Genomic DNA, 144179 nt, shown 5'->3' with positions numbered 1-144179 from the left:
TACTGAACTTGCTTTTTACCTCACCTTCTCACACTACTGTTGTTGCATTTTGAGCACACCACCAATAGCAGAGAAGTGAGTGGGATTTTCACTTAGCATAAGGGAAAAGGGCAGTTTTGATCAGTAGGGAATTTGTAGTTCTGATAGTTACTGTTCTTTGGAAGGACCTGGGAGATTTTCCTAAGTATGAATATAAATTCTACTTGGTGAAAAGTTTTACATATGTTCTGAAAATTCATGAATGATTGAGCAACAAATTATTAACAGTTTTTCATAAGAAAGGATAGGGTGGGGATACTCAAAGATAATAGATGTAAAACTAGCTAAAGACATTATTTTTCACACATATGATTACAGTGTGGTACTCTGTAAGACAAGATGCACTCAGTACTGAATCCTAAATTGCTACCAGATTTAGCTAAATCATAAAGATTTATTTTACATGAGTATTTTGAAAGAAAAATCTATCAAGGATTATGAAACATATTAAGTGTCTCAAAGACAGACATTTTACAGATACATTAGACATATATTCTTACAGTTTTCATGCATCCTTTTCATAAATATCAGCTTCAGACCTTGACAGAGGCAGGTTCTTTGACCATTAGTCTTTCTTTAGCATAAGTATTTCTTATCTCCTGCCCTAGCTTTTGTGCTGTGTGACTCACTCATCCATATTTCTGTCAGCAGATGGCATTACTCAACACGACCCATGAATGTAAACAGAACAAAAGAAGGTTGATTGCTTCAGAAAAGGAAGTCTTCATCAGAGTAAAATAACAAAGTGATCTGATATATTTTCATTTTGGAAATTCCACTTCAAAAGTTAAGCAAAAGAGAATTAAATGGTTCTGAAATTTATTATGTTATGTAAAGCAGGAAACTAATTTTTCAGGAAAATATGTGAATTGGAATTGCAGGATTTAAGTCAAGTCCTTCCTATAAGAGTAAATGTAACAAACCTTCTCAAATTCTATCTCTCAGGTCTGTAATAAAAGTTTCTTCTGGTGAAACTAATATGTATTACCAACTTAAACAATTTATTCCATTAAAAAGGTAATTTTAAAGAATCCACTTTAGCAAATTAATGACTCATTTACCACTCATTTTACAAATGCCTTTCTGTATGAATACACCAGATGAAATGTATGTGACTGCTTTTCCTTATAGTGATGTGTGTAGACTTCATTCCTTTGAAAATTCCCAAAATAACTCTGATTATCATTGGGGAATGGCCATGTGAGGTGGAGTAAATAATCTTTTGGAGGCTTTTGTTTTTTTTCAGCAATACTGACAGAGGTTTTATGAATATGTTGATTCCCAAAAAACAGACTAACTCAAAATCCAGAAACACAATGGCAGCTGAACTGCATGAAGGATTGCGTTCAAAGCAGTGCTAAACCAGTGTGGCTCACCTCTGCCTAGACTGGCACAACAGCTTGTGGACTTTGAAAGAGAGACAAGGAAAACTTACAACCAACCAACACCCTTTTATATAATGACCAAGTGAAGTCAGTACTCTGTTTGTGAATCATTCCCAGACATTCTGATCTCCTCTGATATGTCAGAAACCTTCTCAACAAATGTGCAAGCCACCTGCAAGTTTACAGGTTTGCGTAAACTGCCTTTTTTTGAGCATAATACATTCATAATAAGCTTAAATTTGCTTTCAATCTGTGTTTCATCTTTAGTATTGCCTTCTTGGGATATTTGCATTTGGCTGTGTTGAACACTGTCAGTGGTTAAACCATTTCAAACACCTAACAGGTACCACTGCTCATCCTGCCCCTTTTCCTCTCCCTGCCCTTTGAAAGCTTTCACATTTTCCCTTTCACTATGAGGAGAAGAAAATCTTCTGTTTTCTGAAACACACCTAAGCTGCACACTTAAAATGAGATAATGATCATTTGCTATGAAAATATTCTCCTTTTTGTAAACAACCAGTACAGAAAAAAGCATAGCAATTCCTTTGGAAAAACACACCATTAAGAACTGACAAATCTCTCTCATATCTCAACTCTCTCTCTCTCTCTGGTCCCCTAAAAGAGAATTCTTTCATAGTGACAATTTTTCCAAGCAGCTTTTTTTTTCCCCTCATAAAAAGACCTCACTGAAAATTTAATGGAAAACTTTCAAAAGATTTACTTATTTATGTCTTTTCAAATGTTTTCAGAGAATGAGCATGTTCAACAGCATAATGCCTACAAGAATGATTTTAAAATTCCTGGGAAAAACTTTATGTGACAAATCATTAATGTGCTGTCATGTTTAAAAGCAGAAAAACTCTGATACCTTATCTTTGCTTCAAGCTGGAGTTCTGCATCTACAGATGTTATGCTATTCATAATGCAATTTACTTTGTTGTTAAAGTACTCCTTGCACAACTGAATGCATTTAAGGCTCCAGCTGGGCAGGATAATTTCAGTCTTCATTTAAACTTCATAAAAATTTGCATAAAAATTGCATCCTTACTTTGAGAATTTCTTTTTGAAAAAGTTTTTTCATTGACTTTGTGTCTAAGAATGAGATATATTTTTTTAGATTAGTAGAATGAAAAGAATTGCTGCTCTGCTTTTACATTTCTTAAAAAAGGGCAATTCATTCAGATGATAATTTTATGTATGTTTTGTTAAAACTGGAAACACATTGAGAACTTTTATTGCAACTACTTCTGTGCAGTTAAAGGGAAATAATTTTATAGAAATTTTTCTCATCAAGAAATAACAAAGAAAATTAATTCCATTGAAACATCTGCAGCATTTCTGCGTATTCCTAATTTGGCAGTTCTTGCAGGGGTGATTTTCATAATGTGCTTAGCACCACCCTCAGGAAATCTTTTAAGATCTCCCACATAAAACTGGAGAAATATCATATCATTACTTCCTAAAATATTTGCTTATTTCTTTCAGGGAAAGATAATTATATGTGACATATGAACAAGCATGAGAACTCATGCATATTCCAAGTTAAAAGAAATCTATAGCCTAAAAAAAATATTTCCACAGTGGGTAAGATGAGCAGCAGGTGAGAAAAAGCTGTATGAGGGAGAATCACATATTATAGCTACCCATAGCTAAGTGCTGTTTAGATGAAACATGTGCATCTGTTTTCAGCAATTAGCGTGGAGATCAATAGAAAACATATATATTTAATTAGACATATGGTTCGTTTTACTATAATTGGAACCCCATGTCACTTCTGGCTCTCCATATTCAGTATGGTCTAAAATGTTTTCTGGGGTGTGTTTCCATCATATGGAAGGTGAAACTCAGACACCAGCTGATACTCAGACCTCATTGTCTTGTGGTGCTGTTAAATGTAGGCATTTACGGTGATTTAACCAGAGCAGAAACCAATAAAACTTTGATTTTGAATGTCATTTAACCCTTTCCCTGATGACTGACCACACTGCATGTCTTGTAACAATCACAACTGTTAACACCACATCTGTTCGCCTGTATTTTGAATTAGGCCATTTCAAAAATCACTAAAAATTAAAGAAACTTTATAACTTCTGACAAACAGATGCATTCAGAATAAGGAATAACAGTCATGGAATGATGAAATTTTACTCACCAAATATCCTTTATTCAGTGATTTCAGTCAAAACCTCAAATCAAACCAAAAGAAAAAAAAATCACAAAGATCTTCAAGCAAATTCTGAATTGACAAACCTACCCCAGCTCCCCAAATATGTGTATTTATATAATACTTGTTACTGTATGTCAGTCTCATATATATTAAACTGTAAATGAGCAGAAGCTTCATCTGCAGATACAAACAGCAAACATGAGGGAATCAGTAAAGCTTATTCTCAATGCCCATACTTCCTGTAAATGTGTGATATCATAAAATGTGTTCATAAGCATTTTGAGTGTTTAAATTCAGTGTTTATCCTAGACTATTTTATGTGCTCATTTAAATATTCCAGGATTGCTTACCAGATTTCTTTAATAATTTAGCAGATATAAAATGAATTAAATGGGAACAATTTAGTGAAAATCAGAGCTTTCATGTAGTTCTTGCTGAGAATGCCTCACATTGTAAACATCTGCCTGGCACAGGCTAATGGATCTATTTTAAGCAAAACTAGCTAACAGACAGAGCAAGAAAACTGTCTTGGAGGGGGTAAGGGAAATGGCAAACAGAAAGTTGCATCAACAGTAGTTGACTTACATGTTAAAATTCTGTGTTAAGTCTAATAAGAGATGCAGACACCAAAAAATGCAGCAGTGAAAGTACTCTTTGAAAGACAAATGGGTATGTATGACCTGTTTAATGACCCCATAGCTAAAGCATACAAACAGAAACTAAGAGCTGAAGTAAATCAGATCTTTCATCTGGATGAAAGATTTCAAAACCACATTTCAATCGAGCAATTTTGCAACCAGATATGGGATATTCTGGGTGCGGGAACTTCCTGTTTTATGCTCTGATAAAGTCAGGAAAGGATTGCAGTTTCATGTGCAGAGAAGATGAACAAAAGCATTAAAGTACTGAATCTTAACTTTGGATCCCTTATGTCTGCATTTTCTAAAGTGAAAAATTCAATATGCATAAACCACCTTTGTTTCCAAGATTATGTTTCAGGAATGAGTATCTTTGAACCCAATGTTATAAACATAGGAGTCAAAAACTGATATTTCCACCCAATGCACTTCACTAGAATTTGACCATATGCACTAAAAATGTTACTTTTCAGTATAGCATGAGTATAAACAAACAAAGGCTTCACTTTTCCTTAATGTATTTGCCTAAAAACCTCAGCAGTTGCTATGCAGCCTTTTTATATGAGGTAGAAGATACAGATTTCACTCGCCTCAAGCTGAGGAAAAATGTTAACCTTTCTTTCCATTTTTCAGGGAAACATTCTAAACTAGTATTAGGCAACATCACCACTATTTTTGAAGTGAAATCCGGTTTTGCCAGAGGAGGTCTGGGAAATTGTTACTCTCAGGAAAATTAAATTAAAAGATCTCCCTAATTAATTTGGGGAGAAATTAGACAAAACACTCTTCAAAGCAGAGCAAGGTTGGGTTTCGAGTACCTGAAGAATGTTAAAGAGCAAAGCAGTTGTGGATATAGGACAAGTTTATCACAAGCTTCTAGGCTGCAATCTTGGGTACAGATCCTGAAACTCTGTCTATATCTCCTTTAAAAATTTAATTCCCTTTCTTTTTCTTATACACATCCCTCTTCAACTATACAAGCTCCCTAAGATATTTTTGGGCTCCCTCTTCCCTGTCTTTATTCACTCCATATTGTTAGAGGAGTCCATTTACCCAAGAAAACTTTCTTCCTAAGGCAATAGCTGTATAAATACATATTTCCAGCTAATAAAGGAGTTGCAATTTTTTTGTCAGAAAGTTGTTCTTTATCTTAATTATATAAATGGGTTCAGAATAGGACAGCCAGAGAACAAGTGCTAGAAAAGCCAAGGAATATAATGTAGTTTCTTTCTCATGCATTGCTTCGAAGATCCACTTTGTCCTGCTTAATACTTTTTTCCTTCTTGACCCTTAAAAGTGAAAGTGTCCAGAACAAAAGTATTACTCTTGGACTGATGCCTATGTATATTGCCAGTAATTGCAGGAATTAATGGGAATTTCTAAGTATTGTTGCCATTGAATAAATTGACTTCATTGTCTTTGTCTTACAGGGGGAAATTTCTCTCATCAGTATCTGAGTTCTTGCTTACCTCATGCTGCCTCGGATATTGGTACTGGACAGAGGCCTGGGCATGGAGTGCACTGAAGGCCAAAATAAAAAGAAAAACAAAAGAAGCAAAAAACCTACCCTGGTCCCTCTAGAAATCCATTGAAATTGAAACAGATTATGAAGCTTTGTTTTTGCAGAGTTGGCAGAAGTGTGGCTGGTTCAGCCAGGGAACAAAGGGAGCTGTGCTGGACTCTGGTGTTATTTCTTGTCTGCAAGGGGAGGAAGGGGACAGCTTGCATGACAGTACCAGTCCACCTTGTGAGAGATGCTAACAGCTGATTTCATCCTTCCCTGCTTTGCTCAAACTGGTTGAATAACCCAGGACAGCATCAGACATTTTGGCTGACAAGGCCAGGTTTATTGCAGGGGACACTTAGGAGGCCTTTGCACCAAGGGCATGTCCCCATGCCCAGTATTTGCTGGGCTGCCCAGCTGCATCTTGGCTGCACAGCAGAATGTATCCCACAGCTGGTAGATATTTTAAAAATCATAATCAGACCAAGATACATGAGCAAGAGTGTTCTTCCCAGACCTCAGGTGGTGACTAGCTCAGTGGTTTTGATGAAAGCACTGCACTATTTTGGAAGTTGTTTCCATAGCAAGCCATTTGGCAAGGCAGAAGGGCAGTTTCTGTGTGAAGCAGCACTGCCAGTGTCTCTCTGTTTTTGCCAGGAGCCTGGGCCCTCCAAAGACTGGTTCAACACCTTCTGTAGGTTACCACTCACACAGAGGTTAAGCCTCTATTCAGACTAAAGTGATTATGTTTTATCCCACACTCTGCCACAGAGTAGGTGTTGGCAAATAACTGATTTTTGTGCCTAGCCTTACTCTTAAGAATCAAAGAGAAAATAAGTCTAAATAAAAGTTTGTAACAGAGTCATGATTTTTCACATTTTATGTGTGAATTATAAACTTTATAAGGAGTAATAAGCTTATCATCTTCTTTAGACTGATTTTCAATTAATTTTGTCATCAGGAGAGTAGGTCAAGGCCAGGTGCATGTTTATGGACAGAGCTGCATTGCCTGGAGATCAGAAATCAGTGCCAGGGAATGCAAAACCCCTGCTGGCAGCTCAGTGAAAAGCCCACTGCTTGTAACCATCTCGCTAGCAACTTCTTAGCTGCTCAGTAAAGTCTTAGCTGCTCCAGGGAAATGGGAAAATGCCATCCCCTCCCAGCCTGCAGTTATTTAAATGTTCCAGTGTCAAGCAATATTATACTGCTTTTATATTTTCTCCATTAGACAGCTGCTGGATCTGCCTTTATGGGAAAGCCACCCTTGAAGTCACTTGACCTCTTGGTGCCTCAGTCAACACAGATGGAATATTGAATAACACCAGGATGTTGCTAGAAATCATATGACTCATTTGAACCAGGGAGGGAGGCATTTTTGGGAATTGTTTTTTTTTTCCTCCTTGGGCAAATAAGAGTTTGGCTTATCTAATTATATGCAAAGGTACACAGATTCTGTTTTGCAAGAATGTATTTTCACAGTCCAGCAGTCATCTTTAAAAGGTCAGCAGTTGTATAAGGAAAAGCAGCACACATTTTACTTTGAAGCAATATTCTGTACTTCTATTCAGATCACTGGGTCACAGGATCACTGCATGGGAAGTATTAGCATATAGATGATATCTGCTTTATGTATCAAGACTTATTTTATAAGTCTATTTAGAAGCTGAATTATTGTTGCATATAAAACAATTTAAAAAATTGAAAATACAATTTTTTCTCAGAGTCAAGATGCCACAATCTACAGTGATGACTTTTTTGCTATCATGATCCAGCAGCCTCCCCAAAGAGCTGCCAGCAATTGCCTGAAGGTCATGAGCTTGTTTCCTTCCCTTTTTTTCTGGCCTTCTGCCAAAGCAGATTTGTTCAGACATCAAAACCAGCTCTACTTGCTGCTTCAATATACCAACAATACCTAATAATCATCCTGCTCTGCCAAATCATGGAGTGGATTTACTAAAGTACCATGGGAAGTAGGACTAAAGATACCATGTTGTAATGATAGTCATTCAAATCAAAAGCCCTGGCAACACAGGTGGAAGCAGTAAAGCTTGAAACCTCAAACTGGAAAAATGAGTACATTATCTATTAATCCATCAGAAGGACAGTTTATAACTGTTTTTCTCTCATCTTTTTGATTTATATCACTTAGGCATTCCATTATAAAGTACCTTACTGCAAAGCAGAGGCATTTGAATATTCAATTTATACGAAGCTGTGAAAAAGCGAGCAATCCCAGGAGGCTGAGTCTTGCATTTAGTTGTTTGCAATGCAGACTGAGAAATTTTGGAGGAGTATAACAGGAATTCTAGTACAACCTCAGTTTTATGTATCTGGAAACACAATATCTCTGCTTGCAAGCAAAGATCAAAGTGGTTTTGACTGGAATGCAACACTCTACCATTCTTCATTATTTAGACACACTGCAAGGCAGTGCATGGTCAGAAGTTTCCCTCTCAGGATGCTACAAGTTCTTTCTTTAACTTTGGTGAAGGGAGCCTTTTCCTCATCACTCCTGATATTTTTATTTAGCTTTCACATTTAATTTCAAGATCAGCAAAGGTTACATTGAAACCGTGACATTTTTACAGCTGCACATGTCTTTTAGGACTACTAATACATTATGAAAGGTTTGTGAGCTTAATGGGTCAGTTGATGGCCCAAGACTGTACTAACTTCTGAACAGGAATAGATCAAATGAGGATGATCTCAGGATACCAAAATATCTCTGATGCCATGGGCCTCTTAAAATTCTGACATCCATTTATTGGGAGAAATAAACTCCCTAAGAATGGTAGTAAAATAAATGTCTGCACACATACTATGAGAAAACTACATATACTGTATAACTTGAAAGTTCACAAAAGCAGCACAGAATAAACAGATGCATCAGTAAATCAGGAAATAAAGGGCAACAGTCAATTCTAGAGGATGGGATACAAAGGCAGTTGAAAGACATGGCTGGAAGCCCAAATTATAAGAGAAAGCCTTTGTAGAAAGGGTGACATTAGTTAGCATAGCTATAAAGTAGGAGCTGTGTTCAGTCTTGGGGTCTACTGGCTTCTGCTCACAGAAGGTGTTGATGGTGTCACTGAGAAGGGACCAGCCCACTAAGAGGGACAGAGAACAGGCTTGCAGCTGGTGCACACTCCAAGTTCACACCACAAGCTCTGGAGTCTTGGGAAGCATTTTAATCTTGCCAAACTCCTTCAGGGAAGGTATAACTCAAGATGGAGTCGTGCCTAAGCACAACAATTAATCTCTGTCTGAACATGACAGATAGTCTTTAAGTTAAACATGCAACACAAATTGTATGGATAAGGCTGCTTGTTATTTACAGTGTACTCCTCTGAATCCCAGCTTGTCTCAGTTAGTGGTTCAGTTAGGTCCTGCTAAGTACCCTATTCATAAGGCAAATAAAGTTATATTGACTATGACCACGTGTTTGTTTCATAACCCGTTGCCTATTGTGTAGCACTGGTAGAACTGTGTAATCCAGAGACCTCCCTCTTGACCTACTTCAGTGATAGCTGCTTTTTGTTCCATCCTTTGATAAACATTATTTCACATCTGGAAGACAGTCCCAGATATTTTAGTATCTGTAACAGATGTTTTGTATATAATTTAAAAATAGTGCTTAAGTGAAAGTTTAAAGAGCTGCTGCATATCAGTTTTATTGTTGCTCTTATTTAAAACAAATAATTTGTAAGTTTGCTTCCTCCATCATTACAACAATAGAAAAGTGCAATGAAATTAATTTAAGTACAATAGAGTTTACCAGCCAGCAAAAGTAATTTAAATTAATTTTTTTAAATAACACTATTATTAATTAGCAATGCAAAGTCCTGCTGCAAAACTGCACCCCACACACATATTAGAAGTAATTTTCTCACAATGAATCTCCTTGTAAGTTATTAAAAGCATTTGTACTGCTCACAATCTGTAGGTAACCAAAAGCAATTGTTTATTTACAAATTTCAAAAGCTGCTTAAACTCTGATGTTAATACTGTTCAGGGGTATTTTGTGTGCAGACATACACCCTGTATGCATAAAACCTCCAGTAGATTTCACCCTCCATTCTCTTTCATTTATATTGTCTCTCAATAACTTTTAAGCCCTTTTTTTGTGGTTTTGCTTCAATTTGTACGAAGGTATAACAGAAATCATGCAGCAGATGATGCCAGTGGGCCTTTCTGTTTGAAATCTCGAGGATGGGGTAAGTGTGGGAACAGCAGTACTGTGACAGACCTATTTGGTCTCCATAAACCACAGCTGGATCACACTAATCAGTGGCTCTGTTGCATCTGCTCTGGCTTTTGAAAAGAGTTTCAATCCTCAGTGTGCTATAGGTGACAGACATTTTGAGTGAACTTTTTAGGAAACTCATTCTCACCCAACAGTGTAAGAGTCAAGAAAAAAATCCTCTCTCCATGTTAGAAGCGGTTAAACTTTGTTACCAAAACACCAAATAGGTTTGTTCCCTTTATCTGCATCTCTGTCTCCACCCAAACATATGTCTGCAGAAATTTCTGGTTCATAAAGCTGCTGCATTGTTCATTAAATTAGTCAAAGTGATTCTGAACTTTATTGCTAATGGGACTGAAATATTCACAATCCAAATATTCACTTCCTCAAAAAGAATAAGAAGAATAATAAAGAAAGAAATCTTAATTTTGCAACAATAACAGCATGAATATATGCTGGGAATTTTATTACACCATAAATTGCGGTTATAAAAGAGTTTTCTTTGGAACAGTTATAAAATAATTTAAAAATATAAACAGAGTGATTCATATGTTCATGTGAACTCTGCTAAGCTACTTATGAAGTGAATGAGGATTAGTGGTTTGTAAAAAGTCTCTGCTTTCTTAGCTACGAAATTTTGGTGTTTGACAGAAGACTCTGATTGAAAATAATGACCTCATCCACTGATTTACAATTGTCCATTCTGTTATTAGGGGTATAAAGAGGCTTTCTGGTAATTATAGCTTATTTGGCCTCATTAGGTAGAGACTGACATTTCTCATACAATAAGAGGGTATGCTGGAGGCTTGTATGTCTCAGCTATAGTCTGGAATTCTGGTATCATTTGAGGACTGCAATTTTGAAAAATAACTGGAGATCTCATGGGCTGCAAAGAGGAGGAAGCAGACAGTATAAAGGCTGAGCACTGTGCCACAGTAAATACAGAAGTGTTTGCCATCCATCACACCACTGGTCTAGGCAGTACCCAGAGAAATGTCTATAGGCCAAACTCAAAATCAGGTTTTGTGGCTCTCAAAAATAATTAACTGAAATAGGTATATTTTAACAGTTTATTGCTTATGGATCTTATATGAAATGTGTCCATACTTGAACAAAATCCCATGTACTGACTGATATTCATGTAAACTAAAGAAATTGGAGTGCAGAAAATGTTCAGATTAAGAGCTGTAGTGCTGAAAAATGGCTTTTCCTACATGTGGGAAGACAGAGTTAAAAAAGCAAAATTTGATCCTGAAATATTGCAAAGAGCCTCCTATAATCTATGACAAAAATGGTGTGAGGTTTTCATTTAATCTTCTGATTTCATAGGCTTTTTGACACACTTCCAAAAGTTCTGCAAGCCTGGTGGAGTCAATGAAGTTTCTCAGTTAGTTAACTGCTTTTGAAAAGAAATCTTTTTGAGCTTGGTCATGATTTCTCTTTTGAGAATAAACATAGACAACCATGATTATAAAAAAATTCTTGTCAAACTATTTGTATATTCAAATGTTTTTGTAATAGTTGCAAACAACTCTGTGAAGTTTTGGGCCTTCTTTACTTCTGATGTTGAGGAATGGTGCATACATAAGGTACAAATGTATCTCTCCTTCCTTGCTTCTTAGTAAAACAATGATTAACTATACATTCCTTTTGCTAACTGTGTAGAAAGAATATCTTGGCAGATTTCCCACGTTCAAGAATTTGTATGTCTCAGCGGAGGCATGTGGTCTGAGAGCACCTTTTAATATTAATATAAGCCTTGCCATAGCAACGTGAGCGTTGCCACAAAAAGGTCACTGCAATCACTTAGAAAAATAATTTGAATTACTGTGGGGAAAATTACAGATTAAAACCAGCTTCCCAAAAGTGTTGTAACACACAATTGTTGTAGTCTCACACTCTGGCTTGGTTTTGCATTCTCTGTCCATTTACAAGGAAACATGACTTGATTTTTCATTAGATATAAATAGCAAGAAGTAAAATATACAGGACTCTAGATTTAGTTGCCAGTAATTTGCAGCACTAAGCAGTGATTTATACTGAACACAGATAATCAACAAGCTTTGTAGTCCCAGACCCTCAGAAGATGTTCTTTCCTGTCATGGCAGCTCTCAGGAAAGCGTCTGTAAGCGTGATAAACTTCCTCCAAGTGTTCAGGACTTTGGTGAAGGAAGGAAAGAACTCATCCCTCAGAGTGACTTCAGTCAGATGCAGAAATCAACTGGTTGCAATTGTCAGTGCATTAGGCTGATCCATCTGATCCACTGTAGGACACAGAAGACAGAATTCATAATGAATGGAAATTTATTGGGCACCAACAAATCTACCAGTGCAGAGCTGAGATTTGTGGCAGGCAACAGGCAGTTTTTAAACCCTCTAAGTGTACCTGATTTTCTCCGACATGAAAGCAGGGCACTGATCTTCTCCTATGCAAGTCTGGCCACATTTCCATTACAAAAGCAGTAATTATAGTGAAAAAGGATAGCACAGGTAGATAATGAACAGTTAACATATTTATTTTAATCTGTCCCTTCATTCACTGTCTATTCTGTAAATCACTGGCACAAGATTTTCCACAGGAAAAGCTGAGTTAATAGGCAAATTCCTTGAACTGAAGAAAATAACACTGAAATTTTTCAAACCCATCCTACACACTCCTACACACTCTCTGATACCGTAGTTCAAGCCAGAAGACAGACAGAAATACAATGAGAAACCATCTCTGGTTAGGCCACACTGTCATCCCTTCTTCAGACCACACTGTTACTCCATAAGCTAAAGTAATTTCCAAGGAAATATTCGCTGTGCTTTTGTCTTAAGTTTGATCATGTATTAAAAACAGGAGCAAAGGAGATATAAAAACCCATAATGCCACTCCAGCTGTACTCTGAGATGTTCTGCTCTGAGGAAACAAGTCTTTTTGTGCTTTTTCTGGGAGAAACCCAAAGAAGAATGAACAAACTTGTTTTTAAATGAGAGGCACCACACAATTCAGTTGTTTTTTTTAAGCTTTACAAAAACCCAAGTATCTTCATAAAGATAGAAAAAAATCTGGGTTTCTCATGTACAGGGAATAAGTTTAGATAAATTATTAGGAAAAACTTCTTCACTGCGTGTGTGATGAGGCACATGAACAGGCTGCCCAGAAAAGTTGTGGATGCCTCATCCCTGGAAGAGTTCAAGTCCAGGTTGGATGGTCTTTGAGCAACCTAGCCTGGTTGAAGGTGTCTCTGCTCACAGCAGAGGAGTTGAACTTGATTTTCATGGTCCCCTTCCAAATGAAACCATTCTATGATTCTGTGAGTCTGTCCCCATTGCAGTAGTCAGCACCACGGAACAGCCAATTGTAAAAGCATTATTATCCAAGGTAATATGTGGAGATCCTCCTTTGGAGGGACCTTGGTGTTGAAAATTGTCCTAAAATGACCCTCAAATAACTAAAACAAAGTATCATCCTGAATCTGTTATATCACATAATCAAAGAATCACAGAATAAATTAGGTCAAAAAAGACCTCTAAGATCATCAAGCCCAACCTATGACTGAACACCACCGGGCCAACTAGATCATTGCAGAATGTCACATCAGGCTTTCCTTAAACTTCTAGGGATGGTGACTCCACCATGTCCCTAGGCAGCCCATTCCAATGTCCAATCACTCTTTCTGTGAAGAAATTCTTCCAATTATCCAGCCGAAACATCCTCTGGTGCAGCCTAATGTCCTCTTGTCCTGTTGCTGGTTACCTGGGAGAATAGATCACCCCCACCTGGCTGCACCCCTTTTTCAGGCAGTTGTAGAGAGTGGTAAGGTCACTCCTGAGCCTCCTTTTCTCCAGGCTAAATTGTCAGTGCTCCCTCAGCTCCCTCACTGCTTGTCATCCAGCTTTGCTTCAGACCTTCCCCAGCTTCATTGCCCTTGTCTGGACATGCTTCAGCACCTCAAAGCCCTTCCTGAACTGAGGGCCCATAATCAGACTCAGCGCTCGAGGTGTGACCTTACCAGTGCCAAGTACAGGGGTAGCATCACTTTCCCAGTCCTGCTGGCCACACTGTTCCTGGTACAAGCCAGGATGAGATTGGCCATCTTGGCCACCTGGGCACACGCTGGCTCATGCTCAGCTTCTCTCTACCAGCATCCCCAGGTCCTTCTCCACTGAGCCACTTTCCAACCGCTCTGCCCCCAGCCTGTAGTGCTGCATGGGGTTACTGTGTCCCAAAGTTTTGTCCTGAAAAACAAGCAAGCTAGAAAATTACTGAGCTGTGATGTTATTAAGGACGCCAAATGAATCATGCAAAAGAACATAATGCAAAACACACACGTCATCACTGAGTAGGGTAATAGGGATTTTAACTAACTAGCTTAATTACTTCCAAGAACTGATGACTTGACAAGTGTACAGGATAGCAATGAAACAGCTCTGCTGAAGTTCAGATCCTCCAATATCTTGTCAGTTGAGACTTAGAGGCATAGAGATGCCTGTGTGCTCCTGCTTCCACTGAGCTGGGAAATATGCTGAGGGATCCTACATAGCCACTGTGGTCCTAGGGAGTACAGGAAAAAACAAGGGAGAAAAAAACAATTCTGTCTTGACTAGAATTTAAACATTTTAAAGTAAAAACACTGGGGACAATACACCGAAGAAACTGATTTTTATAAACCTACTTACCATTCATCCTGAGCACAGGACAGGGCAAGGGTGGTCCAGGGTCCTATCTTGATGCATAGGCACAAAAAAGCTAGATTGTTGTCACAAAGATAGCTCTTAAGTCTATTCCCTAACTTCTGAATTATCTAGCTTTAGATATTTTGGTTTTTCAAGATAGGCTGTGTGTTTATAGTTTTACTACAGAGCTGCCAGAGAATGCAAATGAGCAGATCTAGCCTTTCTATAAACCTATGGAGAATTTTTCTCTTCATTGAAATGCACAAGAGTCTTTGCCATAATTTTTTGTTTGTTTGTTTCAGTGTCAATTTCTCTCTAGAGAACATGACTAAATTAAGACATCTTTTTCTGCTACATCTTCAATCTGGGAAAGTTTGGAGAGATTGATAAAACTTACCTTTCTGTTCATTCACCTCATACTCCTCCCTGACTTGCCTTTGATACTCACAATTTCCAGGGCATAAGTTCTTGCATATTTCTGCCTAAATGTTGACATCATAAAATGAGTCTGTAATTCACGACGAGGCTCTAGCACGTTACAGAAATATCTTGGTTTGCCTTCTCTCTCCGCTTTTAGGACCGTGGGTGATTCTTTTCAAACAAAGCACTCTGATTCAAGTCCATGCCTTCCCCTGTCATTCACCACTGAGAAATCAATGTTGGGAGGGCTTAGGCAGGGTGGAATATCCAGCTAGAGATCTTTCCTCTGTCTGATCTGTGTGTATAGGATTTAAACCTAGGTCATCTAACCACTGCAAAGCAAAGCTAGATGTGTTCAGTTCTGATATCCTCTCAGTCTCTCTTGTCCTACTGTGCAAAACCACTTAATTATTCATTGAGCTTAGAGAGAGTGTAAAAATTACTATATTTAGATCACAATCTCTGCTCATACGTCTACTAATGTTTGTGTCAAGTGGATCACCTTCAACAAACACAGACTTTGCTCAGCCTATTCTAAGTGTAAGACAGCTCTCTTGGGAGAAAAGCAATTTGATTTCAAGGTGCTGCTCTAAATCAAATTTATGGGGACTTGAATTTTAGGAGTCACTGCTTTGAATTCAGCTGGGATAACAGACTTCCTTTTTTGGCTTTTTTTAACATTGCTTTTGCATCTACCCTACTTCTGGAATTGATTTGTAGCTGTGAAGTGTATGTTAACAGAGTCCTCTGCCCCTCTATTGAAAAACCTGCAGAAGAACTACCATTTAAAAGTGAACTAAATCCTGCTCTTGCCTGGGAATCCCTGCTGGCCAGCTTAAGTTACCTCACATACATCTGGGTGTTTTTTCTGAGCCTCCTGGCTTCAGATATTTAAATGCACTCTATCAATCGCCTGGCACTAATTTAGCTGTTGAGAATTGCCCGTTTGTGCAACTGGGATCCATTTCCCTGTGTGCTCAGGCCAAACAGGAGGAAGGGTGATGGCTCCAGGGACTCTTTGAAGGTTGTGGGGACAGCAAGGGGGAAACTGCCTCCCTGGTGGGATGGAGAGCCTGGAGAATCTGGGAAAGTTCCACTGGGTCCCAGGCCAGGGGATGGGCACAGCCAACCTCTCTCTGTGACACCACCGGGGGCAGAACCCAGCCCTCAACCTTCAGGCAATTGGCAAAAGCCCAGAAGAAAACATATGGAAAGAATGAAACCAGGGAACCTTATAAAAAGGCTGCATTTAGACAGAGGAAAAACATGGAAAACAACCTGAGAGTCTTTGCCTGAAGCAAAGGCTGTGGGTACTGCCAGCCTTTTTCTGGGCAAATAGAAACCCTTGGCAAAGATTTGAGATATGAGGTAGTTGTTAGCAATGTTATGGTTAACCAGTATCAGATTGGTACACTTGCAACATTCTCATTTTAGAAGGCTGAGTTTTAAGAAATAGAATGAGACTTCCAGAATTTCTTGCACTTGATAAATCTAGTGAAAATAATTTGGATTCCTCAGAACTGAGGTATTAACAGTTTCCTCTCCCGTTCCCATCCCTTCACATTCCCATAACAAACTGTGGTCTCCTAAATAATTTTCCATATGAAATCTTCAACTCAGCCCAGGTAAACTCTGTCAGGATATTAAGTCCCTGTTTCACTTGTTATTTCTCATTCCCTATATTTAAAGAGTGAGAGGAATGTGTCCCATGTGTCTTGCCCCAGGGAAGCTCCCCACCACAGTACAGCAGAAAGGCAGCAGTACACCTGAACCTGAATTAAGTTCTTCTCAAAACAATTTGCTGACCCATCATTTATGGCAGTGTGTCTTGCACCTTTCATGGTGATCCCTGGCAAAATAAGGGATGGCAAATGCAGTGTGCTGTTCATGGCACATGGGCAAGCACAGCCATCTCCTGTGTCCATGAATGTTTGTTCTGTGTGCTTATTGCGAATATGGGTGAGGAAGTGTCCTTCTTTGAATATGATTGTTAGTCATCCTTCAAAGCATAAAAATGTTTTGGGATGGAGTAAATTGTAAGCATGCAATTAACTGATTTTATTTTTTTTGCAGCTGAGTTACTGGTGGGATTTCATCCATGCTTATATTGCACAGGCTTTCATTATTTTGCTTCCTGGTTTATCTTTGCTTTATGTTCTGTAAATATATCACAAGGAAGACTGTTGCCAAGGGATACATCAAACTAAGAATTTCTAATCAATAGCAGGTTATACCTAATCTTTCTGAGAATTTGACTTGGAACTTTTAAAGTTGCTAAATGTACAACATCAGTGAGCAAAGCTAACAATGATTCATTCTCTTCAAATAAATCCTGTTTCTCTTCCATAGGCAAATGTAAGAACTTTGCTTATATAATAAGAACTAAGAGAAATTATTTATGAAAAAAGATTAGTTTTTGATAAAATACCACACACAGATTAAACAAATGAACTCATAAATTAACATATGTTAAAGAAAATGCAGATAAATTACATACTCCACCCCCGCTTCCCCAAACTATTAAAATTGATAATAACTTGTTCAGGCCAAAATATATTTCAGTCTTATTCTGTAGCAGACTTTAAAAGAACTGGGTAGTGTCAACATTCAACTTTCAGCTGTTGCACCTGAAATGCAGAAAAAATATTTTGCCATTATCTGTACCTGTCTGAACTTGCTGTACTTGCTACTCCAGGGCTGCTTTCCACACTACTATGTCTGATCTCTCTGCTCTGAAAGAAGCAGCCTGTGTTGTGGGAAACAAACAGGTCTGTGGCACACCTACTTAATTCTTTTGTTATGCCTGCATAATTGGAGAAGGAATGTACACATTACAACCTGTCCTGTTCTATGTTAATGTAGAGTGACTATAGAATTCTTTTTGGATTATTCTGCAATCTGCAAGAACAAGCAATTACAGTAGGTACAAAGTGTTACCTTTCAAACACCCTGTACCTATCATGTAAGCACTGAAGGCTTACATGATCGCCATATTCTCTAACTTACTTATCTAAAGCCCTGTTAAATGTTTTAAAGACCCTTTCACAGGGTTCCCCATCAGTATAAAAAAAGTAAAAAATAACTTCAGCAGATGATATGTCACAGCCACAGTTTTAGCAGGACCGGGCACTGAAAAGCATGAAAGATAATGGTTTCTGAGAGAGACCTAAAACAACTCTTCAATTAAAAGCACAGTGGCCATTCTATTCACTCAATCAAACTAAAACAAAAACATTTCCATCAATAAAATAATTTAAAACATTTTTAAAAAGGCAAGTTAGCAATGTAAAATGAATGCAAGCCATCTTTGATTCTCAGTTGGACAGTTTAATTCTGATCTAAATTATACTGAGACCCTTATTTTTTTATACACTCTACTGTTTTTTTCAATTAATTAAAAATAGTCATTAATAATCACTTTACATGTTGAAAGCTGAGTATTTATTCTTGCTTTATAACCAAATCTTTATTCATGATAGAAGTTTACCATTTATGCTGCTGACCCTTTGTTGAATTAATATTAACTGATTATCTTTAAAATATTTCTCAAAGGGTATTTGATTATTTATAGGTTTTTCCATGATTTTTCTCAGCCACCTGAGAAAAAGCAATCATTCAGCAATAATATTTTTGTCTGATAAATTGAGTTTAATTTTCCATGTGTTTGAGGTACAAATAGTTTAAACACAGTGGACAGACATGGGGCATGCGCAAGAGATCAGACTCATGTAAAATCACTTTTCTGCTGTCCTAGGAATTGTCAGAGCCTTTTCTACAGCATTTGTAACCCTTTAGAGCTGGGACTGACTAATCAGTATTTCTTCACACAGGTGTTTGTGCTCTGGGACTGGCAGAGGATTGGGCACAAGGAACTGAAAGATGTTCAGACAGAGAAGAATAGAGTGAGGACAGTTTACCACATTGTCAGCAGCTGACGGAAAGCTTGATCTTGCCCAAGGAATTCTGTGTCCCCTGTAAGGTGCAGGCATAATACCAAATATAATAAAAAATGCATAATTTTCAATGGCATATGATGCATAAAACACCTATTCTTGAGACTCCGTTGCATAAAATTCTAAGATCAGCATCTCATCTTTATCTCAGATGAGATAACATCTGTCCTTCATTATCTTCACATACAGACTTCCCTCTGATGTGTTTGTGAATAGCTCTTTTTTTCTCTGATAAACCTGACATTACAGGACTCCCACTTACATTAGAAAACAAGGGTTCTTTTTGTTGAATTACTAGTAGTGAGTCTTTCAGAGTAATGTTTTTAATGAAAGTTTCCATAGATGGTGGATTTTATTTGGATGGCATTACACTTCCATAAAAACAGTAGGTCTTTATTGTTTCCATATATACCTCTTATAGCTGTTTTTCGAGCTGGTCACAGGGAAAGCTGATGTCATGTAAAACTTCTATGAAGGGACCCTTCCAAAAATTTTTGGATCATTATCACAGAAACAGAATCAAGAACAAAAGTTTCTGAGAGGCCAGAGGAATTTTTACCAACCCACCTTCCTCGTATTGAGGTACAAGGCTCAGCTTAGCTGTTCTTGGCCATCCTTACACTCACATGAGCCACAGAAATACCAGTGAGTGTGGTGTTCTGTAGCCATGATTAATTTTAGAGCTAGGCTTTAATTTCACCTGTAGTGTCTGAAGATCTCTACACATGAAACTTCCAGTCATCTACATATAATGATTTCTAGGACAATGTGCAGCACAAACATAACAGAGACCTAAGTCCCATCAGCTTCCTATTCCCTTGACTAATCCCAGCATGAGTCTCATGTGTAGCTTCAGTTGAGCACTAAGTGGGTGTCAACTCAACTCCATGTATCTGGAGAAGATATTAAAATATTTTCAAAAGTTTCTGAAGATACTAAAACAGCTGCATAACATAATTTTGATGTTATTAGGCAAGGATAAGAATTGTCACAACAAGGTGAAATAAATGACATGAATGAGGCAAGTAGAAATGCTGAGTATACCTTTTCCCTATCCTTGAGATGATGTTATATACATAAATAAATATGTGTATATTTCAACAGGAGTGTTCATGGTACTTTGCAGACATAAGAGAACTCTTTGAGAATTTACCATTTAAGTTTTCTTGTCATTGCTTTACATGAAACTGCTAAACTTGGCAGGATCCATATTCTTTTCTAATATTGTGAGGGATAAAATAAGCAGCCAGGGATCCCATAGACTGAGTAATGCTAAAAGAAGGTGTTTTATACTGTAAATCTGGCACCCTCCACTTCTGGATCTGGATGCATCTGGTCTCAAGATGGGCTGGAGTGGAAGTGGACATCATGGTCCTGTAAAAAATTCCTCATCTCAGCTTGAGAACTTGGCCGCTCCCAAGCTGCAGGTGGTCCTCTGCTGGGGACACTGTCTCTTGGCAAGAGCCCTTAGCTGAGAGGGGAGAAAGGAAAGCTCCAGAGTTTCCTGGTTTTTTGAACTGAAGTGTCAATGACCATTATTTATTAACTGACAAAGGGGCCTTTTTTTCCTCTGTTTTAATTAGAAACTACAACAACTTGCTTTTCAAAGCTGAAAATACTTGAAACGATCCCAAGTAATATTCCAAAACCACTAGCCTAAAGCTGGCAGTTAGAAACCTAATGAAATCTGATCGACTGGCTGAGCCCTCCTTTTCCTACACACATACTCACATGCACACACACGTTCCCCTTGCTCCAAAAACACAAAAAAAGACCCCAGACAAGGCAAGGGCATTCCTTTTTAACAGTCATCTAAATTTGTCACACATTTAGTGGACATTTTGGGATCTATCCATGAGAGATTACACTTACTGCTTTGAGAGGCAAAATCTCCTTCATGAAACCTCCCAGAGCAGACTAAGAAAAGTGCATTCATTTCACAGGCTATATTTAATTTCATTTCAGGCTCATCACAGGGTTTTATAATCCTCTTCTGTGCAGAATATCTTCATGGTTTGAACTCCTCTTTAGCAGGATAGATTTAGCATTTGCTGTGGGAGGGGGGGAAATCTAAATGAAGCTGTGCTGAGTTGCAGCAGCTGCTCCACCACAGATTCTCTTCTTCCCCATTTAGCATGATCTCTATTCCAGCTCAGGCCTCTGCAGCACACACAAACACACACACCAGCTCACAATATGTGAGGGGTTTGTCTTTTAATGGCAGAGTTTGACAGGCAGCTTGCTGCTGAGGTTCAGCCAGATGCAGCTGGTCAAAGCAATGCTGCTCATTTACATCTGTCTCCCACGCACTGAATTCTGTCAGGGTTTATTTGTCATGGATGGAGTTAATTGTGAAATGCTCAAAACTGAGAGAATACAGAAGATGCAATATAAAACAAGTATCTGTTCTGTGAGAAAAATGAAATGCTGACAAAAAGCAGAGCTAAAGCTCAATCAGTTTAAATGGCTGCATAGGTCTCATGTATTTGAGGGCTCCAGGATTATTTAGTCTGTCTCATTCAGTCCCTTCCCCAGTAAGTTCTTCTGTCACATCCTGCCCACAGAAACAGCTTTTGAGTCTGTATTTGCACTGTTTTGCATCTCAAGGGGGATTGAACATTGTGATCGGACAGAAATAATTAAGACTATGTCACAGATGTATAAAGAACAACCAGTTTAGAGATGCTGCATGACTGAAATGGTTTGAGGAAGGAGGACTTGGGATGGGGAGTGGGCAGAAACTGGGGACGTGGGAGACACATCAGTAGTGCAGATGTGAAGTAGGTACTTCTTAAGTTTGGCTTGAAGAATGCCCACATCACCTCAGGCCTGTCTGGTATTGCTGGCCTGTGCTTCTTCTGCAGAGGAAGACCTGTCTGCAAAGTGCTGATTTAAACTCATCACATCAGCTGTGTGTTGTCCACCTGTTCCTCTCCAGCAGCAGCAGGATCACTTGTTAGCTGGTCACAGAGCCTTCGTGATATATTTGCCACCAAGCAGAAACTAATGTTTAAGACTTTTCTGAAGACATTATGGTGCCCAGAAGTTTCCACTGAGAAAATATTTCATCTCTCTGAAACATGGGGAAAAACTCTTCTCTATAGATCTTCAGAATGAAATTGTGCTGGAGTATAAAACTGACATGTGGTGCTTTTCATGCAGTATAGAAACTTTTTTCAAAAGAATAGATATTTATGAGAAATCATGTTTCATTTCCATTTTCACAATGTTTTATCATGTGTTCTCTATAGCTATGTTTGTTTTCTTATTTGATGTCTCCTCCCATGAAAGCAAATCTCAAAAAAGAAATTTTCAAGGATAACCCTACTCAGTATAGTTGGGATATACTTTTTCCTACGCTAGTTTTTATATAGGCACAAGAACATCAGTGTTTTCAAAATATTCACAACACATATTGCAAATGCAAAGAGATACACTTAAATCTTGTTGATTCAAGAGTGACTTCAGCATTGTAAGTTAAACACACACTTAAACTCTTTTCAAATGATGCCTCAAACACTTGCTAAAACCTCCCTTTTTCATACCAAAGGGTCATAATAACTTGGAGTTAGTGCTGCCACTCTGAGTACTTTGATCTATGCAACAAACTCTTGTTGTCTGCTGCCCATCTGTTCATCTCCTCACCCTAGTTGCGCTCCATAAAAGTCTATGGGCTTTCTGAAGTCTAACTCATTTAGGTGGGATACAGAAGAAATTCAGTCCTGATCTACCAGGAAGGCTAAAACATTGACACTTTTGAGTCAGGAGTTTGAAACCTTACCAAATGTGAAGAGGAACAAATTGCAGCTAATTGTAGAAAACTGCTAGCAACCTGTGGGAAGAGGCAGAACTCAAACAAGAAATTCTACAAATTTCGGGAACCACAGAATTCCTCTTCCCTGGGATGTCCTTACAGTTTTTCTCTAAGCTCTTCCTCCTATCCTTTCAATGGCCAGTTAGCTAGCCCTTTGCTCCTTTTGTGTGCATCATTCTTTGCCTTTTTTTTCACAATACCTTTCCCATCCTCCTCCTTACCTCCAACAATATACAAACAGATAAATAAGCAGTGACTGTGACCTCTCCCTGACTTTGCTCTGCTTCCAATAGAAACATGGTGCAGGTTGATGCTTGAGCAGAATTCATGATAATTTTAATCCTTTTGAAACAAATGTTTCAATGTTTTTGTCATCTGGAGCCCTAGGGTAAACTTTGGAACAAGAATTTTCTGTCTATATTTGTTTGCATAATTTTCAAGATCTTTATGTCTATTTGGTTTTTATTAATATGCAGTATGGTGTTCACTACTAAATAGAGACAGTGAGGTCTTTGTGGAGTCATAGCTATCTGTGGAAAGTCATTCAGAAATTTGGACCTGTCTTCCATGTTTAGGGAGTCAGACCACTTCAGCAGATCAGCATCACCCTCTTCCAGGCCATAAAAAGCATAATTAAACCTTTCATGATCACTAACTTTTCTAACAAGAAAAGGTTTGTCCTTTTTCTTTGAACTGTCATCATATGGATGTCTGTACAAAGAGTAGATTTTATTTCTAAATTTTCCCATTCCTTTATGTCAACTATTCTCCATCCTTGGTATTTATACTATTTCTCTTACATCAGCAGTTCCAGAACAACAAAATCTGCCTATTGATATGAGAAATTTTGCTTTATCACATCAATCAAGCACTGGATACATGGTAGGTAGACAGTGCAAAAGATGTCACACACCACAACCCTGTGACTGAGCAAAAGGCTACAAATATTTCCATTCTACAGAATTCAGAACTCCATTCCAAATGCAATTAGTAACTAGTTTTGGACAATCTGCCATGTGTTTTCCAAAGGAACTTATAGATTTGCCTGGAAGAAGTGAACTGAATTGCTAGACTACATAAATTATTATTTTCTGTAATCCTGCACTGGAGTCCACATTGTGAGTCTATGCTTACAGGTTCTACTGTAAGATAAAGGAAGGCTAGGTCTCAGCTTGTCCAGCTGGTAAATGTCAGTATTTACACCTTTTTCTCTGCATTAGGAATTAATAACATTTTCATTTAGAGAACTTTAACGTAGGTACCCAATATGTACTGATTTCTTTGGGCCCATAAATGCCATTTATTTTAAGAAAACAGAAGGATTAGATAAATACAAATGTATAAATGTGTTTGAATTTCCCCATGCTTTAATAGTTGAAGAAAGAGCTTCAAACATGTAGTTATTTCTAGGACTTGAAATACCAAGTCTGAGATTAAGCAATTTTAAAGAACATAAAATTTATTGGAACCACGTTCTGCTTGTTCTTAAAAAATAATATTTTGGCTTTTTTTGTGGGAAATTAATGCTCACTGCTAATAACTGGATACCATTTCTAAGAAATCCAGGAACAGCCTTCTGATAAACAATTGAAGATCATTTGTGAATTTATCGCATGGCCCAGATTTAAATTTGATCAGGCTCTCTACTGTCTCCCTTTACATTATTGAAAGTTAATTTTAGAATTAAGTGGTTTAGTTAGTTGCAAATTTTTGAAGGACAGTGATGATGTTGATCATTGCATGAACAAAGCCTAGGATTTTTGAAGAACTTAGGGGAATTAAAGACCCAGCTTACAGTGGAATGTAGACACCTAAAGCTCCTAAAGCTTATTTATATTATGACTAAAAGATGTTTTGTTACAGAGTTATCTCCTTACAGATTGTAGTGCTAACTCTTGGTTTAGTTTTGACCTGAGACCTCTGTTGTAGGCAAGAACGTGAGAAGTGCATGGCCTGCATGTAGCACCACCCTTCTGGACCTCCAGCCGCCACCCATTAATAAAAAATTTCCAGGCAAGGCAATGTGAAGAAATATCCTGTTTCAGGGAAAATCTCCTTCTTTTCACATCATGCTGTCTTAATAAATCACAGATATGAGCAGAATAAGGATATCAAAGAAGATGAAAACTCATGGTAATGGTCAGTGGCTGAACATGTCTGTTTCTGCCACCTCAGTAATGGTGTTAATAGTATCAGTTCTTAGAACATGTTACTGATATTTCTCCCATCCACCAAGAACTGCCTCAAAAAAACCTTGGGATGAGATAGAAATGAGAAGATTACTAGTTTAAACAATTGAACATGAGAGACTGTATAACAAAAAGGCCTTCAATTTTCCTTTTTCATTTGACATGGCCTTGTGAATCCTTAAGTGTTTCTTTTAGCTGAAAACATGGCCCTGTGCAATCCTGTGACTTGGGTATTTTAAAAAAAAGAAGGTGTTTTTTAATATCAATTTTAGCTAGTTTTAGTAAATCAATCTGTGGCATTTCTGTCTGGAACGTTACTGCAACAGCCTTCTGCATACGAGTTTGTGGTTCCTTTCAAAGCTCTAAAACACCATTCTCCTAAACTGTGCTGGCCAGGGCAGTGGGAGATGCACGGTCTGGAACCTGATAATGGCTAGCAATGCATGTGGATGGACAAGACTAAAAGAATAAAGGTGTTCTTCCAGTTGTTCCTCTGACTCTTGGATAGCCAAGAAGAGACACAGCTTAGGGAAGTTCAAGGTCAGGCAACATTTCAAAATGTGGGGATCTGAAGTAGAGAGGGCAAACTACTTCCATGGGAGAATAAATTTGGTGATTGCAGGCAGGAGTGTGAGATGAGTCTTCCCACTGCCAAAACTTTTTGAGGAGGGCAAGCTGTGCAATGTATTGCTTACTGCATTAAATTTAGTGCTTAGGTTTGCTAAGGTGTCATATGTAAACTTATGGTATTACTCAGCCTACACTCTCTCATAAAAAAGGGACTTTTTTAGGTGTAACTAATAATTATAGAGCATTAACTTGGAGCTCCAGATGACAAGGATCTGCTAGCAGTAGCACCTTATGATTTGGCATGGTCTGTGTCACTGATTGAAAGAATGAATAGGCACAACCAGTGTTTTAGACACATATTTAGATCATGCTTGGAAACCCCCAAAATGGTTAACATACGCACTCTCACTTCAGATTATGTTTCAAATGGAACTGACACCTCTCTCTTTCCATTTACTTTCAAAACAAGTAAATCTTACTAAATCTTTGACGTCTCAAATGAGAAACTGGCTAGCCCTATTATTTTTCTTGAGATGAAAAAAACCCCACAAAACAAAACCTAATAACCAAAACAGAACTAGTTTAGTTGCAATACAATGAACTAAGTTTTTGGCTGTAAACCCTACTTGTGGTGCACTACGCCAATAACTTTCTTGGATAAGACAAAAATGTATATGGTTGTTCTGAAGCATATACACACAGATAAAGTCCCAAACCTTATTCATTTTGGCTGTATTTGTGCTTATCTAACCATAAACTATGGTTAAAACTATTTTGGCAGTGTTACAGTGCATTATATAGTTTATTGCTTTTTGTTTTGGAAACGGAAAGCTGCTAAGATATTGTGGTTTGGAAGCTGCTTGCAGAGCATATACAGTGCTTCTCCCAGGCACACACTTTCACTGTATTTTTGTTTTGTCAATGGATTACAGACATCTCATACAGTTAGGCTTTTATGTACCTTTTCAAAGACCCTTAAAAAGCATAGGTGGACTTTCCACTCAGTTTAATTTGAATCACTCCTATGGTATTAAGAGAGTTATGTGTTATAGTAAATACAATAAAAATGCATTACACCACCCCAGAAGTTGTTGGTTTTTATGGACTATTGTACCAGCTTTTGATTTCTTACTTGCTAACTTAATTTTTATTCACTTTGCCTTTCCTTAAGGACGGTTTCCTACCTATAAAAATATTTCCCTTTCTGAAACTTATTGAATAAATAAAAGAGAATGGAATTCCACAGTCTTTTTTTTTTTTTCCTATTGTGTGTACTGTCGGATGCCAAGACACACACAGAAGTAGTAAATAGATATGTAGGTGAATAAAGAAAAGGAATTAGAGGGGAAATTATGTCAGGGGTGTGTGATGGGTGCTGATTCTGTGGGATTGCACCAGCAACAGCAGAACTAGGTTTTATATTGAGATGGATCACAGTGTTTATGGCTTAGGTCATTTTTTGTGGACACTGAATGTACAGAGAGATATGAGGGATAGTATCAGGATAGAGGTGGTGCTTAACATTTAATTGGAATTGAATGGAGAAGTTTGTTGAGTAGCTTTTCACACAGAGACACTGGGGCCATCAGAGTTGCACCAGAGTCCTGTTTTACCTGGATACCTGAAAGGTGGCCTGAGGCTACTACTGCAGTGTTGATGGATTGTATACTCTGTTCTCACCAGTACTTTCAGCTCTTACACTTGTGTTGTAATTACCTCTCATCTTTAAATCAGGATTGTTCCTGCATCCACTGTGCTGGGTGGAGAAGCAGAAACTCCTTCTCTATTTTGCTGAAAATGAAACCAAGTGTGATGAGATTACAAGGATTATTAAGGTAAAACCAAAGTGCTTCTGTCTAAAGGTTACAGCAGAGATACAAACTCTCACAGGGGTCCATTGGCCAGATCTCTTAATTTCCAAGTATTCTCCCAGTGGTAATTCCTAACTTGGCATACATAAATTAAATTTGAGGAAAGTTTCACTGAGATTTCTCTGTTTCCTCCCGTTTACAAATAAAATGGTGAACTGTCATTTAAGTCCATCTCAGTGACTTTTTCATCCTTTTTACCTTCCACTTGTATATCACTATGAGAGGAAGAGTAGCTTAAGCATAATTAACAGCCTCTAAAAGGGATAAAAAAATTTATTTCTTTGTTCACTTTTATCTCAGGACAGAAAAGCTGATAGAAGTACAAGGAAATAAATGACTAACTTATTAAAGAGCTTGTCAAAGAGAAGAGGTTCCATTTTGCATGGTCCAATTTCTGAGCTGAGAGGAAGTAGGGAAATATTTTACTAGTGGAAAAATACTGTCTCCAAGTAGTCATGACAGTGGGCAGAGGCTGAGTGGTGCCCAGGTTCCATCATCCTCCCACCACAGCCATGTCTCACAGGCAGCTTGCCTGGCTATGCCTGGCACTGTTCAACCCAAGCACGCTGGGGCAGGCACCCCAGATTTTGGGCTCCAGGTATGCCTGGAGCCACATCTGCAGGCACATGGCACATGGAGAGGAGTCTGGCCATGAAGAAAATCTTGATGTAAGACATGCACAGCAATTCAGAGCTAGAGGAATCAACCTGATGACGCAGTTTTTTAAAGACCACAACACATGGTGAAATACAGATTGCATTTATATTTGGTGAAGTAAAGCACGTACTTTATAACATAATCAAGGAGCTATTGCAGTGATTGTGCCCACAGTGGTTCTCACACTATTCCTTTTTTATTGCCTTCTGTTTCTTGTAACTATGCATTGACTTATAACAAAGATATGTTTGTGTAATAAATATTAGGATGCTCTCATTTATGGCATGCCACTGAAGGGAGTAAAATCAATATAGAAAGAGATAAAAAAGCAAATTAAAGGCTGAGGCTATAAATCAACATTGTGCAAAGTACTGGTCAGACTGATTTCATGCTTTTACTGTAAAAATACATAGCAATAGGAATTGGCTTGCATGGGACAGAATAGCAGGTAGGGCACACACCCACATCTTTGCTTTTGCTGCCAAGGTCTACCCCTGCCAACACAGCTGTGCTCTGACTTACTAAAGGTCTCCTTTTTTATATTAATGCATCTTCCATCACCCTGACACCTGCACCAGGGAGAGTGTCCCTGGCTGTGCGTGGGGGCCAGCAGAACCCTGTCAGACTGCAGAGAAGATGGTCTCACAGCAGTGCTTGCAGGCCATGCTGCCAGCCTGGTTTGCCCTCCATTTCCCAAGAGCCTCCTCCTCCCTGTCTCCACCATGGTGTAGATGTCCAGATTCCTCCAGGCCTGTACCACACACTGCTCCAGGTGAAGCCCACCTACTCCTACATTCGGTAGGACCCACATACTCCTACAAACTGGATGCAAACTTATTTCCAGCACCTTTTCCTGGAAATATAGTTTTCCTGCTGGCTTGACAGGAAAGATAAGTGTAGGTCCAGTCTGGGTTCCCAGATCCTGCAGATGGCTGCTGGGGAAGCAGAGGTGCTGCCCTGCAGGTGGGGTGAGTTCTTTGTCCCCTCAGCGAGCACGAGCGCACTGCCAAGGGCCCCTCTGCTGTGGCAAGGTTTGAGGGGAATTGCCAGTCACCAGGGCCTTCATCCTGCTCTGCAAATGCCTCTCCAGCCATGGGATTTAGGGGGAGGGATGCCTCCATCCTCAGCTCCCAGCTGCTCAGCCCTGTCAGAAATGGGCCCGTTCTGGCCACGTGCTGAGATGTGAGCCCTGGCCCCAGGGAACTGTGGCAAAAGAGGAAAGCAGCTCTGGTGTTTATGTGTCTGCAGCTTCTGCAGCAGCTGTGTGCTCTTATTTGGTGCCTCAGTGCCGCATTCGCCACTCAAATCCTGCTTGAGAGCCCCAGGGTGAATCCAGGGTCGGGATCAGCTCCACTTGGGGTGCATTAAGTGGCACACAGGGTAATCCCTGCTGTTTCTAAAATGGAGTTTTCTAAAATGAGTCTTTTCTTCTCTGTTTATCTTCATTTGTCTCACCTCTTGTTGACTCCAACCCTTCACCCAGCCCCTAAACTGGCCCTCCTCTTTTGACCTGCAGGTCTGGTCCCATCCTGACTGGTCCCAGTCCAGCCTGCCAGCACCTTGTCCAAACCCAGGTTTTTCACTCAGTCACCATCTCCAGGGCCTTTCTTGGCTCTGGCCAGGCACCACACCTGTGGCTGCTCTGCCTCAGACTATTCCACAAATATCTCCAAGTTTCTCTGAGGCTGTAGTCAGGGTCCTTCCATGATCTACCAGTCCCAGTGACAACAGCTGCTCTTCACCAAAACAGTGGGGCAAACTTTAGTTTCCATAAGAAGAGGATGATTTTATGCATGAAGTGTAGATTTTTTTAAAGTATTTTTTTCCTTATTACTTCCTTCCTGAAAGTCTTCTCTGTGAAGGTGCTCACAGGTAACACACAACAGTGCATTGCATAACCTGGTGCAATAATGTGTTTGATCTGGTAAACAAACAGGGTGTAGAACCCAGGCAGTTCCCAGATTTCATACTTCCCCCAAATGTTTTCACAGGAAAGAATTCACATTTCACTTCCTCTGTTATTGCAAAGGTTCAAAGCATTCATACTTGGCATATGGTTTTATTTTATTTAGAGCTTTATTTATCCTTGTTTTCCCTGAGTATAGAAGCCACCATAACCAAACTGTTCTGTAATTCAAATATATGTATAACTACGTAGTGAAAAAATGAGAAGGGAATTTAAACAAAAAGGAAGTGAACTCAGTACTAAACCACAGCATATTTCCAGATGAAACCCCACAGAATCATTACATTGCCTGTGTGGTGTGATAAAAATGAAAATAACCTCCATGAATTTTTTTTAGCAAAATGACAACCACAATATAAATATATTTATAGACATATATATCAATATATAGATGTAACATAAAATTGGCTAATATCACTTGAACTTTATCCCTCTCTAGAATATCCTTGTTTACACAGTGATCACCTTTTATTTATATCAATCAGAATGAGAAAAGGCATACCTACCACTTACAGACAGTCAGACCATCATAATCTTAAATGCAACCTCTGTAATAAGCATGTTTTCCATTAATTTTTTCTTTGTATATTGAAAGCTTTACTTTGTATTTATCTCTGGATTTTTTTTTGTTTCAAAAATTATTCTTATGTGTGAAGATTGACTGACCTAATTTCAACAGCTGTTGAAATTTTCAAAAGTAGAAGAATATTCATTATGTATTGTTTGAAAACTGTGTGTAGCACAAAAATATCCACTTCAAACAAGATCAAAATAGATAATCCCACATTTTACCTTAAATTTTAAATTTAGGGGAAATCTCTGTGTGAAGTGAACTCCATACTTTAGAAAGAGAATGCTTTTTGGTTAAAATAACATTTGACATGGGAATTATTAGTGCAGGCAGATTTCAATCACTTACCCTAGCTGTTATTACTCCTTTGAAACTAAATGCTCAATGTAGATTAATAGACTTCTTAGCAGTCACAGAAACCACCACTCTGCAACTGGAGAAGAAAATGTTAACAAAATATAGGAGTGTCATAGTTAATCTCATGGAGAACAATGAGTTCTTCAATAAAAAAAGGGAGTATCTGCACTGCAGTAATTTTATATCCCCCATTTAAAATGAAATAATGATCAAACAATTTGCTGTGCAGATGCATTCTCCTTGCATTAATTGTGGCAGGGTGAACAAGTTCTAACAATATGGTAATTAAAACTGATCATATTTCAATCCAGAGCTGGAAGGTTTCAGTAGATATGTACTGCATCTTTCATCTTTTTGTAGCTGGCTGGAGTAACCCAAAGGTTTTATTGTCCTGAATAAAGATCTGCCAGTCTGTTTTCTCAGCAAAATGAAGCAGCAGTTTCAGTTCCATGTACCAGTGCAGCTCCCACTGTCATCAGGGGCTTTGTGGCTGTCCCAACACACTAGCAGGATTTCAGCATGCAGAACGCTGAATTTAGACCTCACCCCTAGGAATATTCAACTGAAGGACAGGTTGGGAGAGCTTGCTGTGGGAATGTGTGAAGGAACAGACACTATTAAAGTCACCCAGGGTAAATTAACATGTGAAATACACAAATTGTTTCAAATACTTGTACTTTTTTAATTTGACGTGTTGACACCTGCTACAGAGCTGCTGCAGATTCGCTGAGCATCTTTAGAGGCTGCAGGAAATATGCTTACTCTAAGGCACATGCTGCATGATCTTAACATCAAACTGCAAAGCGTAGGAGGACTCTGCTTTCTCTGCATCTTCTGCACTCTTTTCGTTGGTTGATCTTTTGTAAGAGTTATATTAACACTCAGTGACAACCTTATACTGCTTGTGTCTGAATTTGAACCAGTCAGGAAAAAGTCTGTGCTATATTTAGAGAGAAAGCCTCTCTTTCTTTCTTTATTAATGTAAATGATTTTGCTCTGAGTCAGGAGCTGCCAGACTTACAGGAAATGATAAATAGGCCTCTGCTTTACATGCAGGAGAAAAAAGCAAGAGGGAAAACCCCTCTAATTTGTTTGTATGAATGATAGTATATCTCTTTTGCATAGAGCTCGAGATAGTCTCGTTAGGGAGCTGATGATCCAGTTTTGGAAATGACACTGTAGTGAATCTAGGCAGATCTACAAAGATCTACAGAGCTGGTGGCAAAGAGAAGGATGGCAGTAGTGCAGATCCCTGTGCAAACAGGTACAGGACTCCTGCCTCAGTAAAATATAGTCTTCCACATGGTGAACTCACTGAAACAATTTTTTCACCTGATCTTGAATCGCCCAGGGCTATGTAGATGTTATTGCTCCTACTGAGAGCTTCTCTGTGGCACTGCTCAGGCAATGGCTGAGTTAATGAGTTAAATCTGGGAAACTGAAGCATATAGTCAATGCAACAGAGAGAGTGCAGGTCAGACTCAGCCTGCTTCGTTGAGTAGTCTAGACAAAGACATATATAAAACCAGTTTGGTGTGAGGGGGAATTATTTTCTGATTGTTCTGCAACCAATCAGTTAAATTTTTGGGCTGCATGCCTGATACTCACTTTATTCTAGCTTCAGTTTCTGTAAATATCTTCCCAAACAAAACAAGCTTGTATTCCCACAGATCTAAGGATGCTTTCAAAAAATTACTGTAAAACATCACTTGTGGAAAGAACTCTTACGACCCTCTGCCCTCCAACTTCAATTTGTATTTAACCCTGCAAGATTTTCCCATGTGCTGAGAAAATCACAATGTTCTAGAGCAGACTGCAACTTGCCCTTTTGCTTTTGTCTGTGTCACACCACACCATGTGCCCTGATGACCAAAGTGGGGCAGCTACAAAGTTAATTCTGTAAATAATATATATCTTGCAAGCATCAAACTTAGGAGCTTTAGAGACAGATTTTCACTTCTGCCCTTGAACAGTAACAAAAGAACAGTTTGGAAAAGATGATCTACTTGACTACTTTCAAAGTTCAAAATGTATTTTTGGAGAGTTGGGAAAAGAATAATAATAACTCCAGGTTCAAGAAATTTAATCTTTTGGAATATAAGCAAAGCCCTGAAAGTCTTGAGAAACAAAGATGTTTAAAAGAATAAGCCAAACTGATACAGAAACATTTTTGGAAAGTTGCTTCTCGTGCTACCAAAAAAGATAAGAAAATCAGAAAGTCACTTTGCACACAAGACTATGTCACTTTCTAGCAAGAAACTGCAATTGATGAAGACTTTTCAGTCTGAAGGCAGGAGTCTGAAGATGCCTTTTTATTGTGAACACAAGAAGCTTAACCTTGGCAAGCATGAATTTGATTATAAGAAAGCTGACTAAAAGGCAATCAGAACAATTAAAAGGACACAAATTAGAACTGTTCTTGCTGCAAATGAACCACAGTTTGAAACTCTAATGGATTCTGGTTTGTCCATAGTGTTGTGAGCAAGCTTGAATTGTAGTGTTTTATGTACATGTAATGGTAGGTTAAAGTCATGAGTTTATTAAAACAAAAGCTACAAGGCTTAGCAAATATATGATCATCCTAGATAAAAGCTGATTCACTTTGGCCCAAGGGCAGAATCACTGGGCTAAATCCTACTAAGCATTAAAATCAGAAAGAATCAAAGCTACAAATCTGGCATGCAAGAGCTTTAATCTAGAAGCACTATATACATTGTGTTATAGTTTTGATTTTAATGTACTCATTGCTTGAGGAAAAACCATCTGCTTTACATTATGCCTGCAGCGCAGAGTACATTGATTTCATCACATCTCTGTACAGAATAATAATAAATGGACTGTGAACCATTCTTCAAATATCTTCTTTAAGAATATAACAACCAGTATAATATTTCAAGGTTTGAAAACGCAAAGAGAATGAAACAGAATAATTGCAAAAATTCACTTTGAAAGAATGTTTCAGAATGGTCTTGGTCATGTTCCCTTTATTTTATTGTCCATTTTGACAGTTGGCCATCTTCAGCTGTCACTGAAAAGATAGATTCAAAACTTTCACTTTATTCTTGCTTTAGGGATAATAAAATAGTAAAAGAGCTCTTATATTTGGTAGATATATTTATCTTCTGAAACATGAAAAGTGCTGGACATGTTCTGTGCTTTTTTTTCCCAAGAAAATTGTTAGTTAAAACACTAAGGAAAAAATGTACAGAACTTCAGATTTTCAAGAATAGATTAAGACAGAAAACTTTTCTAGTCTTTACAAATAGCTGGGTTTAGTAAAAATTGCCAGGCTGATTTCTGGAACAGGACTTTCATAACAAAATAAAACAATCCAAAACAAACAGAAAGCATGGTGCTCACAAGTGTTTTCTAAAAGAAGTTAGTAACCTGTTTTTACACATAAGTAAATCTATCAGGAACTGTCAGAAAAGCAGCATGGATGTGATGATGATTATAAGGCTACACAAGCAATATAGCTGTGCAAACATTATCTACAGCATAAAGTGACATACATGGTTATTATGGTCACTAGCCAGCACAAAGAAAGTTCAAAGGATGAAGCAATGAGGTGAAAGTAAATACAAGTCAGCAGTGCAGTTTTCTGCTGTTTTGGTGAAGAATGTAGGCTTGCTCCATGCAGTGCAAGGCAACAGTACTACAGCAGGAACTCATCCAGAGCTGGTGTCAGGTAAGAGCCTGAAGGATCAGTAGCAGCCAAAACAGAACTGATCTGCGACTATGGGACTGCATGCTGAGAGGAGCAGGCCCTTAGGTCCTGTTCTTCCATCAGTGTGTGATCTAGATTCCCCTGCTCTGGAGGATAAATGATCATTGCCCAATCACAATTAGGCCAGTAATTAGAAAATTTGTCCTAACTATCAGAAAAATGCAGTGGTGCTTGATAACTTTGTGTGTGGGATGACATGACCATATTCCTTTACCACCAAAGATCTAGTGCTGGTGACCTGGAAGTCCTTCTCAATTGATATCAGAGAGTTTTCTGATTACAACAGACCAGACTCCAGTGTCTGAATCACTCTCCAGACTTCACTTGACTATAGGTTGAGTTCTTTGCTAATAATAATAATTGAAGTACTGACATTGAGCTCACAAGTAGATTCTAAAATTAGGCTGGTGCTGACTCCACACCCTTTCAGTCTGCTGTTGCACTTTTTCAACATGTGAGTCAAGATAGAGCTAAATAATGGCCATGCAGACTAGCTGGCACAGATCATTCTGATTCACCCATGAATCTGTAAATCAAAAGAAGTTTTAAATGCTCAATAAAATAGTCTCACTCATATGCTGAGGTCTGCATACATAGAATATGAAAACATTTTTTTTTAACTCAGCTTTAATTAAATGGAAGGGATGCATATTTAAGCAGGGACTCTAGAAAGGAATTACATTTTATCACTGGGATAATCTCCCCTGCTTTGGGCCAGCCCCATTACATGACTCAGTGCTTCACAAGTGAGCAAGCAAGAATGCAGGTCTCCATTTCCATCGAGATCTAGTCACACTTATGGGAGAAGGGGAATGGATCACTTTGGAACAAAATCTGCCATTGCAAATGCAATGCAAGAAAACAAGTAACCTTTTCCATGGAAGCCCATTCATTGTCCATGCTCAGATCAGAAAGATCCATCTATAGCAGCTTCTATGACTGCATCTGACTGTGTCAGGGGAGAATGGACTGGAGCTCTTGTGTGAGTGCATCAAAGAAGTTACATTTCTTTGAGTCTATTTTGACATATTTGCCAAGACAGAAAAACCAGGAAATACATAGCAAAAAATGAAATACAGGAAATGGGACTCCAAAGTAATTTACATTTATTTTTTACATTTTATTTTGGTCTGGGACTGAAAATTATTTGGATGCAGGAGATCATAGAAACATATCATATCTCAGGTTAGAAGGGACCCATAAGGATTATGTTATACCCTAAGCATTCATTTTTCCTGTTTGTGGACAAAGTACACTTCTTCCACTGCAGTAAGCAGAGGAAGTGACCATACATTCTAGTTCCCTTTTTGGTACCTAAAAGAAGACTATGAAACTAAATGAAATCATGCTAGCACTTTGTCTGATGTGACATTGTGTATATTCTTTTCTTCCTCAATGTAATTCAGTGACTCTTAACATACAGCAGAATCCAATTAAACGTTATAAATCATGATAAACATAGATTCAAGTAGAAAAGGGGGCTCCCCCAAAACTAATCAAAGCAATAGAGGAAGACTACTAAATGGGTCAAGGGAATAAAGCAAAATATTATGCTAAAATTACACTAAATATAAAGATGTCAGAAGACCTGACCATACCTGGCATCTGTTGGGACTCAGCTGTCAGAACATATCTGTAACGTTCTGCAATGTTTAGAGTCTGGCACAAGTGGTCAGTGGCTCTATGACTTCAAATGACAGTCATCCCCAAGCAAAGTATGTTGTACAGGAAAAAAACCCTTAAGTAAATGACCTTTCTGGAAAAGATCATGTTGGTATTTCAGGTAAATCAGACAGTGTTTATAAAGAAAAAGGCAGTAAAACTTTATAGAATGCCTCTGCATTTGGCAAAAAGCCAAAGAAAAAAGCCATTGCTTTTCAGAGAAAGTGAAGTTACTATTCTCTTCATGGGTGTGGGATAATTGCTCTGTGCTTCTTTGAAGCCAAACTTTTTCATAGGCAATTTAAAGCATCAAGTAAATTGCATGTGTTCTGAAAATAAAATTCCTCTTTTATTGACAATACAGACATTTGGCCAGGAGGAAATCTATAAAAGGAGCAGATTTATTGGAAGAAGCGATAGGAGGATTTTCTAAATATTAGAACTCTATAGCATACAATTATTTGTTTTTGTTGATTCTTACTGCAACTATTCTAACAAGATTATTTCAGTGATAATTTGGTTCTTATGTATGTATGTATCTATCTATCTATCAATTTATTTAAAACTGCCTAATTCCCCTATTAGCCCAGACCTAGATAAAAGATAATTCTTGGCCCTATTCACTTCATAGTGGAGATTCTCAGTACACTCTTTGAAACCTCTCTGCTCATATTTTAGTTTTATTTAAAGTTTTCTTTTGGATAGATAGTTTGAATTATTTAATCACTTACAACAGCTAATATAAGAGTTTACATTCTGCACATGTCCCAGGTGAGTCTTTTCACATGGTTCTCAGAATTTTTTGAGTCATAGATCAGTTAGTTTGTAAAACTGCGAAGAACTGTCCACAGAAATTTTGGCCTGGTCAGCAAGCTTGTCTTTAGCCAATTACCTCATCTGTAAACAGAAAGTCTCTTTAGAATGAGAAATAGGAGATAAGAGGGGAACAGTTATGGCACAGCTTCTATTGGAGAAGGGGATGCATCATCTGTGAAAAATATCCAGCACTGTCCCAGCTGGCTGATGCTGCCCAGAAACATGCAAGACATATTCTTAAGGGATTGCAATCAGCTTTAAAAGACTTAGCTTGAAAAATACCTCTTAAAAATGTTCTTCCTCCTCACCAGGCCAGAGATCTGAAGAAAAAACAGTAAGCACAGAAAAGTGAGCAGAGTGCCAGCAGTTCCAGCAGAGCTGAAGTGCTGGGATCACTGTATCTGGCTTTCATGCCTGCCTAAGGCAGCCTGCGCTGATTGCTGTAACACCCACTGGTACTGGCAGACAGCCTCATCCCTGTCACTGTGAAAGCTTTCAACTTTCATATCCCCTGTCACAGGGAACAGGCAAGATGCCACTGGCAGCAACAAATGGGTGATTCCCAAGGACTTCTGCTCACAGAATACTTAGAAGCAGGATGCAACCTAGCTGAATGTGTTGGGTAATTGATAGAGTGAGCTTATATCGAAGGCTGAGCTCCTGAGGCGAGAACAAACACGCTGTTGTGGGGTCAAATTTGGACATGAATTCTACATTTTCTGTAGGAAGGGGAGATTGGCACTTTCTTGTACATAAAAATATATATTGCTTCTGCATTCCAGATGCTGTGGTGATACAATTAAATCTTTCCAATTTTAAAAAGTTTTATCACAACAATATTGACCAGCTACAAGCAAAAAAGGATGGTGACCTGGGGGTGGATTAGAACTAATAAGAAATTAAATTCAGTTTTGCCCTCCTGATTTCCATGTCTATGAGATGGTTTGTAAATCAAACTGATTGCCTATTAACATGTTTAAAAAAATCCACATATTGATCATGTCAGAATGAAAAAGGAATGTAACTATTTATCAGCTTTTTTTCTCCTAAGTGCTTCTCAACAACATGCAGATGCCTCAATGTGGTGGTGATTCTTATATCTGGAATAGGCACCAACCTCCCCTGGCCTACCAGCTGCTTCTGTAAAAGTCATGGAATTGCTTATGTAGATATTTTGGATAGCCCATAGCTAAAATGGCACTAGATATCTGTGTTTTAGTCCTTGAATATCTTCCAGTGTGTCATTCATTGACATGCATAGGAGATTGAATTTAAGAGTTCCGAATTTTAAGATTTGTGTAACCACTAGCTATGTATACTCTGAGTAATTAAATAGCTGATCTTGATCTTACACCATAGCCATGCTCTTGCTATTCTGTAAAATACATCTAGCATTACATCTGGTAACAGATCTGTTCCATTTCCAACAGTGAAGTATTTCAAATAGTCACTTTTCATTACTCTGAGTTAAGAGTAAAATGGATGATGACATTATCGCTGAGCGAGGAGGAAAAGATGCATACCAGTAAGACTGTGTCAGTAGATTGCTAATTGCTGTGTCAGTAGATTGCAAAGGTTTCAGTTTCTCAGTGAAGGGCAGGGATTACATTCTTTGAAACTACACAGATGCCAAGGAGAGGCTGAATAGTTGAGAAAAAATAAAGTAGAAAGGAAGAACAACACAAAAGCTGATTTCTCCACCTGTAGAAAAGATAATCTTCCAAAGGTTTTTAGAAAATAAACTACATTTTTTGTTCTATTGCCTCAACCTCCTAAAATAGTATATAATAATTTATGAAAAACATCTGCCAATTAGTAGCAGGAATGAAATGTGGAAAGATCTCTGGTTTTGTGCTATTGTCATTATTTTCTACCTTCCCTTCATTGATGCCAGAATAGTTACAGCACAGGTCAGAAAACTAAGATTAAAAAAAAACCCACAGTCAATGCTTTCAAAGCTATAAATATTGATTTTTAAAATAGGCATAAGAGCTTTTCCCTGTTTTGCATGAATGACAATCATCTCCAGCTTCAGAGGCAGTAACCATTCCTGCTGGGATGGGAGGAATGGTTACTGCCATTCCTCAGTATGCAGGAGGAGACCCAGAGGTGACATTCATAGCCAGAGACTGCCAGAATTGTTTTAGGTGTATATGGACTGTACAGTTATTTTTGCAAATATGTTCTGTATTTTTCTACATGAACAGGCAGAAGTGATCTCTATCCTGAGGCACAGAGTTCCTAAGTATGGTAAGCCACTTCTAAACTCACCTGACAACTTTAAACAAGGTAATTTTCTTACTTTGCAGACTGAACTAAATCCACTGTGACTGGGCCTCCAGGTGGGGAAGAATAGTCAGGGTATAGACACTACAGAGACAGAGGGCAAGACAGAAAGTGAGAGGGTAAATATATACTTATCTTTTTGTTTGTTTCTCCCATAGGCCAAAAGGATTCCACAAAACATTGTCAGAAATATTTAGAAGTGGCAGATACAGGATTTCCCCGCAGTTTTTGCAAACAAGCCCAGATAACTTATGCTGCAATTTGACAAGTTCCATAAGGTAAACGAATATCATGAGCAAAGAAATATGTGTGTTCAGCTGCTGTGAAAGCATCTTGATGATAGCTGAGAACACCTGCTGCAGGCTGAGATATGACACACAAAGGCTGTCAGCTAGGGCGTAAACACTTTCCTTTTCCAATTCTTCTGGATGGATTTTGAAATATTTGTGTGAGTCATTTCCAAAGGTTCTGTAAGAATTTCAAAAACACATGAAACCAAAATGAAAACTCAGTTTGGCAGGCAGCTATGGGCCCTTTAAAAGCACACGAGCGAGCATCCACTCTTGAGCTGTGCACACATGTTTCTCCCACAGAATGAAAGGCCCCAGTCATGGACCAAGCAGAGTCATGAATAAAAGATGGGAGAAATCCAAAAAGTTATATAAATTGTTTGCAGAGTACAAGCTAGCTCAGTCTAGATCTGAGTGTCTGACACAATGGCACGTCGAACTAACCCCCAAGGGCTGGATGTCCTATTACTCCCAAAGCTTCCTCAATATTTTGGTCTTTCTTCCACAGTGTTATCTAGCAGCTCCCTGTTGCATCCTCTTCAGTTAGAAAAGATCTCCCTTTTAATCTCATTTTTTGGGAAATGCAGACTGGCAAGTCTTTCACAGTATGAATAAAACAAGGAATTCTTAGTGATGGAAAAAGAGACATTGGATAGGCATTTGACATGAGTTTTCAACATAATGTTTAGCAAAATCAAACCAATGTAAATCTAGCATGCATAAGGAATTATCTCATACAAAAAGGAGGCAAGAGATTTTCCCATATATGTATGCTTCTAATATAATAAACAATAAATTCAACTAATGTCTCTTTGTCCAGCACTGACATAATGGACTACATTCACTTTGAGAAAAAAATAAAAACAAAAACCCCAACCCCCCTGAAGACCCAGCTTGTTGAAAGAAAAGGACTTCAAAACACAATAAAAACAATGGGTTTGTGTTACAAAGGGAGGTTTTTATTGAAGAATTACCTTGCCAAGAAAAAAATAATAGCCGGTGACCCACCACTTCTGCTGGATCATTCTATTTCTTTTTAAATTTTCTCTCCATACAAATTATTTTATAGCATGGTATATGGAAATACCAGTCCCTGAATACAAACTGTTCCAGTTGACTAAGGGTGATCATCAAGAAATATTTCATTGTGAGCCTCTCTGGAAGGCACCTTCTTGAGATAACTGTATAAAGACTAGAAGGAAGAAATAAAGAGGAGAAAATTTGAGGATAAATAAAGGGAAATCCTTCTCACAGGGAGAGCTTTTACAGGCCTACGGAGATCTTGCATGAACAGGATGTACCACAATCACCCTAATCAGACAGATGAAGCTCTTCTACAACAATGAGGAACCCTGTTCTGTCAGTGTGAGGAGAGAGATGACGTAAGAGATCTTTGAATCATTCTGTGATCCATTGGTAATGTTTCTGTTTACTGATGCAGCTGATTGAAGTTAGTCAGATGATGTACTTCTACTACAAGCTCTGCAGTGAAGTAGCCATTTTGAAGGTTCCTGACTGATAAGCAGAGATTGAACAGTTTGATCACAAGCTATGGAAAACTCTGGGTTCATAGCTGTTTATGCAGCTCCCCAGGAAACACTCAGCAGAATGATGACATGACTTTTCATGAGCAGGGGAAAGAGCATTATATAGCTGTAATTCACAGCACTAGACTATTTTTAGTTTCTAGTGCTTAAAAAGCAGGCTTTGAGACATTAAGAATCAAAAAATCAGAACAGGATGCAATTTATCCTGCGAGGCCAAAAATGTTAGCCTAAAGATCTCTTTAATGTGATCTTAATGGCACTGTACTGACATTCATCTCATGTGAATGATTTTATTTAGGCAGACTAACAAAAAAAATCTTGAAAGCCACAGAGCCTTCACTGTGGTTACAAATGAATATGATCCCAGAAGCAGATAAGTAGCTGATTTGCTCCCAAATGTGCAGGATCTCAAAATACATTAATGGTGTGTGAGACTTTTTTAATCTCCAGCCAAGAGTTACTATTTTTTCTCCTTCTGCTACCAGGCAAAATGTGCCTGGACATTTTACAGTGTGTCATAAATTAAAGAACACCAAAGGGACCTTTTTTCTTTATTATAGCAATCTGCAAGAAAACCACAGTCAGATTTTTTATTGTAAATAGAACAACATATCTGGTTTCTAATTCCAGCAAGCTGAGCAGCTAGTTGTTAATGTGGCACTCAAAAAGCATTTCATGCATGATTTAGGAAGCTGAGTGTAGGTAATTGTATCTGAAATTATACCACTAAAAATATAGTATGGTAAATGAAAGGTCAAATAGTAGCTCTTGAAGGATGGAAGAAGGCTCCTTCATCATTTATTGCATGCAATTTTTCAAGAAGTGTTTCTCAAGTTTTAGGTTACAACTAGGAAGTTATAAAAGGCTCCAAAGACATAATGGGAGGAAGAAGTATGTACAAGTTCTATTCCTCTAATGTGGGGAGTGACAAGGGAACATGAGTGGGCTGTAATACCTGGCTGGGTATGTTTATCTTAGCCAGGGAACTGCTACCTACCTCTCACTGCTGGCACTGGCTTGATTTCCCTGGGCAGGAGAAATGACTCAGGGCTGCATGAAGATTGACAGCCCAAAATGTTGAGAAAGATTGCTTTGAGGGAAGATGTGACTCAGAAGAAACTGGAAAAGAGAGAGCAGAACTACTGCCATGTTCTTAGCATGCAGGGGGCAGAGGAGGAAGAGTGATGACAAGGGACAATCCCAAGACAGGTATCCTACTTGCCAAGTCTGCTGTAAGACAGATGGTCAAGGCCTAAAAAAATAAAAATCAATCTCTCCACTAAAGCAGAATAGAGGACTGACATGAGACAATTCCCTTCCTGCTGCAAAGCAGGAAAAGCTGTTTAAGCTAACACACATAAACATGTATGTTAGTTATGTGTGTTATTTTCAGGGCTCTGAGCTGTTGTAGCAGGAACCACTCACTAATGTGCCATGGGTAAAGACAGCAGCCAGAGCAAGGAACAGAGAGCAATGAGAAGTTGCAAAGAATGGTAGCAAAGAGGATTGGAAAAACTACAAAAAGCAGATAAGCAACTTAACAGCTGTTCAAATTGGGTCATGTTACCCAACAGATTTTATCAATTGAGGGCTGCTGCTTAAGTTGTACCTCAAAGTGGACGAGAGCTGACCTAGCAGTTGCCACATCAGAGGAAAACAGATTCTAAAATAGTGTGGTATTTGCTTTAGGCATTAGGTGTTATAAATCATCCTGTTTAACCAACCTGTTGGAATTTTCTTTCTCACCTCCCCTCCCCCTTCAATAACAACGGCTTGGTGATCTGTGTCTGCCAGCATGGGAGTCAGCTCATTTGGAGCAGCGAATAATTCCCATGAGTTATTCCAAGTTCCTGGGTGGAAGCTCAGCTGGTGTATTAGTTGTGAGGATCCACATTTGCATGCAGTCCTTCCTGCTGCCAGTTGGGCCCTGGCAGAAGGCTCATCCTAGAACGACAAGGCTGTTGCATAAGAAGGAGTCACCAGTCAGACAAGTCTGGTCTAGGAGCTTACAGTTGGCTCTGGGCCCTGTAGTGTGAAGAGCACTTAGCACTGCAGATCTCCCTGCAGTGCCTGTACAGGAGTTAAGAGTCTTGGCAGCAATTCTGAGCCATATTTGTCCTTTGTATATCCTATTAGTAACTTCAGCTACTGTGCAGTGCTGCTGCAGGAGTCTGGATACCTTGTTCTCTGACGAAACAGGCAACTGCTCCAGCCATGAAGCAACTGTTCTTGCTCTACAGACTCCCACAGGCTATGTTCTTCACCTGCCTCTGCCATCTGTCAAAGTGATTTCAAGAGTATATTTCAGCCCTTACTGCAAAAGCTACACAGTTGTCTTTCTTCAGAACCAGCAGCAACTAAAAACTACTATCTATATCTAAATAATATCTAAACAATAAAATCAAATCAGTCTCATTCTACTGGTATCTGTTGGAGCAGGTTCTGTAAGATTTATATGACCCCTGAGAGTGGGTAGGTGTGTCCATTAATACAAAAATACTCTAGTTCTAAAAATAAATAAAAGCAATGAAAAATGTCCCAGTGGTAAATCTACTCAGATCTAAATCTTTTGCCACATATTTTACTTTTGTCCAGATTCTAGCAACAGGCATGCTGACTTCAAAGCACTTTGAACTTCCACAAGTTTTGAAGTCACAGCTGAGTCAGAAAATCTGTGTATTTCTCATCTGTAGCAAAAAACATTTTAAATGCTGGTTTTAGATATCTGCAAAAAAAGGAAGGACTGGAACAAACTTGACAAAGTCACTTCAGAGTTATATTTGAGGGAAAAAGCCAGAGCTTAGAAGCATTTGATGAGGTTTATCCACATTCTTTAAACTGATCATTTCCACATTTTTGCTGCTTAATAATAATATTCTTGGTCTGAAGGTCTACGATTGTTATTTTACTTTGCAATATTAAAATTGAAATACAAAGTTAGCAAAACTTTTCTTTGCCTGAGAACTTCCTTTTATTTATTTTATTAAGAACTATTGAGAGACTGAAAGTAGACTTGAGCCACAAAGCTAAGTACATAAAAGCTTATGTACTGATTATAAGTCTAGGTCTGAAGTTTAACGCAGATCCTTCTTCATACTGAACGAGGTGTCACAGGCTCTTATTAGCCTTTCAAGTTCTGATTAGATGCCAGTATAATTAAAACATTCCTTGGCACATGATCATGTGCCTTCACGATCACAGGCTGCTCTGTGTGCATGCATGTGCACGTTACACAGCGCTGCTGCCACCCCCCACCAGGGACTCACAAATGCTGCACCGTTCTGTTCCGCAATTTTGGGCACTTCTGCCAGCAAAGGACTGCTCTATTTTTTATAGCGATTGGCAGTGCTGTGAAGTCCTGACCAGCTCTTGGCACTGTATTTGGAGCTCCACTGGCAGAAAATCATTCTGCACTTACTCTATAGTTCCATTTATAACTTGGAAGAGCAACTTGCACGTTCTGTAAAAAAAACTTCTGGGAGACAGTTACGATCATAATGCTGAAGAGAACTTTCAATATTTGTGCTTTAAAAAACATGTATGTCAGGATGGACAGCTAAAATCAAAGAGAATAAACTCTCCAATGAGGCCATTTGTAACATATTTCAGTTGCAGAGATCCTTCATCTACTGCAGATGTAAAACCAAGTATGAAGATAGGATTTTTTGTTTGCAGGCTTTTATGTCTAAACCTCCATCCAAAATTGATTACATTTCTCCCCTCAAGAGAATGAAAAAGATGTTGATGAAGAGCTGAATGAATGTCCTAATTGCTGGGCCACAGACTATCCTGGGAATCTAGCATCTCCTCCTGAGGAATCCAATTGTCTTAAGTGCATGTCCTAGATGCTAGACCAAAGGATACATCCCTTGCTCTCTCACTCTCTCCATTATTCATGAACTACTTGTTCCAAGTGGAAGACCTAAAAGGAGAGACTTTTTTGTTTCAGAATATCCTACAAACCACTGTGGAGACCATTTGCTTCACATCCAAACTCCAAACAAGGTAGATGATGAAGCTAACATTCATGTTTGGTTGCACATTAGCTCCTTTTGACAGATTTTCTGGCTGCTTTCTGTTGGACCATTTTTCTCAGTATGTTCTGAAAATGTGTACTGGTTTGGGCGCCACAGAGATGCAGGAAACACCTGACGTGCAACTTTGAGGGCTTGGTAGCCAAGTATCTTGGTATTGCCAGGATTTGAGCAGTTATGGAATAATCAAGGCAGCCAAGTAAGGACGCTGAAGATTTAGATTTTGCTGTTTAAAAAAGCATGGATTATCATTTAGAAAGTAGAAAAGAATACAAATACCTTCAAATATCTTTTAAGTCCACTGAGAATGACACCATCCTTTCTCCTCCTAAACCTCCCCCTCAAAACTTTATGACAAGTATCATTAATTAATTTCATAGTTTCTTCTAATTTAGCTCTTACTTTTACAAACAAGGAGCTGAGTTCTTCAAGTTGTTCATACCAGGTACCAACAGATGCCCAGTATTGTGTGTTGTCTGAATGTCCATAACCAGGAAAAACGAGAAAGTTTGATCAAAAATTTTCATTCTGTAAAAATGGGAGGAACTTTTACATTTATTACTCCTGTTATGCAGCATGAAGGATTCCCATTAGTCCAAACATCCCTCAGGCATCCTCTACTGTTTTTATGATATTTTTTTCAATACTGAAACTTCTCAAACTTACTTTTTATAGATTTCAGACATCCAGATGATTATGATCATATACAGCCTTCAAAATGTGTTAAAATATATGTTGAAGTTATTAATTTTTAAGTTAATTTAGTAATTAATAAAAGCTATTAGCAACATTGCTTATACTTTTATTTTCATCCAGGCCAGATTCAAATGAAGATAACAGTCTGTTACCTTCAGCATAAATCATAAAAAAGTTTAAGTTTGAGGGAGCTCTTCTTTTCTCAAAGACTGCCTACTTTTGGAAACTAAGTGTATATATCTTTACTTAATACTAATAACATTGTGTGTTGGACATCAAACAGAAAAGTCGGATTATTAAGAAGAAAACTCATTATCTCACAAGACCCATCACATCTTTGATTTCACATATTTGGTTGGATCTTCAAAATTTTTCCACTTAGATACTGATGCCTTACTACTGTAGTTCTTCTTCACTTGTCAGGAAGACAAACTTCAAGAGATAAGAGGATTTATAGAATGTGGGTTTACCAGAAAAATCAATGCACCAGAACTTACTAGACTGAAAGAATGGATGTCTCTCTGCAGACTTGGCTCAGATTCATTGACAAACAATCAAAGCAAGCATTGCTTCCTGAACGGAGCAGGAATGAAATGGGTGAAACTGAACAGAGCCCTACACTGGAAATTACATGTTGAGATTGTTAAAAGTATAAAATGGGGGGAATTTCATTTTTAGTTTTAGATGTCAACATACATTTTGGATGTCTAAAGACATTTTGGTCTTGTATTACTTAGTTAGAACTACAAGTGTCAGCTAGTAGGAAGAATGCCTGGGCAGAGATGAAAGAAGGCAGGAAGATAATTTGCTAAATTAATCAATGACAGAATAAAAATTTTAGAGGTAGAATCGGGCTCTTACTCTAGCTAGTAGAATTAACTCTACTTAAAAGGCCAGTTCTCAGATAAACAAAACCACCCGAGAATAAAACATCTCTCAGATTAAGTGAGTGAGTGGGAAACATGGTTCCTCACCAGGAAGATCTCCAAAATAGCTATTTGGAAAAGCTCTCCTCTGACAGAGCCTTGAGTAAGATTATGACTTCTATCAACAAATTGCCTGAGCTTTCAATGCAGTGCCCTACTGCTGGTTTGGTATACCATGGTTGTTAACTTTCATGCTGATTACAGCAAAGAAAAAACTTCATAAATCTTTAAGAAAATGGCTTTCTCCAGAAGAAAGTATATCTCCTTCCTTCAAACAAAAGGACAGTAAGGTCCTATGCTGCTGGGAACAGGCTGATATGTGGATTGAAGGTGTACTTTTAACAAATGCAACAGACTACAAAGAAAAGGATAATCAGTGTTCCTTATATTATTGCTTGATTATTTCCAGATGTTACCTTATAGATTTGCAGTCTGGTTGAATTATACTTGTACCTTAGCATGTCTCTTTGTGCAGTGCAAGAAAAGTCAACAATAGTACTGACATACAGAGTTCATAGCCTCATATTGATTCCGGATAAGACATTTGTCTTAATACACTTTACAAGACAATGGTGTAGTTCCAGCCAATTAAATTATTGCCCATCATGTCACTAAACTGAAAAACTATCGTAAATTTGGTAAACTGCATAGGGAATTACAGTGAAACATTTGCTTTAGCATTACAAACAATTTAAAAGATTATCATGCAAAGCCAAAAGAGCACACAGGAAACAGTAATATTAGCAAATATTATTAGAAATAAACAAATTGTTTTCTTAACTTAATGTCATTTTGAACTAGCAATAATCAGTAAATACCAGTGTAATGTAAGTACCAATGGCCATCTCCAGAATCACAAAAAAGAACATGCTTCTTTTCAGCAGCATCAATGCAGAAATCTGTTCCTGCCTCAGTACTGTTCAACTGTGAATTTACTGTGAGTAAGCAATGAATATAAAAGCCTTCCAACTACTAATTGTGGCTTGCTATTTACAAACTTTATTTATAAACTCATTTTCATGCAAGTATAAAATACTAATTCCATGGACAAATACACATTTGTTCACCACTCTAAATTATATACATTGTATTTGCATCTAATATTCAGAGAAGTGCAAAGTCCACAGTGACGTAAAGAACAAGTTTTGTAAACTATTTTAGATGACAAGCTCTCAAAAGATATTAGTAACCATACGATAAGGTATTTTTTGTATACTGCTGAAATCAAACATTTTTGTAGTAAAAGAACATACATTTCAGCTACATTCAAGTGAATATTTTATTACCATGTATTATGTCTTACAAACTTCAGTGGAGATGAGCAAGAGCGCTACAGAACCATACCTTAACGCAAGAGGTGTATTGCATGGTATGTGCAGGCATAGCCAAGGAGAGAGGAGAACTGGAAAGGAAAACAAGGTAAGAAAACTTGTACAAAAATGGACAGTAATACTGACTAACACTGGGTTATAATCTTACTCATAACAGACCTGAAGGGCTAATAGAGATCCAATTCAGAAACACCTGTGCACTGTAGGTACAGTTTGGTGCAGATCAAGAGTGCACTAATACAGTCAACGTTGTACGCATAAGATAATGCACAAAAAACGCTGATATGCATATAAACAACTAACTTGTTTACATTAAGTAGGGCAGCACTGTTGTAGTACTTCATCCTTGGCACTTAGTGATAGGACAACATGTATTTGGTTTAACTAAATTCATTAACAGGGTATATAATGGTTTGTAAGATGGAACACATATATTATCCCTTTCAACCTTCTCGTTTTACAGCATTTTTCTAATTTTCCAGTTCAAATGCAAACATGACACACTAGCTAGATATGGAAGACATTTCAGATGTTGGCTTAAAACATCACCTTCAATTAAAAAAGACAAAATCGAGGATTAATTCAAATTATAGAAAGTGAATTTTTTACTATTGTCTTGTGCAGAAGACAAAATCGGAAACATGGGGGGAAAAAAGTGACCTTATAATAAAACCCACAATGTCTTTATGGGCTTCTCCTGAATAGTAACTTCTTCCTTAATGTCCCTTTCATATATGCTAATTTCACTTAAAAGAATTGCTGAATTTATTAATCTGAAAAGTTGTAACTGAGATAGAAGTTTGGCATCATGTATCACATCACACAGAATGGAAGAAAATATGCTCTTCTTCAAAGAAAGCATGTTTCAGCTAGGAAAGGATTCCAATTTTAAGTGATTGTCCTTTATTAAACAATATTAACAACTATCTGGAGGGAGTCAATTTACTTTTGCCTGTTTCAAACAAACTGGCTAAATTTCCATTTTACATTATATATAACAAATGTAATAAAATTGTTCTTAACATATAACGATGTAATACTTTAAAATTAGCTGTTTAAAATATTTTACAAAGACATTTTATTATATATGAACTATACAACACACAAAAGTATGACATTTTGAACATATACACATTTCTGTATTTTTCACATAGATTATTATTTTGCACCAAACATTGGTGTCTGCAATTTTACAGTCCTCAGTTAAAAGCAAAACAAAACCCCAGAATGTTTAGTGGATATGTTTAGTTTGGGTTTTTCTCCTGAAAATAAAACCTATTGCAAGGAGAATTTCTCTAACGATTTTTTTCTTTCCCCAATTTCATAGTTTACACAAAGCTTTCCAAATGGATCAACATACACAAGAAGAATAACCTCTCTGTTCTTTGCAGTGCAATTTGCCAGGGATAAAACTGAAACCAAACTGACCCTTTCCCCACTATTAACATTGAAAATTGCAGTCAAAATATATGTCAATGCCAATCACTATTGAGACTCCCTTACCCCTTTTATTGAAAATGCAATCCTTTTCAATATCCATTTTAATGAAAATATTTGCATAGAGCAGTCTTGTATTATTTCTAAAGAACATTATGAGCGTTTTAACACAAGATAAGGCACATGTTTTTCAGCATTAATAATCTAAAACTAATCCTGAGGATCTGCTCCTCCCCCTCAGCAAAATCTGCTTTTTTAATATACCCTGTATTACCTGAAGAAAGCAGAAAAGCAGTATAGAATAAACTCAAATTCTTTAGCTGAACTAAATTCAGAACATTAACAACTCCTGATAATAGTGTAAGAAATCCACAGATGAATTAAGTCACTTTCTAAACAAATAATTTTTAGAGGGAAAGAAAAAAAGATGCAGCCAGTTGCACTGTTGATGTTAGCTAAAAGTTCACATACTAGAGATGAAATTTATAGTGAGTTTTGCTAAAGTAAGCTCCCATCAGAAACAAGGTAGCTAAATTGTGAGGCACTTAAGGTTGACATGAAAAGGAGGAATGCAAGGGGTCTGTTTCATAGGAAACCTGAAGTTGCATATCATATCCTTGTATTAAGCCTTCTATTAAAGTGCTAGAAATGGAGACTTAAAACAAAAGGATTCAAATATAAAATAAGTGATTACAGAGCTTAGTATGCATTAAAATTAAGTGCTTTTGATTCTCATGAATTTAGAGCTTTTTAATAGTTTTTAAAAAATAAAGTCTGGAAATAATCCACATGTGAATCACCTTCCTTGTGCCATCAATGCTATTTGTAAAGTGCCCAATTATTTTCTAAACAACAAAACCATTTGCCTTATCTTATGTTGTATAGCATGACATAGTCTGTAGTATGTATGTAATCCATACTGCAAGGACACAGTCAGCCTGATGGAAAACAGCACATGCATACTTTAAATCAGAAGATTTAATTCCACCTGTCATTCTAAGAAGCCAGGTCTTGAATTACATATCCACCCGTATATAGTGCAACCAACCTCATATTCTCAAAATGTAATTTAGCTGTTCAAGTCTGACACTCAAAGAGAGACATATCAAGCTTTTCCTCAGAGCAACCTGATGCCCAGACAAAATCACAGATGGAGCTCTAGGTCTGAATCACATAAATCCACTAGATGCCAAATCTGAGAAGGATCTGGGTTCTTTTGGATGATGAAGAGGCTGAAGATGTGTGGCAGTCTGTGCATTACTGATCACATCTAACTGAGAGGGATATGATTCATTTACATTTCCTCCATTGAAACCATTTTGGAACTGGCAGGAAAAAAAGAGAATATAAATGGTTAGTATAGGAACCTAATTTATTAATAAGTATTTAAAAATCCTCCTAAAGACACACTGGATGAAATAACCTTTAAATATATTGATTCGCTTTGTTTTTTTAATGATGATTAGTGATAATATCATTTGCATTAAAATATGGACTGAATCATCAGTGAACTTTTATGCATGTTGAAGTCAATGGGAGCCCTACTTCTGGCTAAGCAAAGAAATAATTCTATTATCTAAAGTGCAATAGAGTTTCTATTTCTAGAAACTACAGTTTGAGAACTCCTCATTGTCACATCCAGCTGTTACACTTTAAAAGCAACCTATTTACATCTTTCTGTGCCTGCAGTGGGATCCAGACATAACAGCTCCTCCAGGAATGCACATGCAGTCCCATCCATAAGCTGAAGCACACTGTGTGCAATCCACTGGCTGAAATGTTGCAGGGTGGGCTTTTTGACAGTCTTCATATTGACAGTGCCAAGTAAGAGCAATGAATGGCTTTCATTGGTCTTAACATAATTGTTCATAGGATTATTTTAATCACCTAATGTAATGCTTCCTGTCATGCTGTGGACTTTATCTACAAAATACTCCATTCGGTCATGCAAAGAAAATACAACAAAGTATTTTAAACATTTCCATCATCTCTTTGGGAGTAGCTTATATCATAAGTACTCATTCCTTCAAGGTTTGTCTTTAAGAACATCTCTTATACATTCATTCATCCATTCATCTATCAAATTATGCTGGGTATTAGCTCTTTTTTCCTTCTATGCAAGCATTGAAATTTGACTAACTGTGCACAGTTCTTCTAACTTTTTAACAACAAGGCTATACCATGTGAATTATGTTTTTAATCAAAGCTGACACACTTTTAAGTGTACACACAAGGATTGTTTCTGACAGAAGCAGGTTATTTCAATATTCTTCATTAATAAGATGATCATACTCATAAATATTTTTAAGAATTAAAAATATAGAATCTAGAACATACATCTAACTATACAACAATAGAATCTAACTCCCATTGATTTCTCCATGAAAACACTATGGAATTAGACTAATAAGATGACCATAGTACTTAGGAAGGTTTCTTCTGCTTAATAAAGGAATACTGATTCTAAACAAGCAGCCAAATGATCACAGGCCTTTCTGTTGTTCTCCATCACTGAAAGTGATTTCAGACTGCACTGGCTATGCTCTTACCACAATTACATGATAGGCAGAAAGTCAAGGCATATGAACACAACAGAACCCTCTGACTTTCTAATTCCATAGTCTTTTCATAGAGAAATCAACGGGAGTTAGAAGTCTGAAAAGATAACAATCAAGGCTTGTATAGTGACATCTGTCCTCTCTCTGGACTCCAGCCACTGACAGGGATGTGAGTGTGCTAAACCCAGCCACCAAGGCTGCCCTGCTTTGGTTTGTCTGTGTGAATGTGGGCTCAGACAGCAGTATCCTATCTGCTTAGTCACATGAGGCTTCTGCTCATGCAGTGGTGCTCAGCCCCATGGAGCACAGGAACCTAACAAGAGGGGCTGAATTTGCCTCTGAACAGCTTAAGTAAGCACAATATTTCCACAAAGTGGCCTTTGATAATTTTTCTTTACAACAAACTAAAAGTCCTATTATTATTGCAGCACAGCATTCTAGTAAATAGGAAGTAATAGACATCATTTTTTCAGAGGTGCTGTCTTAGTCATTAAACTTTGTATAGATAGATGTGAAGTAAATGCAGGGAAGAATATAAAAAAAAGGGTCATAACAAAAATTATTAAGGAAGTGTAACAACAAAATAATCTGCAAAATAAATGCATTTGAAACCAGCCATTAAAAATAAAAAAATGGAATTGCAAATGTAATGGCTGTTCAAAACTGATGCATCGCATTAGCACAGCTTTTGTGTAAAGAGTAATGCTTTGTTATTGTAAAGACAAACTTGGATGGCCCTGGAGCTGCTCTGCAGCCCTATTAAGAAGCACTGTGAAAGACTAAACATTGAGCACAGCCAGGCAAGGCACAGCCAAGTCGTGCTCTAGTTTGCACATTGCAGTTTCTCAAAGTCACTTCATGCAATTTCAACCTCAGGAAGAATCCATTCATCATGCTGAACTGTGCTATAATTTAGGTAAATTTCTGCAATTGCATTCTTTTCAGCAGTGAAGCAGTTTTAAAAAGGGAATGTTTCATACTTGTATAAAGCATGTAAAAATGGATATGCTCTAATTGCATTCCTCACCTTTGTCTTGCATAGGTTAAATGCCACTTTAATACTTTAATTCTGTAAATGCTTATGCATGTGCATAAGCATTTGCATGATCAGTACTTCAGAACCTTAACTCATTGAGATACAACAACAAAAAATAAGAATTGTGAGTCTGTACTGTAGAAGCCTAACAGAAATAAAGGGTACAACAAAAAGTACTGCAACAAAGATTATTCAGAATCAGAAACTAGCAATTGAATTTTGTTTCTAAGTTCATTTTACCAATGAAGAACAGTGATTACAACTGTAGTCTGCACTACAGCCAGGATCCTCTCTTCTATGACTTTCATTGTGCATTCTCCTTGGTGAAAAAGGACCAGATTATTTTACTGCAGCTATAACTTTTTCTTATTTCTTCTGCAGTTAATTTAGACAGCAGCATCAGGAACAAGCTGGCTTTCACTTATAGCAATATATAAAAACTTGATTTTGCAGTAAGATTGTGTATAGGAGTGAAACAGTTCATATTTCAGGCCATTTTTATGATACTATAATCTAATGCTTTCACTAATCCTAAAATCATTGAGGAATCTGAGTAGCTAGACAATATTCACATTTCAAAACTTTTTTTTTTTTGATCCTTACAACATATTTAATGAAAATGAAATGAAATAAGCAAACTCAATTCCTCTAGAAAGGGTTTATTAGCAAATTCCAAGACTTGGAATTTGCTAACATATTGGCTCCTATCAGGAAAATTACTGGTATAGTACCACAGACTAGTTAATTCATTCTTGATTAATACTGCTAAAGAGAGTTATCAGACTGCAGATATACATATATATAAACTTGACCAAATGCACTTCTCTTCACTCTAATGAACAAATAAAGCAAAGACATCCACACACTGCTAAGCCATCCATGTCAAACTCAGCAATTCAGTCAAACCAACTCTGCCCCCCAGCAGTCACCCAAAACAATATAAACTCGATTCAAAGTGCAAGCAGGGCAGCAGTGCTGTTTACCATACCTTGTTCCCCAAGGGTTGTTGCTGTTGATTTGTCATCACAGGATCATACTGCATTTGATCCACGCAGCTGGGCTGTGTCTCCTGCATGCACGGGTACATGGAAACAGCGCCTGCATAGCAGGTTTGAGGAGTCAGCATAACCGACTCAGAGTTTATCCCACACTCAAGGCTTTCAGGGACTTGCTGCAAACGACTGAGAAAATCCTCAAAGTTGGAAGAAGCAGAATAGGTCGATCCATCAAAACCTGCTGCAGGAAAATCCATTTGAGAAAAATTAGAGAGCTGTGGCATCATCGCTGTGGGTTGCTTGTAAGGAACAAAGTCTTGCCTACACTCATAAGGGGAAGTGTTAACTTCTGACTTGTAAGAGAACTCAGATGTACTGGCATGCATGCCAGGGAACATGTATTGCTGGGGCTGCTGCTGTGAGCAGCTAAGAGGCATGCCAGAGCTCCAATTTGTGAACATCCCATTGACTTGCATATGTTTCATCTTTTGACACAGCTGCTGTTGCTGCTGCTGCTGCTGTTGTTGCTGTTCCACAAGCTGCTTCTGGTGCTGATGAAGTTGATGTGGACCTAAGTCTTGCTGTACCATGCAACCTTCATTCTGGACCAAGGGCTGCTGCTGGTTACAGTCTGAATATAAGAAGTCAGATTTATTTAAGGAATCCTGAACATAAGTCAGGATTTCATCAGTTATGTTGATGTCCCCAATATCATCCACATCAGATAATTCAGTTTTAAAAAACTCCTCATCCTGCTGAATACACTTTAGATCTTCAAAGTCAATACCCAGATTTTTCATGATACTGTACAAATCACTGGTTTTGTTATCCTGAAAGAGTGCTGCACTGTCTTCAGGAAGTGGAACAGTACTGTCCTGGGAACACTCCATCAGCTCCCGTTTGAGAATGTTGTGATTTCCAGCAGGTAGGAGATTGTCTGCCCAGCCACCGCTAACAACACCACCCAGCTCATCCCTACTGTCTGCAAAGAAGTTCCGCTCAAAAGAAAGTTTATGTGAGGCTGGAGGGCAGAGATAAACGGACTCGTCTTGCCTTAACATGACACCTAGGAGGGAGTTTGGATCCACAGAGTCATCGTGTAGCGTTGCTTTGGCTCCTTTTCCCACTGTGCTTTTACTCTTCGGTTGAGAGGGGTCCATAAGGCTTGACATAGGGAAAGATACCTCATACAACACAGCCTCACCCGTGGCAAACATGAAGGGCAACTTCATGTTACGCTTCCGTAGATGTTCTGCCCCTTCTTCATCTCTGAAAATAAATCAGATATGTAGCATGGTACTGCAGTAATAAACAGTTATTCTAATCTTTTTGTCCCATGGAATTAACATAAAAAATGAACTATTCTATTTGTAGGCATTTTTCGAATTCCTACCTATTCCAGCTCAACTTGGCTGAGTTAAATCAAGAGGCAGATTATGAAATAAGGAGCTTATGACTGTAATACCACATTTACATATTACATTTGTAATTAAATCTAGACAGTATACACCATTTTCTGTGCATTATGGGCTGAAATGAAAACAAGTGGGCTTTGTTCCATGCATTAAGCTTTTCTTGGTATAGAAAGTAAATCAATACTTGAAGTATCAGTTTTTCTCCACTTTACAGACTCCTTAGCAAAAATTATTTAATCTATTTAACAAGGCTGAATTCCATATTATGCAGAACTTTGTTCAGTACTAAAATTCAGGACTAAATTTGTTATTTGTTACTCCTTCTACACAACCGCAGTTGGACTTCTCAGGTTTTGGTCATTGGGATTGAATATAGTGCATAGAATAACTTCATGCTTAGACCTTTTTCTTTTTAAGAAATATATTTGTCTGAAGTTTTATGCAAAAGAACTATGCCACAAGTTCTGAAATACCAGAATTTCCTACATGTTTGTTAGCAAGAAAGAATTTGGGGAATTTGGAATATAAAGGGTAACAATTTAAAACCAGAAGTTCCTTTGTAAATATAAACAGCCTCAAACTACTTTTCATTTTGGAAGCGTACTACTTTATGAGCTGGTGACTTACGTAAGAGGTCTTTGCGTGGCAATGATGTAATCTGGTCTTCCATTTTTGTAGACAAGCCGTGCATTTGCCTGCACCCAGGCCCATCGATTTTCTTTGGTTAGAAGCCTAAATACAGTCATTCCACTCTCACCTGTCTTCATCACTAAAGAGTAAGCATACTGTTTACTGTCCAGCAAATAAATCATGAAAACATGCATGTCATGAAAGAAATCTCATTTATAGAAAAATTTTACAAATCTCATGTCCTCAATCGCCCAACCTGGTGTGGCACTAACGCATCCCCAGTGAATCAGGATGACTGATCACTTCAAGATGTCTAATGTACTCATAAAATAGAAGTCAAAACTGCAAGATATCTGCTACAGATTGGCAGCATTCTATATGGGGCTTTGTCCATTATTTCTTCAATAACAGAAATTAATAAATACTAGAACATATAAATGACAAAAGCCCAAGTCTCTTCACCATCATAAAGCAGCGATTACTTTAACATTTAGAAAACACATTACTTCTGAATGCAATCCTTTCACATTTTAACTGGTTTATGCAGAGGTACTTAAAAACCTTTTATTTCATTCCCACTACCACTAGCAATGCTTCATAAACATACTCAATTTTCACAGTACATTTCTGTATTGGGTTTGTGTGGCCAGGTTTTGGTAGTGACAGGGAGGGCTACAGGGATGGCCTCTGTAAAAAGCTGCTAGAATCTTCCTCCATTTCCAGCAGAGCAAATCCCTAGCAGATCCAAGGTGGACAGGCTGCTGGGCAAGTCTGGGACAATTAGAAATTGTGATAATGCCCCATTATCCTGCTCTTTTGTTAGTAATCAATTAAATTAATATGCCCAGATGAAGTCTGTTCTGCCTGTAACAGTATTTGGTGAGTGATCTCTCCTGTTCCTTATCTCAATCCATGAACCCTCCATTATATTTTCTCTTCCTTGTCCAGTTGTGATGGGCTGAGATGGAGAGGCTTTGGTGGGTGCCCGGCATGCAGCCAGGGTCAACCCACTAAAGTAATTTTGGTGCCAAAACCCAGGATCATGAGGATGCTGAGATATGGAGGGTAACCAGGAGAGGTAAAAGGCAAAACAAGTACTGAACAATCTGAGAGAGTAAAATTATCATGGGGAAGTTTTGTTGCAATTGTGGTGAAGGGACAGGGGCAGATTTTGTGCAAATTTTCAAATTTTGTTCTGTGTTGAGATGAAGTTGTCTTGGTTTTTGTGTGGGGAGCTTTAGTTTACTTTGGTTGGTTTTTTTGTTTTAAGTGAAGGTTGTGTGATGAATGTGAATTTTAAAGATAATTCTTAAATATGTGATTCACAGAGGCAAGAGGTGGAAGTAATACAATTGCTCAAAAACCCTGCACTTCTAGACAGAAAAACTAAATAAAATGTATTAGGAAAGTCTAAGAATATAACCAAAAATCCTTCCTACAAAACCTATTTTCTTTATTTTAATCTTAGCATAAAAAATGTAGCAAGACCAGTTTTAAGAGAAAGCTTCAAACCATTCAAGTTTCATCCCCTTCTAATCTGGAACCATCTCTTTTTCTTTATGAAAGAAACAGAACCACTGATAAGCAACAGTGACTGAGCTACACCTGAAGCAGAAAACATGTTTAAATAGGCTGAGAACAACCTGCTGAGGGGCATTATCCAATTGTCTACGAGGGGATAAGAGAAAAAAATTTGAACTTTTTAAGAGAAGTAAGTGGAAAGAAGTACCATAATGTTCTGAAGATGATTCTGTAAGTTCCAAAGATAACACTGTTATAACTAATAGCAAAAGTAAAAAACAGAGTCCCCTAAATAGTTATACATCAGATAGCTGGTGCTTATTTCCTCAAGACTATACTTCTCTCTATAATTGTTACTTAAACCAGATCAAGCTGCCAAGAATCAAACCCAGAAATATTTGGAAGCTAGGATGTTAAATCAGAGATCAATTTGTGGTAAAAATCTTACACTAGTATCAAAAGGAAAGGCTTTATTTATCTTGTTAACAGGAAAGCTATCCTTGGTAGTCCCCTTGCCCAAAGAAAGTTTTTGAAATAGCAGAAGTTGAGTTGAGCAGAGAAGCAAGTAAGAAGAGTAAGATGTGACAGAGACTAGAATATTTATCCCCAAAGAGTCTAAATAGGAATATTAAACATTTCTTTAATCAGTGTAAGTTTTTAGAAGGACAAGTAGAACATATGAAATGAACAGTGTTCTTTTTGTTAAAAACTTCTTTTTTTTTTCTGTAATATTACATTCATACCGAAAAAATCCTCCATGCTTTGATTTTACAGCCTTTTTTAGGGAATGAAACTTACTTCGGATGTGATTTTCAGCACAATAGAGCATGTCAGCTGCATGAATAAACTGGTATCCTGTTCCTCTCATACACAGCTCTGCTTCAGTGTATCCCAGGACAATTTTTCCTCTGGAAGATAAAACCAAAAAATTGCAACACAGCTGATGAAGCAACTCACAGAATGAACATCAGCAAGTTAATTATGGCTAGAGTATTTCAGATGCAAACTACAGTTTGTGGCTATATCAATTGTACACGGAAGCAGAACAGCTCCAATAAAACACAGAGTCAACAAATCATAAAACTTTAACTAGTCTGCCAGGTTGCCTTCAGTGACTAGGAGTGGGTTCACAAAACCATTAGATCATAAAAAAGAGTGGATGTCTACAGCCAGACTCTCAGTTCCATACTACTGAACATATTCACTCCTAGCAGGCAGCTCCCGTTACTTCCAAAGAAAGACACTGCTTTCTTAGCCCTCCTTCTTATTATTTACCTATAGGTGCTTGTGTGCAGAATTAAATAGGGGTTTAATTTCAGTCATCTAAAATTTCTTGTCTAAATTAGAATTTTTAGTAGCTTAATGTATCTCAGAGCTACACGCCCTCTGCTATTGAGTGGTATGAGATCCCTGTGTTTGCATTTAAACAAGATATGACTCAGAAGTCATGATTGACCCTGCAGCTAAAATCAGAGTACTTTACTAGAGGCTGGGGAGATGAGACACTTAACAGAATTCATGTGATCGCTGTGCGATATCTGATAAAAAGACATGGTCAAAGAGAGACTTAAACAGGATTTGAAACAAAGACATGGAGATGCAAAGACAAAAGGTAAAAAAAGGGGGAAAGTAGAGATGGGAAACACTATACATAAAAGTATTTTTTTCAAGAGAATAAAAACATCAAACAGAGAAAAGAAACACTTGTTTTAACATTTTGTTGTTTTTTACTTGTATCAGCTTAGAGAAATAAAACATTTTGGTCTCTCAGTAGACAAAACACCAAGTAATTGAATTCTGTCCTGTAAGTAGGTATGGAAACCCATGTGAGAGACTCCACTGAAAATCAAAGCATTCTCAGTCAAAAGAAGGAGGGAGAGGAGAAGGAAGGAGGCCAGAGGCTCTTATTTTGATAAAAAAAGCATCCTAATGGGCTTCTTGCTGTGTTGAAACAATATTTTGATCTAGTACTGCAGTAGTGTTTCCAAATTTTACATAGGGAAAAGAATGGTTTGGAAGTGGGTAAAATCATACTATAAAAAAAGTATTTAAATTCTGTTGAGGGAAAATACATTTCCATTGTATTTTACACGTATTTGAACTGAAAGAGAAATGTGGAATGAAATTAAACACTTGCTCTATCAGTTCTAAAACCAAATTTCAAACCAGATTTAATATGAAACTTTTCTTCTTCCCTAATTCATTAGTATGCCGTCTTTCGGTTTTTTATTTTGCATTGGTTTTGCAGGTATTTGCTTTGTTTTTCTAACAACTGAGAGTCAGAGAGCAGCATGCCATTCCAAGGAAATAGACTATGGCAAACCCATTTCTCTTTACCTGATAGCAGGGCTGGAGAGAAAAACTTCAACAGCTTCTAAACTGCCATCACTGAAACAGTTTATATAACAAAAGAGTAGCCTGCCTTATATTTCAAATACCTACCTGAAACCTATTTCATCAGCAAATTATTAGACAATTACAGAGAACAATTTACACCTACTTTGCATCACAGCCAGTGGGTGTGAAATCCAGTTTGTGTTTAGTTCTGAAGATGAAGTTTTTGGTTCGTATCTCAAGGATGGATGGTGGCTGCAGGGGAGTAGCTACTGCAAACAGTGCAAGCTGAGGAGACAAAGCAGCACCATCCTTCCCTTTCTTGTTTTGCCCATGGAGAAACTTCAATCGTCCTTGAAAATTCATAGCCTTAGGATCAGGAAAAAAGTAATTATTACATGCTGGAGATATTTAAAAGCAAGATATTTTTGTTATGACGTAAATATGTATTTTTCATTTTTTTTAAGATCCATCAAATTCATTCATCCATTTTATAGGATGGCATACATAAAAGTCAGCTAACAAGTACAGAACACTGTTGTTAGACCTCTGACCATGTCACTTCAATATCTACTAATAAAGATACTGAAAAGTTAATTAATGGGAAGACTATTCTGTAAAAAACCAAAAAAATAAACATATAGTATCACATATCAACAGGGGCTTCTAATATTCTAATGAACATACATGCATATAATTATATCATTATTTCTCTTGCAAATTTGTATGTTCAATTTTGCAATTCTAAAGAATTCTATTTTATAAGATACGACATAGGGGGTGATAAACCCTTACTTGTTTTAAAATATAAATAATTTACTAACAAAAAAATGCATTAAAAAGAGCAAGCACAAACTTTTCCAAATAAGGAAAAACTATGGTCCTTTTAATTATCATAATTTATTGCATCTCAAGATACTCAACTTGCTACAAGAAAATACTCCTGTGATGCATTTTAATCACACAGCATTTTACAAAAGCAGTTGCTTATTTGCATTTAACTGGGGGAACTTGGCCATGAGAGAGAACTTGCACCTGGTTGTGACAACAGTCTTAAAAGGGGAGACATTCAGTTCACTAACTGAAACACTGTGGTTCAAGCAGCCCAGATAGCTTTGGAGACTTACAAATAAACTAAGTTGCTGCACCTCTTGTTAAGAGGCGCAGATTTCCAACTTTTAAGCATATGTGGCGGTTTTTATGGAACTCCATACTCACCAGGAATCCAGATGAATTATCCAGGAGGCATCGTAACCTGCAGATGAAATTCCTTTCCATAAAGGAAGAATTCTCTGGAGGAAGTTGGTCTGGGTTATAATAGGTTGCTGGCTGTGAAAAGCCATTATCTCCTGCAGGAAAGGATTATTTATAAGGATTATTTTTAGAAGAACACCTAGAGAAGGCTATCTATAACAAACGATCTTCCTTCTCATAAACAATGCGTTAGGTCGTGACCTGAGCAAGAACAATGTAAACTGGAAACATCCTCAGAACCTATTATTATTGTAACACTGAGGTTAAACACCAATTCTTCGGATGGGATTATGTTTTACAGGCTACGGGATTTGAAAACTGAATGTAATTTCAGGTTTTGGGGTTTTTTTTTACATTGGGGCTTTTGTTTGTTTGGGTTTTTAATTCCTTCATTATTTTATCCACAGCCTAGATTCTGGATCAGTCACAAAGAGCAGAGTTCTCAGCAGAGAACACACCAGTGTTTCTACAATGGTAGAATCTCCAAAAAGGCACAGCAACTGCAGGAACTGAGTATTCAAAAACTCAGTATCAAACTGTGAAACTTACTTTCCAGACAGCCAGGTGAAAGCAGAAGTAATAAATAAAAATCAGCAACTTTAGGAAAATGAGCCTACTAAATAGTGAAAATATTTCTGGGTTCTGTTGATCAAAACACCATAGTTACCTCTCCAGGTACACCTGGAGTGCTTGTGTTTTGCAGGTGTTTGTTTTACAAAATACTCAAAACCATGATTGTAAACTAGGATACCAACATGGTATCCTTCCACCTTGTCAGGACAAACATTTGCTGCTAAGTGGTATTTACAAAACAGACTTAAACATTTGGAATATAAAGTAAAAACAGAAGGTAAATCAATAAACCTCTGATAAAATACATATGTACTACATGAGTCTACATATACAGAGATACCAGAGCATGACTACTCACAGCAAATTTAGCAAAGCAATCTTGTTTGCAATACATATAAAAAACCAGTCATACCCTAGAAATTCATACATGCAGAAAATTGAGAAAAATCCAGCTTAAAAAGACATTTTATAATAAAATAATCTTTAATTTTAAAAAAATAGTCCATGTACTCTTAGAGACCGGATTATCAAGTATGGACAAAAATAATACTACAGATTTTAACAACCCATATTGACTTTCCAGACATGGAGATGAGGACAGGGAGAGCATGTCACTTAATAACACACCACATTATATTTTCTGGAATATAATTCTGTCTCATGAACAGCTGGAAAAACTTACAGATAGGCTCAGAAGTTAGTACACTAGCAAAACAAACCCAAAGGTAAACAAATCATTACCAAAAGCCAGTTCTATTTAATCTCCTATGAATTCAAGGGACTGAATTGGAGCCAAATGAAATTGCTGATATCTTACCAATAGGCCTTCCAACCTAAGGCCATCTAAATCCTACAAGTATGCTGAGTTATCTAGCTTTTCAGATAAAATGAGGAGATATCTTTTTTTTTTTTCTTAAAAGAACTGCTATGCAAGGTCAATTTTTGCGGAATAGACTTCAAGGTATGGAGAAAAAGAAACCTTTTTCTGTCCTAGCGGGTAGTGTGATGAAAAGGGATAATCTGAAATTACAGCCATGTAAAGAACTGTATTGGCCAGTCACCATTATGAGCAGATCCCACAGGCAGATAAACTCAGGTACTTGTAGTCCAAGACAGTAACCATATAACTTTGAAATTAAAAAATAAGAAATTCCCACACCTGTCATATGGACAGTTCTCAACAGACAAAGCAAACTTCCTTACTTGCTACAGCTGCAGTTTTTTTATTATTATAAATTGCTTAACTGACAGTGAGAATTTTCAACACTTCTGAGATGGTCCTTCTCTAGGAAGCTCTCTGAAGAAGCACTGATTAGGAAGAAAGAGCATCAAGGAAACAGTATGCAAATCCTAAATAATATTTCAAAGATGCCAACCCTGACTGGGTGCAGATGTAGTATCCAATAAGCAGTGCCAGGGTTTCTGCTGGCATCCTCAGCACTGTTAGGTGTGTCCTTCAGCCTTTCTGCCACAGGAGAATCTCAGTGTTATTCTTTGGGTAAGTATAGAGCTGAAATTTGAAGGTTCAGCCAATCCAGCTGGATGCTGTGGGGTTTGTCAAGTTCCATAGTAAAATGCACAGTTCTCAAGAGTGAGCAAAGCTGTTGTGAAAGAAGTGGCTCCCAACAGGAAGGGGAACAGAACTCAAAACAGGAGGCAGTGGGCTTCAAAACTGAGCCTCCTACACTTGTGAAAGCAACACTGCTGCACTTTTCCAGGCAGACAGAAGGCAGGAAGGTTTTACTGCCAGGATCTTGAAGTGACTCACTGTAAGAAGGCAAAGAATCTTACAGAGCACCTACAATCCCTAGAGCAAAACTACCAGTTAACACTACAGGGGTTAGAAGCCATATCCCTCACAAAGCTCCCACTAGATCTCATCAATTCCATGGAGCAACGTGCAGAACATGCAGTGCATTAAGTGCTTGCCTTTAAACTCAAGACCATATGGTTGCACAACACACCAAGTTCAAAAGATAATCCAGACTTAATGCCCCAAAGCAGATATTTGGGACTGAAAAAATCAGAATTTTGCAAACTTCTCTGGGAACAAGTCAAGGACCAGGAGGCATGTCTGGGTAAACCAGTGGTCTAGGAGCATACCAGAGTACTGAGTGAGAAATAACTAGCCCAGGCTAACTGAAGCAGAATCAGTTCCCAGACTCAGGATGGAATCTGTGCCTGAGTCTGAGATATCTATAAATATCTACATAATGCCAGTTGAATGTATTAAAAAAGAAATGGATTAAATTAGCAAAAATGGAGGGGATCCTTATGGTCATAGCATTATCCTTTGCTATGATTCTGAATTCAGTTTAAAATCCTCAACATCCAAACATTTTATGCCACTTGAGACTCAAAAGTCATCATTGAATTATAGAATGGTTTGAGATAAAGAGACCTTGGAGATCGCCTAATTCCAACCCCCCTGCCATGGACAGGGACACTTTTAGCTAGACCAGGTTGCTCAAAGACCCATCCACCCAGTCCTTGGATGCTTCCAGGAATGGGGCACAGTTAGCAGCTTTTAGCAACTTAGAAACACTACATACAAAACAAAAAATTGTTTGTAATCCTGCTCAGCATATCCTAATGTTCAGTAAAATCTAAGGCCAATTCAACCTGGTGTCATTCTTTTCAAATAACTCTTTCTAAATTCATAGGCACTTGCTTAAGGTCCATAGAACACAATTTCTTTCTGAAGTAAGCAGGGTGAAAATTTGGTTTCTGAGAACTGCACTCTTTGCTGTACTGAACTCTGCTATTACCTAGCTGTGCAGCAGACCTGTGGAGATTGATCTAGAGATGATGGAACAACGTTGACTGCTAAATGAAAAACTGAAATATACTGAGGTGTGTTACAAACACAGTAATCTTTCTGTACGAAATCATGGCATTTCCATACTCTTTTTTTCAATTACTTAAAGATTTATTTTAAAAAATGGACTTTTTATGGATTAATAAATGCCCTATACTCATGTCACAGTAATGGAAGATTTTATCTACGTGTTTAAACAACTGTTGTGCAAAGGGAGCATTAAAATGGAGCAGTTTTCTCAATGTCTTTGTTGTCACTATGATGCAGGCACATGCTTCCTGGATTACACATTACCTGCACCTACACATCTTTGCTCTGACACACATGCAATATGTTTCACCTTAGCTGTTTCTCAATATAGCAGCTCCCTTAAGCATCAGCCAGTAACATGTGACAACTCTGCTCTAACATGCACACTTCTTGATCTTAAAGGCTCATCTATTTCATTTTTTTATTTCTCTTCCCCTTTTATCTCCAAGAGAAGTACTGTTCTATGTGGCAATGAGTGCACTATTCCCTATAGTAACACTGTAATTAGAATATCCTTGGACTGATCAATCTAAGAAACATTGTCACTTATACTCCAAATTAAAGTCTTCCAATTTAAAGTATAATTAGTACTTTAATGCTATGAATAACAGTGCATATTTAAAGTGCAAAAAATAGTAATTGTCACTGTTGACTAAATGTGCCCATAAAATTAAAATAAATTTGAAAGATGCTATTTCTTCCGTTATTAATCGAAAATTATCTTTTTTTTTTTTTAATAACAAATTATAACAAATTAAAAAAGCCCAAAAGCAAACAACTAATCTGACAGGCAAACAATAAATTCTGTTCTCACCTTGTACACTTGGTCCAGAATCTCCTGACTGGGCAGGATTTAATGCCCAATGTAGCTGTCGTTGAAACTCAGGTCGGTCTTCTGTGTGAATCAATTCAAATACACTCTGGTGTATAATATCTGACTATGAACAATAGGACAAAGGTGAGAGAGACCAACAATAAGAAAATTATATCACAATATGGTACAAGTCTCATTGACAACACTGTTATGGATACAGCAAAATCCATTTTTCTCAGGGATAAATACATACAACCACATGTAGGTGGCAAAGCTTCATGAAACAATTTTTAGCAGCACAGAGAACAGCTCAATTACACACATGACTATAAGCATGGGAAACAATAATAAAAAATATTGCCTTAGAAAAAGAAGTTCCATTACGTCAACTATTTCTTTACCTGCTTCTACCTAAGAAGGCCTGGAAATGCTATGCTTAGGTTGTGCTTAAGTTATTTAACTTCATATACTGGTAAATAAAATATTTACCACATAGTATTTGACTTGACCCACTATAGGTGCTACAGGAATACAAAAGGAGCTAAAGACCCTGAACCAAACTACCAAAACTAAGCCAAGCAGATTATAAACAGTGAATTTGCCTGAAAGCTTTGTCCCTTCTTAAGGATGCGTTCAAACATGTAATTATAAAGCCCTTATTCCAATACCAATTGTGTGGTTAGGAATGTGATCTAAATGGCAAAGGCTCAAGAGCAAGGATTAGTGCTTAAAGGAATTTAAGGGGAAAAAAACCCATCCAAAATAGTCAAGAAAAGACTCAGTTGACTGACAAGAGTTAAGATCCTGTTTCTTGGCAAGTTTCAAAAACTCAACCATTATATAAGCAGAAAATACTTAAATAAAACATAGATCTAATGTAATTGAGATGAATTGGCAGAAGCAGAAGCCTAGGTCAAATTTTGCTATGACGAATTTCATAAAACAATCAGTATTTTCCAGAATAAATTGCCAGAAATGCTAATTTTTGTAACTTTAAGACTTTACTTCTATATCATGCACTTGATTTACTAGCATTACCTCATGAATGTTACAACCAATTTGTTTTCCAAGCTTTTTTCTTTTTTTATTCCCCAGCACTGAAGTAATATGTATACCCAGGAATAAAAATGGGGTTATTTGAAATATTTTCTTTTACACAAACTTTCCCCAATCTCTTATCAGTTACGTGAAATTGAGGACCAAGCAAGGTTTCTTGCTATGTTTAGACAGCAGCTGAATCTATCAATATGCAGTATTCATGGATATACTTGGAGAACTATAACTACCATCTTCATTCTATCATTTTCACATAAAGTAATCCCAGGAGTTTTCTAAAAAAGGCAGAATTTGCCTGCTATGCCTCAGTCTTTAGTACTTTGGCACCTGGTTTTCAAGCCCAGTGAAGTTGGCCATATGTAATCTGCACCATAAATAGTAAAAAACAAATGCTTATCTTGAAATTAATAATTGAATAAATAAACATGAGCAAGAGAACAAATTCCAAAAATACCAAAATCAGTCACTTGATATTTATAAATCTCAAGGCATATGGAAATAATTTTTCATGAAAGGATTCTATTAAAATAATTACCTTCCCATTGAATTATGTCTCACTCAGCATCATAAACTGGGTAACACCACAGTATAAATTTCAAACAGTTGTTCCAGTAAAGAATAATTAAGTGTGAAAATTTCCTATCTTGCCTAACTCAACTTTGGAAATTATATTCCTGTTGTGCTTGGCCTGACATCCTGGCTATGGAAGCGGATAGAAAATGTGGTTTCAGAAAATATGGTTTAAAAGTAATTCAACCTAAAGTACCTAACTGAGAGTTTTATTACAAAAAAATTTTAAGGCCCTAAATATGAACACTGATGTTCCCTGAAATTAGGCAAAACTTTTGAAAAAAATAGAAGAAAAACATAAACTTACTTGTTGGAATCCCAAGTAGTCTTGGATAGTGGAAGAGACGTAAAACACCAGAGCATCTGCTGTAACGACTAACACAAATCCATTTAATGCCTGGGGAAGAAACACGGCAATCTGTCAGCTTCAGAGATAAAATTCCAGACAATTATTGTGTCTCTAGGTCTACCAATAAAATGTGAAGCATGCAAAAGCACATCATTATCTGACAGCACAAACAGCATTCCTCATTGCATCTCTCTATAGTGTAAGTGTTAAAATGAAGAAAACTGGATCTAACGAAAAAAACCCAAACTTTATTTAAAATTCAGTGGAGAAGATAATCCGTGTTGATGACTTTTCAATACCCTTGATTGAAGAAAACAAGGGACATATATGAAGAACTATAAGTTTATCTAACATCAACCACATTTCACAATGTTTGTGTGCCTCAAGGCTTGGATACCCCCAGTGCCCACAGCACAAACGAGAGCCATGTCACAAACCCAGTCCCAAAATCCATTCTATTCATAGTGCAGACAGGCCACTGAGGACAGGAAATCAAGCTATCAAGATCCCCTATATAGTCCAACAAAACATTTTATAGTTTACTTAAAATAGAAAACCTCTGCAAAAGAAGACTGTTGCAAGTAAACAATGTTTTTGAAGAGATTTCCCCCTCGGTGGAGCAGCAGACCAGGCGGCTCCACACTCAAAGTCACGCAAAGGGCATTTATCTGCACTCCAATCAATAGGGTCCATGGCAATTGTTGTGATAGCAAACAGTACATTTGTGACTTGGCAGCTCATCTGAAAGGTGCCGATTTACTTCTATGGATCTCAGTCAAGATTTAACAAAAGGCAGTCTCTAGGGGCTGGATTGAGTATATTGTGCCACTTAATTTCCTCAGCTGCATTCAAAGGCAAATTTGGCCAGCATACTCAACACTATTTTTTTTAAGAAACCTCTTTATTTATGCAGAATTTTTGTGCATAGAAAATGCAAAGTAGGTGAAGGATATCATATATCCTACTGCAACAAAGTAATAATATATAAATGAAATATCTTGTTAAATGACTGGTCTTTAAATGCTGTGAACCACTCCAATTTTATGTGTAGGTATTATTTATTCTGCTCTCATAAACAATTGTTAGCTCAACAAAAACTCCTTATAAGTTTAGTAAGTTTTACACGAATAAAGAATGAGATAAAAAATCAATAATAATCTGGAATGAAACAGCATGGCCAATCCAAGAAATGTTGAGTGGCTACACAGAATCCTTGGTTTTGATGAAGCTCACAGTAATTCCATGGTTGCAGGATGCCGCAGCGGCAGGTGTCCTCTGCTGACCTGTTCTGCAGGGCATTTCACCTCAGCTGCTTGACACAAAACATCTGCAAGCTGCACAGCATCTAACTTCGTCTCAAATGTTAAAATTGGTTATTCTGGTCCGTTTCATACAGAGCTACCTACACTTTCTGTGCCTGGAATTCAATCATATTTTGCACTGGCCCTGGTACACAGGTCATCTCGAACCAGGATTGTTACTGAGATAGCAATAAGCGTTATTTAAGCCAAACATTCTGTAAAATGCATATATCTGGATAGACCAATAAGTGGGAGAAGAGTTCTAATGGAGGTTTTTGCAATATGCAATCCAAAAATAATTATCTGAAAACACATAATGAAATTTCTCAGTGAGCGCATTATTCTGGAGAACTGAAAATGATATTTGTGCCTATAAAATACTCTCAATGCTCCTAATAAAGAGGTAATTACAAAGTTGTTCATTATTGTTGAGAATTAAGTTTTTAAAATTTATTAAAGGTCATAATTTTTCTTTCACTTTTTTTTAATAAACTTGTTTGGGCTGCAATGGATTTTGTATTTAAAATAAGAATTTGAAATAATTTAAATGATTTTAAAGGAAATTTAGCTTGCTTTTACGAAAGACACATTTATGTATTTGATCTCTGCTTCCAAAACATATTGAATTGGTAAGACAGTTTCTATGTTGGAAATTAAAGACAATTTTCTGTTTGTTAAGAAGCAAGCAAGAACAACTGATGAACAAATAAAAGCAATTACAAACAATAGGGTGTTTTTTCATATCACCTTGGAAAAACCAAAAAAAGTAGAGTGATAATAAAAGGAAAACATTCATCATCAGTTATCATTTATTCACCTGTGTAATGCAAAACACTTCTGAGCATAAGTGGAAGGGAAGGACTTTGCCAATATTTACAACTTACTGCTTCCCACTATCTTCTGGAAAATAGTGGGAAGCAGTAAAATTCCCAATTTCATCACACTCATGACTTGTTACATAACCTAAGAAAACTCTATCTGATAATCACTCTCATAAATCTTTTCACATATATAAAATATTCACAAAACAAATTCATTTAAGAAATTCGGTTTATTTACTTCCCAAGAGGGGCAGAATTTTCAGTAATAACTATATCACCCACTTAATTTTCATACTGGAAAAGAGTTCCCTCATATCACTTCCAGTCAGAAGTCATAATCCTCCCCCCCCATATTTCAGATTAAATAGATGTCTCCAATATAAACCATATATTTCAGCTTTTTAGGTTCTTTTATGTTTAAAAGAAACTGCTCACTGGCAGTAACTCCACAACAGTTCTTTGTCATACTCTATTAAGGCTAGAAATAAATGTCCTAGTTTTTTAAGTTGGTTAGGAAAAAAATTTCAATTAGCAGCAATTTAAAATAATTGTTTTGTGGGATTCTAAGAACCTGTTTTCATTTCTAATCTTTGAACACTGAAATTCAGTTTGTTTGAAGGAAACAATTGGCTATGACTGAACAATTTTTCACTTCTGGTAGATACATCAGTGAAGAAACCTGTATAGAAGACAGACTAACAACATATTTCAAATGGAGCTGCAGGTCTCCATAAAATCCATTCTGTGAAACTAGTTAGAACATAGTAATACCTATATTTGTAATTTTTTGAGTTTAATCTGGACTTGGTAGTATAGAATTATCCATAAGCTTTGACACTCTAGGATATTAAAACAGGCTAGACAATTAAAAAAAAAAAACTACAGTTTTTAAATAAATATTTTCAATTATTTAATATAAAAGCTATTCAAAGTATTTTAAAATTTGTCCTGAATCTACACTGTATGCTGAGTTCTTTCAAACCACTGAGAAAGCAAGAGCTTTCGGCAAGCCCAAGGTCTTTGAAGTTAAAAATTGTTTCTTTCAGACAATTAGTCACCAAATTTAGAGTAAATCAGTAACTTATCTGTCCCTTATAAAAACTGTTCCTTTATATTAACATCTTTATTAACAACAGATGCAAAGAAATGGGAACCTCCCCAATAAACTACATAGAAACACTGAAGAGGAGCCCATATTCTAACATACACTCTAAAAGTCTCTGCTACCAAAAAAAAAGCAAGATAATATTACCCTAAAGAAAATGAGGAAAGAATTTCACAATAATAAAACTTCTTCTATCTTATCACTGAGTATTATCTAGTATGCTAAATACAGGTGTTTGGTTTTATAAAATTTAAATCTTTGAAAAATATGTCTATTGCAAAACATACCTGTAAGAGGAGTTCTCCTTCCAGGATCTGCATCCCTTCTCCACACTTTCCTGTTCTAGAGGTTTCCTGAATGCCATTTCTTTCTGGTCTGGTAGAGCTAGATGATTTCAATGCAACTAGAACAAAGAAAATAAAAAAAATTGAGTGATCTTTGAAAGGCTCTATAGAAATTTAGGTAATGATCTGCTATTTTGTGTAAGAAAAAAATGGATTTAAATATATGCATTTTTATAAATTATAAATAAAATCTAATGAAATATTTTTGTTTCCATATCATACTTTTTCCTTACCTTAAGAATGAGCCCTCCAATTTTGTCATCTTTCTCTTTTCTATATATAATACTTTCACAACAAAATCATTATTCTTACAAATCAACCCAAGCGTCATAATTTTATACCTTTTCTCCTTCTTGTCCTTCTCTTTACTATAAGACTCACTTCCAGTTTGTCACTCTTGTGACAAATAAAGGACATTTTTGTTTTCATAGACCATCCTCCCATGACGGCAACAACTCTGTGTTAAGGTAGGGAAATCTTATCCCACCTAATTTCAGACATCAAACTATGGTTCATCAGACAGGTAAAGCCTGCTCTAGACCTAAGGCTCTCTTCAGGGTAAGGAAGCAAAGAAACATGAACCCTAAATTCATGGCACATAGTAAAAAATCCCAACAAAACAAAGAAAGGTATTTAAAACAAAAAGATGTGGGTATTTTCTGTCATAGTTAAATCTCAACCTTTTAAACAACTCTTTCCAACTGCAGATAAAATACTATAACAATGAATCATCATTATTCAGATCACAAATATATCTAATCGAAAGAACAAAATACCCAATGACTAAGAAATGAAGAATCAGATCATATTGCTGTGAAGTTTCCAAGAGACATTCCCATCTCTGCATCCTTCTAATAAAAAGGATGCTGTCAAATAAAGCTACATACTCAAAGATCATCCATAACTCAGAATTTCCCTACTCTTCAATGCTCCAAAAGAGAGGAGGAAAAGAAAGAAGTCTTCAAATTAGTCTGAGTGGGTCTGTAGTGTCTCAACAGCTTCAAATTACTTGAGCAATTGTACCTTAAACCTTTTATAAAATTAAAGGCCACCACCTCCCAGCCCCAGAATGCCTATGATGCAAAGCAAAGGGAAATTTATAATAGAATAAAACTTATAAAAACAACCATACTTCTGTAAAATACAAGTTTCTCACAATGATGGGATATTCAGCCTAAATTTCAAATTATTTTTGAATCTGCCAAAAACCTTCATTTTTCCATTGTTCAGAACTTTATTCAAGAATCCTGAAGAACTTCTGTTCACTCACTTTTAAATTACATTAAATTATATTTTACACTATATATATTACCTGAAAGATAAATGATGCCTTTCCCGTTTTTTGAAGCTATCATGGTAGCTAAGAACTTTCAAGCCAGACAGTTTTCATTAAAATATACCTCAAAGGCACCACAGAGGAAAAATCTGTTTTAAAGAGACATTAACTGATTAATCAGATCAGAAGGTATCTAAAGGTTTGCTTTGAAATGAAAACCCTAATGCTGTTTTTCCTACAAGGTAGTCAAAATGTCCTGCAACAGGCCACAGGGAGGTACAGTCACAGCAAATTCATGTGAATACATTACAAAGCCAATTTTTTTTCTAGCACTATTTCAAAAGTATATATATAGAATATTCACTAAACATCCCTGAAGCCAACAAGCAGTAGAAGAAAACGTTTCAAAATGTATCTTATATGATTATTGAACAAGTCCAAATTCATCTGTGAAAGCTGCAAGCCTAATCACCCTTGCCATTCTTCAAAATACTATATGTCATTAAATACAAGTGAGTTTTTTCTTTTATAATGTCTAATAGGGTTAAATACTGTCTGAGAGATAAAATCTGTCAGGGTTCCTGACTCAAACATAGCCAATGCATTGGTGGCTGTATTCCTCCTAACTTTCAAGGTGCACAAGAGGTAAGTGTCATTTTAAACATTTTCCAGAATTGGTATCTACACCTTTTGCAGAAATCAGAATGTGCATGGAATCAAGCTGTTTCCAACTAAGGCCCATGGAAAATCGCCAATAATTGAGATTAGAGAAAATGGAAGATACAGTGGAAATTAGAGCTGTATATCCATAGTTTGGCATGCAATTCATGTAAAAAAAATGAAACAAATCCAAATTTTCCCTTTTCTGACAGATAACTCACAGGCCTGTCAGTGCCAAGTCCCTGACACTGAACAATCCCAGATACCAGGGTGCACACTTGTAATGTGTGCTTCTACACTGTCAAAATGAAGGCCACCAGAAACAAGGAGCCTTATATCATGGGAGGAGCACCTTGCTAAGCAGCAGTTCAGAACAGACTTATCTAGACAATCAGGTGGTCTCAGAAATACCAGCTAGAGACATACTAATAGGTAATGGAAAGGAGAACTAAATCTTAAAAAGCATAACTCATCAAAAAGTAATATTACAGTCAACATCACACAACTTTAACCAGCCATGTGTGTTCTGCTAGTTCTCACAGTCTGTCTTACTCATGTCATCAGACAGAATAATCTCAGTAGTTCATTACTTTATAGTCTTTGAATATCTGAATTAAATAGAATGCATTGTGTGCTATCCTTGCTTAATTTTCTTACACAGGAAATTAAAACATGAATACCCCACAGAGTAAAGAGGAAAAATCTGTACACATACTCTAGATTATATTCACCATCAAATTACTTCTCATAATTTCCCATTAATAATTTTAAAGCATCAAAACTACAGCAAATTTGCTTATACTTGTAAAAAAACTCAAAACCAAATGAGCAAACAAACAAAAAACCCCAAATCAAAAAATATCTGTTAAACAGCTTGAGCAAGAGGGTTGCATAGTAAGCACCTCCTTTCCAAGTAGGTTAATGATTGTCATTTAATCCTATGTCCTGCAATAAGTATTATTTCCATTGCCTAGACTTCCCTGATTTGAAGTACAAGTTAAATCTCAAAGACAACTAGATAGTGACATTTAATGGATGTTTCTAGACATAAATATATATATATTCTGATACATTTGTTTTATGATTGTGAAATGCTTTAGAACACAAGCCAGCAAATGTAAAAGACAGTTGCTTTTACCTTACATCTACAAAGATAAATTCAATAACAATGGTTACATCAGTATATGCCAGCTTCTTATCTCTGACTTTAACCGTTACATTCAGGTGATAAGAGACTTATATGGAGATGCAGTGTACTTTATTAGACTAAGAGTATGGAGTGGGGGGAAAAAATGTTTGACATACAACTACTTCTTCAGGTCTGAAACAGTTCTAGCAATTGAGTTCTAACTGCTGACAATAGCCGTCTTTCATTTTAAAACCATAAAAGTACTCATTAAAAAATCACTTGCGTAAGAAGAACAGGTATTAGGTGGTCTCCCTTCTTTCCAAGGACCAATAGTCAGTATGAGAAACTTCATGAATTATAAGCAGTTTGCTGAATCAACTAATAATTCATGATAGAATAATTTCATTAATTATCGGCTAAGATATTCAGAAAGTAATCTAATATGAGGAAAATTATTTTAAAAATAATTCTATCTACTGTCTCATTTAATTTCTATGCTGTTCTTAAAGACTGCCTGTAGTCCAAGATGAAAAATGTCTTTTTCACCTTCAAATACCTGATCTCTAGTGTTTATATTTGGTAGGTATGCTCTCCTCAAGCTCCAACCCACAACCAACATCCTCTTCCTTCCAGGCTGTCCCTCCTGCTCTCAATAAGAGCCCCTGCCACGAGTTCCTCACTTGACAGGCTGCTGCCCTGAAGTCCCAGCTCCATTATTGCACCCACTTCAATGACCAGGCAGCCATCTGTAGCTTACAGAGCACCTTCAACAGGAATCCCGTAAATGATTATTCCATATTCTCTTACCAGAAGTTAACAACAGCAGAGAATTGCAAAATTGTCACAGAGCAAGTGCAAATAGACTCTAATTGATGTAATTGAGAGGGCCTTACTTGTGCTAATTGTTGCAAAGTTAATAAAGTAAGTGGAGATGCAGAGAATTCACCATAAGGCATAAGGCATCGTGTTAGCAATTTTATAATTATTAAGTTTCTGAAAAACATTTATGCAGAAGGTTGATTTAAGACATACATACTTGAAATTGTTGAATTTACTATTACTTTAAGAATACAGTTAAGATAGTTAAATTACTTAAAGACAAAGGATTCAAAAACTCTTCCACTTCCCCCATTCATAAAAGAAGGGAAAACCTACAGCACTTATACAAATATTCAAAAGAAATATCAATAACAACAAAATCTAATAAAAATACATTTCACCTCAATGTGACTAATATTTTATGTAATAATCAGTTGCCTGACCATAAAACTACATAGCAGTATCCATCCAACATAGTGGGTATGAGGACACTGTCATTACTCAACTTGGCCAAACCAAGATTATTATACTGTTTTCCTCAAATCTAGAAACTACTAAATTGGGTAAAAGGTACTCTTTTTTTCCCAAGTACTAAGTAAATAAGAACTGAGTAAATAAGAAAAATAACTAGAAGTTCTTTTTTTCTGTTTTGAGTGAATAAAGAAGCTTTTCTGACACAAATACACATTTGCTGGTGTTCAGCTGTGAAGTCTGGAGAGATTTTTCTCCACTGAAACCTGAGCATTCGCACACCAAATGTCTCCTATTTGATTATCAAAGGAGTGAAAAAATGTATGATTAAGCTTTCCATCTCAAAATTCATCTAATCCAGCCACGTGTTATTAGAGTGCTGAATAAAACCATTTCAGCAACTGCTGGCTGAAAAGCTTTATGGAAACCATACCCCAGTACAATGTGTTTAGAACATTTTCCTACCTTTTCTTCCCCAAAGAAAAAGCATAGCAAATTGTTTTGGAGGAGCAGGGGTAGCTCAGTAATGAGAGGTGTAAAGAACAGAATATCAAGATGCCAAATTTTAAACAGACCTTTTAAAATCATACTGAGAGTCAACAAATTTCTTTGAATCAGACTTGAGATAATTTTTACTTTTAGGTGAATGATCTGTACAAGGCTAAACATGTATTGAAGCAACACTTGTCTAATATTGCAAGTATATCACTAGCACATCAGTCATGCAGGGCTGGAATTTAATCTTAAAGAGCTTCCCAGAACTGCTTTAAATCAAATTTTGGCACGGCTTCCAAAATCCGGCCAAACAGGTCAAAGTTTGCAGTCAAAGCCAACTGAGACCGTTTCATAACCTTTTCAGCAGATTTATAAATTCTCCTTGTCTGTTCTAGATTACTGTACAAAAACAACAGTTCTCTTGAGGGGGGTGGTCTTGCTCCAGCAACAAATGCTGAGCTTCAACACGAAGGTCACCAGCTAACACAAGACAAGGAGGGCACTACTGAGAAAACAGTAGTTTAATATTAAACTCTTGCCTAAATCATTAACATAGGCTAAACTGTTTATACTGGTGAAAGATCCATTTTAAGTGGGAGAAAGTATTATATATACACACCCATGTATCTACATGCAACTTTATCTATTTCCATTACTTAAGATATATAAAACATTTTGCACCTGCCACCTCTGACACTGTCAAGGCAAAAATGTTTATGAAAGTTAAGTAACACAAGGAAAAAATGCAACTAATTATTTTTCTAGGAAGATAAAAGATGCATTGACTGCATATTTTGTAAATAGCTAACTTTTAGATAGCAAAACCTATAAATTTTAGTAATAAAATTTGTGAAGGATTGCTCTGTATTCAGAGATACAAGACAAAATAAATATCATAATTAGTTCTAAAGTCAGTTATGTTACATGAGGCAAGACTGACTTCTGTGTAGCTCCATTTACAAGCAAAACAAATTACATATAGGGGAGAAAAAGTCTTCACTGTGTTTTGCATCCTTAAATTTTCCATTTTCTACCTTTTCATTTATGATTCTGAATAACTGTCAAGATAGATTTACAGTGGGTCTTCTTGCTTACATGTCTGAAGATGAAATAATTTAAGAGCAGTCTTCTTGGTAAATGTATTATAAATTACAGGTCAGCTTCTAAATTACAGTAAACTGTGCAATGTATAACAACTTGTGTTCTCCATTACTACTGATACACCAAAATGTAATAAATACATTAATAAAAATGTAAAAATACATAACTTTTCTGATGTGCAGAGTGACATCAGAAGATTTCAAAGCAATATCAGAAGAAAACAACTTACAAAAGTAGTTATGGAAGTTGAATAACCAGATTTTGTAAATATAAGCAAAATGAGGATGAAATTGTACATTTGGTGGTAATAACAAAGGATACGTTTTTTACCCCTTAAGCATCAACGAATGAACCTAATTATGACAATACTGAAACTGCTTTCAAATAATATATTTTAAAGCAGAAAAATTACCAATAACACATATTCAGGAGCTGCCTTTACTTTCTAGAAAAAAGCCCAACATAGTTTAAAAACTAGTTACAACCAACCTTCAGCCTCAGAAGCCATGGTACATTGATTCATAAGCATATTTTCAGCTAATGTGGAAGCATATAAATATGTTTACATATTTAGGAAAAGCTACTGAAAGAACCAATAAGCTACAGAAGACAGGTATTCTTGGTTTGGCCTCAAAGAAATTATTCATGGTTCAAGAGAGAGAAAATGTCATGAAGCAGCTATCACAAGAGGATAAATCATACCACCATGAATACTTTAAAGAAACGTTAGTAGGTTATGGTTGGCGCAAAAAGAAAAAAAGAGTCTCAGGGGAAGTAAAACTTTAATAAAAAGTTTTAACTGAAAAATTATTTCCACTTCTTAGAAAAGGAGAATGGTACATGGGTACGTGGTCAGGTTCTGGGCATTTCCTGGGCTTTTGAGAGTCAATCACTTATCTGTTGTACAGATACAGATTGCTTAATGATGTTACAAATCCCTAGAAATCAAACATTTCCAGGTGTGCAGATTTTGTGACTGCAACCAGAGCCCAGCAGTGCCACAGATGCACTGGATGCACTACAAGCTCTGTGCATGTGCACCCCTCCATTTCCAATCATCCAGTACTTCCTTTCTAGCCCAAATTCAAACCAAATAAAATGCACGCTCATCAGCTATACAATCAGACACAGCAGACAGCACAAGTCTACCCATCTGTGACAATGCTCAAGTATAAAACAAACTTTATTTAAGGGAGGAAGAAATGTAGGGCTTGCCCAAAAATGCTTAGGCTAAGAACAGGAAATTTTCATCTCCAAAGCAGATGATTCCAAAGGTTAAAAGTTCCTTAATACAAAACTTTTCAATAGAAATTGTTGGGAACCTATAGTGGCTGTCACCAAAGCACTTACTGCAATATAGCCATATGTATTTGCTAGACTATGGGGAAATATTTATACTTTTGGCATAATCAAGATAAAGCAATTTCAATATTAAGTTTCTAGTAAGAATCCTACTTGAACATTTCAGAGAACATGGATAAAAGCAGACCTACAAACCAAAAATAAACCAGTAAATATTTTGTCAGCATTTGACTGAAATTACTCAAGGTACGGCTCCAGAAGGCTTCCCAAGGGCCCTGCTGTACTTACACTTCAGACATGTCTTCATACATATTTTACACTCAACAAGAGAAAAGTGCAGAAGTGGTACACATTACTTGAATTGCTGCAGGAGTCTAAAATAGTCTCTTCATTGCAATCAATATATAACAAATATACACGAAGAATAAAAGCAGCACGCAACATTTTTCTCAGTACCAAATACCACAATTTTTGAGCGTGTGATATTTCAGACTGACCTAACAAAACCCATCTAAATTTAAAATGACCTTGTGTTTGCCCTACCATACAAAAAAGGTCCAAAGTGAAAAATACTATTTGTCATTTATCTGTGATCAACTAATACACTTAAATAATTTAGCGTGAAATCTATTTTTGGCATGAGGAAGTCTGTTGCTTGCCCTTTCAAAATTGACATGTCTGGAGTTCAGATCAGTTCTACTTGGTTTCCAGGTCTATGGCAAGGATACGTTTCCAATGTTCAGAGTTATAAATCATAAAACTGACAAAAACTTGGCAGGAGTGTCACCTTTTTTCCTACCTAAACTTCAATCAAATTTCATTGGCCAAGACTCAAAGGGAGCCACAAATTTGCCAGAAATTACATTTCTGAATCACAAAATTATTTATAAGATAGTAAATGAGTACACTCATTTGTTCTACTGGGGGAAAAAAAGAAACAATCTTTTCTCTGAATCTAATTTTGCTACTCAGTAAAATTTACCAACACTAACAACAAACAAAAGCAGAAAAAACCTTTAAAAAGTTTCAAAATTCTACAGCTTTTGTTGATAAACCACCATATCCTAGAAATACTGTACTGTAGTATTTTAATTCCCCTTACTTTATGATATTTTATACTTGAACATACTATTAAAATATGTATATTTTAGTGAATAGGATTTTGATTTAAATTTGCAGGCATTTTTCATTTTAATAATTATTAAACTACATACATATAAAAAATAATACAAGGCCATATCAGCTACTTTTCAAAATATCTTGTAGTTACAAATGGTGAACTAGCAAGTTGGTAACTTATCTGCTGTTTTACAAGTTGTGGGTTTAGTGGACCACAATTTAAATCCTAAAACTCATTTATAATAAAACAAGGAGATATATTTTAAGAGTTGGTTGTACTGAAAAGTTATGTTCTGCTAAATGCATGACTACATGTGTAAATTCTAAACAGGAGGAAGAAAACCATAAACTTTTCCTTTCTAGCACCTGAAATATGGGAAAGCCTGTATGAAAAATTTCTAACTCTTCCTGGCATTATTTTTATACCACCAAAAAGCCTCTTAGAAGAAATTAACTCTAACCTCAGTCTCCTATGGAAAGCTGAATAGGTAACAGCAGGTAACCAGGACAGGAATTAGATCTTACCTAATGAGTTTATTTATGATGGGCTAAATGTGTAGCAACTTCCTGAGCCAGAATTTGGACAAGATATTGGGTCTCCACTGTTATTTTGGAGAAATATCCAAAACCTCATGTTAATATCCTAAAAGAATGATGATTTAACTGCAACAGCCTGCAAAAGCGGCAGCTCTCTTTCTCCATGGCTTCAATCATGGCAGCACTTTAAGACAGCAGAAGTTTACATCCAAAAATGAGTAAGGCAATAAAAAGTGCAGAATCTCTGGCTTAGGTATATTTTTCACACAGTACCAGCCCCTATTATACTTCTCAAGCAAATACATAATTATAATATACACTATAGCATATACATGAGGCAGGCTGGGTGGTAGGCAGGCAAAAAAGAAAAAGACTGAGAGGCTGAAGACAATGAGGAAGTTATCAAAAATATGCCTAAAAGTTGAGAGGAGGAATGGTTTTGTGGTTCTGACATCACCTTCCTGTGCGTCGTGGTGGAAATCATACAGGCACTGTACACTTTATTTCCTTAACCATGAAGCCAGAACAGGAGCACTTCAGCTCCACCAGCACTGCAAGGATAAATGCAGTAAAGATTTGGAAGTTCAGATTCTCTAACTGGGAGAGAGTTCAGTGCTCCATGTAAAAATCACATTAGATGACACAAGGCTTAAAGCTTATAATTGCACAGTATTTAAATATCGTCTTTCATGACAATTTTGGTTTGCTATGTCAAACTACAAAGCTTATGAATTAAAGACCTATGAATGGTTATAGTCTCCATATAACTAACAAGGTAAACTTTTCAATGGCTTTCTATAAAGAAAGAACAAAAAGGGAAAAAAGGTCAGACTGGATTTTTTCCCAGACACTTTTATTGAAGACTGTGCTTAGGAGGTCGCACAGGACAGAGGTCTGTGTTTCTGATCTAGCAGAAATACAGAAATAGCAACAGCGAGCGTTATATAACTTATGTTGCTAAGGGTTAGGCTGTGACGCAAAGGAAAACTATATTTTATTCATTACAGCCCCAAAGAGGAGGCAAATAGAAAGGCAAGGAATGCTGCAAAGAAGGGGAACTGGAGCACACAGACAAACTCTGGAAGAAGAGGACTTGGGTAACAGGAACCTCTGCCTCTGTCATCTGCTCTGCCCCACAGGGATCCATTTCACAGAGGGCCTGTTCCAGTCTGTCCATAAGTAAACTTGATAGAAACAGTCTGATAAAACCACAGAAAAACCATGGTGTAAGTTTGCAAAGCTTATTCCAATAATTCCAGCCTTGCAGGATTTTATATAATAAATACTTTAAATATTTAAAACTCTAAATATTAAAATACACCCTAGATACAACAAGCATTAACAAAAACTTACTACTGGAACAATTTATTTATTCATCTTTCAGAAACAACTGCTCAATTCAGTCAGATGTGTATAACAGTAAATCTAAAGCAAAACAATATTTTCATTAATATTTTACTAGGTATGTCTACAAGCTTTCATAAACAGAACCTTTTCTTCAATACCATAAAATATTTTAACATATTTTATGGTTTTAAGATTCTAAAATTAATGTAGAAAATTTTACTTATTGTTGTAAAAAAGCACTCTAGTAAAGGTTCTATTCCCAACAATACTAAATACAGAAATGATATGTCCCCTCCATAGCACAAGCTTTTAGTAAACCAAAAGGTAAGCAAAATTTTCTTAATATTTTAATGTTTGCATTAAACTTTTAATAAACTGCTTCAGAAATCAAGACGGATACTTAAATGCTATTCATTAGACATCACCACTTAATTTTACCCACAGATACCTATAAACACAGAAAGCTCCTGCTTGATGAGATTGCCCTGGAGGGCAACCACACACACAAAGAAAGATGAGTGATAATACCGTATCAAGATTTCAGTTTCTTGTTGCTTGTTCAGTTTCTTTTTCAGTTTCATACTTTAGAAGAACTATGTGGCTTGTGTGGACTGGCAGAATTTTTTCAGTTGGGGAGGAGAGGGGTTGGGGGTCTTGAGATTTTGGGGGTTTTTGTTTGTTTTCTGTTTGTGCTGTGGAGAAATTTTGTTTGTTTTGCAACTGTCTAGAAATACAAAGATTGTTCTGAGAATCTGACAGCAAAAGGGACCGCTCTGGAGCTGTGGCATTACCTGGCCACGGAGCTCAGAGACACCCAAGGTGTGATGCTGCAGTATCTTGTATCTCTGTACTCAACAACACTACAGCAAATTTAAAAGGGATTTCCATCTGCTTCCACATAACTTAGTTCCACAGCTTTACAGTAAACATGAGACTTTGCTAGATGCTCAGAAAGAACAGCTCCTTTCACTGACTCTTCATTTCACATGCATTCCTTTCTTGTTTGGGAATTCCACAAATTCTTATTTCTAAAGAAAATACAACACTGGAAAGGCTGTACATAAGTAATTACCATTTCCTCACAAAATGCTCAACTTTCACTGCACCTAAAATGCCATTTAAAAGGTAAGTTGGAAGATGCAATGTCTTAAAGGGGACAAAGCAACACTTTAAGGCAATAACTGCTGCTACACTGCATCACCACAGCAAATATTTAGTTAAATCTGAATAACACTTACTTCTTCCTCTTTTTTTTTTCCTCTTTCTCCCCTCACTGACATTCTAGTAAGGCTTTCTTTGCTTATTTTACTAGAAATCCTCTAATCACCAGCGACCATTTTATCATGTCCAGCTTATATCCTCCTGTGATAACACTGCCCAATAGCTTCAACAGTTCTTCTCCCTTTTTTGTATTACCCTACTTGGTACATCCACAGACAGCAATCATAACCCCTAGCCTGCATTCGGCCATGCTAAACATGACAAATACAGTCATCTCCTCTAATGTGTACTCTCTAGGGCTTCTTTGTTCCTGTTCCTGTGATATTTGTAAGACCCTAACTTGATTTGACAAACTGAATGACAATCTCAGATGTTCTGGAGAATCTCAGTTGTTTTAAATTCTTTGATAAATGAAGTAACCTTGTTCTGCAGGAATGTACCCTTCAATACTACCTCCAAGACTGCTCCAAGAGAATCTACCAAAATCTTCAGAAGGGAGATACAAAAGACAGCTAAGTCCAGCTTAATAAAAAGTCTTCCACATCACTTGTTTTAGTCCCACCAGAAAAGCTGGGACTTTGAGAACGACTACAAGTTTACAAAAATACTTATCAGTATTTATCAACTGCAGCTACTGAAGTGAAAAACATTCTCAACATTTTAGTTTGGACAGTTATTGTCTGGCTCCCAGACTTCTGAAAACAGTCATATAACAGGAAACATTATTTTAAGGTGGACAATTGCAGAAGACATGGATATGGCTATGGGCCAGAGTACTGCACAACTCCAGAAGGCCAGATCCATATAAAGGACCTGATATACGAAATTTGGGGTTCTATACCAAACATACTATTTAGAAAACTCCCAATTTAAATACCATATGTACTTCAGTTTCCTAAGTTCCACTGTAACCTCACCATGCATAGCTGCTGCACCTCCCTCTGGATGGGTAAGAATGGCTTGGCACTCATGTCACCCTGACCCCTAAGCATGGTGCAGAAATGGATTTCTCCCGACTGTTCCCCAATATGGCACAAATCCAGCTTCTTCTGGCAGCTGGCAGTCACTGATTCTTTTACAGGTCTGAAGAAAATTACATAGATCTTTTTTCCAGTGTCAGGATATAAACCCAGGTTTAATTCACTCCTCTGCTACAGGTGGTTCCCACTCCTTCCTCTTCCACTGCAGAAGTGGTCTGAAAGCTGGGGGTACAGGTAATACTTACTCTTCCTGCTGAAAAATATCTACCATACATAAAAGAAAAACAGTTTCTCAAGTCTGAAATATCCAATCAGAAAGCATATTCCATCTGGGACACTGACAAAAAAGGGCAAAATTAATCTCTGACCCAGTCCCCATTGGAAAGGGACCACTCTGTTATGGGATGAGTGTTTCATGGGAAATGCATAACCTAGTCCACACAATTCCGTTTTCAAAAGACTTTAGATCCAGTAAGGTAATAAAGAAAAATCAGAAGCCAAGTAAATAAGAGCATACTGAATTAATCTTGACAGAACATTTTTTATGTTGTAAAAAGTGTTTTTTATAGGGTAGGCTACAATATCATTAAGGCTACCTGCCCACAGAGTGGACACTGCAATGGAGAATTGGCAATCACTGATATTGGCCTTCCCATAGAAAAGAGAAACAGAAATAAGCTTAAAGCCAAAATTTGATTGCAGTTTTATTTATAATAAAAGGAATAATGTGCACATATTTTCTTGTGAACACCTGCATGATATTAAATTTGTTTTTACAGTTACATAGATTGTTCATGTTCTTACCAAGATAAACGTACTTTACTTCAAAATTTTAGTTTCAAGTTTGTGCCATGCCTTTATCAAGCATATTCAGATTCATATTAGAGTAAGCACAAATCAACTCATATTTTAATGGTGCCATCTGTCAAATTTTTTTGTATTCTACTGCCAAAGCAGCGAAAGATCAAATGAAATAAAACCTAAACATGAGGTTTCATTTACCCTGCCACAAGAAATAATTTTCAAGGTGGCAAAGACAGATCTGTTTGATAATTACGTATTTTCTGCTAAATTGTTCCATATGCTTAGAATATTTGGGATTTAGCCAATAAGAAAAGCAAAATCACTTCTCATAGTTGAGCAGTTCCTCCCCAAAATACACATCAAGTTATCCTTTTGCAGTTGATTCTTAGGTAAAAAAATTTACATTAGCAATTTATTTCACTTTGTTCATCAGAAAAAACACAACACAAAGTTACAGAAATATATGCATTTAGTTTAACAATTTAAAATGTAAGCTAAAATAGTGCAAAAATACTTTGAAGCACTCTAGTGACAATTTCACTCAATTGACTCCATCTGCTCTACTAAGCCATTTGAATTATTCATAACACCACTTAAAAATATGTTCCTTTGACAGCTGTCATTAAAGACAAATATATTTGTATATAAAATAATCCAGTTGCAACTATATACCATATTTCTTTAATCTTTAAATAGAAACTAAATTTCGCTTCCACATTTACTTCAGTTCTAAAATTAATCCATCGAATAAAAGCTTTGATAAACCAGAATGAGAATCTATTATTAGTTTTAATGTGTTAGTGAGGGACATGTATATAGGACAGATGAAAAGATGACACAGAACTCTCTGCAGGATTCAGATGGTGGCTGTTAGTGAGACAAACCCCACTTCCTTCCTGCATCCCAGCCCTTTGTGCAGCAGGATGCTGAACTCACCAAGAGTGTTTTAATTTGAGTTTATAAATTACGGCATATTCTGATAATAACTTTTGTTTTCAAATATACTGCTGCTATGAATTGTTTCGTGGAAATAAGTCCAGACTGATTCCAGGCACAACTTCATACTAATTTCCCTGACCTTACAGCACAAAAGAAGGAAGAGCAATATGAGCATTCTTGGCAAAAGCTGTACACAAACTCCCTCACTGCCTTGCACATCACCATTGTTGTAACATTACTGCAAATCATAACTTAGGGATTTCATTTTGCCATTACATTTAATACATAAATTTATGAAAGGACATAGATGTTTCAATTTCGAAGCAGTTTTCATCTCTGCTGGAGAAGAGCTTGCTTACAAACACATCCTGGATATAGTTTATTAATTCTGCAGCTCAGCTTCAGATATCTGCATTCCAAATGAATACAAAGTTGAGTGACCCTCATTCTTGCAGCAAAACACAAGTAATAAAATGGTAAGAAATGCAAGAACAGAAGAAGAACAGAAGATTTTGATTTAGAAAGGTGAGCCAGCCCTCAAACACTTTCCCCCAGCAAATGCCTTCCAACCCAAGAGAGGACACGGTTCACTCTACAGCTTGGATGAGTTACCACAGCTCACAGCATGCAGTGCTCAGGTAAAACAAACCCAGTGATCCTCTTCCACACAGTGAGCAGTAAATCATCACAGCTCAACATTCACCACCACCAGCTTCAGCCAGGGTACAGAGCTCAACAGCTAAAACAAACCTGGAGCCTCAATAAAATTTAGTAGAACATATGATAACACATATAGCTGCAACCTCACCATTTTATAAGCCTCCTTTGCATACATCAAATATTTTCAAATGTGATGGCCAATTATTAAATGTCACTGAATCTAACATTACATTTAACAGAGTAGAAAACTATCACTACTATCTTTTCATTGCAAGTTTTAATATTCCATATCCAGTTCTTAACTCTTTCTGACCCAAACATTCCACTAAAACAACAAGGCTGTGCAAGACTATTGGAAAAGTTTGATTTATGTTATTTTACCATTATAGGAAAAGTGAAATGAATCTATACTGTTTCAGCTCTGTGGTACACATGCATGAGCTACTCAGCAAAATAAAATAAAATTCACCCTGCTAAAAGCATAACTGGTTTCTCAGGTATGTTTAAACTGAAAAAACTCAAGTGCAAAAAGAAATTTAAAAAGGCATATTATTGGTGATGACTATAGAGAGGAGCAGAGGAACAATATTGACCTGTAGAAAGATAAAAAGACATGTGGGATAGACATGGTCTGTTTTGCACAAAGTATATACACTGCTGCTGAGATTTAACTGATCTTGTTCAGTCTCACAAAAAGACTGAAACCAAATTGCCAGGCATTCCTTCTTCAGGACAGCTTGGCTTTGCAGAGAAGATAAAAAGTTAATATTTCTATGAGCTTTCCTATTCTATTTCTAGCTCTAGCAACAAAATAAGTTATTAAAAAAGTAGTAGTAAATGTATCAGATTTATTTTCCTGCTCTTCATGCAGGCTGTGAAAACTATTGATAGTCATCTCTCTCCTCAAGCATAACTGGAATAATTTAGGGGTGAATTAAAAATAAACTATATGTAATTCAGTAATGTAGTTCTCATGGAAGAAACTATGGATGTTTAGTCCAGTTAGGACTGTAGTAATTTACAGTTTTTTGCTTTTATGTACCAAATGGCATTTCCATTCTTAGATCCTAGTGCCAAGAAAAATCTACTATTTCATTCCAAACATTTAGTAGTATTAAACTTTACATACATAAATATATAGCTGCCAGCCTTGCAGAATAAATTCAAGTAACAAATATTTTACATTCAATCTGGAATCTACTCACACTGCAAGCTAAACACCAAAAGCCTCTGCTATAAGCAACTGATCCTGCTCATAAAATACCCAAAAGAACCAGAAGTGATTGCAACTTCCACTGTTGCTTGGCATAAAAATACAAAAAATAACCAGCTTCTATAAAATTATTTATTATTTGGATTTCTTAGCTCCATTTATCTTATGCATGTAACTTTTTATACAGAACCTTTAATTGGGGTGACAGTCTCTAAATTCAAGTAACATGTAGTCTATTATCACATTCTGAAAGTAGACAGCAACATTTATTTTCAGAGATGTACATAGAAAAGGTGATCTTGCAGCAACATTATATTTGAAATTACTGCATCAACTAACAATTTACCAGGCTGAGATTAATTTTTGAGTTATTAGAAATTACACAATTATCATTTAAGTGTAAATTTGTTAAGGCTATTATCAATGTCTTAAGAGGAAGAAAGTTCAGTGGCCTTAATAAAATCTAAATGAAGCAGATATCCCATTAGATAGACTTTTTGTTTTATTATTATTTCCTAGGTTGTTTTTACAAAAGTAAGTGGCATTTTGGGAAACTTGTTAGTGGTTTGTCTCCTATGGATTACAATGTTCAATATCAGAAAGAAAACCTTGAAGCTATTGAAATACAGAATTGAATCCCTAAACATCTCTCAGGGGCTGCCCCATGAGCTACATCCTGTTAAGCATTAAGTTTCTAATTAGGGGAGATTAAATTGTCCGGTGTGGTATCTTGGAAAGTGATAATCTTGAGTACATATCTTCCAGAGAACCTTCCAATACATGTACGCCTGAAGTACATCTGTGCACATTAAATAGTATCTTGCACATTTTAAAAGTTCCTTGAATGCAGAGCTCAAATTTTTGGTGCAAAGAAGGTTCATAACAGCACCCACTGGGTTCTTCCATCAGAGAAGGCAAACAAAGGAGAGAATTTGGTCATGACATACAAAAGTCAGTAAACACCTCTACAAAGGCAGGGATTCCCACCAGGGAGTCCTAGAAGGATCCCTGTAAGAATCACATAGCTGAGCAGACAGTGCCATCATGAAACCTTGAGTCAAAATATCTGAAAGTATCCAAAATGTAAGTGTATTCTCACTTTAGTACCTTCATTTAAAAAAGCTAAAGAAATTGAAGCAATTTTTCCAAATCTCTCTTCATTGTAGTTATCGTGTCTCTACTTTGACATTTACTTTAATACAGCCATAGAGTGGGGTTAGCTAATGCAGACAAAGAATCTTCAGAATACTTTAAAGATACCTCAAGTATGAAAATATTTATACACACTGTAAATTCCTGTGTTTTATTTTCATTTTGAATGAAAACATGACCCACTTATGAACAGAGCAACTGTGGGCTTGGGGGGCATTACCAAATCCAAAGAGAGACAAATCTTTTCCTGTATGATTTCACCCACAGAAGAGTTAAAAGCAGCACATGGCTTTGGACAGCACTGAAAGAGTCTCCACAAGTAATTTTCTCCCAGATGGGTTTAGAGCAGTAGTCTTTTCTGAACACTTACACCACCTAATAGTGTATCATCAAGATATGTCCCCTTCCACTTGATCTTGCCTTCCCTCCCCATTCATTTATGTTTCTTACTCAGACAAATCCTCTCCAAGAGATTATAAAATAATTTACATATGGGTTTCCTGGGAGAGAAGAGGCAAAAATGAACGTGGTTACATTCTTTTCTAGGACACTTAAGAGCTTAAAATAAGGTAAAGGGTTAAAACTGAAGGACAGTCTCAGCTATTTAGGTTAGTCTGACCAGCTTAGTCACTAACAGACGGGTATCCTCAGTTAGAGGAAGGCACAGAGGACAGCAGATAGTTTTCTGTTGTAGTAGGCTCTTTGTCTTGGTGCAGGGAAGGCTTGAGACTTTTAATATGAGTGTTCAGCAAGCTCTGTTTATTGAAGAGAGCATTAAACATTTATACAGCAAGTAATAAGCTCATGAATATTCTATAACAAACTATTTATTAGTTACACTACAACATTAGCTCTTCTCTATTCTTTAAGAGTTACATCTCTCTTTTCTTATGTGTCTAGTCTCTCAACTACAGCACTTTGTTATAGCAACACAGCTATGCTCAGTGTCCTTACAAGTGCAACACTTAGAATTAACCACAGCCTTGTACTTTTCTAATTCCTAGCTACTCTCTCAACAGTTTTCTGCCTTTTAATGGAGAGAGACATTGTCTTAATGGACAGAGACACTATTGGAAGTGCAAGGGTGGGAGTCCTTCCAAAAACATGCCATTGTACATAGAAGCAGAGACTCACTTAGGCCATAGTATTCCAGAGAGAAGATGCATTTCACAGCATTAGCTGCCCCTCAGCACTGCTACTTGACCCCATGAACGGAAATGTAAGTAAATATGTGCACAAGAAACACAAGTCCTTTGCATTATACAAACACAAACTGGCATGGATGTTACAGGTGACATGAAATGATGGCAAAGTAATTTGAAGTTGAAAGGCATGGAATGAAAAGGCTTGCTAAGGTTCCTCTCAAACACAGCCATGGTTTCTTGATTTTGCACAAGTTTTTGTTGTATTCTTCGGTTTTGATCTTATTCAGATGGATTCAAACTCTGCAAGAAACTAGCTTGTAAGACTGAACCAGCATTCTTGCACACAACAGGTGGAACCTAATTCTGTCATTAGTATCTCTAATGCTTTCTTCTCTAGTTACAAGAGGCACTGTAAGACCCATTACATTTTTCTCATTGTCCATTACATTCTTTTGATTGTTAGTAATCCAATCCTTTGCTCAAATTATTTTTTCCTATATAGTTTATAATGTTTATTACAATATTTCACTGTTTCCCAGGCTTCCTTATTGCTTAGTGTAAAATGTTCTTCTTTGTTATTTTAACTTTGCTTTTAAGCTTCTCATTTTTGCCCATTGCTTTTACAGCTTTCTCTCTCTTTTATGAGATGTGCATCTTATTTAATTCTCTGATACGGATTCTAAGGATTTTGTAAGTGTTCTCTATTTTCATCCAGTCTTAAATGCAATTCCATGTTTTTTAAACTCTATTTTATTGGGAAAACAAATTAGGAAGAGGTCAAAAATACAACTGATCCATATCATGCATTCATCACTTTTTTAAAGTTTGCCACAACTTTTGATTTCTAACATATCCTAAACCACACAACACATTATGATGAGTTGGCAACTCAGAACCATTTGGTGAAGGGTGATGTGCTTGCACGCAGAGGCCCACTCAGAATTTTTTTGTTTGGGTTTTTTTTAACTATCAAGCTTTTTTTATTGTTTTCAAAAGTTAGCCTAAGTACTTGATCTGTCCAGCAAAACCAGATTTTCTTTTTTAAGCCTATTCTCATTACAGCAAGCACTTTTAATTAAGTAAGCAGAAGTTGTGTCTGAGAAGGAAACCACCTAGCACAGCATAATACTCATAAGTCCAGACAATTAACCACCTTTGTTTTTCCCAGCATTTTCTCAATCTGTATTTCTTTCTATATCACTAATGCAAAAACATTAAAACAGCAACAGAAACACCCAACCTTATCTTGAGCTTAAACTGCCTAGCAAACTTTTCTTCCTGTAGGGTTTCAGAGAAGCAAATGTCTATTTTGCTATTGAATTCTGACGTGAGTTAAATATGTAAGCAGTGGTTATAAAATGTTTTCAAAATGTACAAATCAGACTACATGCAATTGTAAATCTTGTCAAGAGTGTTCTGCTGAACTACTCCTAATTCAGCTCAAACATGCAAATCTCATAACATAAGCAGTTTATCCTCAAAAAATTTCTTAATTAAGATCTCTTGACTTTTCAAGTAGTAGAAATGTCATGTCTGAAAGACCACATTCTAGTGCTAGACCCACTAAAATGGAAAGCTAGCATGAACAGCAGTAGTTTCATGCCTGATCTCTTAATGTCCTATTTTTCCTCCCATTCCAAAAAATGCACAAATTGTTGGCTAAATCTCACTCCTCAATTCACAGTCCTTATTGTCCATAAAATTTACTACTAACAGTAAATTTGCATTGCCAACTACAGAAAAATTATGGGGAAAAATAGCTTGCTGCATGCTTAGAGCAAAATGCTTTGCAAAATATTTGTCGTACAGTAATTGAACCCTTTTCCCTACAATATCATACCCATGCAGAACATGTTTCTTTTAAAAGCATTGACAGTAGCTATGACACTCTGAAATTTGGCTGAAGTAGTAACATTGAAGCAAAACACTTACTGGTTTTAGAAACATTTTACCAAATGAAGACATTAGAATTTACTAGATTTGCCTAACATATATACCATAATTTCTTTTAAAACATTCACCTAACCCAAGAACTTGAGGTTTAACCAGATTGTGTGTGGGATGATTTTCCATAGCTTTGCCAATATACTTTCTTTTGAGCCATTCCCAAAATATAGCTCAACAAGCCCTAAAATGCTTGTTGAACTAGATTAGTGTTTCTCTTAAGACAATAAAAGATTAAAATAAACAAAATATCTGATTTTAAAGAGCTGAAAAACCATTATACAGCACAGAATTGCTCACAACACTGATTAAAACGAACCCAAGCTCTGCTACACAGGTCAGCTGAACTCAGGTTTTTATATGTTTTTAGCCTTTTTAATGTTGCTTTTTAAAGGAAGAGTTAACAGCATTATTAAGGGTGGAATGTTAAGTGTTTATACAGTAGTCTCCCTTAAAGGGAGGACATATCCTCAGTCCTACAAAGTGGTACTTAACACAACTCTGTTTTCTTAAGTAGAAGGTAAAACCAACAACTAAGCTGTGTGTATTTTTTTTTCCTTAAGTGACTGATACTGAACTTATTTCACAGCGTGATAATTAATTAGTCCAGAAACCTCACATTAAGTCAACATGCACCAGCCTACAAAAATGAGAGTTCAGTCACTGCATTTGGAAGACTCAAGCCTTTGCTCACACAGTTGCACTTCCTATAACAGATGTTCCCAAAGTGTGCTATGCATTAGGAGCCACTACTCCTGATCTGGGTGTGAGAATGAAGACAAAATAAAAAATAATAGAAAAATAAAAATGGAGTCATAAATAGTTGCAACCACTATGGAATAAATGCTCATTCCCTTAAAAGCATGTGTATGCATCTTGCTCAAAATACCCTGTCAGCCTCCCAGATTCAGAGAAGGTAAAGGGAAGGCAAAATGGGATTTCTATGGGAGATGAAAGGCAGTTTGCCATTTCTGAGAGCAAGAAGTGAGCAGGTTGCAGGACCTTGTAACTGTAGGATCAGGAGTAAACTATGATGTCTTTGTCAGAGAGGGTCAAAAGTGGGTGGGAATTTCTAAGCTTCTAATGCATCAGTGGTAGTTCTCAACTTAAAGTTGAGAAAAAAACAAGCCTCAAGAATGACTGCATATGAATATGCATAATGCAGCAGGAACAGAAATAAGTGTGCAGTGCTTTTATGGTTAGCCAGCTGCACCTAGTCACCTGATAAAATTTTAGTTCAGATTTTTTTTTAAACATACACAAGGAATAAAGCTTCACTTTTGCTTTTATCTGGTACTTAAAAACAGAAAAGTAAATCTCAGGAAGCATACAGTTGCTCAAATTTGTAATCTCTGACTTGGGCTTTGAAGCTTAGCAACCACATAACAAACTGCATACTGCTTGTGGTTTCAAGACTTAGAGGCAATGAACTCTTGTCCCCTAACTATCGCAGAGGTGACAGTCACCAGCTGAATCACCAAAACCATATCCTGGCATACACACATTTCTTCTGAGCTATTTCCCATTCAGTTGCTTCTCTTGGTACATCTTCTTTGCTTCTTCAGAAAAAAAAGGTCAGTAAGAGGTGCATGGCGGTAAATTGTAACTTATCATCAGAACTATTGATGTGAAATCAATTTTGTGGCTTTAGCCACAAAAAAGGGATGGAAAAAGGGCTTCCTAAATTTTTTGAGGCAAGGCACAAAAAATCAAAGATGAAAGTGAAGTAACTTAATTCTTTGTGGAATGAGATCTGTGGGAAGTTGAACCTAGATTAATAGTTTCCTACTCTGAGCCTTTGGTTCCTAAAATCAGAGTTTTCTCTTCCTATAACAATTTTTCAATATGTTAGAACAAAGCAAAAGCTAATCAAATATTACATATTGTTTCAACTGCCATTTGTTAGGCTTTTGGTTTGTAGAAAAGAAGACAGGTTAATAACAACTAGAAAATGACAATCTACTACCATAGATTTTTATTTTTTAATAAATCACTAGTTCTGAAATGGTTAAACTCTTTAAGAAAAAAATCATTGAAATAACTGTTCCTTTTTATACATCAGTATTAATTTTTATTATAAAGCCTAGGAATAAAAAGTGGTTTTTAAATTCCCTTTACAGTTCCCAGTTATTTTCTCATCCATCAGTTTTATTAGGGAACTCACCTCACGCAAACTTGGACCTAGTACTCAAACATTAATTCAATTATTTTTTTTCCCTAATGAAACAGTGTCTTAACTTTACCATCACTGAACTGATGGCTCAACAGCAACTTCATAGGATTTTTGCCTAGGGAATTTCTCCATCATTTTAATTGATAAAACAGAAACTGTCAATTATATTCCATACATGAGGGAGGACAGTTTATTCTACTGGTAAAAGGCAATGTTGAGTTTTGCAACTACTGCATTAAAAGGATATGGAAGTGAGTTTGGAAGATTTCTTTACAAGACCATTCAATTACAAACCTTGCTATACAAAAATATTAGTGAATAGGCACTTTCTAACAGAAATATCTCTTATTTAAATTGAGAGAAGAAGAGAAGAAATTGTATTTTTATACCAATCCATAACTTCCCAGCAATTTAGCAGAAGGCTTTCAGAAATGACTGAATTATAGCAAGGGAATCAAGTGGGCTTTTGGAGGATTGCTTCCTTCCCAGACCAAGACTGTCTTTTCTCTACTTGGGATATGGGAGTCACTCACAGCTTATTCCACTGCCAGAGCCTATGGGCTTATCTTGTTAAAAGCTACATGCATGTCCTTGATCTGGTAAAAGTAAATCAAACAAAAATTGTATAAGCAAGGAGGAAACAGGGGGCTATCCTTATTTTTTCCTCTAAATAAGTAAAATACAACATACTAAAAAATGCAGCATAAAGAAAAGCATCAATAAAGGAAAGACATCATCCTTCAGTTTGTAGCTCAGATGGAAGCACCAAGAGGAAAAAGGGAATTCATTCACAAAGTCTTGTGTGGCCCCACAGGAATTGTACTGCTGAATATGTGACAACAGAGTTTGATGGGGCAGTCAGATTATTTGACCAGTCAGGCAGTGGATGTACTCCAGTAATCCCTACTTTATGCAATCAGTTGGAACTTGTCTTGGGGGGCCAAGGATGTATATATTTCAGCTCATTAGATGTTATACAATGCCATGCACAAAGTGTGCAGTACTGTGCAATTCAAAAAGCACATGGGTTGAATTTCAAGAGGCAATTATTCAGTGGAAAAAAATGAGCATCTCTTTGTTCAATTAAAACCAGAGTTTAGCATGCATCACTAAGGACAACTAATTCCTATTTGTAGGTCCCTTTTAATGTTCACAGCTGGCAGGCAGTAAACCTACATTTTCTTAAGGAGTTTCAGATAACTGCTCATTCTAGTTCTTACATTTTAGTTCATTTAAGTTTCTAGAATAACTATAGTTAAGTTTTATCATTAACATAATACCTTCTTAAACATGCACAGATTGGACACAGCACTGATGAGCAGGAACTCCTGAGAGACTTTTCCCAGGAAACATTTATCAACACATTACCTGAAACTTTGAAGAGCACATTTGAAATTCATGTTTTCACCTCTTTAAAAAGAGGTAAATTATTTAATTTATTTTTTTATAATAAATTAATAAATTAAACAATTAAAATGACCAAGGTCTGGTAAATAGAATTAGCTTCTAGCTGGATCTCCAAGACCATTCACAAAGCAACCATTCTTTAAGGGAGTAGTTTATGAAAGCTTGTACGCAGCAGAAACTGTTCAAACAGAGGTGAAGCTTTTGTTTACTCAGGAAAAACAAACAGTGTTAGAACTAGCTAGAGCTGTAAACATCTACAGAACTCAATCATACATGTCTTATTTCCTGTAGGACTGTATCTCTATTCTGATATGGCAAAACTAGGCATTTCTCCCATTGGCAAACACACAGCAGGAGGAAAACTGCTGAGTCACAAACAGCACAGACAGCAGCAAAAACCATTCCAGTATTAACAGATTATTTGTACACGTTTTTAATTTGTATTCATACTGAAGCCTTAAATAACTAGGACATATTTCTAAGGTCATTGTCAAGCAAACCATACTTCTACAAATTCAGATGGATGAATCATGAAGCCCATGGAAGACAGATGTTGAGAGCCCAGTGCAAGCTCCAGTTATAATTCTTCACTTAAACTGTCCTTGGAGGAGGGAGCAACAGTTGTGGTGATTTGTATTACAAAACCAAAAAGCTCCAAATCCCTTTATCTTTAGGTGCTACAGTACAACAATAACATTAGCAAACATTACAAGACTTAGAATACACAAGGCCAGAGAAGCAGTGGTACTTCCTCAGGCTAGGTATTTTATCTTGCTACCTGCTCTAGGTTTCACTGTCATACAACAGTGTCAATCTCCAGAACACTGATGTTGCTAGAACAGGATAAATTATATTTTAGGCTCTGACCTTGCAAACAGGAGTTGGGAATCCTGAGTAAAACCCAGAACAGTATGCTTAAAACTAATCTCCCTATTAACAAGGCCTACAGAGAAATAACAAATGCTCTGCATACTGGGACAGGGTTTTTAAGTAATTTTACAACAGCTTTGTGGAACATAAGAGGCTCCTACAGTGACTTTTCATATGCCTTTGATTAAATAGTACACATAGGGCAGAGAAGAAGAGATAACCTTTCATTTCTCTTCCTTGCAAAGGGAGTTCTAACAATGATTAACATCAATCACTGAAATACCAGAATGTAATAGGAAAATAAAATCCAAAGAATTTATTAACTGTTAGCACTTGTATCTGGTTTCTCCTCTTATACTACCAATACACTAACATTTTAAGTTCTTACTTTGTTATATAAACAGAATTGTCAATCTTAGATGTTCTGTTTGGGTTATATTAAATTGCATCAATCCACGGGGGTATCTGATGCTGCGCAGCTGCATCAGATGCTCAGTGACACAGCACTCCTAAAAATAAAAGCCAAGATTGTGGAAACATACATATTTTGAGATTTAGAATGATGTCACAGCTACATAGTTCTAATCATCATTTTTGAAGATCAGAATTTAGGACTTCAAAGCTTAAATCCCTACTTATCATCTGTTACGTAAAATACAGGCTAAAATAGTCCGTAGCAGACAGTCCCAAATGGTCAGTGTGAATCTCAGGGGATTGGAGGGAAGGGGGGAGGTTTGGAGGAGGAAAAAAAAAATAAAGAGACAAGCAGTGAAAGAAGAAGCATGGATTAGGAAATAACATGAATGGTATGGTAGCCTGGTACTGAAATAACTATACAATTCCAAGGTTCACATTTTGTATTAATTTTGTATTTGGGCCAGGGGAAAGACAGTACAAAAGGAAACAAGAGTTGGTTTGTTTGGGTTGGGGTTTTTTTTTCCCAATATTTTTTTCCTCCAACTCTCAGAGAAGATTCAAAGAATTGCATTCAAAACTGTGAAAATTATTTAATGTGCATGGTATAAAATACCAGATACAGAAAAGTAATTAGAGAACAACCAAACTATGGGGTATTTTCTACCTTGGGTGTAGAAAAACAGCTCAAGATAGTCATGAATAAAGTAAAACCAGCCAGACCCACTAGAAGCTGCAAGCAGCAGCAAATTCCTACACAGCATCCACATAAACACTCCAAAGCAGTAAGTGCAGCCTAACTCCACTGCTCTACAGGGCTGCAGCTTTTCCTGGTGTGTAGATCAATTATCTATGTATGCAACAACAGGAGCAGGGAAAGGAGGTATAACATGAAAGGGAAGTCACACCTTCAAATAATACACGAGGAAAACTGCGTTAGACACACACAGCAGGCAAAGATGGTAAATGTCTAAAATACAAGCAAGGCAGGACAGAGCTACTCTATTATCCTGGTCTGACTGGGCTGCATTTTGATCATTTTTGTGCTTTCAGGTTTCTGTTCCAGACCACTATCTGACACTTGGTAGCAGGGCTATCTATATCTGCTAGACTGGCAAAATGTTGCTGCCCTTCTCAGTGTGACAGAATAAACATAGTCTCCCACTCTGCCTGCCTTTCCCATTTCTGCATCTCAGCCATACGCTCCAGAACAGGAACCACATGCAATCTGTTCTCTCCAGCACAGAGCACAATAGAACAGTGGGCATGACAGGAAAAATACATTATCAAAAAATATATTCTATGTGATGACAATGGCTGCACTGCAAATTTAAGCCATACGATGCCAAGGAATGTGTGTTAATTATATTACAAAGTTAAAGAAAAAAGGCAATGCAAACTTAGTGGAAAAAATAAATCTTAATTATTTTGTTATTGCTGTTCTTGCCAGAATCCCTAGCATCCCACATAAGAAACCAATTCTGAACTAATTTTGAGCGGAAACTTTCTTCTATAAATGCAAAATACTGCCCAATAAGCAAGAGAGGGAAAAAACCCAAATACTTTAAACCACAGGAATTCTTAGTGAAATGGATGAAAGGACAATTAATAAGCAACATGTTGAATTTTGCTTCTAAGGTATTGATATGCACACATAGCACAACTACTTCATTTTAGATTCTGCAAGCCTCTCCTTTATTCTCAGTACACCTTTAAAAAGAAAAATCATGCCCCTAACATTAAAAAAGTGATCAGTCATATAAACTCTACTTGTAACCCTTTAATCTGTTCAACCAAAATCCCAAGAACAATTAAGAATGCTTTTCTTTACCACAGTAGAGTACTTTAATGATTATCAATTAATCATATAACCAACAACCAAAGCTAGAGGCAAAAGGGCTTTTTCCTCTAGTATGCATGGGGAACACAGGCTATGCCTAAATGATTTTCCAGTTGTGCTCCAGATGCTGAGCTCACACTAACCTGCATCCACACAAAGAGCTGTTGTCCCACATTCTACTTTATATTTTTCACTGCTGAATGCACACATGCATGGGCACTTAACAGCAAAATGAACTGAAATAATACCAGGACAACACACAAAGGCTTTAGTGATTGTCAGCAGACACCTGCCTGATTCATCCCAGTCTCTTATATATAAAAAGCTTGCCTTAAGCCACTTTCAGAAAGTATCTTACATGCACAAAATAAACACTCCAGCAGTGATTTAAGCTAACCTGCTTGACTTTGAGGACTGCTAATCCACTTCAGTACAGCAGGTAGAAGTGCACAGCTGAGAAGTGACACCACCTTAAACCATTTTTTAGCTTTGACTTGCCACACAAGACTTTATAAAGAAACAGACTTGAGACTCACTATTTTACTCCACTATTACAATTTCCTCCTTGAGTAAGGTCAAATCTGTACATATAAAAGCGTGCCTGACATGGGCATACAGAAAGCCTGCTGACATCATGGGGACTTGAAACTACCCCGATCACACCAAACTATAGTGTATGTAAAGAGTCACTTAGCAGCACAATAACTTCATTAACAAAAAAACAACAATCAAAAGCCACTGCTCCAACAGAATACAATCACCAACACTAAGATCATTTGCGGTTGTGGAAGAGTAAAATGCATGCAACTATTTCCTACAACCTGAAATACTGCAAGCATGCAGAGGTCTAACATACTTCAGCAGACACTATAGAAAAACTCACCTGTCTCTAGCTCCAGAGAACATTCTGTACCACTCTACCATCTTAATAACTAGGGGAAATGAAACCCCTACTCATTTATTATATATATATATATATATATATATATAAAAACACACACACATTTAGCTTTTAAGTAACACCAGAAAACTCTGTAGATATTTAAGTGAGGCACATTTATTCAAATTGATGTAACTCTTTGAGATGTCTTTCACAAAACAGTTCTTTTTCTCCCCACAGACTTCCGCCTTCAGAAAACAGACATTCGCTGTAGATTATTTAAACTTGGAAAAATGCAAGTGTTTTCTTTGAAAAAAATATCTATTGTTACAGCAAAACCTTGGGTTTCCTTTCAAGCAAGATCATATGATTACGCGTTTATATTTTACTTTCCGCAGGAATTTACACACCCCCCATTTGCATCCTGTTATTCATTTAGCGTTTCCCTTCACTTCAGCATGCTGCGTTAATAAAGTGGAGCCTTGGCTCAGCCTGGGCACTCAAGGTGACAATCAGTGCTCCCTCCTACATTTGTCAGATTTATTCTACAGGGTTTTCCACATATATCCAACCACACAAAACTCTCTTTCAAAAAAATCATTCTGAGAAGCATGGCACAGAGAGAGCATGAAAATCAAACCTGCGGCTTTTCAGGGCTTTTTTGCTAATTCTGTTCTTCAAAGTAGTAATTTTTCTTTTGGAAGGTGAATTTTACTGAAATAGATTCCATTTTATTTACGACAACTAAAAGAGTATAAACATCGTAATTTTCACTCTTCTGTCTGTCAGTCACAAATTGATTGCTTTTGTTTATCTTCACTAAAGTCATCGATGTTAGTCTTTAAATACCTTCAGGTGGAGACTGATACTAACCTGATTTGTAGTCCTACAACACAAAGATCTGAAAAGAAGTAGCAAAAAGACTTTCTGCTAATAAAACCATTTAAGACAGCTTCTACTGAAGGTATCAATTCTTTTTTTCCCTGTAGAGAAATCATAGCCTTAAGCTCTAAATCATAGCCTTAAGCTTTTTTCCAGGACTTTCAAGTGCAAACTGGGGGGAAGAAGCAGAAAGAATAAAAATCAAGCAATCCCATTCCACAAGAAATTGGAATGAGAAATTAAGATTTACTATTATCACTCCCTCCCAAGTAAGACAAAAACTTGCAATTTTGGAATTATTTCAGAAAACATCACTAAAGCAACCACAACAAAACACGTTTCATTGAGATGAGAACTTCTTCAATTCACCAAGAGAACACAGACAAGTAAAATAATTGCTTTTACAGCAGTCTACCTGAGACAACCTCTTGCAAAGATTTTCATGAAACTGAGGTGCCAAGAGAACTCTCATTTGATGGGAGAAAATATTTGCATTTGAAAAAAGCACAGCTAGAAATATTTGGCCAGCTCTAGCTTTAGAGGTTAGACTTCATACTAAGAATTGTCCTGAACAATCACAGAAATCAAGACACTTGGATATATTCTTCAAACAATAAAACAGAATATAAATTCATATGCACTAATAAACTGAAGCCAGTTGACACAATAAATGAAAACAAACATTCTGTATTCCTGCAGGAAAATGGGGAACTATTTCAGACAGGTTTCTAGAATCCTTTTATCCATATTTTGGAGGCTGAGACAATCTTAAACTGAAGAGGACTGAGGTTATTTTACTGTCTAAGAAAACTTGAAATTTATTATCAACTTCATTGCAATCAAGATTCTTTAGCTACAGCTGATCAATAAGATTTCATCTTCAATATTATAACTGTAAAATCTCAGTGACTGATAAAAGAAAAGGACAATTAATTAAATACAAGCTCCTTGCTTTATTCCTGCAATGAATAGGATCAGACTACTCCTGCCTTTTAAGATACGGGCACGAAGCCAAGCAGTGCATCCCACCAGACAGAGCAGCTCAGGTAGTGAAGGAGAGAGAGGGATAGGACTCCTTGGCCAGCTCAGAGGTGACCAAGGACACACACTGCTGACCCCATGACTACTCTGAGTGCTGCTGTATTGCCCTGGCCAGGACGGGGGTCAGTGCACACCTGCCCACATAACTGCAGAACTTTAGCTGTCGCTTTAATGCCTCATGTCCTGCATTAATCAGGGCTTGGACATGGGAAAGATTTTGTCTCTATCCTTTACAAGTCACCTTTGCAATAAACTGTAGGAAGGGGCACTATCAATTACTCTGTATCAAAGCAAAGTCATTTTTGATGAATCATTAAGCAAAATGCAGCTGGATGGGAAATCCTATGACATATTTTGAAACAGTAATAGTTTTACTAAGGCAATTTTCAGAGGGGGAAAAGAGAAATCTCTGGGGTATCTTTGACAGTCTGATGAAAAGTATTGAAGGACTCATTAAGGGCAATATTACTTCCAAATGCAAAGCTTTGAATGAATGGTGACCTAAGTGAAACGTAAGTAGTTACATTTGGTTTCAAGAAAGTGGAAAGCTTACTTTATACAGTTACATTGTATATATTCATGCAACTGGAGGTTCCATTAAAATGCAGATAAATTTAACAGTTTTAAGCACTTAAACAGCTGAAATCAACATACAGTATAAACCGAATTTTACAAGCAGTTCAAACCCAAATAAATTCCCAATGCTTACCATCAAAAAAGCTTTTTGCTCTCAGGTAGCTGACGCTAAGCCTAAGCACAGAGAGCTTGTCCAGCTTGGCGATGACATCCTGCGGGAAGGGCAGCAGGCTGGCCAGGCGGTCCAGCTCCGCGTTCAGGCGGTCCCTGTGTCTCTTGGAGGGATTGGATTTGGCTCCTTCAGCTGGAGACGGCTTCACACTGCGGCAGAAAAACAAACACGATGTAAACGCCAGCTCCTCTCCAAAATGAAGGCAAATATTTGCTGTGCCTAATGTTACGTATTGTCTCAAACTGTAACAACCAAAATGGTTTCCCGGGCGACTTTGAACCATTTTAGGTTATTTTTTTTTTTCCCAATGGGAAACAATCTCCCCTCCAACACACAGTGAAGCAGTTTGACTACAATGTCTATTTCAACTTTTTAATGAACATTCAAAACCTTTTAGGTTCAACAATTTTTATAAAAATCTTCCTATGCTTTCAGTCACGTATCACTTGAGTTCTCGCAAATGTCAAATTCCAAATATACCGATAACTTTCATTGGTATTTGTGTACAAATAAATTTGGCAGTATACACTTTTTCACTTCAATAACAATTTCTCACGGATGTCCTTAATTTTTATCAGTTTGGAACAGGCTAGTATTAATTGAATATAACAAAAGTTTTAGCAACTTCCTAGGCCTCCAAAATTATACTAAATCCATGAGATATAGCTCAGCCAGCAGGTAAAATTTTTGCAGGAAACACTGTGAGCTCATCCCTTAAATCATCTTGCAGTTGAAGGCACTTCATTTGAGTACAGCACGGGAAAAGCATGCCTTTGTACAGTACAAAGAACTATTTAAAAACCTTCGTGTTATTAATTACATAATGAAGTTTTTGTAAACTTGCTATTTTCCACTCACATCCACCCTGAGCTCCAATTCCAGATACTTGGATATTCACTCCTTCCCACATACCAGAAGTCTGGGAAAAGTTTTAAACCCCTGCTCATTTAAATTACTACTAGTCATTACAAGTCAATACTGAAAACAACAATTTATCTGCCTAAGCCATAGTACATTTTATGTTCTTTATTAAACAGTCTTCTAATTAGAGAGTGAGTCATTGTCACTTTTTCAGTACTGCAGTTCTACGTGAGATCTACAGCAGTTATCAATTTGTGCTGCTCTCACAGAAACTTTGGTTCTGGAAGAGGCATCACTCAAAAATACTGAGCAGAAAGACATTCAGCAGCTAATTTCTTCAGTATTTCATTTAATCTGCTCCCAACTGTCATCCTTATATCAATTACATGATGAGCAATTGCAAAACTCCAAAAGTTATTTTTGCCACTGCTTGAAGTAAACCATACAGAAAAGTAATTTCATCTTGTATTTTCAGTCAAATAAGTACTGATAGAGTGGACACTCTTATTTTAAGCTTGCTTTTACTTTAGGTTTCAATTACACCTCTTGTTAATTTAAATCTAAGCCCTTCTTTTTACAGCCATGGCTTATTCAATTGTCACTTGTCAAAAACTTGCACTTCAGCCTGGCTGCCTGCTCCCCAGCACCACAACTGCCCTTTTCCACATCAAAGGAGCTTTATGTGGAGCCTGGAAATGCAAAGATGCTATAATGCACAATGTTGATAACAGAGAAATATAATGTATCAGCAGAAATTACTTCCCAGATGGATAAAGTTAAACTTGCTGCAGAATGAATATTGTAAATTAGTAGTGTTTTAGCCTAAAAACATTTGAAAAGTGGGCAAAACAGTTGAACCAAGAATTAGGAAAATTCTTTCTCTTAAAAAAAACCATAGGTTCATCATCATTGTCAATGGATGATTCACTACTTGGTTAGGTGGATGCTTCGGTCACACATCACGACTTTGACACCAGCAGTTCACCATATTCCCAAGTGAACATTAAATAATTTAGCAAGGTTTCCTTCATATTCTCTTATGCTGGCAGAAAATTAATTTGTACAAGCCATATAATTAGCAAACTTACATATAACCCTAAAAAAATAAAGTTAAAAATCATTGAACATTAGCAGCAATATTAAAGGGTATTTCTTAAATATTTTTATGTATTAGACTGTTTCTAAATGTAGAAACAAAAAAACAAAATTCAAACATTCAGCATTTAACAGCTGTATAACAACCAGTGAACAACTAGCTACTACCAAATCAAAGTGGTCTGCTTATTAAAAGCAGAGGACCTCATAGAAACCATTTAAGACATGCAAAATTTACAAAACATATCAGCACTAAGTAACAGGCTTTTCTATCCTAACAACTGTCCCCTGCTTTGCTTTAAACTTGCAAATTGACAAAGCAGCTAAAACTATGTTCAACTTGCAGTCATCTCATCAGATTGTCAGTTAGATGTGATTGTTTTTCTACTTTTCATTTACTTTCTAAAAATTTATCTTACTTTAATCTAGCTGAAAGCATTTCTGACTACTAAGTTACCCATATTTGCATCATAAATCTTGCCATATTCTCTCCCCCAAATCAAACACCGATTATCCCTAATTTTCCCCTTTGTCACCCAACTAAAACTCATTATATAAAAATGGATCCTTCAGTGACAAAGGGAAGGAGGGCAGAAATGCTGGGGGCATAAGCAGCAACTTAACCATTTTCCATCCATTTATATAAGCCCTTGATGCTAAAGGCAGCCCAGATTCAATGCAGAAAATTGTCTTCAAGGCAAATTATGTACTATGTCAAGATTAAATCCATGCATGTGCTTTATTTAAAAGAAAAAAAGAAGAAAAAAAAGACTAAAAAAATGAATGTATTTAAGCTGATCTTTCCATTCTTAATCTTCTACCTCTCATAGAAAATCTGTATTCTCTAACAAAGGCCAGAGGTCTCTGTACACTCCGTGCCTCTGGACTTATCTACAACCCTTGTCACCCAAGAGCTGCAAGGCAAGCAAGAACACTTAATTTTTTGATTTAACAATTTTAAAGCATTTCCATCACAACACCAGCTGACTGCTGTTTTCACAGGTCTGCTACAGCATAATTAATTACAAGTTTTCACTACACATGCTCATCATGTGCACCTTCATAGGCATTAACCTCAAATGTTTAAAAAGTGCACAATTACGTGAGTCTTAATTATTATCAAAAGGCAAAATTAAGTTTCAATATTTACATGCTAATTTGTATTACTTTAGAGGGAAATTTTAGTAGTTTCTGAGAAAATTCAAAGAGAGAACAAGTTTTTGTTCATAACAACCTAAAACACTGGGGGAAAAAAGTAGAAAAGCCAAACATTGAAAAGCATGATACCTTAATAACAAGACTGAAGTGTGAAATGAAATCAGAGAACAAATGAATATGCAAAAAGAACACTACAGAGAGAGACACATTTTAAAAAGACTAATTTGTTAAAAACCCCTGATTATTAGTTCATTAGAACTATCTTATTCCTTAGGAAAGAGGGATATAAGGAAAAACATACAAGCCACCTAACTAATAGATTTCATCTTCTCAGCTTTGAATATTTTTCATCTCATACTTAATAGTACATGCAATAACATATCTGTTTCCTATGCACAGGTTTTCACTCAGTGGAGGCCAGGTATGTAAAATCAGTTGTGAAACTAAGCAAGTAACAGAATCCTAAAAAATATATCTTTATTTACTTTAGCAACTAAAAAATACTTCTAAGGATTTAGTTTTATTTCCCACACTGAATTTACAATTGCTGAAAATTCAGCTGATGGTTCCTTTGGAAACAACAGATAAGAATTACAGACTATCAACCTGTTAAAGTTATTGTCAACCAATCTTAAAAGAGCAGAGACCCTTTCCATGGCTCTTTCAGCAGAGACTGAAACCAGTCAAGATTCAAACTGATGAAGGTATAAAGTTGTTTTATTAAAAAAAACCTCAGTGACATGCTACTCATCTGGTGCTGGGCTACTATTTTTCATCCAGCAGCAAATAGTTCAGGTTGGTTTGGTGCATTAAGGATTGAACCAGAGTGATAGAAACATCCAGAACCCCAATCAAGGATGAAAGTCTGACACTCAGTTTTAACATATTTCACAACTTTCTAAGATAACAAGCCAGTATTTATTGGGAAAAAAGAAACAAAAAATTATGTTCCTGCTTACCGACCACGTTACTTATACATGTATACCTCCATTTGATGTAGATTCTCTTTCTAAAAAGCATTCTTTTGCAAGAAACATTAACCAAAACCAACCAATCAAAAAAACCCCAAAAACCTTAAAACAAGAGACTTTTAACATGTAACATAGAGTTACCCCAAGACTGACAAATATATATATATAAGAATTTTATTCTATGTAAGACAACAGTCTTACTACCTCCAATTCAAATAAGAGGTGCAGACTGCTTTGTGACAGATACTTCTTTACACAAAGCAACATTTTAATGATTATTTTTCTTTTCTGATGAACTTCCTTTTTGAAAGCTTATTCCGGCACTTTTTGTTTGTTTGCCTTGAATGAACACATAAATAGTTCCAATTTTTTTTAATTAAAATGTGTTTTCTGCTTTCTAATACTACTGTGACTACTCATTACTAAATATCAATCAGTCACAACTCTGGAGTACTTAATGTCCCAAATACATTTAAGATAACAAAGAAGAAAACCCTATCTTTTTTTTTTTTTAATTTGATCTTCTAGATAAACAAATCATTATGCTTTTTGCCTCTGCATAGCATGAAACATTTAGAACTCCCCACCCCATTCCTTGTCTATTACATTCATCCAGTTACACAAAACAATTCTTATCCAAACACTGAAAAAAAAAAGAAAAACAAACTAAATCAGAGCTAGTAGGCAGAAAGATATAAAAACTGCAAGTTGGAGCTGTACTTATATAATACCTTTCATCTCACATTAGAATCTATCTGCAGTAAACCCCACTTCAATAAAACTTGCCTTTTTTCCCTCCAACTACAATGCCACTATATTAGTTCACGTTTAATCACTAGACAAAAGAAGTTGAAGACTTGGAAAAAAAGACAAAAACAGAAAGCAGGGGCCACGCATTGCCCCCAAGGCTCAGTGGGGAGCGGAACATCCCCCAGCCCTGCTGCCACCAGGGGGACTCACAGGGTTTAAACCTTAAAGAGGGAGGAAATTGAAAGACTCCAAGGTAGTGAGAAAGTGATTTCTGTAGCATATCACAAGCAATTGCAGTGCACGTGTTTAGCATCTTTTTCTTCTCTCCCCTTACATGACAAGATAACAAGATGAATTGCAGGAACAACTGCCTACTATGTTCCCCCACAACTGTGTTTCTTTTTCAGCTGCAGTACTGTAATTCCCAACTGAATCAAAAAAAGGACATTTCAACACTCGGCACAGTCAGACAACAGCCTGTGATTCCCTCTCAAATTCAGCTCTCTGCAGGGCAATAGTAGAACCTGGGAGCCGAGTTGTAAGGAGGAAGTTTCTTAAATTGTTATAGAGTTATGACCATGGCTTTCATGAGTTATTTGTACCTGAAACAAGAACTATTTCTTCTGCTTAATTTTTTTCCCATGGCAACTGTGGCATAGTTAGACCTTCTTCCATTTCTATAAGCTGTCTACACATCTTACTAATTATTATGCTCCATTAAGATGTACATATATGACAAATAAAACATTAGAACTATCAACAGATATAATTTCTTCTACAAAAGATATTAGTCCTAGTAATGTATCACCTCTACCTTTTTCTGTTCTCTTTTTTTTTTTTTTTTTCTGAATAACTGAATTCTATTAAGGGGAGGAAAATTTGAATTCAAACAGATTAAAATGACAGTAGTGTCAAACCTTTATTAGCCAGCACCAATTACATCTTTCCTCTCTCCTGCAATCAGTTAAAAAAGGTTTATTGCCTGTCTCACTTTTTTTTTTTTTTTGGCCTAAAGGAGTGGTCTGTATGTAGTTATTTGATAAATCAAAGCCCTCTGACTCACTAGCAACATTCTCCAAGGCTGGCCCAGCAGAAGCAGCAACCAAAGAGCACAAGGTATTTTGAGAGTAAAAAAAAACACATGAACCTGATAAATGTGTTAAAAGCAAGATAAATGTCTTACATAAAAATAATTTCCAGTAACCCAAGCAAGGTGGGTTAATAATTAGCCTCCACTTCAATAACAGGTGAACAAACTGTTTCAATATGAATGCATTTATTTTGAGAAGAAACTTCTCCCTGTGATCCTAAGGCCAATAGATAAATAGTTCCCATTAGTAATAAAGCTATAAGTTCAACTAATCACAGCAGTTCAGCCAACTTAGATAACAAGAAGATACAGGGAAAAGGACTACTTACGTAGACACTACAGTAAGGTAAAACAAAAAGGTTTTACATCCTCTATCCAAGGCTAACTAATATTTAATAATAAGATCTTACCAGCAAGGCAGAACACCTTACCATTCACAATCAGTACCACTTGCCTATAGCTATTAGTAAGCTACAAATGCCACCGGTACATTTCATTTCCTCATGAACAAACACTGATTTCATTCTTAAAAATCAAAAATTACAGTGTCAATTTAAATAGGTACCTCTACATTTTTTATTTGGAAATGAATAGTCAAAAAAGCAGGCACTGATGTTTTCATAATTAATACATTTTCTAGCAGGGGCTACTGTTTATACTGAATTATATACATATACACACACATGTATATACACATATATACACATCCACACATTTTTAGGCTTTTTTTCCTAATTTGTGGGTAAAAACCCAAGCTATGTACATGCATTCATTCTAACAACTCCAAACATAAAGAAGCAAGCACTCAAGCTAATTCCCTTCACCCCGAGACTGAGTTGTCTGCTGTGAATCTAAAAACATATCATTCACAACACAATTTCATCAAATATTTTCCATTCTCTCCTTCTATGCTTTTGTAGCCCTTGCAGTTACTTTACACCTACAGAAGTAGCCCAGAAAATGCACTTGGATTTTTTGAGCTTTGCTTATTTTTCTTGCAACTCGGTAGTTTACCTTTGCTACTTTTTATGACCTAGAGATTCTTGACTTTCAGTTGAAAGTGCAAGTTAAGCATCTCTTCTAGCCTAAAAATTCCCCTCTCCCGAGAGCAAGGTTTCAGTGAATCATATAAAACCTAGCATGCCAACCTAAAGCAGGTGCAGCAAACAAAATTACTCGGGCACTAAACTGTTCCCACAGTTTCAAAAATATAAATTAATAAACAAAAAGCCACTATATAGCCAGGGTATTTTTTTTTTTTCCTTTTCCGACTGGTCTACAGCACTTGGGTTTCTTTGACTCTGCACAAATAAGTGCATCTCACGCGGTACCGGAGGGCTCAAGAGGAGGGCTCAAGCCGGGGGTTCAGCCCTCCCAGGCAGGCCCTAAACCGGGGATGGGAACCGGCCAAGCCTTTCCCGACTCCGACCCGCGTTCTCCGCAGAGACACCTGAGCGGCGCGGGGCGGTGCGGGGGGAGCGCGGCCCTCGCCCACGGCGGCCCCGCGCGGAGCCGTCACCTCAGATGCCTCCCAATGTAGGTCAGCCGGCTGCGCCGCGCTGCCGGCACCGCTCCCTCCTTCCGCCGCCCCGACACTCCCGTCTTCTTTTTCATCGGGGTGGGGGAAAAAAATCCCTAAAAGCAGTAAGAGTCCTGCCGGCACCCCGAAGCAGCAGCAGCAGCGCTCCCGGCGCCCCTGTCCCGCACCGCCCCCGCCGGGCCCCGCGGCGCGGTGCGGGGCAGGACGGCGCGGCCGCGGGAAGCCCGGCGCTCGCTCTGCCCTCCTCGCCTCGCCCCTCGCCCGCCCCCGGCGCCACTTACATTTTCTGCACAGGTTTCCGCCGCTTGCGACTGGCGTAGGTGACATTGGGGTTCATCCTGCCGCGGGCACCGCCGGCCGGGGGCCGCCGCCCCTGCTGCCCGCCTGGCCCCGGCTGCCGGGAGCGGGCGAGCCCCACCGGCGCCGCAGCCCTCGCCTCGCTCCGCCCGCGGGCCCCGCTCCTGCTGCCCGCGGCCGCCCGGAGCTCGCTCGCTCGCTCGCTGTGGCGGCGGCGCCTTCCCCGGGCGGGCGAGGACGGGAGGCGGAGGCGCTGCGGGGCGGGTTCCCAGGTGATCGGCGGCGGCTACACCCACTCGCCGCCCCCGGAGGGCACAGGTATGGGGGCGGTCGGGGCTTTCCAGCGCCGCTCGCGCCGCGTCTCCCCGCCGAGGCGACGCCGTCTCCCCGTCGGCTCCTCTGCGGCGGTGGGAGGGTGCGCGGCGGGCTCTGCACCCCGGCGCGGCCGCCGTCTGCCGGCCGAGCGCCTGTCAGAGTACGCGGCGCCGGGACCGCCCCGCAGCGCCCGGCCCGGCCCCGCGCCCGCGCCCGGCCGGGTCCCGCCCCGCCCGCTGACAGCCGCCACCGCCCCCTCGCCGGGGAGGCCCCTCGCGGCGGCGGCGGGCGCAGGAGCAGGGGCGGCCGCGCCGCCATGTTGGGAAGGTCACGCCGGGAGAGGCAGGAGCGGCCCGGCGGCGGGAGCGCTCCGGGCTGGGCGCGGGGATGGGAGACGGAAAAACTCCGAGCCTCTGGTGGCCGGGGAGCGATGCGAGCGGGGCTCCCGCGGCCAGTGGGAGGAAAGGTCAGCTCCGAGCGGTCATGTAGCCCCGATAACAGAAAATAATCGGGGGAGGGAAGGGGAGGGAGGGAGAATCACAGCGTTAAGGTTGAAAGACAAATGACACCATCTCAGTGGCACCGTGATGTCCGTGTCTGTCACTCCACGTCCCCCGTTCCCCCCCTCTTCCCGCCTCCGCCGGACTGACACCGTCACAGCCGCAGGTCGCCCCAGCAGAGAAGCCCAGAATAACAGGCGACCGCCCAAAATAGGGAGTTATTGGGGGAGAAGCGGAAAGGCACCGGGCTCCATCGAGGACAAGGACAGCAGGACACCTGGGGATAGAACGGGAATCACTGGGGGCAAGGTTGTCGCTCGCCAAGCACCAGGAGGACCGGCGCGTCTCGGTGACCGGGGACGCGGCTCACGTCCCATTAGGTGACGAATCTCTGAGACATTGCGCTGATATTTTCGGCTAAACATTAGTTTCAAATGAAACGAGCTGCATGGGAAAGTTACTGCCAAATTGCTGACGAGTAATACTGTCCAAGGAGACCCCGGTGCCGGTCTGACCCGCCGTCGCTTCCCCCGCCCGTTCTCTCCCTCCGGTCCCTTTCGCCGCCAATGCCGCAGGCATCGGAGCTCTTCCCTCCCCTGGAATAACTGCAATAAATTTTGTCCCAGCGCTAAACTTGAGAGCCCCAGGAGTCGCCCTGTGTAAACACAGGTTGTTCGCGGTCAGGCTGAGACGACAGTCGGGAAGAGCACCCTTTTCTCCCTTGCCGAGGCACCCGCGCCCCGTGGGGACGGCCCTGCCCCGCCGCCGGAGCGGCACCGCAGCTGCCGGCTCGGCCCCGGCCCCGCGGCGCGGTCCCGCAGCCGGCGCTCCGCTGGCGGGAGGCCGAGGCAGTGTCCGTGGTGCTGCTCTGGCTGCCCGTCCTCAGGGCCGGCCGGACTGCCGGCATCGCTCCCCGGCGCGGGGCTCGCCCCTTCCTCCGCCGCTTACACGGAGAGGAGCCCCGCTTGCACGGTGTTGCTGCTGCGCCCTGCCCACGGAGGAGATAGCGGTGGTGCCGGTGTTACCGTACGGCAAAAACCTGGGGCAGAGCGCGGCGCCCGCCCCGCGGCCCAGCGGCCTCCCCGGGGCGGTGCTGTCGGGCCCGCGGGTCCCTCCGGGCCGGGCCGGGCCCCGCGGGTCCCTCCGCGGGCGGCGGGCATTAGGCGCACTTGGTTATCAGTTAATGGCTCGGGTTTAGCTCCCTGCCATCCTGTGCCAGGGGCAAAGTGCACTGAAGCCACAACAGGCAGATAAAATTAATTTGACTAAACCTTAACGATGCTAGTGGGCATGTCAGATGCCAGGGATTTGTCAAATTATGTTTTGAAAAAATAAGTCTTCAGAATACAACATTTTTGGAAAAATACAGAAAGAGGACCTTACGCCTTATGAGGTCAATTCCTTGCAGTCGCAGTCCGGCCAACTTTCTGACCTAACATTTTTGCAGAGGACGCCAACTTTTTGATAGCTTCATTCCTCTGTCCCTTTCCTCGTCACTCTCATCTCTCTTCACAAGATCATACCAGCATCCTAGAAAAAAACAAGTGGATAATACTGAATGTTTCTTACTACCTTCTATTTTCCAGCCCCTTTAGTCTTTTGATTTTAGAGCTGAAACTGAAATCCATGCACATTCTTCACTCCAAACATATCTACCTATGGAAGCACTCAGTTTCTTCCAGCCCAAACTTCCCAGTCCCTTTCAGTGCTCTTTTCAGCCTGAGCCTCTTCCTATTCACTGGTTTATTTCTCTGTCAACACAAGTGGGCTGTGATGACTCCATACAACATAAATTGCTGCTCTGCTTTCATTCTTCACTTACATTATCTTTGTGTTGAACAGTTACTGTCATTGTTCATGGCTCCTCTTCTTCTAATATTTAATAAATTGCTTTCAGTCCTTTATTTATTCACTTTGAGATTGAACAAAGATTTCTTATTCTCCGCTGGCCTCAAGATCACAATGCTGGATCTCTTGTGCTACCTAGGTAGCAGAGAGACGCTCATGCTGTCTCATATGCTACCTCCAAATCTCTGGGCATTACAAGAAGAAGGAAGTGGCCTCCCATGATGGGCTGTATCTCCCAATTCCCTTCTGAGGCCATGGGAATTGCATAGCACTAGCGGGGTACTGTGGGTACTATTAGCTCCCTAATTTGGAAGTAGAGAGTAAGGGAAATTCATGTTGCTAGGCAGAAATTGCATCTTCTGTACATTTGCAGTCAAATCCACTGCTTGTTGCTACAAATCCTCTCCAATAAAGGAGACAACTATTTAACAGCAATTATGAAATTTCAGGTGTTCAGCACACAGAGAATTGCAGAATGCATGGAGAATGTCCTTATACATCACTGGGGCCGTTTAGGCACTTAACTAAACACTTTAAAAAGTTACCAACAACTTCTGCAAATCATTTATCATCTGATGTTCTTATTATCTCTTTCCTTAATGCACTGTCTCAGTATTTTCTTTTCTATTTGATAATTTGGGTACAGTAGAGATGTTGCCTCATATTGAGTGTAGAACAAGAAAAAACTATACAACTGTGATTCAGCAGTCTTAGATACACTGCTTTATAGTGTATTATTTTTGTTGGACTTTTTATTATTTTTCTTTTTGAACTTGTATTTTGTCATGTTTAACAGCAGGTTTGGTCTTGCAAAGGATGACTGTGGTTAATGTCATGTGGACTATTAAAAAAGGTTTAGTTCCTATGGAGATCACATTCATGCATATAGTACTCTCATCTCTTCTCGTTTTATCTTTAGGCTACTACCCAGGTGTTTCACTAGTTCTAAACCAAGGAACAAATTTTCCTGGAATAAATTCTCTCAAACAACTAGTAATCACTTTTCTTCTCCTACTCAAAGCTAGCATTTTTGCCCTTATAGATATGACTTGTCATGCCAATCAGTGATGAGATTTTTAAGAGAAATATGTTTGTGCATGTAGTGAGATGTGCCTTTCCCCATCCCCAGCATGTGTGAGGTCCAGTATCCAGTAAACTTTGCAGCTATCATCCTCTGGAACTTCCAGAGCTCTCACTTGTCAGCAGTCACACCTGTTGCCCTAGCTCCAAAATAAGCTCTGTAGTTTTGTTCCACACAATTCCACATTCCGCCCCATTTCTGCATCTCCTGCCTGAACAGTTCCCTCCTAAGCTCTGTCTCCTGGCCCCTCACTCATTTCATAGGGTAGGGGCTATTTGGAAGAGAGGACTTTTACTAAACAGACAGAAATTCCTGAGTGAGCTGGAGATTCACAGGGTCACTCTGAGACCAACAAAAATCTTGTCATTTGGGAGGAATTTATAAGAACTATAAACACTGCTTGTTATCTTAGGGTCATCTCTGACTCATTTCTAGCTTTTACCCTACTCTTTCTGTCCGTGGCCAAAATTTCACTTCCGTCAGCTTAATTCTGTGTGCTGACTTGTTCTGGCTGTTTGCAGTGTAAATAGCACAGAAGAAATCTAGTCTTGGTATCTGTGATTTCTTCTCTCCTTCCCTGGAGACATGGAAAGAAGACTGGGATTTAAAATTGTGATTTATGCATCTCAGGTTTTGTTGATATACAGAACTGTTGCTGATTTAGCTGTTATTTTCTGTGTTCTGCTGAGAAGGAATATCTATGCCAACTCAGATAATTCTTGTCCTACTCATTTCAGGGAAGTAATCATCTGTGGAAGTTGAATGAGAGTTAGTGAATTGCCTATATATATAGGCAATGATTATTTGATAATTGGAAGGGACATACAAACCTATTACTGCAAGAAACGAGAATTGTGGGCGGAGATTCTACCCCACTTTTAAAAACTTTAACAGAAGTAATTATATAGAGAACAAAGAAAGTCAGTATCAGGATTAATACTACAAAAGCCTCACTTTCAGGTACTTATTGAACTGTCTACAGTTTTAATGAGAAAATGGGATTGACAATAAACTTCTCCCTCCCCCACCCTGCTATTTATATTTTTTGTCAACATAAGACAGAAATACCACATTCTTATTTTTGCTCCCATCCAGACCTGCCTCCCCACTCCCACTACCCTTGCAGGTGCTTCTGACGTGTTAGTGTTTAAAATCACACCCAGTTTCTATTGAATGTTTAATTTGGGGAGCATTTCCAGAAGTTGAAGTGCCATATGAAGGATGAAAAATATGAAATATAATTATTTGGGAAAGGAGAATATAATCCTCACATAGAGGTTCCTGCTGATAGGTCTTGGTTAACAATTAAAATAATTAAAATATTTAATTATTTTAAATTCATTGACTTGCACTAATCCAATGTAATCTATAATCTTAATTGTTCCAACAGAGCCCCCAAAAATTATTGAGTAGATGAAAAACACATTTAAAGACTGTGTTCAAGATTTTTCAACTTGGAAAAAGTTTGGGAAATTAGTAAGAATCATCTTTAAGGCAGGATCATGATTCTACTCAGATCCTATGGTATGTAAACCAAAAAAGCATATTGCACTTCTTAGTACAGGGATAAAGGAACAATATTAGTATAAAATAAGTATAAAAGTCTTAATATTCTCAGGGTTTTTTCTCCTATGCAGAAACAAGTAGAAGAGAACAAATTTATACAGAAACTGCCTCTTTGCTCAAGATAACCCTTTTTTAATCTGAAACCAAGAGGTTCTGGGGAACTATAGATGTATAGCAAGCAACTTAAATGAAAGTTGCCTGCCTAAAACATTCATCAATCCTCTTTTTCCCACAAGCATTGAAAGTAAATTCTATATTATAGCTAAATATTCTTCCATTATTATGGCCAAGGACCTTTGTTTTTGTCCAGAAAAGTAAGTAGCCACTCATTTTCATCAACATAATCCACTCCCAATCAAGTACAGGAAGACATAAAGCAATCAGTGATAAAAAGTCATCCTTTCCCAATGGCAAGTCAGGATGACCCCAGAGAACCTCTTAAGCAAGGCACCAGCAGTTAGACACCAGTATGACTGACAGCCACTCCTTCCTCCTCCCCTCCTTCCTCGTTGATGGAGTAAGTTTATTTTTGTTACATGAATATACAAAGAGTTAGGTCTGCAACTACAAACCTAGAAAGAGAAAAATACTGGGTTTGCACATATTATATAAAGTTTCCTGCAGTCAAAACACCGGGATCAGCAAATACATTATGTTCCCAAGATCGTTCCCTGCCACTGAGGCTCTCTGGCACAAAAGGAATCAGATCCAGACTATTATATTTTCTTAGTTTCCAGATTAGGGTGATTGCATGCAAACTGCAAACTGCCTGTGCTAACCCGTGGACTGCCCCTGGGAATCATGTGGGAACATGTTGAAGCTGTCTAAATGATGATTCTAACAATTTAAATCTACCAGTGATTGTTTTAGCATCCTGGAAGTTCCACAACACTTGTTAAATTTACTAGTACAGATTGAGCCTCAAAAAACACTGGTGATGCTTTTGGCCGTGAATGTTCCAAATAGCCTAAAACCACCAGGATGCGGGAGCAGGAAAGTTTTGGTCACAACAATAATCACCATGACAATCAGCAAATCTGGGCAGCATATGATCCAGCTGCACCACAAATACAATCTTGTTGCACCGAGACCTTCTGTTCTTACACACACCACAAATACAAGAAGAGCTGATCATTTACTTCTACTTTACAAACACTACTGCACTCTGTTCATTAACAGGGATTTGTTGCTAAATTGGCTTATAATTTTAACAAAACCTGTGGTTTGAGAGGTCCTAAAACAAGCTTACAGTTATGATGGCTGACTCAGTAGGCTGCAAATTCTCTTTCTACTCTCATTATGAGGAAAGACTAATGAGTAAAAAATTTATCAAAATTAGACACGACAATGCTGTTTCTATGCCAGAGTTTTATTTCTCCGAAAAGAGACTTGAGCTAACTTTAATAAATACATTTAGGTGTCATGCATTTTAATTTAACCTTATAAAACCATGACTAAGATGTGCTACAGGTATTGTATCAATGGCAATTGTATTATTTCTCATTCTGGGGGACTTCCTGTTGAATCTAGTGGGTATACAAAGAAAAGAATATAACGAAAATAGCAAATAGATACACAGATATCTAAATGCCAAAGACCAAGGCTAAAACTAATATGAGATCTGTATAATTACACAGAGATTTCCATAAACATACTGTATAATTAATAACAGACAAGAGCAAACAAACAAGAAAGCTCAAACACAGTGATTTTAATACCTGCTCAGGAAATAGCTTGCCTGAGAATAAAACTGTGGTCTGTGTTAGTTTCATTCAAATTATTTTCATTGACATGATACAAAATGCAGTCATTTCTTGAGTCCATAGTTCTCTAAAGCACAGTGAGCTGAATCTGTGTCATCCCTATCAGTTAACTGCCCTACCCATCATTTACTGCCTTCTGTCACAAGGGCACTGCAGCCTCCCCAGCTAACATGCTCAGGGCATACTCCTAGAGACTTTTTCTCATTGAGCAATTCCCTTTTTATAGGCTTTCTAATTTAGACACCTAACTACTTTCCCCTCCAGAGTGACTACAGTTTTCTGTTATTCCAGCAATATTTTTGGTTTTTACTTTCATCTCTGACTGAGCCACCTGAGGAAGTGAAGAGAGGAGAGAAGACAATGCATCTTGTTAGGGCAGGAAAGTAGGGAAACAACTGCCTTTGAAGAATTAAAGCCAGCATGGATCCTGAGAGCTACCACATTACACAGAACAAACAATAACACTGGAGAAAGGGTAACAGGAGCAGGTATCTTTGCTTAGCTTTCTTTGCTGTGCTTTCCACATTCAAGTGGGAAAAACTTGAATGCTTTTATTCTGCAAATAGTAGTCATGGCTTGTTATTTCTTCTCAGCATTAATGGAGAACGTGCATGTACTGAAAACTGCCCACAAACCATTTGATGTATTGTTTGCTTTATCCTTTCTATTTTTTCCACGTTTATCCTGTTAAGTGTCCTAACCAGACTGTGTTTACATGTATCCCTAAGCAAGCCACAACTGTTGCTAGCTACATATCATCTTTATAGTCTCATTATCTCTGATTCTCTGAATTCTGTCTGGCTCACAGACTAACTTTAATATTTAACACTTGCTTGTAATGAGTCTTCTCAAAGCCTTCCAAATCAGTGTGCCCTGCATGCAAGATAAATGTTTAGCTCCTCAGTTAAAATGACCTGCATGTTCATTTTCCCAACTAGCTATCTAGCATCAGCTTCAGAGTAGAGCCTCGGGTGTTGTCTGAAAAGTAAGATTTTAACAATCTCAGCTATGCAGAAGCTGTCTCTTAAATATTTTTAATGTTATACACATGCAAAAGCACCACAGACCAATGTCTAGTGTGTTCTTTTGCAGTTCAGAGCATTCTTTAAGTATTTTTCTGTTTACAAAAATAAAGATACTGAATAATGAACATACTGAATTAGAAAACTATCTGTCCAGTCGAAAAAAGAAAGCTGTTCTGTTTCTTCTAAGGAATGCTGCCTCATTTATAATTTGTATTTTGGATTATATATATATATATATAAAACATTGTAAATAAATGAGAAAATACTGGAGAGGATAAGAGATACCATGGGCATTCTTTTCAATAAAAGGTCTTTTAAAGAGAAGTGCTTGTTTTTAGTCTACGTATTTAATCTTCTAAAAAACGCTAGATTAAACCAACTTTGAAACCTGCTCTTTACCAGTTTATGTCAGTTTTCTTAGCAATTGTGATGATCTCAGCACAATAGTGTCAGAACTGTTTCTTCAGTGTTTTGCACAAATATTTTTATTATCCTGGCACTACAATAGATTGTGTCATCAAGATACCATGAAGTTTTAGAAGTTCACCGTTTTCCCTTAATAGTCAATGGATCTGTTATCTAAACTATCTGCCAGAGATTAAAAGTTCCTCATTTCAGAGATATAAAATACTTGTTATTACTGAGGGTGTATACCAGAGCCAGTTCACAGCTTCTTTCATAAGGAAAACTCACCAAAAGGGATGTCCTAGAGGCAGCAAAACTCCAGCAAACATTAATTTTTCATCCAGGATTCCTTTCATAGGAATTCCCTGAGTCCATGCTTGGTAAGTTTGAATCTGGGCTCTTTCATCCTACGAAGTTAGGGGTGAGGTTTCCCTCGTAGTGTGCAGCATGATAGATGTTCCTTCAAAAGTCGTTGACAATCCTTTCAAGGCACATATGACAATATTTTGGGTAGAGTAGGGTTTGAAAAGAAACCAAACAGTAAGCACAGAAATAGGGTGAGATGATCTCGTCAATGTTAAGAAAGACAAGCAGCTGCATGTTAGTGTGTCTGAGCCTTTCAGCTGGCCTTCAGGCCGGCCTTAAGGTGGCTTGTGGTCTGCATAGTGTCTCAAGGCCAGTGTGATATGTTTTAAGTGAGTTTCCAAAGATGAAAGAAGTAGTTCTTGTATTTGTTTCTACCTCAAGCCTAAAGAATCAGGAGTTGCAGCTGAAGGTTACTTCAGTTATTGAAGTTATCTTATTGAATGAAATGCAGCAACTGTCAAATTTTCTATTTTCTGTTTTGTTTGCTTTTTTTCCTGGTAAATATTCCTACTATATCTACTAAAAATATGAATAGTTATAATAATATGAAGTGAATTGAGTCTATGTTGCATTCAGTTCCCTAATTCCATCAGATCAGGATATTTGGCATAGTGTTTGCCATGCTAAATAATAAGACAACACTGTGTTCTTGGTGCATTTATTCATTCCTCATCTGATAGAAGTAATTAAGCATCTATATACAATTTTGAGATGTTTAATAACAAAAAGTCTTGGGACAATTTATCAAAGTCACAGAAATGTTTCAGTCTCACTTTCTGAAGATGGGATTCCTACAGTACTTTTCTAGAAACGCAACCAGAAACAGGAAGGTAAAATTGATGAAAAGCAAAGAGAATAAGTACAGCAAATAAGGAAAATCTAGAAATAACAATAAGCCAGTAGTTAAAAAGGTGGGTATTGAAGAGAAAACTGAAAATGTATAGGGAGCAACTTGAGATCAAAATGAAGACATTAAAAAAATCTGAAAAAAGAGACAAAAGAGAATATTTTTGAGTTCCACTAGTACCTCATAGAAGCGCGGAAGCTAGTATTTTGTAATAGCTCATTTAGAAAAGTTGCTGTAAGTGATCAATATGTTGTTACATTACAAATAAATTTCTTAGAGCTTTTATGCCAGTAGTTACAGTGGTAGAGAACCATACGAGGAATTCTACAAATTTAACAGACAAATTTAACAAATGTATGTCTGAGCAGCAGTGTCTGCATCATTGCCAACATCTAAACTCTATTTAATTTCCTAGGTATTTTGCCTTTCACACTCATGTTCTAGAATTAGCCAGTCCAAAAAAATGAAAAAGAAAGGGAATTATATGTCCCCATAGAATCTTCTTTTGCCTTTTGGCTCCATAGAGCATATTGTGGATTTGCAATTATTCTTCCTCTGTGAAGCCCTCAGGGAAAGGCACACAAAGGGAAACCTCCGCATTCCCCATCACATGATCCTTCTGCAATAAACTGAAAAAAGAAAGCCTTTCTAAAAGGAGACCTGAAAACAAATTTCTTTGGTATATTAGTCTTCCTGTCAGAACGTCTCCCAGTAAAAATTGTTTCAGCAATCCATGTGCCAGAATGTTATGGCTAGATAGTATTTGTTAAAGATGTATTGCTACCCTTGTATAAAATATTTATTTTATTCCCATAACATTCTCAATAAGTAGCAAATGTATATTTCTTGGTCTCCATTTTTTCAGGCTAAAATTTGAAGCAAAGTCATGACAACATTTAGAATAGACACAATGAGGCAAATATCTTGATCAGGGCAGAACCTGGTAGATACCTGTGTGTGTTTTCCCCTTGTTTTCCTTCCCTCTGTAACTATACAGATGGAAGAATCACAGCTCAGTGGGGTTTTTTTTCCCTTCATTTCAATTTTTTCTATTGTAGGCAGATAAGAATAAAGAAAACTGCCATTTTAGGATTTTAAGCCTGAAACAGTACAGTTCCTGATGATTGGAAATAAGGTTACCTTAAAATCATGACTGCAGGTCCCTTGAACTGCATTTATAAAAATGAAAATAACAAGAATTTCAGGTATATTTGTGTCATTTTGCTCCTGTTGTGGTAATTGATGCTCTGACAAGGCTGAGTTTGTCCCTTTAACACCTATGTGCATTCTATCCACAAGCAGCTAAATAGTTGCTTAGTTGCTTCCCTCACATAACTCACACAGAATGGCATTAAACCTGAAGATGATGTTCTGGATTGTTTAGGCTCGTGGTGGCTAGAACCACCTTCTGTGATCCTCTCCAAGCTTATTACAGCTGCATTACATATATATATATATATATATATATATATATATAATTACATTATATATCATTACATATATATATATATATATATATATATATTACAGCTGCATTACATATAAATATATATACATCAAACTATCATACAATTATTTATATGTACCTAGTCAGATAAAATAATAATTTCTTACACCAAGCTATATGCAAACCCAGAGCAGAATTTTACATAAATTAATAACCACTTCTGGTTTAAACCACAGTGTGTGATGGGGGAAAGAAAGGAAATATTATTATATCCTTTTTGCTGTTGAGTTAATATTGTTAAGACTAGGCCTTTCATGGAAATTTTTGGTATTCACATGGTGTAAGAACATCTAGTATTGGTAACATTTGAAATATTGATTTATTTGAGGTTCTTTCACACAATATATTTGCATGCATCCAAACAGCAGACATAAAATGTGTTTTCTGAAATACTTGATAAGGATGACATAGAATAAGCTTTGGAAAGTACCCCATATTTTCAAATCTCCTCTGTTTTCTTTATGAAATAAAACATTACTTTGAGTAGCTAGGTCATTTCCATCTATAAAAAACAGAGAAATCAGTGGTTTGTCTGATAGTATTTTGCAATCCCTTCAATCTATTTAGCTTAACAGATGTACGGACGCACACAGATGGAAACAACTCAATCTTTTTCAAGCCTGATGCTCAAGAAAATAATCAGGGCAGTGAGCTGGCGATGCTATGCCTTGTGTTTTTTGTAACTGAAACTATTGCAGTGGGGATATTGGAAGAAAAGAGTATTATTTTTTAGAAAACTATGGATTTCATGTTGGTTATCTAATATCCAACCTATGTCGTTCCCAGAAATCACTCCAGCTCAAAAGACATGGCTGTCCTACTCAACTCTGAGTGTCATGCTGCTTTTGCTGGAATGAATGGTTCATCCAAACTGCAGGTGCTGTTAGACTCTGAGCCTAGGTGCAGGCGATGGCTGCATTCTGTGGTGGAATAAGGTGAGCTGCAATTCAATGTAATTTTCTCTCTTCCTCTATCTTTATTTTCTGTACTCTAGTTTAGACTGGAAGACAAAACATCCATAGGGAAGAAAGTCAGTGTGTGCTGTGCATGAGGATAGCTGACCTGCAGGATCAGTTACAAACTGCTCAAGACAGTTAGTCTAAATGAAGTCCAGGGAGAGATATAAATGAATATAAATTCAATAGAATATAATCGGTTAAGGCTACTTTTCCAATTTCATCATACTTTTGTAAGGAGTGATAGGATTCAAAATAAATCTCTGATGGTGCTCCTTGGTTTAATGAGCAGCCACCTGTACTGCCAGATGTACAGATCCTCAGGCTTTTCTACCTTTCAAGTCAGTATTCTGCAATCTAGTCACTCCAACCAACAGTCAGGTAGCAAACATTCAGCATGGCTCACTCAGGAATTTCAGCTGGGATTTGGACCCTACAGGACTTTCCTTGGGGGAACTTGTCACAGCATGTTTGTGCTGACACAGGGTTTTAGAAACAAAGTAATTTATATTACTTTTTGCAAGGTAAAAAGCCTTTGGGAAAAGTAATAAATAAATAAATCCTCTTTGTGAGCAAATCCCTCCACTGAAAAGAAAACAAACAAAAAATCGTCCTCTTGTTTTGAACTGATATCAACGGCACGTTTTGGATGGCTTTTTCTTTCTTCTCAAACTTCCAGCTATTTGCAGGATTTTTGATATTTGTGGTTTCCCCTGATCAGGGATTACTGACTTATCTATGTTTTATTACTGCCAAGCACCCTTATCCCAATCTACCCAATATTCAAACACTTTTATCTATTACTCTGAAGAGGTAGAGGGAATTTGTACCAGTATCATTATTGTACCTTTCTATCTCACTTTTTAATGTCTTCCTTTATTGCTCTCCTTTATCTAATGCCTTGCTGTTGAGCAGGCAGGCAACAATACAAAGCCAAACACATTAGTCATTGAAAGTACCTCCCTCACCCTTCATCAGAATCTGTTTTGTTTCTTCTGCAGCTGTATCTTACACAAAGACACATTCATGAAATCACACACAACTTTGATTATTTTGAAGACATGGACAAAACAAGGAACAGGAGAAAAACAAGCAAAAAATCCAGAAGTAGAAATATCTTCTGTAATTGCTTTCATACTGAAATTAAATTATATTCTTTAAGAAAATGCTCAGGATGCCTAAACCAAATACTTGAGAAGTGATATGAGATGTAATGAAAACAAGTACTTTTTTTTTTAATAGTTCATCTGAAAATACTTACATGCAATTTTACTGACAGTGACACTTACTGTGTTGGTAGACAAACACAGAGGTTGAAATTAGTAGATATAAATCATTCTGACTTGTAAACACAATGGAAAATTGCAGGTTTAGTGTGTAAGTTGAGACCTCTTCTTAAATATAGACTCGTTTAGTTTCCAAGAGGTGAAAAAGAAAGCTGGGAGAGAATAAGAGAAATTATTTATTTGGGTTGAACAGAAACAGCAATAATTCAGACTTAGTAGAAAAAATGAGCACTTCCACATCTCTGAGTTTTTTCTACGAAAGAAAATTTCTTCATTTGTGCATGGGTTAAGGTTTCCAGCCTTTGGAGTAAACACTTTAGAAAGCACTGCAATCTTTTTTCTTTTTCAAATGTCAACTGAAACAAAGTCAGGATTAGTGCTCAGTGGATTTTCTGAAATAAGTGAGTCTCACACGTAAATATACTCCTTGGATGCAACTCTACTCAAAATGGTTGTAAACTTGCTTCATGCACAATGACTACAACACAGTTCAGGCTCAGATTTTGATTGGAATCTCAGGCAGATTTACCATGTGTTATATATTCCACTTGAAGCTATCCAGACTGAATAACTAGACATCAGTTTATATTCTGCATAGTAATTAATACAAAGATTTGAATTATCCTAAGAACCTGTGCCTTGAAAATTCAGAATTAAATTGACCACCTTGCCTGAAATCTAACAGTTATAGAATACCGTGCATTCCTTAATACACCATATTACAAACACAAACACAGTGAACAACAATACAGGTAATAACAATATCAAAACCTAGTAGCAATATACTGATACCCAGTTACCAAATTTCTTCTGAAGAACTGTTGTTACTCTCTGGAAAACAATACAAATCACAAGAGTTCCCAGGGAAGTGATGTTAAGGAATCATTGCTCTTACATGGTTATGTCTCAAGCAAGCATATGGATAAAAAAAAGCACTAATTTAAAAAAGTATTAAGGAGGTCATGAAGCATAAACACACTGCATAAGCCCTGGTTAGGCAAAACCCTAAGTCACCCCTGTTTTCTTTCATTCCGTATTTTTAGCCGGTATGGAAATGAAGTCAACACTCTCTCTCAACTCTCCAAATAAAACTTCCAGGAATCAGGTGTTTCAAGCTCAACAGAGGCAATGAGAAAGAATGAGGGTGTAGGGTTGTTGTAAGAAACCACAGTAGGAAATTCACATCTGTAATTTCAAGCACTGTAGTAAATATTTAAAAATTTCCCTAACAGTAAGCTAAGATTCACAAATCCATATCACTTTAGTCTTAAGGGAAGTTCCAGTGGCTCTGGTTCTGCAATCAGCCCTGTTATTAACAGCTGTTTGTTCACCTCAGTTTGTGGAGAAGGAAAGAGATCATTATTAATGCCAATGCAAATTCTTTTTACGAATGGTACAACCAGCTAGTTACAAAATAAAAAGTTACAAAAATAAAGGGAGAGAAAAATATTAAAATGTAGTGTCTAGGTAATGTTATCCTCATGGAATCAAGACATATGGTGGGAATGGGCCTATAAATATTAATAGAGATAAATAAAGCAATAGATAATATCAAATAAATATAGTATAATGTCAATAAATTAGAAAGAGTAGCCTGGAAATAGCACACAAACTGTTTCCAAAATCAAGTAGAACTGATGTAAAGCCTGGAGGCAATGAAGCTGAAGAGAGGTTAATCTGATCATGCAGCAATCCTTATGACCTCTTTATGTTGATAGGATCATTCCTCTTAAGCGGAATTAAAACTTATGGAGGAATAAATATGCTAAACTGTGCTGAGATGAAAATGATTATCAAATTATATATTGCTGAAAATAGCTGTGATGTGAAGGCTGCCCATGAGACAGCACTTGCCATCACTGCATCACTACCTGCTTCTGAAGGCAAGGTGCTGATTTTGAATAACCTGCTTCTGCAGGAATCTGTTCATTTGCCCAGTGTTACTTCGTTACTTCAGCAGTCTTCTCTCTTCTCCAGCAGTTAGCAGACCACCATGAGGCACTTATGTTTTACATTTGCTTCAGCTGAAAATAATGTTAATGAAACATCAACCAGCTTCCATTCATGATAGGTCTAATTTTGGCAGACTGAAATTAGTAAGTGCTATTATATTTTTTTCTATCACAATTCATACGCTGACCTGGATGTTTCAAGAAAAAAATTAAACTAAGATGCCTATTATTTGAAAGAAATGCAACAAATCCAGAATTTCTGATACAGATTGTGAACAAAATATCTTGTGTACTGTGTATAAACACTGAAGTAAGGTTAAAAAGCTCAATCAGCTTCCATACTTTGAAACATCTGGAGGTCCAGAGACATTTTTACAGGGATGGCAAATGAACTGAATAAAAGGGAAAATAGGTTTAATGAAAATGCTTAAGAAAATACTTATCTTTATTTGCAAAGTATTACTGTTAATAACATTCACGTCAAGCTTTTACCTCATTGCAGTTGTGTCTTCCTTTGGACACAAGTAATCAAATTGTGTCAGTATAATTTAATTATTTTGGGTATAATAAGCTTAATGCTTTATATAGCAGTGCTAAACCTAACAAGTGCACAGAGTCCTGTAAATGCAAAGAGCAATCCTCCATGGCATAAACCATCGTGTGCAATCACCCCTGTTCAGACAGAGCCACAAACACCTGCAAGAACCATTTCAGAGGGGACAGCACCTGGCACAACACAAAACTGTTTGTGCAAGAGAATTTTCCTGCCACTAAAAATGTATTTACAAAGCATGGATGCTCTTTTTTTTTTCATTTTGAGTCTTCACATTATAGCAGAATATGCACGGCACTCTACACACACTGAATGCTCAGATGCAGTTTCAGAAATATTTTAATTAAAATGAGTTATCAATTACTTGAAAATAATTGCCCTCAAATGTTTCCTTACTCTCTTTACAGCTGTGAAAATTTCTGAATAATAATGCTTTCTGGGAGCAAGATGGGGGAAGGAAGACACCTCATATCATAGACTCTTTTTATTGTAATGCTGAAGGCTATGTCCGTAGTTGATATGTGGCTTATAAAAAGACAAAGTATAAGTAGGTCTGATATCTTTTTTTTTAAACCTGAGGTGACCTCTGAATATAGATAAATCTCCTATGGAAAAGCAGCCAACCTTCAATTTAAATTATAGAAAAATATTTTTATATAAAATATCATTTTAAAGTTGTGTTTAACCGTAAGGATCAATATTTGAATTGATATAATATGATTAAATTAGCTATTTCTTTTGGAGTATAGCTACTGTTAAGATACATATATAATATCTTTTATATCCAAATTTCTTTTCCTAAAATGTTTTCCTAAATTTCCTTAAATTGAGGGTTCCCTCTGCTTGACTACTATAAAACATAATTCCTGGCAGAACTACTTAAAGTATTAATTTTAAAAACTTGCTTCTTACGCTAAGTGAAGACATAGCATGTGAATTATTAGAAACAAAACTACACTCTCTGTGGTATTTGCTGTTGGCTTTTTTCTAATTAAAAATGTCTTCTAAACCAAATCAAAACAAAACAGTCAAAAAACCCCAAACAAACATAAAAAAGCTTGCTTTCTTTCTCCTATGCAGGAGAAAATACCAGAGCTCCGAAGAGCCATTTCAGGATTTGGTGCCATGATGTATTCATTTAAGTTTGTGTGTGTGTGAATTATTTCCCAGGGATGTGAAACTCTTTTGTATGTTTCTCATGGTTATGTAACTTACTGAACTGACATTTGAAAAATACATGTGACTCATATCATCTCCAGTTTTGGGGAAAACTTCTGGATTCCCACAACTCCCAAAAGAAGGAACCTGTGGAAACCTTTTGATTTGCCTTGGTGGTGTGACCAACTTCAACCACTTCTCATCTCCAAGCAAGACATCAATTGTCTCCCCTCTTTTGCTTTTGCAGCCATTGGAAACTAAATTTAATACACAGGAGAAATATTGAGCTTCAAGGTGCTTCCAGGGAGAGAAGCAGAGAACTGGATCCCTCTCTGCATTATACACTTGAGGAGGTACTGGATGAAGACATGAACCAAAATATAGTCCTAAGATTACTGTAAGGGTGTAAGAATAGTGCCATGCAAAAGCGTGTCAGCTCTCTTGAGGGTTAAGGAAAAAGAAGCAAAGGCTTGCACCATCATGAAAAATTGCCTCTTCTTCAAAGAGACACTGTCCCACTTTAGTAGTCATGACAGTACCTCTGTATTTCATGTACATAGATTTTCATATGCTTCTGATTATTATATATGCTTCTGATTATTCTGATTATTCTGATTATTCTATTCAAACATATGCTTCTGATTATTCTAAGACTTCAGTTTTCTTAACTGTTTTACTCAGCAAGGAGTGGATTTTTGTTTTTCAAATGACACTATAAATAGTCATTCCTCTATTCAACTTGATACATATGGTCATTCTATCATTTTTGCCAAAACAAGGGAAACCAAACAAAGATTTGGGGGGAAAAATGGAAAGAGGAAGAATAGTGAGTTAAAGTGTTTCCTGCACTTTGTCAGACTTCTTTATTCTCAGAATTTCTTCATCTTTTTTGCACAGAATCTACACAGAAACATACTCACAGTGCTGACAAGTCCACTCAGTTCAGGTTTACTTCTCTTTTCCCTTTAAGATAATAAAAATCATAACAAGAATAACAAAGATGTTATAGTCCACTAACTTCACAAGAAATTGAAGCAATACTTAGGGTGTAAAGAATAAAAGTTGGACTGTGCACTTTTAAATTATAGCTGTAGTTTTTTCTTAACTTTGAAAAGATCTGTACTATTGCTTCACAATTAGTTCATGAAGGCCATTTTTAATTTTAATTCTTTTTTTTTTGGAGCACCAAGATAAAAAATCTATTTAGAAAGATGGGTAAAGATGGAAAATTAAGATCCAAACCTGAGATTCAAACACTCTCAGGATTTGCACACATTCAAATCCAGACAGAAAAACATCTGTATGTCTACTGGCTCTGACCTAAAAACTCATACCAAAAAAACTGGTGGGCTTTTTGGCTAAAGCCTGTCTATATTTAATAATCTTTATTATACATTTGAGAATCTAAATAATTAACCTTTTTTCTTTGCAGGAGATCTTTCTAAAGCTGTGAATGGAAACAATACGTCCATTTAGGAATACTGATCCTCTACACACTGACCTCTGAGGAAAAAGAAGAAGCATTGTAAAAAATCCGACATCTATATGTGGACTTACACTCCTCTGTGGGGACAGATTTCAAAATATTTTCAGGAGTTTCTCCAGCAGATGAAATGTCTCAATGAGCATGCCATTTATCTGTCATGCCTGGTAGCATGTAGGACAGAAAACATTATTTCTTTTCCCACCACCCAAGAACATTCTGTATTTTCATAACGATACAAATAGCAGGTAAACTCTCTTCTTATTTTCTGTGTCTAAAACAATTGGATGTATTTGACGTGCAGGGCTAGGATGAAGACTGAATACCTGTAACCATGCTGTTAGCACTGAGGAAGCTGGACCCTGAAGCAGAAGAATCAGCATATAAACTAAAGAAGCTTTATTTGATAATTTTATTTAGAAACAGAAAGAGCTGGTTATAGATTAGATTATCCAACTTTATGTTAATGCATTACATCAGATAAAAAACAAATTTTCTATGTTAACTCTAATTAAATTCACACTAGGAAGAGTCTCCTGTAAATTGAATTGAAATGCAGACAGGAAAATGAACAATAGTAGTTTTTGTCAAGCTCTACTTTGATCCTTATTTTAGGGATTATTCAATGATTTACCCAACACAGGTGTATATGTACATCACCTATGGGATTCCTCTATGAACTTTTCACTGAATGAATACTGTCAAATGTTATATTCTGGCCTTTAATCAATCCTTCTGTGTAGTTCCTGTGGCTGGAACCACAGGAGGGATGGCCAGCTCCTCAGCATCTTGCTCTAATCATCACTTCTCAAGAGAAAGCAGCTCCCTGCAAATCAGAAATATTCACTCCTCAGGTGCTTTCCCACAAAATCCTTCAGACGGGAGGCTTAAAATAAGCCCTTAAAGGGATCAGATTGTGCTCCTGGGGTGTAGTTGTTTGTGTTCTCTTCTTCTTCTGAGAAAAGGATCAGCAAAACATCTGCTGTAGGATATGAAGTAGTTGGAAAAAAGAGGCTTTTAAAGGCCTAAATTAGAATAAGGGAGATGAATCCAAGAAAACTGATAAGCAGTATTAATAATTTGTAAACTACCAAAGATACTTCCATCATATCTACCACTATTACATACAAAAAATATGATAAATTGTAGCTTGTAAAGAAGACAGTAAAAATTCTAGCAATTACAGTTGTTTGAGAAACTTTACATCTTCCTTTGTATGTAATTCTTGAGAGATCAGAATAAACATAGAGATCATGACCATGTAATTGAAGGCAGGGTTGTAATAGATATATACAAATGCAGCAACACATTACTGGTATCTTTTCTGCACTATAGAGTTTTTTCCACTAGACTCAGTAATGTGTAGCATTTTACACTAAGCAGTCCTATCTTCATATTTTTCAGTACTATGACTTATAAGGTGTAGAAGAGCCCTCAAGATGTCACCTGTAAGACACCTTGGCTATGGAGAGAATTTGAAACTGTGCTGTTGTTTCGTACATTTTTCATCTTCTGAGATAAAATTTTAAAGGTCCTGATAGGGAAGCCAAGAAAGAAATTTCCATGAACTACACCTACAATATCATATAGGTTTGAATAATTTCTGAGAAAAATGTAATAAAAGAAGATTACTTAGGACGTAAAAGAAGCTGTTGAAATGTGGGTCTCAGAGATTATGAAAGCCACACGCTAGCTCTGCAGCAAGTTCTGGCTTCCACAGTTACCTACTGCTACTAAGGTTTGGTTGCTCAGCCTTAGAAATTCTAGGACAAATACATGAGAAAGGGATTGAGAATTTTTTTAAATTTTGTGACAGTAGTCACTGACGCCTGGACTGTTTCCAGCATCAACTGCCTTGAGGTAACAGCACAGTCAACAGTTATGAAGTCCAAAAATTAGAAATTTGTTTGGCATAGAAATCAGTAATTTTGAGGAAAGGAGCCAACTGAAGAGTACTTCATGCATCTGGCATCTGGTCAGTAGCTGCTCTGTACAGTGTGGAAGGACATTGTAGGAAAAGATTTGAAACAAACTGGAAACAAGTAGCTTAAAACAAGCCTTCTGGGGACTGAGAAAGATTCTGTGTTGATAACAATAAGGAAAAGATAAAATATGAGGCTTCTGGGAAAAGGGTGAACCACAAAATAGGCATGACTTTTAATATGACTGAACAGAACCCTAAGCATCACTTTCCAAAACCTTAGTCTCCAGAAAAGCTAAAAGCATGTCTCTTAAAAATGAAAACAACTGAGCTTATTAATATATAATTAATTACGTGACAAGTAAAATAAATGTTATTTTTAATTTTCTAGAAATACTAATATTAATCCATCAGTTCTTAGGCCATTTTCAGTGTGAGTGAGAAAATTGGAACTGGAATCTAAAATAATAAAGCTACTCTGAATAATTATTTACTACAGGGTTTTGTCTAGTGCTAGATGAAAGAAGGCTGTGAATAAACTAATATTCTTTAAGCCTTAATGGGATTAAGGCAGCAACATGATGCAAGTTGATTATTTCCAATAAGAAGCTGAAAGCATTTGGCTTTCACTGTCATAATAGAATCACTCTTTTCTAAGCACTTTTAATTTTGATGGGATATCCAATATAACATTATGTGGATCAGCTTAAAGACAGTTATGTTTGATTATTTTCCTTTCTTTGTTTATTATGTTCCTACTGATATTTTAAATAAAAGGGTCTCTGCAATTCAAAGGCAAACAGATTCAAAAGCTGTAATTAACAAGCTCTAGATATGAGCAACTCTAAATATATACAAATACAAGAGAAGTCTTGAGCCAAATCTGAGCACGATGAATAAATTATTCTAAGAACCATTACTTAAGTATCATCAGCAATGCCAGGAGCAAATTGTAAATTGGAAACATGACTTTATATTTTCCCAGCTGCAGGCAACAAAAATTTTCACAGCTTGACCTGCTTGTAATTGTGCATACTTAAATCTCTGTTAGAGAACCTTTGACCACAGGCAAGTGACCAGGCCCACAATTCCCTTTTGTAAGTCCTGTGGCCACATTGGGTTTGAGTTGCTTCTGCCACCACACTCTAGGAGGTGATGCACTTGCCAAATGAGTCTACAAGGCTCCTTTGGCTTTAGCAGGAGCAAGTTCTCTACCTTCTCATTCCAGCTCTTTGTTCAGCTCAGCCTCTGATTTTAGTATTAGCCTCTTAACCCTATGATCACCAATTTTCTCAAGCTTATCATGAAAATGTCTGCTTCACTCATCATCGTCTGAGCATTGGCACATCAACATTGCCCTGCATGTTTGCACTGGATAGGTGCTAATGCTCATCTCAGAAATTCACCTATCTGCCAAAAACAGAAGGTGTTATTTCTATTTTGTCAGATCACAAGTCAGTGGCTTCACATACACAAGAAACAAACAAACAAAAAAAAATGAAAACAGAATGACGATGTGGGAGACAGTCTTGTTCAGTCATTCCCCAAATCCACAGCTTCTGTACAGGTTGAAGGAACTCAAAGGTCTCTCTGAAGTGCAAAACATTTTCTAGTGGCAAAGAAAAAAGGAATTTTGCCTTAGGACATTGCAGTGTAAAGGGCCAGGTCAAAAGATTCAGAGAGCAGAGCTTTTTGCTACTTTCAAGTTGTCAGGTTTAGTTTGTGCTAAAAGGCACCGTGGTCCCTGGTGAAAGGTAAGAAGCTGCTTAGACCTCACAGAGAAAAGAAACTACCATTCACTGTGGTTCATGAGACTTTCCCTGCTGTCAGAATCCTTCATAGTCCAGGACCTTGTTTACCTGCCCTAGCTCCCAGGGAAGCTCTTTGTGCTGGGGACTCCATTGCCCTCCTGAGGGGAAAAGTCAGACTTCTCCTTTCATGTGCCAGAAATCTACCTGAGTGTTGAGGGAATTCTTCCTTCACCTTTCCAATTACACCTTGTTTTACCAGACTTCATAAATAAGAGAAGCATTTATTTCTAAAGCCTCCTTCTTTAAAACAAATGCCCCCTTTCTTTGGAAGGCAAGGTGGTTATTATTGTTACATTAAAATTAATACTTGAGTGGATGTATAATGAGCAGAAATTGTTAATCTTTTAAGGCAAATTTGCATTCGCTGACATCATGTTGACACTGAGGTCTCTCTATTGCAGCCAAAGCACTTTTGTTTTGGTGTTGATATTTCAATTTGACATTCTTAGGCTCTAAAACATCTCTAAAAGGGCAGCTGACACCACCCTCCCTCCTTTCCTTTTTATACAGCCCTGCCACTGCACAGTGTGAATTTGGCTGCAAATAGAGAAGTAAGGCATCTAGTAATGCCTTAAGTGTTACTCTTGTGTTCTGCTCATCCCTTGAATTTAGACAGGGGTTGTTCTCTTACCATTTTTGTCAGAGTTAAACACTCAGGTACATCAGTGCAGAAGTGAAAATTTCTACCATTTATTGACATTTATACCACAGAGATATCAAACCACTTGATAGACAAGACCTTTCTATGTTTGTTAATCAGATAAAACGACGGAAATCCAACCACAGCTGAAGAGTCATGTTTTTATTTCAATACCAGGTATGGATACAGCCAAATAGTGAAATATAGATCTGAAACTACATCAATTGTTTCTGAAGGCGACAAAATCTTCCATGTAATTTCTCCTCCCACTATATTTTTCTGGACTCCTCTGTTTAAGAGGCTTTTTATCTCCACACAGAGACACTAATGAATCATTTTCCCTCCCAACTAGCCCCATATCGACTAAAAAAAAAGGAAAATATTTTAAAATTGAATAACTGGAGTGTTAGCCATTATGTTGTCAGCAACTGAATACCATGAAGCAATTTGCTCACCACCCCCTACCCATGCTGGGATGGGAAGGAGAATCAGAAAAGAGTGAATACTTGTGAGCTGAGATAAAAACAGCTTAATAATTGAAATAAAATAGAATGTTATAATAATACAACAGTAATAATAATAATGGAAAGGGAGATAACAATTAAAGAGAGAAATAAAATCCAAGGAAGATAAGTGATACACAATACAATTGCTCACCAGTTGCTGACCAATGCCCAGCTTATCCCTGAGCAGCTATATGCCCCTCTGAGCCAATTCTCCCAATTTATGTATTTAGAATGATGTTCTGTGGTACAGAACTTCCCTAAGCTAGATGTCCTGGCTATAGTCCCTCCCAGCTTCTTGTGTACCTGCTTAACAGCAGAGCATGAGACACTCAAAGGCCTTGACTAAGAGCAAGCAATAAATATGAGTGTGTTATCTACATTATCCTCACACTGAATGAAAAAAGCAGAACACAGTAGTACCAGTTACTTCAAAAGAGATTGTCTCTATCCCAGCTAAAATCAGGAGCAGTTTGTATAAAAACTAGAAGCAAACAAAGAAACACAATTTCTCAAAATGTCACCAGCAATGTAAGCTTTGTAAAGGGCTTTGAATCAGGTCACAGTTGCATGTAGACAGCAGTGCTGAACAGTGTCAGTTCCCTGTCCAAGGGAGCCTCCCTCTTAAGAGCATCTGATGACTTCCATGAAAGAGCAATTCCATTGAGGTAAGAGGAATATATGATTGTCAAGCTTAGCTCAGCTTATTAAAATGTCAGACAACAGGGGAACACCCACTTTCCCTCTATGACTTCTTCCTTCAAGCATCTCAAATCAAAAGCATTCTTTTAGTGCTGGCTAATATCAAGAAAACATATAGGATACGCCTATAAACTGTGCAAAACTGAGCTCCGTTTCTAACTGTGAAAAAAGAAAGAAATCCAAAGAATAGTAGTCAGAGAAAATCATGGTACGGCACCACTGATGAAAGTTATAACCAATGATGAAATAGTATTTCTTATAATCACAGCTGAATGAATACTTCAGTCTTTGAGTACCATGCTGTTTGTCAAAAATAATGCAGATTTCTGCTTTTCATAGTAGGAAGCAGCCAAAAAAAAATCAGTCTAGAAGGAGATAAAATATCTGTTACATTAACTACTTAGCTGTGGGAATACATTTTCACATGTTTTAAAGAACCAGACAGGGTATATGTGCACATTTTAATATGCCATATTCTCTAAAAACTAGAATGCAGTTTAATTTTAAGAATTAAGAAATGAAGATGAGCTCTTCTATGGACAAGTGAGTATACTATATGTAACATTGATTTTAAAAACTTATTTAAATGAATAAGATCTGTTTTCAGACACTCCATTTTTCTCTCTCTTCTTGTTAAAGAAGTTTCTCCCGTGTTGCAAAACATTATCACTATACTGGGGAAAATTTATTTTCAATTGTGTTTTATATTATATATTTAGCATGGAGAGCATGTACACCTGAGGTATTTGGGGTGGGAGGGATTGTGAAGACCTGTGAAATTTCTGTTAAGTGTGTGAAGCTGAAGAAACAGGAAAAAGAGAAGGCTGAGTATGAAATTACCCATGTTAGGTTAGTGGATGAATATTTATTTATCTAGAGTGATGTATGTGGCAAATATTGCAGCATTATACCTCTGGTCTCAATAATTGCAGTGGAGTTGCTTGGGATACCTAAAAAAGCAGATGAAATGCTGGCCTTGGTGTCTGCTGAACAATGGTTATACACCGAAAAATTTGTAATGTTCTAGGAGCCACCACGCTAGTTATTTTTTTCTGAGAATTCACACAAGCTTGATCACATGAAGGGTTCGAAGGGGGCCACTGCTTCTGGGAGTTGTCCCCAGCTGAGAAAGGGAGCAGAGAAGCATAGGAATGCAAAAGCGTGGATTTCCAGTCTGGATGTATGAACTCTGTTTGAAACCTTGAGAGATGCCAGCAGTAGTAGGGAGCTCCTGCCAATGAGTACTCATGTTGTAACTTGATAAGCAGTTCCCACTTCAGCCTGATAAACTGCAACTGGATAATAAAACCTCTCTGCTCTTATGACTTAAAACTGAATTTCCAGTTGAACAAGTGTTTCTTGGTACTGTAAGGAGGATTTTCTCTATGTAATAGAAATTATTAGATTTTATGGAATATCAATTTTGATTACAAAGTGTTAAATAGTAAAAATAGTCTTCCCTGCAACAAGAATAATGTATGCATCTGCAACCTGGAAATGATGCAAATGACACATATATAAATATCAGATGACACCTTTTTTTCTAAACAGAAAAACTATTTGATCATTTACTAGGGGATAATGTGTCAAGAGTGCAACTGTGAGAATAAGGTTGTTACTTGTGATGAGTCTGTCCTTACAGGAGGAGGGTATAAAGAATACATATTTCATCCACACACCACAAACTATCTACGTTTCAGCAGATGTTTTCTCACAGCAGAAATTTCGGAAACAAAAAGTCAGTCTTCCTAACCACAAGATATGAATCACACTGCCGTAGCATGGAAACCAAGATGATGCACACTCAGAAACAACAAATAAAATTAAAGATAGTAGTTCATTGTGATAGCTATACTTCTTAAGAATTTCTACTGGAAACCTTGTCTGCTTTATGAACAAATCAAATTCTATAGTTTACTTATGAATGACACAGATCAAATTCTTCTGCCTCTGAGTAGTTTCCATTTATATTTAGTCTCTTATTTTAAATTATGACTCACTGAGTTGTATGGACATGAGAGGTTACTTGCAGTTAAATTTTACAAGAATTAAGAGTAAATTTGCTTTTCATTTCTTGAATCCTTCCATCACTTTTTTTTTTCTCCATATCTTGCTCTAGATTATCATTCTTTTTTTCTTGCAGGGAAAGTGTGAGCAAGGAGTCATGACCTGATTCTAATCTGACCATCAGGTGCCTCTGAATTACAAAATGATAATTAAAATAATCTTAATTTCTGGGCATCTTTGCTATTACATAAGGTTTGTTGCATCCCAGGTGCTACTTCTGCAGATGGATGCAGCCTTGCAGGGAGGTGTGTGACCCAGGTCTGACGCAGCTGGGTCTGCACTACAGCACAGGCAGCAAGGGCAGCACCAGTGTCTCTGCAGCGTGGTTTGCTGGGGAGCTGCTGGATCAGCCCCTGCTCTGCTGGCACATGTGGCTGTCCCAGCAGCTGCAGAGCTCCAGCACAGGGCTCTGCTGGGGGCTCTGCACCTCACTGAAGTGTTCTCCACTTCCTTTGTGCTCGCGCTGTGTTCAACACTTCCCTCTGTTCCCCTTCACCAATACACTTATCCTGCTGCCCTTGAACACACAGTACTCTTTCTCACTCTAACTCCTGGTAGTTACTCAATATAGCATTGTTTGGATGTCATCATACAGTCTGTGTTGTAACCATGGCATAGGTGGGTGAGGAGAGAGACAAGGCCTCGAGGAGATGACTCCCAAATGTAGAGTAAGTTTGGTATGTCTTGTCTTCATGAAGGATTTGCAAACCTGACCTACTTGGGGTTATTATCTTACCTCCCACAGGCAGCTAAACCCTATCACATCTGAATGTGCTACAGACATTTGCAAGAGGTTGGAAAAGATAGATCAGCCTGTCACAGAAAGTAAATGTATAGATGTAAAACCTCCCCAAATATATGCATTTTGTTAGTAGTCAGACAATATAGATGCTAATAAAATTCATTCACTCTGTCAGAATTATTAGAAAAAGCACTGCTCTGGATCTATAGCCTGATCTCATCACAAATTTTGAAATTTTGGTCTGTGAAATAGAGGGCAGTTTGGCAGAATGAAGAATATGTTTACCCCCCTATTCCCAGCTCTTCTTAAGCAACTCTGAATTATCTTGATTTTAAAGACTCTGAATGACTTAATAAGCATGTATATATTTAACAAAATCCTAATTGAAATTTTAAAAATTAATTACTAATATTCTTTATTGTTCTTCCGTACTGCAGGGCAGAAACCATGCAAATAAATAAAACTGAATGCAACAGAACTCTGCCTTCAGCTAAAGTTGAGATTATTAATACATGCAGACAGGTCAAATACTGTTGTGGTTTCACATCAGTTTCTTCTGTTTTACTTCCAGATTTTTGAGAGCTTCCCTTAGGTAAGGAAGACATCTGTTTATGTCTGAAAACAATAGATATGCTCAAGCTGGAATGTGGAGGAGGTTTCTCTTCACAAAACAAGCACAGCACTCTCCTGGCAGGCTTGCCAGAGGGCACAACATAACTAAGAATATGAACTGCTCCACTTACCATCTCTATACAAACACAAGGTTTTTCTCCAAACATGCCCTTGATGATACCAGAGAATGTATCTGAAGCTAACACAGGAATATTCCCATTTATTTCCTGACACTGGGATAAGCCTATCCATCTAACCCACAAAAGTGGGTTAGTATCATTCAGATTATTACAGTGCAAAAACCCAATAACAATAAAGATGCAATGTGCCATATCAGCAATAAACCTATGTATGAGCAGAGCAAAATACTGGCCAGCCTAGAGTAGGAAAGGTTTTGTCCTCATTTTTCATGAAATTGTTTAGTGTTTCACCTTAAATGTCTGCAATTATTCATGCAATAAAAGATTTCCATAGAAATCAGGTCTACACTAACTTTTTTTTTAAATTTAGCTAAATTTTAAAGAATCAATCATAAAAATGTTACATTTACACTACAAGTATGAGATCAATGAGAGGTAATATCTTGTCAATGATATTTCCTTCAAGCTATGATGAGACAAGAAAAACACATTTCCAGTGCATTCATTAAGTTAACATAGTCTATAATTAATAAAGAATCATGAGTCACTTTCTGGGAACAGCATTAAAGGAACTTCAGGATGTAGTATTTGAAGAAAGAGAATTCGGGAAGTCCTGTGATAGTATGGCACTGCATTTCTTAATCATACAGGAAAATTATTTTTAGGGGAGGGGAATTGGTGACTTCTTTTAGTAAAAATGAATCACAGAGGTGCTGGAATCTGACAATCAAAATGAAATCTCACTAAATTATACAAGTAACCAGCAATATAGTTCTGAGACATAAGGAAACCACAGGTTTCTGGCAAGGGTTTTCTCAAGAAAACTTGGAACAGTTAGAGAAGATATAAAGCGCAGAGCAATTAGACTGTTTCCTCTCTTTTATCATTGAGGACTTAACAGCTTAGCAGATGATTCTGTAAAGAAAGTTACTACTTTTTTATTCATGCATGTTTCAATGCATATTGACATGTGTTTACATGCTTTTACATATGCTTTTCTTTAAGATTTCAAATAGCAGTTGTTGAGAAATGAACAGTGAATAGAACTCATTTTAATCCATGTGTTTGCTTCAGATGCAGCTTCAGCAAAAGGTTGGGGTAGTGGTCCCTGCTTCCAGGAATGGGTTTGATTTTTTTTCAGTGACAATCTCATATGAATGCATACATCAACATGATTTAATATAAGTGCACACATGGCATTTTATTTGCGTCCCTTAGCAGGTGTCTTTTTTCTGGCTGGGATGGAGTTCATTTTTCCACAGCAGCTCTCAGAGTGCTGTGCTCTGCCCTGACAGCTGGAAAGGTGTTGATAACACACCAGCAGCGTTTGCACTACTGCTGAGAAGAGCTTGCACAGCATCAGCTCTGCCCAACATTCCCCCTCACCTGCAGGGTGGTGGTGGGCTAGACCTTGGGAGACAATATGGCCAGGACAGCTGACCCAAACTGACCAAAGGGAGACTCCATAATATTCCAGACCATGTGTCCTCTCAACAATAGAAGCTAAAAGAAAAGAGGAGGGGGGTGGGAGAGGGGGGTCAGGGATGATCTGTTATTTACATAATTTTCCTTCTGGAGCAGCTATTACGTGTACTGAAGCCCTGCTTCCTGGGAAGTGGCAAGGCATCCATTTATGATGGGAAGCAGAGAATAAAATATTTGTGTTTCCTGTGCTTCTGCATGCATGACCTTTGGTTTTGCTTTATTAAGTTGCCCTCATCTTGACCCATGAGTTTTTTCCACCTTATTTTCTCCCTGCCCTGCCCAATGAGGAGGGGAGTGATAGAGCAGGTTCCATTCTCCTCAGTTTGAAGAGTCCAGTACTAGCCACTTTCTATGGCAGTATCAATCTTCATCAGATTTAACCTCATATCATACTTCTCAGATTTTTCTGCAAGATTTTGATCAAGCAGCTCTTTCCAGGGAAACCACTGTGAGCAAATGTTCTCAATTCTGGAAATGCTGATCAGGGGGTGGAAGATCTGAGAGTTCTGAAACTTTTAATCTACAAAAGTCATATTCAAAGTTTTGCAGTCCCTGAAATGGATGAATTAAAATTCAAGTTATCAGATCTTCTTTTCAGCATCATTCAGACAGATTCTGCTCTACATTATTATAAAATGACAAGAAGTCTTGTTTGTATTGAGGAAGAGGAACTGTATCCTATGCCATAATTTCACACTTCTCTAATTTACTTCAAAAGAAAGGAAAAGCAGATTAATATGTTCCTTTCCTTCTTCTCCAGTTAAATAGCAATTCTTATCTGACACTTGTTTATCTACCAGAAGGTTAATAGTAACAATAGTATATTTAATAAATGGCACTTTTTATCAATAAAAACTAAAGAATTTTTTAAATTAAAGTTGAAACTTTAAAGGTAAATGTAAAAGAATGCATAGCTTATCTTCTCATCTTCCTTTTCCATTCTGCTTTTAAAAAGTCTTTTTTTCTGAAATTATCTGTCTCTGTCTCAGATTCCAACTCTCTTACACAAAAATTCTTACTAAACCTTTTTTTTTTTTCTTCTAGTAATTTTTCCCACCCTCTAGCAGAAAGATGAAAGGCAGGTAATTTTTCTGCAGAGTCTCCAGACTGATGAGAAGCAAGAGACTCTGCACAGAGGAAGTTCTAACACTACTAAGGAAAACATCCCAGCAATATGTTTCTCAGTGACACGATTATTATTTGAAGCAACTCATTGATCAGGGTATACATTTTAGATATTGGAATGAGAAAGTAGCAGTCTGTATTTTACATTAAAGGATAATTTTTCCACTGAAGGCAAAAAAAAAATTTTTTTGGGGGAGTAAGAACCAAGAAATTTCAATCACATTTTTACAAGAATAGTAGTACTCTATTATAATCTTTAAAGGGGAAGCTTATGAGTGTGCATTTTGTAATTATATTATTCTTAATATTGGAAACATTTGTTCTTAAAGCAATAAAAATTTGTTTTCTGGAAGCTAAACACATTAATACAGTGCTTTGTTGAGCCTTTTACAAAGTTTAAGGTGCAAGTTTATATAGACACATCTGTGCCTTTGTCTTTTGATAGAGTTTCAGCCTGAAGTGTGGAAATAACTGAAGTCAGATTGCTCCTGCAGGTAAAGTAAATAGGTCCTGACATTACCAACAGAAACAGACAACCCAAATTACTTTCAAGAATAATGCTTTTTATCTAAAATGAGTAGTCCACCTGCTTCTTTTTTTCCTGTTGTTTTAAGACTGACTCTTCATTTGAAGAGAAGTTTTCTTTCCTGAAGGGGAAACGTAAAGAATAGGAACTGATAACAAAAGGCAACAAGCTTTACAAATGTGTCCAAGAGACAAAAGTATGTGGTGTCTTGGGGGGGAAAAAAGAATAATAAGTTATTTACAGATGTTTCTAAATTTTCATCAATGACAATCTCTCCATAAGAGTTGACATTAATGCTCCCCATAACAAATCCCCAAAACCCCCACCATAAGAAAAATTCAATCCAGTTCCTCTGTTTTCTTTCATATCTCAGAAGGGAACATGAGGTATAACACAACAGGTAGTTAAAGAAAAAACTAGTAGATACTGAAGTTTACCATTTCACTGTGCAAACCAGCCTTAGACTTTCAGTGAAGCTCCTGGCAAAGCTGAGGACATTTCCACTGGCATCTGAATGCAGGCACTGGCTAGGACCAGCTACTGCGATCATTTTTTTGCCTTTTTGCTCTCTTACTGCAGTTACCTGTAGTCAATGCAGGTATTTCTTTTCACACTAAATCCTTTTCACAGATTAATTCATGGCCTAAATAACTCTGCTTACTCTGCTTTACCTGATTGCAGGAAATGTCATTCCTCCTCTTTGTTTTTTTTTTTCCCTTTGGTAATTTTTTTTTTAATTTTTGCATTCCAGGCAACATAAACATCTGCATAGTATAATCAGCCAGTGACTTCTTGGGGATCCCCCCCATGCCTTACCACAGCTGTCCTTCCAGCCAAATCTCCTTCTCCAGACCCTATTCTTTCCCTCTAACCTCCCACTCCTGCCAGTATGCTCTCCTGCTTTTCAAAGGCCCACAGTGGAGCGTTATGGAAGTGTGGTTCAAGGGCTATATTTACCTCATAATACTAATGTTTATTAGCTGTAAATCCCATGGCTGGTATATGAAATACAGTTGTGTCAGGGACTACAACTTTTCAAAACATAAACATTCTTCAAAAAGTATGTGCTAAATATATTTTCTTCATTCTCTCTTCAGTTAATAGTAAAAATATGAAGATAAGGCAGATGACATCTTCTTTGCTTTATTACATGAGTGATAGGAAATAGCCTTTGCTCCCCCAAATCTACTATCATCAAGCATTTAAAAGATGAGAGTAAATGCTCACAAGTGCAATATATCATTGATAGAATTCCACCAGGTTTCTGTCCTTAATGTATGTCACAGTCTAAAGGCTCTGTTGCTTCTGCTGTCTTGCAGTACTTTACTAATGCTGGTGTAAATATCCTTTGTGTCTAGCTCTCATCTGGTAATTAACTGTATTGACTAAAAGAGCTTCAAAATGAGTATTTAAGGATCATTCTGTAAAATATGTAACTCCATAGTCTCAGATGAAAGCTCTTAGTTTGAAAGTTTTCACATCAATCTTGAAGTAGAAAGAATAAGAAGGAAGAAACTCTTCTGCAGGTGAGTTTCTGTACTATGCAGCCATAGTATTTTTCAACCCAGAGGGACTCTCTGAATGCACTGCTTCAATAAGGCATGGATAATGCACAGCTAGCAAGCTAACACCCTGTATAGAGTTCAGTGCAAATTCATGCAGTGAGATGATCACATGCATTATAACACCTTGCTGACTCATTGCTAGTATGAGAGAAAATAGTTTGCCCTCAGGGACAATAATAGCTTATCTCATTTGCAAAGACAAAGAATAATAACCTTGAAGTCATAGCAAATTATCTCCACCTGTGACACAGATGAAATTCTGAGGTGGAGCTGGCCAGGTGAAACTGTAGAGGTGGAAACTGTAAAAGAAAAACATCTGTCTGGAAAGGGTTGTGTATTGAGACATAGGACTTTCTTTGAAGAAGATAAAAGGGCAGTGCTCAGTTATGATTTCTGTAGAGAAGCATAATGAGTCAAATAACCACAGTGCATTTTGTAGCTGGAGGGAAGGGTGGGGATGTGTGTGGGGAGGGGAGAAGACAAAAAGACATCTTCTGTCTGAGTCTGGCATCTATGAGAAACAAGAAGTTCCCTTCCTGGATAAGTTTCTCTTCTTAATAACTTCCTAAACTCCCAAGGTATACTTTTTATTTTGCTCCTTAACTAAGGAAGTAGAAGCCAAGAATTGAGAAAAATAATTGCTCAACCTCACAAAAGAGAGACTCTGTCTGGTTTAGAGAGGGGTCAGATTAGTCTGTGAAAGCAGAAACTTGGTACTTATGAAATTTAAATGTCAGCATAAGCACTTAGTTTATTTGAAAACATGTGGACACTGGATACATATGTTTGGTTTTGTTTATCAAAACTTATGGAATTTTTCTCACCATTGATCTGGAGTCGGTGCAACTTTACTTCAGTGTGGGTTGGGGCAACCATGGGCTCCCCAGCCTGGTCCAGATGAACTGCAGGCATGTTGAGATAGACAGTGTCAATCACTCCCACTCGCTGTGTGCAGCTTCAGGAATTATCTTTATGAGGAATCACTCTTCTAGCTCACAGCCTGAGTTTAGTTCTGTCTTGCTATAGTTACACTTACCTGTGTTAAATTTATCTGTGGTGGAGGGGATTCCTCCAGCCCAGCTCCTTCATTTCCTGTACAGGCACTAGATAGAAGGATAAATATTTGGAGACTGGGAGAGGAAAATCCACTCCATTTACCCTAGATGGTTTCCATCTCTTTGGATGCACAGGCTATTTATAAAATCTTTTACAGTTAATTTTGGACAGAAATTTAGTTCTTCTACTGAGAGTATAAGGAACTGAAAAAAATGTTAGAAAAATCAATCTTTTCATGGGTCAACTGACCTAGGTTTCTTTTGACATATTCCAACATGACTCAGTAAATGGGAAATATTTCTTAGACCTCAAATACTTTGGATCATCTGGGGTACTGCTGCTGATAGAAATAAAGACAGAATCTACAGCATAAACAGGAATTAATTTTTTCACTAGGGTTCTGCTCTGTGAAGATTTAGGAGGAAACTGTAGCACATGGAAGAATTGTCTGTATTTGGGAGAAGACAGCTCAGCAGACCATGAAAAGCACCCAGTGAAGCCACATTGTAATCTCTAGACTGGCTGAAGCCTATGAGAAGTGTAAATCTATCCTGAATAGATGGTGGTATATATTAGGAACCAGGGAAATATATTCAGTTGACCACAGCCTTTCTTACTCAACCTTTGAGCCAACACAACTGCACTTACATCAGTAACTTCAAGCTCAGAAATGTCTGGCCCTTTACCAATAATTATGGGCTTCAGTCTTCCAAAAGATTATGGAGGTTTTATTATAAGTCTGATACTACAAAAATCAAATTTGTCAAGAACCTTGTATTAAGTCAAGCTTAGACTCAATCTCGGTCTAAGTAGGCCACTAGATTCTCATATTCTTATGTTAAAATTTCCTAATTGTTACTTTCAATACGATGAACTGGATGTGGATTACATTGTGCTTTTCACTGTACAATCTCAACATTCAAATACATATTTACAGGTGGGAAAAAATGTTGGAAGTTTTGGGTTTCATTTTTCACCTCTGCAGAGAGATTTATTGACCACTATTCAAGGTAATAGCTACAAAAAAAGAAGCTATTTAGCTCCATTAAAGACTTAAAAA

General features: G+C 37.4%; 1 protein-coding gene and 1 long non-coding RNA gene across 4 annotated transcripts; one reads left to right on the top strand and one right to left on the bottom strand.

Annotated features, from left to right (window-relative positions):
• Positions 1-47969: 47969 nt before the first annotated feature.
• Positions 47970-109680, bottom strand: AHR (aryl hydrocarbon receptor). Its single transcript, XM_058029352.1, has 11 exons — positions 109598-109680; positions 101813-102000; positions 71226-71341; positions 67670-67759; positions 65737-65860; positions 61466-61596; positions 60414-60616; positions 58712-58821; positions 56390-56531; positions 54341-55616; positions 47970-51083 (listed from the first exon to the last, which is right to left on the bottom strand). Exons 1-11 carry the CDS (start codon positions 109651-109653, stop codon positions 50928-50930), a joined length of 2592 nt encoding a protein of 863 aa, XP_057885335.1. The 5' UTR covers positions 109654-109680; the 3' UTR covers positions 47970-50927.
• A 165-nt stretch (positions 109681-109845) lies between these two features.
• Positions 109846-134389, top strand: LOC131093540 (uncharacterized). Of its 3 annotated transcripts, none has more exons than XR_009115588.1 (4): positions 109846-109931; positions 121623-121771; positions 125991-126130; positions 128174-134389. It is a non-coding gene; the product is annotated as an uncharacterized LOC131093540 (long non-coding RNA). The 3 variants fall into 3 exon arrangements; XR_009115589.1 differs by lacking the exon at positions 109846-109931 and adding an exon at positions 110309-110394; XR_009115591.1 differs by lacking the exon at positions 109846-109931 and adding an exon at positions 117095-117174.
• The last annotated feature ends 9790 nt before the right edge of the window (positions 134390-144179 follow it).

The sequence above is a fragment of the Melospiza georgiana genome, chromosome 1 (assembly GCF_028018845.1).
Source record: "Melospiza georgiana isolate bMelGeo1 chromosome 1, bMelGeo1.pri, whole genome shotgun sequence".
In the NCBI taxonomy this organism is placed as follows: domain Eukaryota; kingdom Metazoa; phylum Chordata; class Aves; order Passeriformes; family Passerellidae; genus Melospiza; species Melospiza georgiana.
This window is presented reverse-complemented; position numbering and strand designations above follow the sequence as displayed.

Excerpts from the sequence above, each read along its gene's own strand:
- AHR (XM_058029352.1), bottom strand. The coding sequence starts at position 109,653 with ATGAACCCCAATGTCACCTACGCCAGTCGCAAGCGGCGGAAACCTGTG. Across the intron at positions 71,342-101,812 it reads AGCAAAAAGCTTTTTTGATG|TTGCATTGAAATCATCTAGC; the intron begins GTAAGCATTGGG and ends TCTTTGTTCTAG. Across the intron at positions 56,532-58,711 it reads TGCTGAAAATCACATCCGAA|TGATGAAGACAGGTGAGAGT; the intron begins GTAAGTTTCATT and ends CTTACTCTTTAG.